The sequence below is a fragment of the Coregonus clupeaformis genome, chromosome 19 (assembly GCF_020615455.1).
Source record: "Coregonus clupeaformis isolate EN_2021a chromosome 19, ASM2061545v1, whole genome shotgun sequence".
In the NCBI taxonomy this organism is placed as follows: domain Eukaryota; kingdom Metazoa; phylum Chordata; class Actinopteri; order Salmoniformes; family Salmonidae; genus Coregonus; species Coregonus clupeaformis.
Window position 1 is genome coordinate 26,589,760 of NC_059210.1, and position 121,896 is coordinate 26,711,655.

The 121,896-nt window shown below is 43.0% G+C and overlaps 3 protein-coding genes and 2 long non-coding RNA genes across 21 annotated transcripts; 3 read left to right on the top strand and 2 right to left on the bottom strand.

Annotated features, from left to right (window-relative positions):
• Nucleotides 1-12,908: 12,908 nt before the first annotated feature.
• Nucleotides 12,909-13,599, bottom strand: LOC123493213. The gene is made up of 2 exons (XR_006661991.1): nt 13,484-13,599; nt 12,909-13,286 (listed from the first exon to the last, which is right to left on the bottom strand). It is a non-coding gene; the product is annotated as an uncharacterized LOC123493213 (long non-coding RNA).
• A 10-nt stretch (nt 13,600-13,609) lies between these two features.
• Nucleotides 13,610-30,298, bottom strand: LOC121531758. Of its 2 annotated transcripts, XR_005994186.2 has the most exons (5): nt 30,142-30,298; nt 29,648-29,861; nt 24,375-24,588; nt 13,936-13,996; nt 13,610-13,698 (listed from the first exon to the last, which is right to left on the bottom strand). It is a non-coding gene; the product is annotated as an uncharacterized LOC121531758 (long non-coding RNA). The 2 variants fall into 2 exon arrangements; XR_006661990.1 differs by lacking the exons at nt 13,610-13,698; nt 13,936-13,996 and having other exon boundaries at nt 24,106-24,588; nt 30,142-30,294.
• Nucleotides 30,299-31,607: 1,309 nt separating this feature from the next.
• Nucleotides 31,608-40,239, top strand: wu:fa25f02 (uncharacterized protein C11orf24). Of its 6 annotated transcripts, none has more exons than XM_041837190.2 (4): nt 31,608-31,626; nt 35,410-35,645; nt 37,724-37,849; nt 38,046-40,239. In XM_041837190.2, the coding sequence occupies exons 2-4, from the start codon at nt 35,507-35,509 to the stop codon at nt 39,038-39,040; spliced, it is 1,260 nt and encodes a 419-aa protein (XP_041693124.1). In that variant the 5' UTR covers nt 31,608-31,626; nt 35,410-35,506; the 3' UTR covers nt 39,041-40,239. The 6 variants fall into 6 exon arrangements, with proteins under 6 accessions (XP_041693124.1, XP_041693118.1, XP_041693119.1 ...); XM_041837184.2 differs by lacking the exon at nt 31,608-31,626 and adding an exon at nt 33,115-33,318; XM_041837185.2 differs by lacking the exon at nt 31,608-31,626 and adding an exon at nt 33,115-33,291.
• A 2,606-nt stretch (nt 40,240-42,845) lies between these two features.
• LOC121531755 (low-density lipoprotein receptor-related protein 5-like) lies at nt 42,846-96,351 on the top strand. 2 transcript variants are annotated; one of them, XM_045227154.1, is made up of 24 exons: nt 42,846-43,206; nt 49,492-49,692; nt 49,936-50,152; nt 55,143-55,340; nt 59,324-59,520; nt 60,486-60,617; nt 63,138-63,534; nt 63,748-63,919; nt 83,579-83,795; nt 84,022-84,311; nt 84,522-84,748; nt 85,380-85,564; nt 86,088-86,411; nt 87,124-87,320; nt 87,611-87,825; nt 89,411-89,601; nt 90,445-90,654; nt 90,781-90,906; nt 91,030-91,266; nt 91,459-91,569; nt 93,591-93,836; nt 93,942-94,084; nt 94,294-94,388; nt 94,500-96,351. In XM_045227154.1, the coding sequence occupies exons 1-24, from the start codon at nt 43,122-43,124 to the stop codon at nt 94,759-94,761; spliced, it is 4,875 nt and encodes a 1,624-aa protein (XP_045083089.1). In that variant the 5' UTR covers nt 42,846-43,121; the 3' UTR covers nt 94,762-96,351. The 2 variants fall into 2 exon arrangements, with proteins under 2 accessions (XP_045083089.1, XP_041693117.1); XM_041837183.2 differs by having other exon boundaries at nt 42,849-43,206; nt 93,591-93,830.
• A 3,886-nt stretch (nt 96,352-100,237) lies between these two features.
• On the top strand, nt 100,238-120,961 carry LOC121531754 (serine/threonine-protein phosphatase 6 regulatory subunit 3). Of its 10 annotated transcripts, none has more exons than XM_041837175.2 (26): nt 100,238-100,499; nt 103,471-103,594; nt 103,684-103,917; nt 104,149-104,335; nt 104,454-104,591; nt 104,684-104,749; nt 104,838-104,950; nt 105,079-105,192; nt 105,275-105,404; nt 109,847-109,999; nt 110,246-110,398; nt 110,487-110,551; nt 110,754-110,869; nt 110,999-111,084; nt 111,257-111,343; nt 111,640-111,737; nt 114,699-114,753; nt 117,070-117,200; nt 117,346-117,467; nt 117,592-117,832; nt 118,008-118,105; nt 118,199-118,349; nt 118,674-118,691; nt 119,756-119,878; nt 120,004-120,087; nt 120,168-120,961. In XM_041837175.2, exons 3-26 carry the CDS (start codon nt 103,691-103,693, stop codon nt 120,217-120,219), a joined length of 2,808 nt encoding a protein of 935 aa, XP_041693109.1. In that variant the 5' UTR covers nt 100,238-100,499; nt 103,471-103,594; nt 103,684-103,690; the 3' UTR covers nt 120,220-120,961. The 10 variants fall into 10 exon arrangements, with proteins under 10 accessions (XP_041693109.1, XP_041693106.1, XP_041693111.1 ...); XM_041837172.2 differs by having other exon boundaries at nt 100,239-100,499; nt 118,193-118,349; XM_041837177.2 differs by having other exon boundaries at nt 100,239-100,499; nt 111,658-111,737; nt 118,193-118,349.
• The last annotated feature ends 935 nt before the right edge of the window (nt 120,962-121,896 follow it).

Consider the following 121,896-nt stretch of genomic DNA (forward strand, 5'->3'; position numbering starts at 1 on the left):
CCCTCCCCGCCCTCCCTTCGGCAAATCAGATCACGACTCCATTTTGCTCCTCCCTTCCTATAGGCAGAAACTCAAACAGGATGTACCTGTACTAAGATCTATTCAACACTGGTCTGACCAATCGAAATCCATTCTTCAAGATTGTTTTGATCACGTGGACTAGGATGTGTTCCGGGTACCCTCTGAGAATAACATTGACGTATACACGGACACAGTGACTGAGTTCATCAGGAAGTGTATAGGGACTGTTGTTCCCACTATGACTATAAAAACCTACCCAAACCAGAAACCGTGGATAGATGGCAGCATTCGCGCAAAATTGAAAGCGTAAACCACTGCATTTAACCATGGCAAGGTGACTGGGAATATGGTTGAATACAAACAGTGTAGTTATTCCCTCCATAAGGCAATCAAACAGGCAAAACATCAGTACAGAGACAAAGTGGAGTCGCAATTCAACGGCTCTACGCGAGATGTATGTGGCAGGGTCTACAGATAATCACGGATTACAAAGGGAAAACCAGCCACGTCGCGGACACCGACGTCTTGCTCCCGGACAAGCTAAACACCTTCTTCACCCGCTTTGAGGATAACACAGTGCCACCGACAATCCCGCTCCCAAGGACTGTGGGCTCTCGTTCTCCGTGGCCGACATGAGTAAGACATTTAAGCGTGTTACGGCATCCCTAGCCGCGTCCTCAGAGCATGCGCAGACCAGCTGGCTGGAGTGTTTACGGACATATTCAATCTCTCCCTCTCCCCACTTGCTTCAAGATGTCCACCATTGTTCCTGTACCCAAGAAAGCAAAGGTAACCGAACTAAATGACTATCACCCCGTAGCACTCACTCCTGTCATCATGAAGTGCTTTGAGAGGCTCGTTAAGGATCATATCACCTCTACCTTACCTGACACCCTAGACCCACTTCAATTTGCATACTGCCCCAATAGATCCACAGACGATGCAAATGCCATCACACTGCACGCTGCCCTATCTCATCTGGACAAGAGGAATACCTATGTAAGAATGCTGTTCATTGACTATAGCTCAGCCTTCAACACCATAGTACCCTCCAAGCTCATCATTAAGCTCAGGGCCCTGGGTCTGAACCCCGCCCTGTGCAACTGGGTCCTGGACTTCCTGACGGGCCTCCCCAGGTGGTAAAGGTAGGAAACAACACCTCCACTTCGCTGATCCTCAACACAGGGGCCCCACAAGGGTGTGTGCTCAGCCCCCTCCTGTACTCCCTGTTCACTCATGACTGCGTGGCCACGCACGCCTCCAACTCAATCATCAAGTTTGCAGACAACACAACAGTAGTAGGCCTGATTACCAACAATGACGAGACAGCCTACAGGGAGGAGGTGAGGGCCCTGGCGGAGTGGTGCCAGGAAAATAACCTCTCCCTCAACGTCAACAAAACAAAGGAGCTGATCGTGGACTTCAGGAAACAGCAGAGGGAACACGCCCATATCCACATCGACGGGACCGCAGTAGAGAAGGTGAAAAGCTTCAAGTTCCTCTGCGTACACATTAACTGACAATCTGAAATGGTCCACCCACACAGACAGTGTGGTGAAGAAGGCGCAACAGCGCCTCTTCAACCTCATGAGGCTGAAGAAATGTGGCTTGGCCCCTAAGAACCTCACAAACCTTTACAGATGCACAATTGAGAGCATCCTGTCGGGCTGTATCACCGCCTGGTACGGCAACTGCACCACCCGCAACCGCAGGGCACTCCAGAGGGTGGTGCGGTCTGTCCAACGCATCACTGGGGGAACACTGCCTGCCCTTCAGGACACCTACAGCACCCGAAATCACAGGATGGCCAAAAAGATCATCAAGGACATCAACTACCCGAGCCACGGCCTATTCACCCCACTACCATCCAGAAGGCGAGGTCAGTACAGGTGCGTCAAAGCTGGGACCGAGAGACTGAAAAACATCTTCTATCTCAAGGCCATCAGACTATTAAATAGCCATCACTAGCCGGCTACCACCCGGTTACTCAACACTGCACCTTAAGAGGCTGCTGCCCTATAACATAGACATGGAATCACTGGTCACTTTAATAATGTTTACATACTGCTTTACTCATTTCATATGTATATACTGTATTCTGTTCTACTGTATTTTAGTCAATGCCACTCCGACATTGTTCATCCTAATATTTATATATTTCTTAATTCCATTCTTTAACTTTTAGATTTGTGTGTATTGTTGTGAATTGTTAGATACTACGGCACTGTTGGAGCTAGGAACACAAGAATTTCGCTACACCCGCAATAACATCTGCTAAATAAGTGTATGTGACCAATAAAATGTGATTGGATTTATAGCTGGTCCTTCCCTCCACCTAAGAATGTCAGAGATGAAATGAGAACGGCATTTGAGCAGATCAACATGAACTTCATGTAGTTACATCAGCCAATACAGTAAATTTAAATTAGCATTTTTATGGGTATATGGGTATACTTCACAAATGTCACTTTGCATAGCTTTGCATAGCTAACTTAGCTATTGCTTACACATCCAATACAGCAATATCCAATTAAGCTACAGTCGGTGCTGGTGTGTGTGTGCTTATATACAGTTAAAATGATACTTTTTATTGGTATGGGTATACGTCACCAACATCATTTCCTGCTCACTGAAAGGTGGATGTAGGCTATACTCTTCAGTTGTGAACATGACTATTTATACGACAATTGGCCTACTTTTCTGAATGTATACATACCCCCTGTCTGGGGGGCTGATGAGCAATGATACGGAGCCAGTCTGATATTAGTTGATTACTGATCCCCCCAACCCTGCCACTCTCTCTCGCTCTTTCTCTCTCTATCTATTTCTATCTCTCTCTCACACACACACCCCCACAGGACCATTCACACAGTTCAATCATAACCGACACATTCCTCTCTGTGTGGCTCATGTTTTTCACCAATAGATCCATATTTTCTAGTGTTGTATATGGTAGTATAGTTTATTTTATATTTCAGAGATTATCTTTATAAAACATTTCAATGCAGCAGCAAACTCTTTGACAGAGGGGTTGAATCTGTGCCCACCTTTCCCCCTAAGAGTAGTCATGTAGTTGCCTGAAAGTTCAGTCACGTAATTACCTGTTTCCATTTGGATGTGACACTCCTGACCATAGCAAGCATTGCCTGATTGGCAACACCTCACTAATAACTGAGAACAGATTCTAGAAAGAAGACCTACACTTTATCCTATTCAACTTTTTCAGTTTCCGCCCTCTTGAACCTCCTGATTGGTCTTTTGAAGCTATGCTCTAATTCTACACATAGTGTATGTCTTTTTCTTTTTTGTATAATTTTTCCGATTGAGCATGCTTAAGGTGCTCTTCCAGGTTGTGATCAAAGGCTCTTTTTTTTCATGGCTTTTATAGGTTCATGGTTTCTAAATGTTCTATATTTTTCACCTTTCTGGGCCTTTCTTCAATAAATGTTTGTTAAATATACAACCTTTTGAGTCTTGTCTATTTTCTGAAGATTCAGTAAAGTACATACACATATATATTTTCACTAAACACAGCATTCCAATTTTCACCGCTTAGGTACTTCATATTTTATGGTATTCTGACCTAATCTGATCATGGGGGAAAGAACATACATAGTTCCCTATATACAATGTTTCTCTTCTGAGAATTCAAGTTTTTGACAGACATCTACCATAATTTAGAGGTTAAAACTACTTAATGGTGTTCTTCAACTGGATCAATTGCTTTGCAATGACCCAGTGTTACAAATTATGTCTTCTATTGATTTTGCGGCATACTCTGGGATACCCTTGGATGTAATATAGCTAGACAATTGATTGAACATTGGTCAAATAATGTTGGATAGCCATGCTGCCTCATGCTAGTTGTGTTGGTTCTTGTGTTAAACCGATCTATATTTTGTTTGACTACTGGTAGCATGTTTTATCTATCTGTAATCTGTGATCACCAGTTGTCATTGCTCCTTGTTCTATCTGTGCCGTACACTACAATTCAGCCATATTTGAGACTTGACCCAGGATTAATGATAGTAACTTCCAACCCCGGGGAGGCACTTTGAGGCTGGTGAGCTGGTCTGGGTCTACAGCCTCCTGAGAAAGAAAGGGTGCTGTCCCAAGCTGGACAGTCACTGTGTGGGTCCCTGCAGGGTCTTGGAAAGGATGGGGGAGGTGGCGTACCGGATCCAGCTGCCTCCCAGTGGGAGAAAGGTGGTACTGCATCGGAACAGGTTAGCCCCATACAGAGAGGCAGCTTCTCCTCCACAAATCCCAGAGACCCCCACAACCTCTCCCTCTGGCAATGACATTCCCCCTCACAACCACAACCAGGCCCCGCGAGACTGGGGGAGAATCTCAATTACATACCCTTGCGTCCTCTCTCCTCGCCTCCTTCTCAAAAGCCATTGGATGAGAAAGCCAGTGGTTCCTCCCCTCTGAACTTCTCCTTTAAAGGGTTTTGAGAAGTAGGCGAAGAGAGAGGAGAGAGGACGCGAGGAGTATGCAATTGAGATTCTCCCAGGGCTCCAGAAGGCCCACTCACCCAGTCTCCCCTGTGTCAGTGCATAATTCCTCAGACCCACGGACTGTCCCCCCTGTGTCACTGAATGGTTCCCTGGAGCCACGGACTGTATCCCCTGTTCCCTCATCCTTTTCCCCCATGTCCCTGTCTTCATGTTATGAAGGACTTCCTGCATACAGCGCTACAAATCCCACTCGAGGCTGTCGATAAAATCCAACTCGAACGTGTACATCGTTTAGGAAAAAGAGGACAGAAATATGAGCGCCCAATCGTTGCCAAATTTGCGTTTTTAAGGAGAAAGCTATGGTGAAGAGCCTGGGAAAAAGACTTGCTGGCACAAAAATAGGCATGAATGATCAGTTCCCGAGGGAGATTGTAGAAAGGCGCAAAGTTCTGTATCCAATCTTCAAGGAAAACAGATTAAAAGGGAAACGTGTTGCATTAGTGGTGGATAAATTATATATTGACAACCAAATGTTCAGAGACACAAAGACTACTCCATGGCTATTCTAAGTGGTAATAGAGGAGTCAAATATTGGAGCACCTGATAGGGATTGTAATATTAAATGACATTTATAGTAAGTATAGTATTGTATAAAACGATATAACAAGCAGAATAATACATATTTAAATACAAATAATTAGAACATGGCTTTTTTTGGCGGGAGGTTGTTGTTTTGGCGGATGGTTGTTGTGGTTGGTCCTGTGTTCTCTCTGGCGTCCTTTCCCCCTTGCGGCAGATGTGGATGCGGGTGCGTTTGCACGCTCGGCCCATTTCTTCCCCAGTCAACCATGTGGTATGCATTTTTGTGTTTGAAAAGGTGCGGCGTTAAATGAGTGAGAGGGGAAATGGTTGCATATCCCGGAGCCGACCGGGGTCTGGGAGCAGGGGTACAGAGAGAGAGCTGTCAATTTTGTGTGGATGAGGGATATACATTTTTAAATATAGTATACATCTAATCTAATTTTCCATTGTCCTATCATGATGGAAAGATCCCTAACCCTATAACCTTGACACCCACCTGAGCGACCTATACACCAAAGAGAAGTTCCCATCTCTTTTTGGACCTGCTGTGAATATGCAGCCTAAACAGAGAAATAAATACGGTCAGAGACCTACGAGCAGCACCGCCCCCTCAAGATTCTGAGCCTGCCTGGCAGGGTTGGTCATACAAAGCCAGAGCCCCCTGATGGGAGAGCATAATAAACAAGGAAATTCTCAAAGCTGCTAATGAGAACCTTGACGACCTTTACCTAGCCGGTGGGGATTCCGGTGGGGTACGCCCACCCAGGTAGTGGCAGTGCTGGCAACACTGGCTGCAGTAACCCATGGGGAGGGGTCACACTCGGACAATCAGAGAGGGGGTTTATCATTGTAGCCCAGGTGGCACAAAATAATCAAAGGTCTGATCGCATGGAGATGCTTGGGAAAATGGTTAAAACAGGGGATCAGAGTGTTTGTGTCTCAGGTGAAGAGGGTGATCTTCATCTCCATCTTCATCTCCATCACCTAGGACTGGACATAGATTAAGTAGATTAATCAAATCTCACATTGTTATCAATTTCTACTCAATCTGCATGCTTTCTCAGTCAGCTTTAACTGTATCTGCACTCGTAGATCAAGTTATTTCTCGAGTTGGGCTTTTTTGACCTGCTTTTGTTTTGTGGGTGGCACTATGTGCTGTTTTCGATGGATGGGTCCTGGCCTCTCGGGGCCTTAGGGATACGGAGGGACGTGGGTGGGATGCTGATCACGGCGATGACGGCTCAACTTGGGATGGGAAGGGGCTTTAGCGGGGGAATTAGTGGAGAACAATTGAAGGGCTACTCCGTAGCAATGCAAATATCACGGTACAGCTATATGGACACTCAATCATTACGCTATTTTTATTGGTAAATTTACAAACATATATAATGATAAATAGACTTGAAACTTGTATCTCATTATGGTGTATGGTGAAATAAGTATAGCCAGTTATAATTGTAATGGCTTAGCTGATAATAACAAAAGAAGAACAATATTTACATGGCTCAAAGAGAAGGAATATAATATCTATTGTATACAGGAAACTCATTCAACAATTCGAGATGAAGTAGCGTGGAAAAAAGAATGGGGGAAATATACTTCTCCCATGGGCAAAGAAATTCAAAAGGGGTGATGATATTAATTAATAGTAATTTCGATCCAAATGTGCAAATTGTACAAATAGATACACAAGGTAGATGGATTATTTTAAATATGTTATTGGACCATAAACAGATATGGCTCATTAACCTTTACGGACCAAATAATGATGATCCACAATTCTTTGACAATATATATAATAAATTATCAAGCCTGCAAGCAACTCAAGACAATATTATTATGGTGGGGGATTATAATACTGTTTTAAATAGCTCAATGGACCGTAAAGGAAATCACACCACAAACAATCACCCACATGCTCTTAAGGAAATTGTGAATGTCATGGATACATTAGAACTAGTAGATATATGGAGGCTTAAATATACTGATCTAGTGAGATATACATGGCGGAGACTGAATCAAGCTAGTCGTCTTGACTTCTTTCTTATCTCATTCTCGTTGGCACCAAAAGTAAAAAAAGTGTTGATAGGGGACAGAATGCGGTCAGACCATCATGTAATAGGCATATATATTACTCTTACTGAATTTCCACGTGGGCGAGGATATTGGAAATTTAATCAAAGCCTATTGGATGATAATTTATTTATAATTAGAACAAAGGAATTTATAACTGATTTTTTCCAACATAACATAGGTACAGCGAATCCCCTTATTGTATGGGACACCTTTAAATGTGCCTTTAGAGGCCATGCAATTCAGTACTCATCTCGAAAACAAAAGCAATTTAGGTCAAAAGAGTTTATACTAAGAAAGGAAATAGAAAGTCTAACAGAACAGATAGATGGCAATAAAAACTGTAACATAGAGGCTCAGAATAAATTAGAGGAAAAACAAAAGAAATGGAGAAACTTATTCAAGAAAGATCAAGTGTAACATATTATAAAAATAAAGCAAACTGGATGGAATATGGGGAAAAATGCACAAAATTCTTTTTTAATCTTCAACATAGGAATGCTACCAAAAAGAACTTAATGAAACTGGTTACAATTGACGGAGTCACCCATGATTCACCAAATGACATTTTGAAGGAAGAAACAAAGTACTTTAAGCATATGTTTTCTTTTCAGTCGCCTCCATCTCCTCTAACTGAAGCTAATTGTAGAGATTTTTTTCTATTGATAATGTCAAATTAACAGCCACACAGAAAGACTCATGTGAAGGTGAAATTACAGAGGAGGAACTTCTGGATGCAATTAAAGACTTTAAGTCTGGGAAAACTCCAGGGTTGGATGGCATACCAGTCGAGGTATACCAAACCTTTTTGATATACTAAGAGGACCGTTATTAGCATGTTTTAACCACTCCTATGTAAATGGTAGATTATCTGACACTCAAGAAGAAGGACTGATCTCATTATTACTGAAACAGGATACAAGTGGAAAATATAAAGATCCAGTCCATTTACAAAATTGGAGGCCCCTTACACTTCAGTGTTGTGATGCAAAAATCCTAGCAAAATGTATAGCGCATAGAATTAAAAAAAGGTATTGCCGGATATTATTCATTCTAATCAGACAGGTTTTTTACATGGAAGATACATTGGAGATAATATAAGGCAAGTATTGGAAACATTAGAACACTATGGAAAATATGGGAAACCAGGCCTGCTATTCATAGCAGACTTTGAAAAAGGCATTTGATAAAGTTCGACTGGGGTTTATATATAAATGCCTGGAGCATTTCAATTTTGGAGAATCTCTTATAAAATGGGTCAAAATCATGTATAGTAACCCTAGGTGTAAAATAGTAAATAATGGCTATTTCTCTGAAAGTTTTAAACTGTCAAGAGGAGTGAAACAAGGTTGTCCACTATCGGCATATCTATTTATTGTGGCCATCGAGATGTTAGCGATTAAAATCAGATCTAATAATAATATCAGAGGATTAGAAATAAAGACCTTAAAAACAAAGGTGTCATTGTACGCTGATGATTCATGTTTTTTTTTAAATCCACAACTAGAATCCCTCCACAGCCTCATAGAGGATCTAGATACATTTTCTAACCTCTCTGGATTACAAACCAAATTATGACAAATGTACTATATTACGTATTGGATCACTAAAAAAATACAATTTTTACATTACCATGTAGTTTACCAATAAAATGGTCTGATGGTGATGTGGATATACTCGGAATACATATCCCAAAGGAAATAAATGATCTCACTTCAATAAATTTTAATAGAAAATTAGCAAAAATAGATAAGATCTTACTACCATGGAAAGGAAAATACCTGTCAATTTGTGGAAAAATCACCCTGATTAACTCATTAGTATTATCACAGTTTACCTATTTGCTTATGGTCTTGCCTACGCCTAGCGAACAGTTTTTTAAATTATATGAGAAAAAAATATTCAATTTTATTTGGAACGGCAAGCCAGACAAAATTAAAAGAGCATATTTATATAATGAATATGAATTCGGAGGACAGAAATTATTAAATATTAAAGCATTAGACCTATCACTAAAAGCTTCAGTCTTACAAAAGTTATACTTAAATCCGAACTGGTTCTCAAGCAAATTAGTAAGATTGTCTCACCCAATGTTCAAGAAAGGCCTTTTTCCCTTTATTCAGATTACAACCTCACACTTTCAGTTATTTGAAAAGGAAATATTCTCCCAAATGTCACTATTTCTAAAACAAGCCATAGAAAGTTGGTTGCAATTTCAATTTAATCCTCCAGAAACGACAGAACAAATAATGCAACAAATATTGTGGTTAAATTCAAATATACTAATTGACAAAAAACCTTTATTTTTTGACAGAATGTTTAAAAAGGTATAATCTTTGTAAATGATATCATCGGTAGGACTGGTGGAGTTATGACGCACATGCAGCTAACAAAAACATATGGAAATGTCTGCTCTACCCAAAATTACAACCAAATAATGGCAGCTTTACCGCAAAAATGGAAGAGGAAAGTGGAAGGGGGAGAAAGTAAGGAACTTGTCTGTCGGCCTTGCATTAAAGAACATAATTGGTTAAGGAAAACTGTGATAAATAAAAAAATATATCAGTTTCACTTAAGGACCAAAGGATTGACAGCCGTCCCATATAGATTGCAAAATAGTTGGGAAGAGATCTTTGATGTACCGATCCCATGGCATAGTGTTTATGAACTGACACGCAAAACGACACCGGATTCAAAAATTAGAATCTTTCAATTTAAATTATTATATAAAATCCTTGCTACCAATAGAATGTTATTTATATGGGGGATACAATCTTCCCAGCTCTGCAGATTTTGCTGTGAAGAGACGGAATCATTGGACCATTTGTTTTGGTTCTGTCCATTTTGTAGCTTGTTTTGGACACTGGTCCAGGAATGGCTAAAGGATTGCAATATTTACCTGGAACTAACCTTGCAGATAGCATTACTGGGTGATCTGAAAAGCCATAGTCAATCAATCAATAATATAATAATACTTTTAGCAAAGCTGTTTATTTTTAACTCTCAATCTGTAGAAGCAATGAGAATAGAAAGGTTCAGAACTTTTGTAAAACATCACAGTACGGTTGAAATATATATGGCAAATAGAATCCGATATGGATGGTGTTAAGAGATAGATGGGAGGTATTGAATAGAGTTGAAGGATGGGACTAATAACAAATAACAACAAATAATAACAAAGATAGCTAATAATGTAAAGCATACTGTGTCCATAATAAGTATATAGGCTGTATGTTGGGAGCTTTTGGGAAAGAGCACAGTTAGAAAGATATGGCATATAGAAGCAAACCGGATGGACATCATGAAAACGATCGGAGAGGTTGAGAGTAGAAGTAGTTCAGGAGCAAAAAATAAATAAATAATAATAATAATAATAATAATGATATGTAGGTATGTATGTATGTATGTATGTATATGTATATATATATGTATATATATAATAGAATTATTGTAAAATTAACTGTGTCCATAAGGTGTAGATAGTAAGTATAGACCGGAAGTAGAGGCCTGGGAATTGTTGTTCACTAATTTACTCCAAGTAGGGAAAGGATGGTGGGGTTGAAAAGTAATAAAAGGGGAGTATATATATAAAAAAATATATATATATAAAAAAATAAAAAAAATAAAAATAAAAAAAATAAAAACATGGGGGATTGGAAGTGATGCAGACAATTACATTGATAGAAGATACAATCTATCTGCAATATTAAGCTGATCCATTCCCCAAAAAAAAAAAAAAAAAAAAAAAAGAAGACCTACACTTTATCCTATTCAACTTTTTCAGTTTCCGCCCTCTTGAACCTCCTGATTGGTCTTTTGAAGCTATGCTCTAATTCTACACATAGTGTATGTCTTTTTCTTTTTTGTATAATTTTTCCGATTGAGCATGCTTAAGGTGCTCTTCCAGGTTGTGATCAAAGGCTCTTTTTTTTCATGGCTTTTATAGGTTCATGGTTTCTAAATGTTCTATATTTTTCACCTTTCTGGGCCTTTCTTCAATAAATGTTTGTTAAATATACAACCTTTTGAGTCTTGTCTATTTTCTGAAGATTCAGTAAAGTACATACACATATATATTTTCACTAAACACAGCATTCCAATTTTCACCGCTAGGTACTTCATATTTTATGGTATTCTGACCTAATCTGATCATGGGGGAAAGAACATACATAGTTCCCTATATACAATGTTTCTCTTCTGAGAATTCAAGTTTTTGACAGACATCTACCATAATTTAGAGGTTAAAACTACTTAATGGTGTTCTTCAACTGGATCAATTGCTTTGCAATGACCCAGTGTTACAAATTATGTCTTCTATTGATTTTTGCGGCATACTCTGGGATACCCTTGGATGTAATATAGCTAGACAATTGATTGAACATTGGTCAAATAATGTTGGATAGCCATGCTGCCTCATGCTAGTTGTGTTGGTTCTTGTGTTAAACCGATCTATATTTTGTTTGACTACTGGTAGCATGTTTTATCTATCTGTAATCTGTGATCACCAGTTGTCATTGCTCCTTGTTCTATCTGTGCCGGTACACTACAATTCAGCCATATTTGAGACTTGACCCAGGATTAATGATAGTAACTTCAACCCGGGGAGGCACTTTGAGGCTGGTGAGCTGGTCTGGGTCCACAGCCTCCTGAGAAAGAAAGGGTGCTGTCCCAAGCTGGACAGTCACTGTGTGGGTCCCTGCAGGGTCTTGGAAAGGATGGGGGAGGTGGCGTGCCGGATCCAGCTGCCTCCCCAGTGGGAGAAAGGTGGTACTGCATCGGAACAGGTTAGCCCCATACAGAGAGGCAGCTTCTCCTCCACAAATCCCAGAGACCCCCACAACCTCTCCCTCTGGCAATGACATTCCCCTCACAACCACAACCAGGCCCCCAGAGACTGGGGGAGAATCTCAATTAGCATACTCCTTGCGTCCTCTCTCCTCGCCTCCTTCTCAAAAGCCATTGGATGAGAAAGCCAGTGGTTCCTCCCCTCTGAACTTCTCCTTTAAAGGGTTTTGAGAAGTAGGCGAAGAGAGAGGAGAGAGGACGCGAGGAGTATGCAATTGAGATTCTCCCAGGGCTCCAGAAGGCCCACTCACCCAGTCTCCCCTGTGTCAGCTGCATAATTCCTCAGACCCACGGACTGTCCCCCTGTGTCACTGAATGGTTCCCTGGAGCCACGGACTGTATCCCCTGTTCCCTCATCCTTTTCCCCCATGTCCCTGTCTTCATCCCCTATGCCCCAGATGGACAGCCCCCTACCACGGACTGAGCCCCCTGTGGCATGGGGTGACACTCTGCCCCGTCACGGCCACACAGACAAAGTGGGCTGGGCACCACATGTCTGTTATATTGCCATGCTTGCATTGTTTTGCCTCTTTCACATCCAAACAGAGAGTTGGATACCTGTTGTTTGAATACAGATTTATTTGGCATAGGCTATGGCCAAATAGTAGCCTATGTGAGTTCTGATTAATAAACCATTCAATTCGAGATCTCAATCCTCTGTTGTGGGCATTATTTTATTTATGATCTATTGAGGTCATTGCACCATGTTAGATGTAATAATATTGGATACCTTTATACAGTACATACAGTACCAACACATAATTAGACATAATAATACAGCCTGTATTATTTTTGACAATTCATCCAAAGTGCTTTACCTTAAAAATTGTAAACAGGCCCAAAAACAGGCAAAGCTGGTTGAAGTGGATGGTGACTGCACTTGGCCAGTAGTGACTAGATGTGTAAAGACAAAGCAATATCATGAAATCTGATTTTGTCTTAGCTTTTAATTTAAAATATTCAACTTTATTTGATTTTAGATCACAGGTAAAATGCAGCAATTACATTACTCATCAAGAGAAGGAAAGGAGGTAGGGAGAGAGGGAGTTTCTTTAACCAAACCCACCTAGACCCATCCATCCTCTCTCTCTCCCACACCTACATCCCTCCATACAAGTGCCATCTATCAACTTTCAGTCAAAAACACACTTGAAGCAGATTTAAACATTGAATTAAACCGATTTAATCAAAGAGCACTTGAACAAGAGTGAGCCGTTTAGGATGAGGGGGATAAAGAAGTTGATCCTGTCTAAATTGGCAGCATGGGATTGGTGCCAACAGCACAACAATTTCCCCAAATGTATCCTGGAGAGAAAGAGAGTGAAAGCATGGGGCAGTTGAGGGATCATTCAAATTCTGTGAGAGGGACACAGTATTTCAACACACAGGCAACAAGTAAATAGCCTGATGTGGACAACCATTCACAGGCAAACAATTTTTAAAGTGTCTACGGGTAATCTACAGGGATTACCACATCACATGTAAGAGATGGAGAGACACACCTTGAGAGCATCTACAGGGATTACCACACCACATGTAAGAGATGGAGAGACACCTTGAGAGCATCATGCCTGACAGGAAGTGTAAAGAAGGGGCTTTCCTTGAAGGACAGGGAAGGAGAGGGAGGGTCTCAGCTGAGGTCCAAGCATTCTGATATCTTCTGTCCAGTTGTCCCTCAAACAGGCCTGCAGGTGCCATCAACCAGCCTACATACCATCTGAGTGAGTGAACCGTGAGGATAGAGAGAGAGAGAGAGAGAGAGAGAGAGAGAGAGAGAGAGAGAGAGAGAGAGAGAGAGAGAGAGAGAGAGAGAGAGAGAGAGAGAGAGAGAGAGAGAGAAATTATAACCACAGTTGAGCGCTCAATTTAAAGTAGTGTAAAACTGTTCTAGAGAGTCATATTGTCTCAGCACAGTTGGGTACAGCAGGTTTAGAGAGAGATATGCAGACTTTACAGTCATGGGGCCAGGATTATTGTTTCTCATCAGCGTGTTGTAGGAGGCGGCAGCGCAGGACCTTGAGAACATAATGTCCACACTGAATATGGGCTGAGTGACTGAACTGTGTGAATGGTTCTGCGTGTGTGAGTGAGTGAGAGAGAGAGAGATTGGGGGGGGATGTAATCAACTAATATCAGATTGGCTCCCTATCATTGATCATCAGCCCACAGAGAGGGGGTATGTATACATTCAGAGAAGTAGGTCAATTGTCACAGCAATAATAGTGTTCACAACTGAAGAGTATAGCCTGTCTGCCTTTCAGTGAGCAGGAAAGGATGTCAGTGAAGTATACCCATACCAATAAAAGGGCTCATTTTATCTTACTGTACTGGATGATCATCATATGATGCTGCACATTTTTTTCGTATTACACATTCTCGAGTGTAGAATTGCTTTTCTACAATGGGTTACCAATTAAACAAAAAAATTTATTTTGATAAATATACTGAAGAAAAATATAAACGCCACATGCAACAATTTCATTGATTTTAATGAGTTACAGTTCACATGAGCAAATCAGTCAATTTAAATAAATGCATTAGTCCCTAATCTATGGATTTCACATGACTGGGAATACAGATATGTTGATCACAGATACCTTAAAAAAGGGCCCCTCAATGGGCTTCAGGATCTCGTCACTGTATTTTTGTGTATTAAAATTGCCATTGATAAAATGCAATTGTGTTCGTTGTCCGTAGTTTATGCCTGCCTGCCCATACCATAACCCCACCGCAATCATGGTGCACTCTGTTCATAACGTTGACATCAGCAAACTGCTCGCCCACACAAGGAAGTGATTGTGTTACCTGTCTAGTTGGCTGGCTATCTCTTCTGAACAGTGGCCTGAGTGAGAGAACAAATGTTCTATGCCAGGCGAAATCGCACATCATTAGCTCATTGTTATGGATGTATCCCCCCAAAATTCACTAGCTAGCAATCAAGGGATAAGAACATTGCCAGCCATCATGGCAACAGAACATTTAGAACGAACGACTGGGTCGCGTCCATAGATTTAGAACAAAAAGAGTTAACAACTGGGTCGCGTCTCTGGCAACCAAAGGGATAGAACGAATGACCAGCCAACTTGGGTAGTGTAGTGTCTGAAGGTCTATTGATTTTGCTGATGTTTGCAAATGGTGTAATAGATGAACTTTACTCTGCTTTGCTGAAGCATTGCTACATAGGTTTCTTGGAATAGAGGACATTTGGAGATTTGTGAAAGCCGGGGATTGGTTTATTAAAATCACGCCATATTATGTTACATAGGATATAAATACCAGGTTCTGAACAAAGGGAGGGAGAGAGACAACATACTGGATCAACAGATTGGCCGTTTCTCTCCAGATATAACTGCAGATATCTGTAAATTAATACTGTGAACTTTGATACAATAAATCTTTATAATCAAAGAACAGTGTAAGCGGACTTCTTATCATCACAGCATAATTAGCAACGTTGACTTGGACACCACAGTAGCAACCCTAGATTTGTGTCAGGATTGTATCTCATGGAAGGATGAAATAGTATGAATAAATTCATAAAAATAACGTTTTTAATGAAAATATGGAAATCACTATTTGAATATGTTGGTAATCCGTTGTATAAAAGTGATAATGCCCTCGAAGCCGGTTTGCCTGCCCTCGACTTCCTCTTGGCCCTTAAAACACCCGTGCCAATATCCTCCAAAAACTGGCTTCTCGGGCATTATCACCTAACTATTTCATCCCTCAACGAAAATATAGGCCTAGTCCCGACACATCTATGATTGCTAGCTTTTTGTTCTATATCTATGGACGCGACCCTGTCTTTCGTTCTAAATGTTCCATTACCATGCTGGCTGGCAACTCAATTATCCCTTGCTTGCTAGCCAACTACAAGCTAACACAGTCAGGTCATCCATATTTTCTAGTGTTGTATATGGTAGTATAGTTTATTTTATATTTCAGAGATTATCTTTATAAAACATTTCAATGCAGCAGCAAACTCTTTGACAGAGGGGTTGAATCTGTGCCCACCTTTCCCCTAAGAGTAGTCATGTAGTTGCCTGAAAGTTCAGTCACGTAATTACCTGTTTCCATTTGGATGTGACACTCCTGACCATAGCAACCATTGCCTGATTGGCAACACCTCACTAATAACTGAGAACAGATTCTAGAAAGAAGACCTACACTTTATCCTATTCAACTTTTTCAGTTTCCGCCCTCTTGAACCTCCTGATTGGTCTTTTGAAGCTATGCTCTAATTCTACACATAGTGTATGTCTTTTTCTTTTTTGTATAATTTTTCCGATTGAACATGCTTAAGGTGCTCTTCCAGGTTGTGATCAAAGGCTCTTTTTTTTCATGGCTTTTATAGGTTCATGGTTTCTAAATGTTCAATATTTTTCACCTTTCTGGGCCTTTCTTCAATAAATGTTTGTTAAATATACAACCTTTTGAGTCTTGTCTATTTTCTGAAGATTCAGTAAAGTACATACACATATATATTTTCACTAAACACAGCATTCCAATTTTCACCGCTTAGGTACTTCATATTTTATGGTATTCTGACCTAATCTGATCATGGGGGAAAGAACATACATAGTTCCCTATATACAATGTTTCTCTTCTGAGAATTCAAGTTTTTGACAGACATCTACCATAATTTAGAGGTTAAAACTACTTAATGGTGTTCTTCAACTGGATCAATTGCTTTGGCAATGACCCAGTGTTACAAATGATGTCTTCTATTGATTTTGCGGCATACTCTGGGATACCCTTGGATGTAATATAGCTAGACAATTGATTGAACATTGGTCAAATAATGTTGGATAGCCATGCTGCCTCATGCTAGTTGTGTTGGTTGTGTTAAACCAATCTATATTTTGTTTGACTACTGGTAGCATGTTTTATCTATCTGTGATCTGTGATCACCAGTTGTCATTGCTCCTTGTTCTATCTGTGCCGGTACACTACAATTCAGCCATATTTGAGACTTGACCCAGGATTAATGATAGTAACTTCAACCCGGGGGAGGCACTTTGAGGCTGGTGAGCTGGTCTGGGTCTACAGCCTCCTGAGAAAGAAAGGGTGCTGTCCCAAGCTGGACAGTCACTGTGTGGGTCCCTGCAGGGTCTTGGAAAGGATGGGGGAGGTGGCGTACCGGATCCAGCTGCCTCCCAGTGGGAGAAAGGTGGTACTGCATCGGAACAGGTTAGCCCCATACAGAGAGGCAGCTTCTCCTCCACAAATCCCAGAGACCCCCACAACCTCTCCCTCTGGCAATGACATTCCCCTCACAACCACAACCAGGCCCCGCAGACTGGGGGAGAATCTCAATTACATACTCCTTGCGTCCTCTCTCCTCGCCTCCTTCTCAAAAGCCATTAGATGAGAAAGCCAGTGGTTCCTCCCCTCTGAACTTCTCCTTTAAAGGGTTTTGAGAAGTAGGCGAAGAGAGAGGAGAGAGGACGCGAGGAGTATGCAATTGAGATTCTCCCAGGGCTCCAGAAGGCCCACTCACCCAGTCTCCCCTGTGTCACTGCATAATTCCTCAGACCCACGGACTGTCCCCCCTGTGTCACTGAATGGTTCCCTGGAGCCACGGACTGTATCCCCTGTTCCCTCATCATTTTCCCCCATGTCCCTGTCTTCATCCCCTATGCCCCAGATGGACAGCCCCCTACCACGGACTGAGCCCCCTGTGGCATGGGGTGACACTCTGCCCCGTCACGGCCACACAGACAAAGTGGGCTGGGCACCACATGTCTGTTATATTGCCATGCTTGCATTGTTTTGCCTCTTTCACATCCAAACAGAGAGTTGGATACCTGTTGTTTGAATACAGATTTATTTGGCATAGGCTATGGCCAAATAGTAGCCTATGTGAGTTCTGATTAATAAACCATTCAATTCGAGATCTCAATCCTCTGTTGTGGGCATTATTTTATTTATGATCTATTGAGGTCATTGCACCATGTTAGATGTAATAATATTGGATACCTTTATACAGTACATACAGTACCAACTGTGACGTCACGAGAGGCTACACATCTTTCAGCGGGATTGCTCAAGTAGTGCAAGGAGACAAGGTTCAAACAAAACAAGGATTTTATTATAGGTCTTGGGAAATTAACGAAAATATAACAAAATTCTGTTCTCTTGTGGCTCTTTAAGGGTTAACAGTTCAGGGATGTCTCTTCCACATCCAAAATCATAATTCTCACTCGCTCAGATAACTTTTCCCCAGCCTTACTGTAGTCCACGTTGCAGCTAGTGGCCAACCCAGCAAAAAAGTCCTTCCAAATGTCTCTCACGTATTTCCACAGGTGCATATATCCAAAGGTGAGTATTTCCCAAAGGTAAGTATCTCCAAATCCTTATATTCCTCATGGAAGTGGACGTGCAGCACTCTTGTCCTCCAGAGAGCCCAGGTTGGAGACTGTGTCTCCTCACCCCCCACACACTCCCTCAGTGTGTTTCCCTTCCCAAACCTTCAGCTCATCAGCTCCTCATTTGTTTCAGCTGCGTGGGAAGATTGGCCATAGAGGGGTGGAGTTCCCGACCATACCAGCAGATGGAGCCATAGCTGTCTGGGTTTGCAGCCACCTCAGGGGGATGTAACGTCCCTCCAGGACACAGCCTCTCGTGACATCACACATCCCCCTCCTCGGGACCGACGTCCTCGTCGGTGTAAAGGCAGCGAAGAAGGCATCACGCCGGGAGAGGGCGTCCGCATTGCCGTGGTGCTTGCCAGCCCTGTGGACAACAGAAAAGTTAAACGGTTGCAAGCTCAAAAAACCATCTGGTTACTCTACTGTTTGATTCCTTGTTCTTGGCCATCCACTGCAGAGGGGCGTGATCAGATACCACCATGAAACGTCGGCCCAGGAGATAGAACCGAAGGGACTCCAGGGCCCAGACTACAGCCAGACATTCTTTCTCCACCGTTGAATAGTTCTTCTCTCTTGGAAGTAACTTTCTGCTTAGGTAGAGAATGGGATGTTCTTCACCGTCATGTGCCTGGGTGAGGACAGCACCCAGACCCACCTCCGAAGCATCCGCTTGGACAATGAATTCCTTCTTGAAGTCTGGTGCTACCAGGATCGGACTGGAGCAGAGTGCTCGCTTCAGGTTGAGGAAAGCCGCCTCCGCCGCAGGGTTCCACTTCACCATTCGTGAGTGGCGTTTGGTCGTCAGCTCCGTCAACGGTGCAGCTATGGTAGCAAAATCTGCAATAAAGCGTCTATAGTAGCCAGCGAGGCCCAAAAATGACCTTACTTGCTTCTTGGTGATGGGCTGCGGCCAGTCCTGTATGGCCCGCAGTTTGGCTTCCTGTGGTTTGACCAACCCCCCGCCCAATGGTGTACCCCAGGTAGTTTGTCTCACTGAAGGCCAGCTTGCACTTCTTCGGGTTTGCCGTGAGCCCTGCTTCCCTGAGCGAATCCAGCACCGCTTGTACCCGGGGTATGTGGCTGGCCCAATCCGGACTTTGTATAACAACATCATCCAAATAAGCCGCTGCGTACCTCTTGTGGGGCGCAAGGACTCGATCCATCAGGGCGTTGGAACGTGGCAGGTGCCCCGTGGAGACCAAACGGAAGTCGGGTATACTGATAGAGCCCCTCCCGGGGGTGGCAAAGGCTGTCTTCTCCTTAGACGCCGGGGTCAGGGGCACCTGCCAGTAGCCTTTTGTGAGATCAAGAGTGGTTAGGAAACGAGCATGCCCCAAGGAGTCTATTAAATCATCGACACGAGGCATTGGGTATGCATCAAATTCAGACACTTCATTCAACTTTCGATAGTCATTACAAAATCGTACTGAACCGTCTGGCTTGGGAACTAGTACGATGGGACTTGCCCAGGCACTGTGGGACTCTTCGATTACTCCCAACTCCCGCATCTTCCTTACCTCCTTCTGTATAACCACTTTACGAGCCTCTGGCACGCGGTACGGGCGCTGGTTTACCGTTCGGCCAGGCATGGTGCGGATCTCATGTTGGACCATCTCTGTGTGACCGGGAAGGGAGGAGAAGACATCCTGGTTCTGCTCCACGAGTTCCAGGGCCATCTGTCGTTGATGTGGGGACAGATTTGGACCCAGCTGAACCTCTTCTCGCGCCGGTTCCTTGGTCTCTGTGGGGGTAGACAGCTGAACAGCGCCTCTCTGGCGTGCCACTTCTTTAAAAGGTTAACATGATAAATCTGCTCAGTTTTCCTTTTATCTGGTTGCCTCACCTTGTAGTTTACTTCTCCCATGCGTTCAATGACCTCATATGGTCCTTGCCAGGTTGCCAGGAATTTACACTCAACGGTTGGCACCAGGACCAGCACTCTGTCCCCCGGCTTAAACTCCCTGGGTTGAGCAGATCTGTTGTAGGAGGCTTGCTGTTGCCGCTGACTGGCCTCCAGGTGTTCCCGCATCATGGGATAGATGGCCTTCATTCTCTCCCTCATAGCCCGACATGGTCGATCAGTGTCCGCTGTTGGCATGGCTGCTCCTCCCAGGCCTCCTTGGCGATGTCAGAGCAGTCCTCTGGGTCTGTAGGAAAGCAAGAGCTCAAAGGGTGAAAAACCAGTAGAAGACTGAGGTACCTCTCGCACCGCAAATAATATGTAGGGTAACAGCTGATCCCAGTTGCGCCCATCTTCCCTACCGCTTTCCGCAGCATGGATTTTAGTGTTTTGTTAAAACGTTCGACTAGGCCATCTGTCTGGGGGTGGTAGACCGAGGTTCTCAGCTGTTTGATTTTCAGTAAAGCACAGAGTTCTTTCATCACTCTGGACATGAATGGAGTCCCTTGGTCCGTCAATATCTCTTTTGGGATTCCCAGACTAGTTGAGAGACGGAACAACTCCTTGGCGATTTGTCTGGATGTAGCCTTCCTCAGCGGAATGGCCTCCGGGTACCGGGATGCATAGTCCAGAATGACCAGAATGTATTGATGTCCCCTGGAACTTTTCGGTAAGGGCCCGACTATGTCTAATCCAATCCTCTCAAAAGAAGTTTCGATAATGGGCAAGGGAATGAGCGGGTTTCTATATGTGGGCTTTGGCGCAACCTGCTGACACTCAGGGCAACTACGGCAGTAGTTCTCTATCTCTTTGTGTACTCCTGGCCAAAAGAAACGTTGCATGATTCTTTCCTTAGTCTTCTCTACCCCCAAGTGGGCCCCCTAGCGGGTGTGTGTGTGCTAGGTTGAGTACTGTGGCCCGATAGGGCTGTGGCACGAGGAGCTGTTCATGCACTTCATCATTTTTCTTGACTATCTGATATACTAACCCCCCGGTTTACTGCGAAATGGGGGTAAGTAGGGTTTGTCTTATCACCTAACACTACACCTTCTAATACCTGCACATTTCTTAAGGCATTTGCAAGAGTAGGATCTTGTAATTGAGCCGTACCATACTGGCCTGTGAGAGGGGGAAGCTCTTGGGTGCCTGGGACGTCTTCTTCACTGGAGAACGGAGCACTTTCCTGGGCTGCGTTCTCTTCTCCCCGTATCCGGACCAGTCTCTGTGTCGGTCTGGGCACCTGCCATCCCTATCAGAGCCCGGGCGGGAGTGAGTAACTCGGAGGATTGCACCGGAGCCTTCCCAGGATGAGTCTTGCCTCTCCGTTTCCGAGGTACTCGGGTTATCCTCTCCTGAGACTCTCTCCAGAGTGGGTAAAAGGCTGGGCAGTCTCGTCCAATTAGGACAGGGACGGGGAGGGAATCAACCACCCCGCCGTCGTGTGTATGGTTCCCCGTGTGCTGGTCATTGTAAGTTCAGTAATGGGGTATTCTCTGGTGTCCCCATGGACACAGGAAACTGGGAGGACTTTCCCTGGGGTCAGACACGTTGGGCCCACCAAATCCTTACGCACCAGGGTGGCCCGGCTACCAGAATCCAGTAAGGCCTCCACATCATGGTGATTCACAGTTACCGGGCAGGTGGGGGGTCGATCTGGGCCGCCATCTACGACTCCCAAGAGCGAGGCAAAAGCGGTGTGTGGGTGCTGAGCTGGAGGACTCCGCAGTGGGCATAGGTTCATCGGCTGGTTTCCCACACTGCCAGGAGATATGTCCCATCTCCCCACACCGGTAACACTGTCGAGTTTCCCCCCCTCCTGGTGTACTCTTCTTGGACCCGCCTGGTTTCTGGCTCCCCCTGGAGCCGGGATAAGTCCTGACGTGGCTGGGTTCGAGACCTTGGGGGTCCTTTGGACGGGTTCTTCCCATTTGTGGTGGGGGCCGCACTCCTGGGGTCTTTTTCGGGAAGCATTCAGCATCTCCGCTGTGGCCTGGTACTTTTCCACAGCTTCCACGGTCAGATCAGCCGTGGTCAAGGCCTGTTGACTGATGAACCGTTTTTGCCTCATAAGGCAGGGCGCGTAGGTAACGATCCACCACAACGGCCTCCACCACCGCCGCTGCTGCATTCCTCTGCGGATCCAGCCATTTCCTTGCGATTCGGACAAGTTCATGCATCTGCGCCCGAGGAGGTTGGTCTGGTTGGAAGGTCCAGCCGTGAAAGCGCTGGGCCATACCAAACTTTGTGAGTCCATATCTGCTAAAGATCTCAGACTTCAGGGCATCATAGTCAGTAACCTGGTCAGGGCCCAGGTCCGGACAGCATTCAGCGATTCCCGGTTAGAAAGGGGGCTAACAGACCAACCCACTGTTGCTTGGGCCAGGCTTCCCTAGTGGCCGTGGCCTCAAATGCATGCAGGTATGCCTCAATGTCATCGGTAGCTCCCATCTTAGATATAAAGTCACTTGCCTTTATTGAGGCGGGTATTTTGGACAACCCTCTGTCTCTGCAACTGCAATTCCTCTGCCTTCAGAAGGTTGGCTTTCTTTTGCTCCTCCAAGAGAGCCACGTTTGCTTGCATCTGGGCTTGCTGGCCAGCAACAAGGGCTTTCAATATGTCCTCCCATTTCAGTCGGCGGGGAGCCTACGGCCAACTTGGAAAACTGGGTGATCAAACCTTCGGTATCCTCCTCTGACATGCACTATTAACGCTTGAGCGTGCCCGTATTCTCCACCATCTGTGACGTCACGAGAGGCTACACAGCTTTCAGCGGGGATTGCTCAAGTAGTGCAAGGAGACAAGGTTCAAACAAAACAAGGATTTTATTATAGGTCTTGGGAAATTAACGAAAATATAACAAAATTCTGTTCTCTTGTGGCTCTTTAAGGGTTAACAGTTCAGGGATGTCTCTTCCACATCCAAAATCATGATTCTCACTCGCTCAGATAACTTTTTCCCCAGCCTTACTGTAGTCCACGTTGCAGCTAGTGGCCAACCCAGCAAAAAGTCCTTCCAAATGTCTCTCACGTATTTCCACAGGTGCATATATCCAAAGGTGAGTATTTCCCAAAGGTAAGTATCTCCAAATCCTTATATTCCTCATGGAAGTGGACGTGCAGCACTCTTGTCCTCCAGAGAGCCCAGGTTGGAGACTGTGTCTCCTCACCCCCCACACACTCCCTCAGTGTGTCTCTTCCCTTCCCAAACCTTCAGCTCATCAGCTCCTCATTTGTTTCAGCTGCGTGGGAAGATTGGCCATAGAGGGGTGGAGTTCCCGACCATACCAGCAGATGGAGCCATAGCTGTCTGGGTTTGCAGCCACCTCAGGGGGATGTAACGTCCCTCCAGGACACAGCCTCTCGTGACATCACACAACACATAATTAGACATAATAATACAGCCTGTATTATTTTTTGACAATTCATCCAAAGTGCTTTACCTTAAAAATTGTAAACAGGCCCAAAAACAGGCAAAGCTGGTTGAAGTGGATGGTGACTGCACTTGGCCAGTAGTGACTAGATGTGTAAAGACAAAGCAATATCATGAAATCTGATTTTGTCTTAGCTTTTAATTTAAAATATTCAACTTTATTTGATTTTAGATCACAGGTAAAATGCAGCAATTACATTACTCATCAAGAGAAGGAAAGGAGGTAGGGAGAGAGGGAGTTTCTTTAACCAAACCCACCTAGACCCATCCATCCTCTCTCTCTCCCACACCTACATCCCTCCATACAAGTGCCATCTATCAACTTTCAGTCAAAAACACACTTGAAGCAGATTTAAACATTGAATTAAACCGATTTAATCAAAGAGCACTTGAACAAGAGTGAGCCGTTTAGGATGAGGGGATAAAGAAGTTGATCCTGTCTAAATTGGCAGCATGGGATTGGTGCCAACAGCACAACAATTTCCCCAAATGTATCCTGGAGAGAAAGAGAGTGAAAGCATGGGGCAGTTGAGGGATCATTCAAATTCTGTGAGAGGGACACAGTATTTCAACACACAGGCAACAAGTAAATAGCCTGATGTGGACAACCATTCACAGGCAAACAATTTTAAAGTGTCTACGGGTAATCTACAGGGATTACCACATCACATGTAAGAGATGGAGAGACACACCTTGAGAGCATCTACAGGGATTACCACACCACATGTAAGAGATGGAGAGACACCTTGAGAGCATCATGCCTGACAGGAAGTGTAAAGAAGGGGCTTTCCTTGAAGGACAGGGAAGGAGAGGAGGGTCTCAGCTGAGGTCCAAGCATTCTGATATCTTCTGTCCAGTTGTCCCTCAAACAGGCCTGCAGGTGCCATCAACCAGCCTACATACCATCTGAGTGAGTGAACCGTGAGGATGAGAGAGAGAGAGAGAGAGAGAGAGAGAGAGAGAGAGAGAGAGAGAGAGAGAGAGAGAGAGAGAGAGAGAGAGAGAGAGAGAGAGAGAGAGAGAGAGAGCGAAAAAAATGATAATCACTGTTGAGCGTTCAATTTAAAGTAGTGTAAAACTGTTCTAGAGTCATATTGTCTCAGCACAGTTGGGTACAGCAGGTTTAGAGAGATATGCAGACTTACAGTCATGGGGCCAGGATTATTGTTTCTCATCAGGGTGTTGTAGGAGGCGGCAGCGCAGGACCTTGAGAACATAATGTCCACACTGAATATGGGCTGAGTGACTGAACTGTGTGAATGGTTCTGCGTGTGTGAGTGGAGTGAGAGAGAGAGAGAGAGAGAGAGATTGGGGGGGATGTAATCAACTAATATCAGATTGGCTCCCTATCATTGATCATCAGCCCCCAGAGAGGGGGTATGTATACATTCAGAGAAGTAGGTCAATTGTCACAGCAATAATAGTGTTCACAACTGAAGAGTATAGCCTGTCTGCCTTTCAGTGAGCAGGAAAGGATGTCAGTGAAGTATACCCATACCAATAAAAGGGCTCATTTTATCTTACTGTACTGGATGATCATCATATGATGCTGCACATTTTTTTCGTATTACACATTCTCGAGTATAGAATTGCTTTTCTACAATGGGTTACCAATTAAACAAAAAATGTTATTTTGATAAATATACTGAAGAAAAATATAAACGCCACATCCAACAATTTCATTGATTTTAATGAGTTACAGTTCACATGAGCAAATCAGTCAATTTAAATAAATTCATTAGTCCCTAATCTATGGATTTCACATGACTGGGAATACAGATATGTTGATCACAGATACCTTAAAAAAGGGCCCCTCAATGGGCTTCAGGATCTCGTCACTGTATTTTTGTGTATTAAAATTGCCATTGATAAAATGCAATTGTGTTCGTTGTCCGTAGTTTATGCCTGCCTGCCCATACCATAACCCCACCGCAATCATGGTGCACTCTGTTCATAACGTTGACATCAGCAAACTGCTCGCCCACACAAGGAAGTGATTGTGTTACCTGTCTAGTTGGCTAGCTATCTCTTCTGAACAGTGGCCTGGCGAGAGAACAAATGTTCTATGCCAGGCGAAATCGCACATCATTAGCTCATTGTTATGGATGTATCCCCCCAAAATTCACTAGCTAGCAATCAAGGGATAAGAACATTGCCAGCCATCATGGCAACAGAACATTTAGAACGAACGACTGGGTCGCGTCCATAGATTTAGAACAAAAAGAGTTAACAACTGGGTCGCGTCTCTGGCAACCAAAGGGATAGAACGAATGACCAGCCAACTTGGGTAGTGTAGTGTCTGAAGGTCTATTGATTTTGCTGATGTTTGCAAATGGTGTAATAGATGAACTTTACTCTGCTTTGCTGAAGCATTTGGAAAATCATTGCTACATAGGTTTCTTGGAATAGAGGACATTTGGAGATATGTGAAAGCCGGGGATTGGTTTATTAAAATCACGCCATATTATGTTACATAGGATATAAATACCAGGTTCTGAACAAAGGAGGGAGAGAGACAACATATTGGATCAACAGATTGGCCGTTTCTCTCCAGATATAACTGCAGATATCTGTAAATTAATACTGTGAACTTTGATACAATAAATCTTTATAATCAAAGAACAGTGTAAGCGGACTTCTTATCATCACAGCATAATTAGCAACGTTGACTTGGACACCACAGTAGCAACCCTAGATTTGTGTCAGGATTGTATCTCATGGAAGGATGAAATAGTATGAATAAATTCATAAAAATAACGTTTTTAATGAAAATATGGAAATCACTATTTGAATATGTTGGTAATCCGTTGTATAAAAGTGATAATGCCCTCGAAGCCAGTTTGCCTGCCCTCGACTTCCTCTTGGCCCTTAAAACACCCGTGCCAATATCCTCCAAAAACTGGCTTCTCGGGCATTATCACCTAACTATTTCATCCCTCAACGAAAATATAGGCCTAGTCCCGACACATCTATGATTGCTAGCTTTTTGTTCTATATCTATGGACGCGACCCTGTCTTTCGTTCTAAATGTTCCATTACCATGCTGGCTGGCAACTCAATTATCCCTTGCTTGCTAGCCAACTACGGCTAACACAGTCAGGTCATCCATATTTTCTAGTGTTGTATATGGTAGTATAGTTTATTTTATATTTCAGAGATTATCTTTATAAAACATTTCAATGCAGCAGCAAACTCTTTGACAGAGGGGTTGAATCTGTGCCCACCTTTCCCCCTAAGAGTAGTCATGTAGTTGCCTGAAAGTTCAGTCACGTAATTACCTGTTTCCATTTGGATGTGACACTCCTGACCATAGCAACCATTGCCTGATTGGCAACACCTCACTAATAACTGAGAACAGATTCTAGAAAGAAGACCTACACTTTATCCTATTCAACTTTTTCAGTTTCCGCCCTCTTGAACCTCCTGATTGGTCTTTTGAAGCTATGCTCTAATTCTACACATAGTGTATGTCTTTTTCTTTTTTGTATAATTTTTCCGATTGAGCATGCTTAAGGTGCTCTTCCAGGTTGTGATCAAAGGCTCTTTTTTTTCATGGCTTTTATAGGTTCATGGTTTCTAAATGTTCAATATTTTTCACCTTTCTGGGCCTTTCTTCAATAAATGTTTGTTAAATATACAACCTTTTGAGTCTTGTCTATTTTCTGAAGATTCAGTAAAGTACATACACATATATATTTTCACTAAACACAGCATTCCAATTTTCACCGCTTAGGTACTTCATATTTTATGGTATTCTGACCTAATCTGATCATGGGGGAAAGAACATACATAGTTCCCTATATACAATGTTTCTCTTCTGAGAATTCAAGTTTTTGACAGACATCTACCATAATTTAGAGGTTAAAACTACTTAATGGTGTTCTTCAGCTGGATCAATTGCTTTGCAATGACCCAGTGTTACAAATTATGTCTTCTATTGATTTTGCGGCATACTCTGGGATACCCTTGGATGTAATATAGCTAGACAATTGATTGAACATTGGTCAAATAATGTTGGATAGCCATGCTGCCTCATGCTAGTTGTGTTGGTTCTTGTGTTAAACCGATCTATATTTTGTTTGACTACTGGTAGCATGTTTTATCTATCTGTAATCTGTGATCACCAGTTGTCATTGCTCCTTGTTCTATCTGTGCCGGTACACTACAATTCAGCCATATTTGAGACTTGACCCAGGATTAATGATAGTAACTTCAACCCGGGGGAGGCACTTTGAGGCTGGTGAGCTGGTCTGGGTCTACAGCCTCCTGAGAAAGAAAGGGTGCTGTCCCAAGCTGGACAGTCACTGTGTGGGTCCCTGCAGGGTCTTGGAAAGGATGGGGGAGGTGGCGTACCGGATCCAGCTGCCTCCCAGTGGGAGAAAGGTGGCACTGCATCGGAACAGGTTAGCCCCATACAGAGAGGCAGCTTCTCCTCCACAAATCCCAGAGACCCCCACAACCTCTCCCTCTGGCAATGACATTCCCCACACAACCACAACCAGGCCCCGCAGACTGGGGGAGAATCTCAATTACATACTCCTTGCGTCCTCTCTCCTCGCCTCCTTCTCAAAAGCCATTGGATGAGAAAGCCAGTGGTTCCTCCCCTCTGAACTTCTCCTTTAAAGGGTTTTGGGAAATAGGCGAAGAGAGAGGAGAGAGGACGCGAGGAGTATGCAATTGAGATTCTCCCAGGGCTCCAGAAGGCCCACTCACCCAGTCTCCCCTGTGTCAGTGCATAATTCCTCAGACCCACGGACTGTCCCCCCTGTGTCACTGAATGGTTCCCTGGAGCCACGGACTGTATCCCCTGTTCCCTCATCCTTTTCCCCCATGTCCCTGTCTTCATCCCCTATGCCCCAGATGGACAGCCCCCTACCACGGACTGAGCCCCCTGTGGCATGGGGTGACACTCTGCCCCGTCACGGCCACACAGACAAAGTGGGCTGGGCACCACATGTCTGTTTTATTGCCATGCTTGCATTGTTCTGCCTCTTTCACATCCAAACAGAGAGTTGGATACCTGTTGTTTGAATACAGATTTATTTGGCATAGGCTATGGCCAAATAGTAGCCTATGTGAGTTCTGATTAATAAACCATTCAATTCGAGATCTCAATCCTCTGTTGTGGGCATTATTTTATTTATGATCTATTGAGGTCATTGCACCATGTTAGATGTAATAATATTGGATACCTTTATACAGTACATACAGTACCAACACATAATTAGACATAATAATACAGCCTGTATTATTTTTTGACAATTCATCCAAAGTGCTTTACCTTAAAAATTGTAAACAGGCCCAAAAACAGGCAAAGCTGGTTGAAGTGGATGGTGACTGCACTTGGCCAGTAGTGACTAGATGTGTAAAGACAAAGCAATATCATGAAATCTGATTTTGTCTTAGCTTTTAATTTAAAATATTCAACTTTATTTGATTTTAGATCACAGGTAAAATGCAGCAATTACATTACTCGTCAAGAGAAGGAAAGGAGGTAGGGAGAGAGGGAGTTTCTTTAACCAAACCCACCTAGACCCATCCATCCTCTCTCTCTCCCACACCTACATCCCTCCATACAAGTGCCATCTATCAACTTTCAGTCAAAAACACACTTGAAGCAGATTTAAACATTGAATTAAACCGATTTAATCAAAGAGCACTTGAACAAGAGTGAGCCGTTTAGGATGAGGGGGATAAAGAAGTTGATCCTGTCTAAATTGGCAGCATGGGATTGGTGCCAACAGCACAACAATTTCCCCAAATGTATCCTGGAGAGAAAGAGAGTGAAAGCATGGGGGCAGTTGAGGGATCATTCAAATTCTGTGAGAGGGACACAGTATTTCAACACACAGGCAACAAGTAAATAGCCTGATGTGGACAACCATTCACAGGCAAACAATTTTAAAGTGTCTACGGGTAATCTACAGGGATTACCACATCACATGTAAGAGATGGAGAGACACACCTTGAGAGCATCTACAGGGATTACCACACCACATGTAAGAGATGGAGAGACACCTTGAGAGCATCATGCCTGACAGGAAGTGTAAAGAAGGGTCTTTCCTTGAAGGACGGGGAAGGAGAGGAGGGTCTCAGCTGAGGTCCGAGCATTCTGATATCTTCTGTCCAGTTGTCCCTCAAACAGGCCTGCAGGTGCCATCAACCAGCCTACATACCATCTGAGTGAGTGAACCGTGAGGATGGGAGAGAGAGAGAGAGAGAGAGAGAGAGAGAGAGAGAGAGAGAGAGAGAGAGAGAGAGAGAGAGAGAGAGAGAGAGAGAGAGAGAGAGAGAGAGAGAGAGAGAGAGAGAGAGAGAGAGAGAGAGAGAGAGAGAGAGAGAGAGAGAAAATGATAATCACTGTTGAGCGTTCAATTTAAAATAGTGTATAACTGTTCTAGAGTCATATTGTCTCAGCACAGTTGGGTACAGCAGGTTTAGAGAGATATGCAGACTTACAGTCATGGGGCCAGGATTATTGTTTCTCATCAGGGTGTTGTAGGAGGCGGCAGCGCAGGACCTTGAGAACATAATGTCCACACTGAATATGGGCTGAGTGACTGAACTGTGTGAATGGTTCTGCGTGTGTGTGAGTGAGTGAGAGAGAGAGAGAGAGAGATTGGGGGGGGGTTGTAATCAACTAATATCAGATTGGCTCCCTATCATTGATCATCAGCCCACAGAGAGGGGGTATGTATACATTCAGAGAAGTAGGTCAATTGTCACAGCAATAATAGTGTTCACAACTGAAGAGTATAGCCTGTCTGCCTTTCAGTGAGCAGGAAAGGATGTCAGTGAAGTATACCCATACCAATAAAAGGGCTCATTTTATCTTACTGTACTGGATGATCATCATATGATGCTGCACATTTTTTTCGTATTACACATTCTCGAGTGTAGAATTGCTTTTCTACAATGGGTTACCAATTAAACAAAAAATGTTATTTTGATAAATATACTGAAGAAAAATATAAACGCCACATGCAACAATTTCATTGATTTTAATGAGTTACAGTTCACATGAGCAAATCTGTCAATTTAAATAAATGCATTAGTCCCTAATCTATGGATTTCACATGACTGGGAATACAGATATGTTGATCACAGATACCTTAAAAAAGGGCCCCTCAATGGGCTTCAGGATCTCGTCACTGTATTTTTGTGTATTAAAATTGCCATTGATAAAATGCAATTGTGTTCGTTGTCCGTAGTTTATGCCTGCCTGCCTGCTCATACCATAACCCCACCGCAATCATGGTGCACTCTGTTCATAACGTTGACATCAGCAAACTGCTCGCCCACACAACGAAGTGATTGTGTTACCTGTTTAGTTGGCTAGCTATCTCTTCTGAACAGTGGCCTGGCGAGAGAACAAATGTTCTATGCCAGGCGAAATCGCACATCATTAGCTCATTGTTATGGATGTATCCCCCAAAAATGCACTAGCTAGCAATCAAGGGATAAGAACATTGCCAGCCATCATGGCAACAGAACATTTAGAACGAACGACTCGGTCGCGTCCATAGATTTAGAACAAAAAGAGTTAACAACTGGGTCGCGTCTCTGGCAACCAAAGGGATAGAACGAATGACCAGCCAGCTTGGGTAGTGTAGTGTCTGAAGGTCTATTGATTTTGCTGATGTTTGCAAATGGTGTAATAGATGAACTTTACTCTGCTTTGCTGAAGCATTTGGAAAATCATTGCTACATAGGTTTCTTGGAATAGAGGACATTTGGAGATATGTGAAAGCCGGGGATTGGTTTATTAAAATCACGCCATATTATGTTACATAGGATTTAAATACCAGGTTCTGAACAAAGGGAGGGAGAGAGACAACATATTGGATCAACAGATTGGCCGTTTCTCTCCAGATATAACTGCAGATATCTGTAAATTAATACTGTGAACTTTGATACAATAAATCTTTATAATCAAAGAACAGTGTAAGCGGACTTCTTATCATCACAGCATAATTAGCAACGTTGACTTGGACACCACAGTAGCAACCCTAGATTTGTGTCAGGATTGTATCTCATGGAAGGATGAAATAGTATGAATAAATTCATAAAAATAACGTTTTTAATGAAAATATGGAAATCACTATTTGAATATGTTGTAATCCGTTGTATAAAAGTGATAATGCCCTCGAAGCCGGTTTGCCTGCCCTCGACTTCCTCTTGGCCCTTAAAACACCCGTGCCAATATCCTCCAAAAACTGGCTTCACGGGCATTATCACCTAACTATTTCATCCCTCAACGAAAATATAGGCCTAGTCCCGACACATCTATGATTGCTAGCTTTTTGTTCTATATCTATGGACGCGACCCTGTCTTTCGTTCTAAATGTTCCATTACCATGCTGGCTGGCAACTCAATTATCCCTTGCTTGCTAGCCAACTACGGCTAACACAGTCAGGTCAAACAGTGCAGCTAGAATAACAGCAAAGTACCTGCATTTGTGTTTGTTTAAGCTGTTTTGGATACATCCATAACCATGAGCTAATAATGCGCGATTTCGCCTGGCATAGTACATGTGCTCTCTCATCAGGACACTGTTCAGAGGAGCTAGCCAACCACACAGCTAACGCAATCACTTCAAACTGAAGCTGGCAAGACAGCAAACTAGCTGCATTTCATGACATTTGACCTGTTTTTCTATTGACGTTCTTTGTATATATCCATAAAAATTATGCTGATTCGTGATTTCGACTGGCTGATAAAAGATGTCAGTCTCTTCCTGATGCTAATTCTCAATAGGACAGTCGAGATCAAATTTCAATATTAAACAATGTTGCAAATGTCGAGAGAGACATCAACGTTTGTACAAACCCCTGTTGTTGCAAACTAAATGTTAGGCTAGAAGCAAGAGGAAATAATGACTAGATGCTTTTTACAGTGGAGATCAAGTTCATGAATTGACTGATGGGACAGTGGATGTGCAGGGATTTCTCTGATGGAACAGAAAACTAGATGACCATTTTTTAATCATAGGCTTACCATGCTAAACTGTTTTTTTTTTTAGTATGGCTTAGAACGCTTCTCAACCAATCACAATGCTTGTTTTGACCATCCCGTTGTAGAACATGTATTTGCATATTTCGTTAGGGAACGCCTACTCTGTGAAGTGCGCTTGTGCAATAACTCAATTCATCCTTGCACTCCTTCTAAACAACACAATTGTAGGAAACTTTGGCAAAGGGTATAGTCTACAAAACTTAGTTCACTCTGTTCGTAGTAGATTTTAGTTTTGGGAACAGAAAACTGTATTGAAATCAAATATTTCATCGATGAGAGCATTTGCAGAATGTCGGTCAAAAGCCATCTCGTTCCATCTTCTCCCACTGCCGGCCACTGGGCTTCCTCTCACCACCATATTTGGTAGTGAGTGGAAACGCCAAGCGGATGCTTTATATTTGTACATCCGGTGAAATATCTGTCTCATTGTTCTCATCTATGACGTTAATGGCTAGCGAAATATTATGTGTTGGGAAGAAGGATGTGTTTCTGATATTGTTTGATTGCGTGACATGACATAGCTTTTTAGCCCATAGACTGTCAACTACTACGGCGTAAGCTAGCTAGCTACAAGAACAGAAGTTGACTAAAAGGTGTGCATTTAGCCTCCTCCTGCCTGGGTGAGTGAGTTGGTCTGGTGTTCAGCTAACGTTACGTAGCTAGCTAGTAGATGGCCGCTAGTTATTACGTTAACTAGCTACCAAATAGTGGGGGGTAGTGACTAGACTACCTGCGGTGGATTTGATGGTATCTAGCGAAGTGAAAAACTATCCTGATTTGCAAACTGTTGCCGGTCTAGAAAAACTGGCTAGTTGGCCTGTTAGCTAGCTGTCCAGGTGGCTGATTGTGTAGCTAGCTATTTAACAAGTAAGCTAGTGTGATGAACCAGAATTGCAACACAACACAGTGGATCTGTCTCTTCATTTCAGTAACGTAGCTACAGCCAAAGGGTGAAGTTAATTGTAGCAAGAACAACGTTGTTAGCTAGCTGACTAGCTAATAACTAACTCCAAAGCTGTTGGCTTCTAGCTAAGTTAGCAGCTAGCCAAATGACTGAGGGGATGTGGTCTGAAGTGAAGACGGATGTTTGTTGAGTGTTCATGAAACAAATGTAGCTAGCTAACTTAGCGAGGTTTGATGATGGAACATCAGGTGGTTAAACCATATTGCCAATGCTCAATGGTAATAAATACAAAAGCCAGAAGTCCCTGGTGTTTTCCATACACGTGTAACTAGTTAACTACTCTGTAAACTGTCCATTTGAGCAATTAAAGTTGGGTGGAGACTAGAGTAGAGTGAAGTCCATTATTGATTACCACGTTGGCACGCATGCAGTGAACTGTGGCAATTTGTTCAGCTAAGTGGTGTTTACATTTAGGGCAGAGCCAACAAGAGGTCTGAAAAAGTGTAACCATTATATCGCGAGAACAGCAATGGTGAGGGGATTTTGTTTCTTGTAGAATGTATACATGTTCCTTTTCTGGCTGATATTTGGGTTGGCTTCTTACTAGTTACTACTGTATAAAATGATACATAATAGTCTACTGTCATCTTGCGCTATAAACAGTGAGTGTCCCCGGGGATTGAACAATATTCTGGAATGATAAAACTACTGTCAGGGCCGCGGAGTTGTTGAACATCTGAATTTTATACAACGGGTGGGTTTAATCCTGAATGCTGATTGGTTAAAACCGCATTCCACAAGTTACCACGGGCTAAATCTATGAAGTTAAAATGTCTCTACTCTGTTCCATCTGACTGCGCAATCCAGTGTCTCATCAGCCCAGCGGGGCTCTTTATTAACTTGATCTCCACTATAAAAAGCATCAACACATTATCTCACAGTTCATTTAGACTTACATTTAGTTTTCAACAGCAGAGATTTGTATAAACCTTGTCTTGCTGTAATGAACGAGACAGGCATGGAGCGTTTCTCATCAGCTGGCATCATTTTTATGGATATATACAAAGAAATGTCAATTGAGAAAAGGTAAAACGGAACGAAGTGCGGGTAGTTTGCATTCTTTCCAGCTTCAGTTTGAAGTGATTGTGTTAGCTGTGTTGTTGGCTAGCGCCTCTGAACAACAGTGCCCTGCGAGTGAGCACATTGTCTATGCAAGGCGAAATCGCGTCTCATTAGCGCATTGTTATGGATGCATCCCCATATACGTGTAGGATAGCCTATTTATCAGCATTAACTAAGCTGCCCAGTACACTAGCGAAATCTGTGTCCTGCTACAAGCATCTCTCCATCTGTCTGTTCTTCGTTAACTAGGCTAGATCTAAAAATCATTACATATATCCTCAGATGTTACATGAAACTTGAACTATATCATCAATTTGTAACAGGCGGTAGAATTATTAAACAGTTTTATCGTTTTGTAGTTTTACAGTAAATGCTGCTCATGAGTCGAACTTGCTCTCTAAACTGCACCTCACACGGACATTAGCTACCCTGAGCCAGAATCTAACCTTTTATTGTATTTTGCTCTGCAAATGTGAAACTTCACAATTCATGAGTTTAATGGTAATGTGTGTCTTGAATAAAATTGAGAAGGAAGTGATCCATCAACTATGGCTCTATGGAAGATAAAACTACAACATTAAAATGCAAGCACATCAGAAAAGTAAAGTATATGACATTCTATGTGCTGATGACGACTGCAAATGTCTTCAATAAGACCTTTTTCCATTTCTGTGTCCTCCTGTAGATGTTAGAGCTCTGATGGTGGTCTGTCCCCTGCCTTCATTGTGACTCGTGTCCACTACCTTCCTCTCCCTGCCCAGTGTGTGTGCCACCATTTCACCATGACCCTGCATCCTCTCCTCTTCCTGTCCCCCATCCTTGGGCTCCTGGTGCTGCCTTGTCTGTCATCCCATGTGGCCAGCCAGTTCAGCATTGTGGCCAGCCGGACAATGACTGAGCAAACCCAGTGCTCTGAAGCATGTAAGTTTGAATCAGAGAATCAACAAATCAGGTGTGTTGCCACACGTGAAAAGTGAAAACACACATAAATACTATATTTTTGCTCCGACTCTATTATTTGACTGAAAACGTATCAAATATGTTCTGGTTGTGGAATGTACACCAGTTCACTAAAGCTCACCAATGTTTGATACATTGTTGTCTTACTTCTTCTCATATAAATGTTAGTCACTTATAACCTGAAGAAGCTCTTATAGAAAAAGATCAGCTGCATGCATGCTACCTACATACTTCTCAAAGACTACCTCTTGGATAAAGCAGGAACACTGCTGATATGGGAGTAGCCATAATGTTACACCCCCCCCCCCCAAATCACATCTCTCTACTGAAGGACATATCATTTCAAAGCAACCATGTGTTTCAGATTTAAGATGAAAGGGATTCTTAGGCCTTGCTGTGTTGTGTATGAGCCTGGCGCTGCTTTGGAGAGCCTTGCCCCTTGAGTCTTCAGGCTGCATTTACACAGGCAGCCAAATTCAGATATTTTTTCCACAACTTTTTATTTTGCCCAATCACATCGCGTCTTTTCAAATCAGATCTTTTTCAGATCTGATTGTTGAAAATACCAATTAGTGGGGGAAAATATCAGAATTGGGCTGCCTGTGTAAACGCAGCCTTTGTCATGACATTTTATTTTGTAAATTAAATCTTACAATACTTATTGCCCCACCACCTGAGTCTGGTCGGATTTATGCAGCAAATACATAGCTACATATAACCCAAAGGCAGTTGTTATCTCCATGGGAGGAGTTAGTTGTAAATGGCCCAGCCTTCTTCCAGTTCCACCACATGATCCACCCTAAACAAGCGACAGGGTTTCCTAGAGGCAATGTGGGTTGAAAGTAGTGGGGTATGAAAACAAGGTTGGTATTACCATCTGGAAGCATGTAATGTGTGGTATGACAGAGGGCTATAAATACATAATCATTTAGCATTCCAGCTTAGAGACCTCTGTGTTTGGGACACGTCGTGCCCCTAGCATAGGGTGACCCCCTAGTAACTTAAGAGGAAGGGGCGTGAGGGGCAGTCTGCAACTTTGATTTTCATATCCCCTCACTCTGCTTTCCCCAACTCACAACCCTCCACACTCTTTTCCCGTACCATTTGGAACAGCTGGGTAATCATTTAAAACACAAAGCATCTGGCCTTCCAGTTAGTTTACTATCACTGACCAGGAATGGCTCTCTAGGCCAGACTTTGTTTTTCTCTCTCTTCTTGCTCGATCATTATTTCACCTGAAGTTTTTAACCGCAAAGGAGTTTTGATGCCTCCGTGCCTAGCAGCAGCTTTAAAATAAGGCAGGAGAGGAGACAGACTTGAGGTCGCACAACTCGCTCTGCCTCCTCTCACATTGACTCCCCGGTGGGGCCAGCTCCTCTCTTCGGTGCAGGCCCAGGGCTGCTTCTGCTCTGCTGCTTTTCCCCGCCTGTTATCCTCATCAGTAGGTCTGCTCTGCAGTGGGAAGAGAGCCATCAGGCGTGCACGGCTGGATGTTGAGGCTGAGGTGTGCTGGAGCTATCTCCTCAGTCACACACGAGTTTGGAAGGGATCAAAGGAGGCGTAAACAGGCCTGTTTTTCTCCCATCTGTTTCTGTAATGGATCCCAGATCTCCTGAAAAACACAGACTGTGGTTGCTGAGACTGTCAGGGTGAAATTAAATAGGAGTAGTACTGAAAAATAGAGTAAAAACAACCGTAGTCCCCGGGGTGAACATTTTAAAAGGAATTCCCAGGGCTGATTGTGGCAAATTTTTGGAAGACATGTTTGGATAACTCCAGAAAAGTATTGTTAGTTGTTGACCAGCTATATTTATGTTGCCTGCATAACAAATGCTCTTGGTAGGTGCCATTCTTCGGTCTGAATTTATATGTCTGAACATTTTACTGAATTAATTTGAGACATACAGAATGTGACCGTGCCAGGAATCTTGCTCACAATTAAGTGTAGAGGGGTACAATTTCTGGCTTAATATTGTATATGATTTTGACTGCATGCAAGATTTCCTTATCATTACATTTTTGTTGTGTTTATTCCACAGGCTCACTCAATACAGCATGTGATCATGCTTTCTTTCGGAAAGAAAAGTCCACCTGCTTTTTCTTGACGTGTCCAAATGGCACCAACTGCAACAGTATCTCCGTCGCTGACCTGATCAGGAAACAAGGTGTGAACACAATGCTGCAATATATAAACATTGTGGAATGTTTATTAGCCTCTTTTTACCATCAATATTAATATTATTAGTTGATAAATCTAGTTACTGAATCTTTTGGTTTCCAAGGGTTGTAAATGAACAATCTATTTTGTGGTTGTAATGCCTTTACATTTGTCACAGTATTTTAAATACGTTTTCCCCCCAGATACAGACATCCGTGTTTTTAAGAGAGAAACTGGAACAGCCACTCAGTCTTCAAATTCCAGTTCCAGAACTCCATCAGAACTTAAGAACCCGACTGCTCATAAATTGAGCAATAACAGTGATGATGGTCAGGCGCCGACTGTTGAAGACTCTGCTGTTGTCTCAGCTGCATCTACCATGACTGAGGTACCCATGCCAGCTCCCAAGGATGACGCCGCAACTACAGTATCTGACACAAAGGGCCAAAGCCCAGTGACAACCACAGCCACTTCAGTAAAGCTGGAATCTACTACTGTTAGGACTCCCAAAGCCCAGACCACTTCACCAGCCATCCCACAGATAACGACAACAATGGAATCAGAAACAACAACCACTACAACTACTACCACCACAACAGCAATGCCATCTACTACCAACACCACCACAACACAACCAACTACCACCACCACAACAATCCCATCAACTACTACTACTACCACCACAACAGCAACGCCATCTACTACCAACACCACCACAACACAACCAACTACCACCACCACAACAATCCCATCAACTACTACCACCACCACCACAATAAAAACAACAGCATTACCGTCAACTACCACTCCAAAAACAACAACAACAACCACCACCACCGCAGACACGTCTACAGATGAGGAGAAGAAGCCATCACCAACCATTCCGGAGGCACCCAGCACTCGAGTTACCTCCAGAAACTCTATGGTTCCTTCAACCGCCACTGCTGAGGTCGGCACAAAAAGGCTGGACGGAGGCACCAACACCAACAGAGCCATTATAGACGTTGTTGCCGGCGAGATTCTGACTCGCCAGTTGGTGGACACAAGTGCTCTATTGGCTGTCCTGTTGTTTGGCCTCCTCTTCTTCCTAGTTACGGTTGTCCTCTTCCTCACACAGGCATATAAGAGCTACAGGAGGAAAGACTACACCCAGGTGGACTATCTCATCAATGGAATGTATTCTGATTCAGGGGTTTAAAAGTGACAGTTGAGTGTTTACATTTCAACATGGTTCAGTTATTTCTATTTTTCTATTTTCTTTATTGGAACAGGGTTAATAACATGCGTGAGTTAACAGATTGTCAATGTTGCACTAGCCTTTGCCCTAGTATTGTATTACATTTCTGTCTTAAAGGTACACTAGCATACAGAGATTTTTTCAACTATGTATAAGTTGCCCCAGGCCTGCTGTGGTTTTATTCAGGCCTTAAGATCTTACGATGGGTCAAGAAATACACCTCTTGGTCATCAGGCCATGGGCCAAAGTATCACCACAGTGGTTTGTTAGTCCTATAAAACTATGTCTTCCATTTCTATGCAGATGACGCTTCCACCTCCAACCAATAGGATTAAGGCCATAGACTGTTAAGTCGTCCGTTTTTTAAATAGTGAATATAATTCGGAGTTCTGTGGAAAAGGGGCTGAAAAGGTTTATTCATGTAGCTTTGTTTAAACTCTTATTTAATTTACTGTACATTTTTCAGGTGTATGTATACATTGCTTTGGGTTGGTTTGTTTGTAATTTTTCATGCCTTTTCCCTCTGTTCATGACTTGCTTGTTTCCTTTGTTTACCATTCCTGTCCTTGGATTAAGATTGAATGCCAAAATGATCACTGTACCACTGAAGCACATTAACGTTAAAGCCAAGGGAATTGCCTAGCCATTATGAACTCCATTCCACGACGAAGAAGAAGGACCATGACCAAAAGAGACTTTCCAATGCGGAGGAACTTCTGTCAAGGGTGGAAACGGGTCTGAAGGCCTGTTATGTGCCAATTTAAATCTTACTAACGTGCAATTAGATATGTTATTTGCAGTAAAGAAAACAATTAAGAATTAAATTGATTGTTCTTTCATCCCCACAAATATTCAGTAATGTCAGTAAGGATTAATCATAACTCCTGTAAGACTTTTAAGATGTTTGCATGACTGTGTATATGCTGTGTTTCAGGGAGAGATTCGGTGTTGTTTATTAGAAGGGCATATCAATGTCTGGGTGTAATTAAGGTGTTGCACGTAAACAGCCCACAGCCGTAGCCCAGTAATAGCTGCCTGGGAATATGATGCACATGTAATGTGTCTGTTTGTTGGGAAAGTTTGAAGGTCTGGGAATTAATTGGCAGAGAATAAAAAAATGAGAGTGGGGAGGTGGTCCGACACCTTTACAATGCACACGCCAGGGCAGCATTTATTTCGAGGGAAAACAAAAGGAAAAACAACCTTTTTAGAGTAACATTTAGGAGAAGAAACCTTTTTAGAGTAACATTTAGGAGAAGAAACCTTTTTAGAGTAACATTTAGGAGAAGAAAACCTTTTTAGAGTAACATTTAGGAGAAGAAACCTTTTTAGAGTAACATTTAGGAGAAGAAAACCTTTTTAGAGTAACATTTAGGAGAAGAAAACCTTTTTAGAGTAACATTTAGGAGAAGAAAACCTTTTTAGAGTAACATTTAGGAGAAGAAAACCTTTTTAGAGTAACATTTAGGAGAAAACAACCTTTGGAATCTCAAGGCAGATTTGATGTTATGTTTGTCTTTTGCTTCTCTGCTTGCTTATCTCTCTTCATTCTAGTGCTTTCTAAAAGTCCTTGTTCAGACAACCATTACTGTGGACTTTATCCCCGTTCCCCACAAAGTTTTCCAGTGAAAGTCCTGGTCCACACAGGCTCTAGTTTCTCAATCATATTTGGCAATAAAATGTTTGCCTCTTGCAACATCACTGCCAAAGAACATTGCTTTTAGTAGAAAAATAACTATCAATTGGTTACTACAGTATCTGCCATACCCCAATATATTGCTGCCAATATTCATATATTTGGTTTACTTCAGTGTTTGAGATTGTTCTATTTACTCTGGTTGTGGGTGTTTGTTCTCAGTATTGAGCTGTAACTGTCAAATCAGAGAGAGCAGGAAATCAGAGCCTCCAGTACGTGCGTCTGCAATATCTGCAATATGAATACCTGGTGAGAAGCTGGTAGCTAGGGGTTTAGTCATAAGCTCGCTGACATGATGCCTGTATAAGCCTTTTGTTTTGAGAGGACCTGTCCCACATGGACTTCATTACTGTGTGAGGGGTATTTGTTGCACTGAGGCGTGGGTATATTACTGCAAAACCCAATATTTATAAGCAACAAAGACCAATGGAAAGGCAGATTTTTTGATTTGTGGATAGGGCCCAGTGGATCAAAGGGAATGCCACAGGCTATATGGTGCAGGTGACTGTAAAGGCAGGTTTCATTACGGCATATTTTTCTGGGCTGGGAATGGTTTCCTGCCTCACTCACACGCACTGAGAGGGACATATGCTTCTACTTTCCCCCTTTCGAGTTCAGGCCAGTTGGAGAACCTTAGCATTCAACCCGAGGAGTGCTTTTTCTGCCAGGTCTATGGCCTAATCCTGTTTGCAGTGCCTGGAGTCTTGTGAAAGAGCGAAGAGCAAATTATTTATCATAAAAGTACTTTTCTGTTATTGCATTTTATATATAATATAGAGAACATGGGTAGAAGTAACCTAGTAGTGACCAAGTGAGTGTGCCATTGTTCAAAATGCCTTTTTTACATTCTGTGGCCTCAGACACATTATGGGCTAAGTGCAGTGTCAGCTAAGCCCAACACTTATTTGGAGACTGATACAGTTAGATATAGATAACATAGGTTTATCTAATAGTAAAGGGTTATTCATGCCAAATATCCTCTGTGCGTGTGCAGTATAGCCAACTGGCCATTTGCTATAAGGAAGTGTATACCGTTCTATAGCCTACATTTCTTGAGGAGCAGATGTTATAGAAAAATCATCCTACACTGGACCAAGAAGGACTCACTTTGTCACTTTGATGTTTTGACATCCTCTGTAGCCTACACAATATATTTTACAGGTCAAAATTATTCTCACTGTCACATAAAAATTTACCACGTTATCTTTGATACTAAGCCTAAAAACGCCAATAATTTCAATATTGACTACTTTATATAAAGTCAATATTACATTTACATTTTAGTCATTTAGCAGACGCTCTTATCCAGAGCGACTTACAGTTAGTGAGTGCATACATTTTCATATTTGATGGACACTATATTAATGTAGCTTGTTACAGAAGTATATTTATTGGAGCCGTCAGATGATTTTATTTGCCCCCAAGTTTTTCCTTTTCGTTGTTTTACATTAAAGACTGTAAAATCACCAGGAAATCAGCTCAAAGTGGTTTTAATGTAGGAAATCTGTATCCAATGATTCCCATGCATACATGCAGAAGCATTATGTGATCATATCCCGATATAATCAAGAATTGAAATGATTATGTTTTTGTACTATGGATCTGTTTGGACTTCTTGCGGTCAATTTGCAGTGTACACATGCAGTGTACACATGTTCTGGACCGGTTCCAGACCCGCCGATCAAGAAAAAATCGTCCCCTGGCTGAATGTAATTGGGCACCCCTTGTGTAAAGCACAGATCATCCAATACATTGACCAGATATTCCAGTGTCCGCTGTAACAAGGAAAATAAATGTCTTCAGAAATGGATGGCAGTCGGGAGGCAAGATCAGGTGGGACCATTCTAGCCAATGAGAGGGCAGAAACGAGCGTGAACAACAGGCACAACTCCGTTATAAAGTGTTTTTTCTCAAAGTTGCCGGGATGTCAAGTGTCCTACTTATATCAGTACACTCGTAATAACCTACGTATTACGAAACTTCTATTGGATCAAATAAGCCACACGTAGCAAATAAGCCATTACATTTTTTGTAGACCAAATTCGACATTCATTGACCTCCATACTAAAACTCCTCGCTTGGTGAGCGGAAAAAATGCCACCTGCTAGAGAAGATAGATTTAGGTCCCAGTTATCCCTCTCGCCTCGCCCCTTCCTCTCTGTATAAAGTAACCTTATGTCTAGTGACGTCATCTAATTTCCGTTGCCATTCTCGTCTGTGCCTCTACAATCAGCGCAGGCAGGCTGGAGTAGCGTTCCAACAAAAGTATAAAAAGTATCGACCAAGGCTCCCGCTCGGATTTTAACTTTATTTTGCACAAATAACCCGAAGAATGGAGTCGGGGTTATGGAATTAAAGCCACGAGCACTAGCGATGGACCTTCTTCTTGTGGAATTACTGTTTTATAGTAGCTTGCTCTCTCTAGTTCATGGTAAGTAGCATTTTTTTTGTTCGGACTCTGCTCGGAGGTGGCAAAGTTCTTAAACACTGGGAAGCAATGTGGCTATAGCTACGTGATACATGTATCTCGCTAGAGGTCGGTAGTTATGGTAGCCATAATTAAGTTATCCGTTTATGTTTTAGAGTTGAATAGACTCTAGCATGTCTTTTCGGGTATTTTCTTTTAAATATTATACGTTTGAGTCTTTTCTTTCTAAGTTGGATACTGACTGTGGCAAGACAATCGCAGGAGTTCACTCAAGCCGAAACTCTCGCGAATTTGTGATGCGTTCACAATGTATCAGAAATAGTGAAACGTTCAAAACACAAAATATGAAATGAGACACTTTATTTTGCGCAACTTTACTTAATTATTGCGGGGAACCGCAAAAGTTCATTTTAGAGTCTATACTCCGAGGCCTCAATGTACTGGGATTGATCGCCGGTGTCGGGTGTCATTTGGGAGCCCTTGATTTTCTGCTTGTAAGTTTGTGAGAAAGTGAAGGACAAGTTGTTTCTCTGATTCTTTCTTTCAACTACTTTTTGAAGTAGCAAAACATAAATACCCAATGAGATAGCTGAGACAGTTTGTCTAAATGTGCCCCAAAATTCCTTAAAAATATTTCCATGCCTATTCATTGGTTAAAGATGGATCATTACTATCACACCACTAACAAAATGCATAAACATTTTACTTTCCTGGTATTTACAAAAAATATGTATCACAAAAAACATATCTAATGCAAGTCTACAAGTGGGACTAGGTCTATATAGTTTATTTTGTGTGTGTGCATTATTAGACAGCTGTTTCCAATAGGTTGACTGGCTGAATGGACTATATATAGATTACATTATTAGTTCATCTTTTATCGAATATAGGCTACCTAGGCTTGCTATACCTAGAAATAAATCAATACAATCTTTCTGAATGCAGTTTAACATGATTGCACACAATTAGAATTTGAAAGAGTGAATCTTTTTAGGTTTTATGGCCATTATTCTTTTAAATTGAAAATGGCAGATTATTGGCCACTTAAATTGTTTGTTGATCATTTTTCCCAGCCTTGATTTGGACAAATTATCATATACAGTGCCTTCAGAATGTATTCACACCCCTTGACTTTTTCCACATTTTGTTGTTTTACAGCCTGAATGTAACATTTATTATCTACATACGATACCCCACAATGTCAAAGTGGAATTTTGTTTTTTGAAATAATTAAAAGCTGAAATATCTTTAATGTAAGTATTCAACCCCTTTTCTTATGGCAAGCCTAAATGCATTCTGAAGTAAAAATGTGCTTAACAAGTCACATAAGGTGCATGGACTCACTCTGTGCAATAATGGTGTTTAACATGATTTTTTAATGACTACCTCATCTCTGTACCCCACACATACAATTATCTGTAAGGTCCCTCAGTCGAGCAGTGCATTTCAAACACAGATTCAACCACAAAGACCAGGGAGGGTTTCCAATGCCTCGCAAAGAAGGGCACCTATTGGTAGATGGGTAAAACATAAAAATAAAAAAAGCAGACACTGAATATCTGTTTGAGCATGGTGAAGTTATTAATTACGCTTTGGATGGTGTATCAATACACCAAGTCACTACAAAGATATAGGTGTCCTCCCAACTCAGTTCCTGGAGAGGAAGGAAGCTGCTCAGTGACTTCACGATGTGGCCAATGGTGACTTTAAAACATTTAGAGTTAAATGGCTGTGATAGGAGAACTGAGGATGGAATCAACAACATTGTAGTTTCTCCACAATACTAACCTAAATGACGGTGTGAAAAGAAGGAAGTCTGTACAGAATAAAACATATTCCAAAACATACATCCTGTTTGCAATAAGGCACTAAAGTAATACTGCAAAAAATGTGGCCCAAAAAATATTTTTTTTGTCCTGCAAAGCATTATGTTTGGGGCAAATCAACACATCATTGAGTACCGCTCTTCATATATTGAAGCATGGTGGTGGCTGCATCATGTTATGGATATGCTCGTCATCGGCAAAGACTAGGGAGTTTATTTTTATTTTTATAAAAAGAGACGGAAAATAGCAAAATCCTAGAGGGAAAATCTGGTTGTCTGCTTTCCAACAAATGAATGTTCCTGAGTGGCCTAGTTACAGTTTTGACTTAAATCGACTTGAAAATCTATGGCAAGACTTACATCTCTGTCTAGCAATGATCAACAACCAATATTAACAGAGCTTGAAGAGTTGGAAAGGAATAATGGGCAAATATTGTACAATCCTTAGACTCACCCTAAAAGACTCACAGCTGTAATTGCTGGCAAATGTGATTCTAACATGTATTGACTCGGGGTTGAATACTTATCTAATCAATAAATATTGGTATTTTATTTAATCTTAAAAAATAAAAATTATTCTACTTTGACATTAGAGTATTTTGAATTGCAAAAAAAAAAGACAATTAAATCCATTTTAATCCCAATTTGTAACAACAAAATGTGGAAAAAGTCAAGAGGTGTGAATACTTTCTGAAGCCACTGTAGCCCTATATTGCCCTCTGAATATTATCAATCACTGTTCATTCAAAAATAAGCTCATATTATATATTTTATGTATGATTGCAGTTGTTTCAATTACACTCGCCTCCTAGGTAAGATTCAGCCCTTCGATCACTTCAGTGTTTAATACGTTTGACCATGTTCAATAACTGTGTTGCTAAATCAATCCCTTCAGATCTATTTTTCCAATAGATCTGGGTTTTGGCTAATTGTTAGACTGTGAAAATAAAGCCTTGCAGTGTATGGGAAAATTTGCACGACTTGAGGTGTGAATGTTATTCAATTCCATGGAGGAAGAATGTAGCCTATAGATTTAATCTTTTTCACACAAAATCACTTTTGAAATATGAGTAGGTTATTTGTTTCATTTCAGCCGGGGATGTAGAGAGGAAGTTTAGCTGAAGTCTGTACACTGTAACAGGCTGTCTAGATTCCCCATGGGTCTCCCACACCCTTTTCCCTAACACCTACTCTTCCTCACACCCCCAGACACCACACACTGCACAGCACTCTGATAAGGCTTTGGAACCAGGGTGCTGTTGTTCTTCCTCCCAACCAGAACAAGACAAGAAGAGGGAGGGAATCATTTCTGAAGCTGGGCACAATGCTGGAGCAATGGAGGCTTTCTGCCTTCCTGCCTTTCAGGACACTTCTGAAGCTTGTAGAGTAGACACCCCCTTCCCTTCACCCCCTATCTCTCCTCCCAGTGGAGGGCCAGTTAATCCTGGTGACAAGCTCAGACTCCTCAGCTGTTCCTTTGTGCTCCCTCTTCCACAAACGCCAAGTCCACTGGATCCAGGTGCTCCTAACTCATCCCCTTTTCAAATGACTGGAAAAGCTGGTATGAGGCAACATTGATAAGTCATTTCTTCGCCTGTAGCTCAGTTGGTAGAGCATGGCGCTTGCAACGCCAGGGTTGTGGGTTCGATTCCCACGGGGGGCCAGTATGAAAAATGTATGCACTCACTAACTGTAAGTCGCTCTGGATAAGAGCGTCTGCTAAATGACTAAAATGTAAATGTAATTTGAACTGGCAGAGAAAAATGTCAGGACAGCTTTTGACTTAGTTAGGCTTACTCAGAAATAGGCTTAGGTTTTTGGGACCCTGTGCAAAAGTAAAACAAAGCAGACTTTGGTATGCGTCTTATCCCAAGCTGTGTGCCCTTGAGCAGAATTTAGTTTCTTATTTAGGTAGTAGCTTATTTGATAGGCTGAACTGCTGTACCTTCCTCTCTATTTGATAGGCTGTACTGCTGTACCGTCCTCTCTATTTGATAGGCTGTACTGCTGTACCGTCCTCTCTATTTGATAGGCTGTACCTTCCTCTCTATTTGATAGGCTGTACCGTCCTCTCTATTTGATAGGCTGTACCTTCCTCTCTATTTGATAGGCTGTACCGTCCTCTCTATTTGATAGGCTGTACCTTCCTCTCTATTTGATCCATTTTCTTTTTTTAAAATCTTTAAGTGCAAAATTCATGTGAGGCATAGTGCATTTATATCATAACTAAGGAAATGCCTGAAGTTTCTGAACCCTATATTTTTATATACCCAGTCTTAATTTCTCTCTTCATGGTGGGCCCATCTTTGGAGAGTGCATTTCTCCAGAGTGCCAGAGCTTTCATTGTGCTTTTTCAAAGGAAGTTTCCAGGTTCCTCCTGCTGTTTTATGCAGATGGAAAGTTTTCTTCATTGAGTGTTGCTGAGAAAGAAAATGAAATGCTGTCGAGAGGGGAACGAAAACATGAGCTTTGAAGATGGACCTGAACAGGGACTATCACTATAGTGTTTTTGTGTAGGGTTATCTATTTTGATATAAACTAGCTTTCTAGTGTATAGAGTTGATGACTGCCTCACTAGCTAGATGTTTTGCAGGGTTGAGTTTAGCTACATCCTTATAGCTACAGCACCAAATGAAAATGTGGCCCATAGGCTGTTCGTTTCCATGTCTGTATTAGCTGGCTTGATAATCCTACTGTTGGCGCCACTTGAACATGATGATGGGCAAATAAGGAACCACATTCTTCTAAGTGAATGATCGTGCCCAGGGGCCAGTCATGGATGTTTAGGAAAGAGCTGGCATTGTTTGTTTGGTAGTGAGACTGGCTCCTGGCCCTGCCTCTTGGGATTGTGCATTTGGGGCAGAGACCGAGAGGGACTGCTTTGCAGCATGTGGAGTGGACAGGCCTCTGCTCTGATCTCATAAAAAGTGCAGCTGTTGAGGAGAGATTGAGCTTTGTAATCCCCACTGTTATGTATCCACTGGGGGCTGAGGTGTCAAGAATCCTCCCTGATGGCTTTCGGTGGTCTCTGTCTGGGCCTCCACATTCTGCTGTCTTTTTAGGAATGCCTTTGGATTACCAGTGCGGCATATTTGTTTTCAACACTCCGATGTCCAATACACACCACCACTTACTTCCAAACTACATCCTTGAGATCTCATAATAAGTATGTTGTTTACTTGTTGTATGCCAAACGTTGACTAGACCTAGTATCTAGAGACAGCATTTCTGTGATTGTGGCATTTCTATAGCCTATTTCTCTGTACCTTTAGGCAGTGAGACTGTGTTCATTGTGTTCTTATGTTCCTCTGCAAGTCACAGCTCTCCTCTTTCAGTTTTGACCTATGAACCTTGTGATTTAGGGAAGAAAAGAAAGGGGGAGACACACATGGCCTTATGGTAGAATTAGGCTGTGACTTTAAATCTAAAGCTTCTTCTCCCTCTTTAGTTCTCCACTAGGACCTGTATGATAGCAATCTTCTGTGTCTTTCTCAATGTCTAACATGTGCACCACACTACAAAGACATGTGTTTGTGAAATCCAGATTTAATCCACAAAAGCATGGTCTAAAAAAGGTTACGTTGGACATATAGGCCTAGATATGGGGGAGGGTAGAAACTAAAGTATGAGGTCTCCTATTCCATTTAAATGTGTAGCTCATCTCGGTTCATTGGCCTCGCAGCCCTTTTGTAGTCAAGAATGAGGAGTGGTGTTCTGAGGACGTGTAGACGGGCAGTAAATTGTGGTTAGTCTGGATTTTTATCCTGTTCAGGGGGAGGAAGTTCTCCTTAGCAGCAGCATGTAGACTGGCTGACTGGCTGGCTCCACCATGTTACAGTCTGATGTTCCTGCCAGCTTCACAACAACTCCAACATGGTCTATGATTAGAAGGTTAGGCCTACAAGTTTGGACTGAAGGTGAAACGAGTGATTATACCCCAGAGAAAGTTAGATAACATGTTTTGACAACTTTTTATGTAAAACATTGCTAACAGAAGCATCATGCCCATAGTGGGCACAGGGGCAGCCCCCCTTGGAGGAACTGTCTCAGTGAAGTACTGTGGTGGAAACCAACGATGGCTCTTGTCTGTGCTTAGTAAACTTACATGCTACTAAACCACAGTGTGGCACCCAACCCACAGCCCTCTCTCCTCTCCGCAAGCATTGTGTCAGTGCTGTCTGTCTGTCTGTGATGACATCAGTCTGTGTGTATGCGTCCAATGCCCCCATCCCAATCAACAGTCACTGAGTCACCACTTGCTTACTGGGTGGCACATTATGCAATCCAGCTTTTGCTATTGGCTTTCACTCTCATTGTGGAATATCTAACTTGATTCTAAATGTAGCTAACATGAAAAGGTCATGGGCTTCTCTTCTTAGTCACATTTCAACCTAAATGAGAATAGGGTCTATGGCTGTGAACCTTTTTTTTCTTTATAATGTATTTATTTTCATTTTCCTCAGGATCCCCCTTGCTGCTGTTTGCCAACCGGCGGGATGTAAGGCTGGTGGATGTGGAGGTGGTGGGGAGGCCAGAGTCTGCGGTGGTGGTCAGCGATCTGGAGGATGCTGCTGCCGTGGACTTCCTCTACTCTGAAGGACTCATCTTCTGGACCGACGTCAGCGAGGAGGCCATCAAGCAAACCTACTACAATCAGTCCAACTGTAAGCTTTACAGCGCCACATCCGAGTTAGGGCTGTTATTATGTTGTATTTACTTCCATTTGTAAGTGTGTTAAATAAGTGTTAAGTAAATAAAAACAATTTATTCTGCAAAGCATAAACTGGAAAAAAATTCCAACCTAAGCTAAATCTAGGAAATCACACAAGAATGTCACTATTAACGGAGGGATATTGATAAGTGTAGACCTAAGTGTTCCCACTCAAATGTTGGTGTTTTATTTCCAGCTCTGAAAGAGGCCTTGGGGACAGGACAGACTGTCGTCGTGTCGGGCCTCGACTCCCCTGACGGACTGGCTTGTGATTGGTTGGGCCGTAAACTATACTGGACCGATTCGGAGACCAACCGCATTGAAGTAGCCAACCTGGATGGCACCTCTCGGAAAGTGCTGTTCTGGTTAGACCTGGACCAGCCCCGGGCCATCGCCCTGAACCCAGCCCACCGGTGAGTCTCTGTCCCTGGCCTGGCCTGGCCTCTCTCGCTTTCTCTCCCCTGACTGGGACATGGTTCAGGGTGTGTTCCTGGGTCATGTATCCGCGCTAACCTCTCCTTCCATCCATGTGTATTTCTGGTTCATACATGCATCCGTTGGTTGAAGAGAGGGTGGAAAACCTGCTGTTCAGCTGGGTCTGTTTCCTGTTGTGTTGCGTAGATCCTCTGGAGTTGACCCTTTTTCTCTCATAGGGCACGGTTTCTAATTCTATGTCAGGGACTAAGGTTGTGTATCCGTTGTTAGCATTGTTGCGTCAGTGTAATTCCCCCTCAGTCAGTGGAAAGTAGCGCAGGAATACCTTTTAGTTGATGGATTTAGTGTAATTGAGTGCTATTTTTGAATGTGTATGGTTCTTTTAAAACATTTGGACTTCGAACCTGGCTTTTTTAACTCATTAACATACGGATATAAAAACTAAAACTGGTTAAGGTGTCAAGAGTTTAACTTTCTGTACAAAGTCGGGACTTTCTCTGAAAGACGTTTGTTAATCTTGAAGAAAAACACAGTACACTAGCCCTTTTTAGGTTCTTGCAGTCTTCCGTTTTGAGATCTCTCCTTTTGAGTACAGCTCCTGCCTCCTTTAGTAGTCGTATTTTGGGTGGAGTAGTGGGGCCCGGGAGAGAGGGAAGGCGTTCAGGCCTTGGTAGGCCACAGTCCAGGATCCAGTTATAGCCTAGTTCAGCTAGTGCTGGTGGATGGTGTGTTTTTGAAGCTAACATATTTTGATTTGCACAATGTTTAGACTTACTGTGCTGAGCTGGTGGCAGGGCGGAAGGCCGTCCTCAACCACCTCCGGCATATGATCATAATTTAGAGGTGCCATTCATATCCCATGTTGATACTAATTTCATTATGTTGATTATTAGTTTTGAAGCAACTCTAGATTCAACTTTTTTATTTCACAAATACTATCAATTATGTGTATACCTAATGACCATTATTTATGCATAATAGGCTACCTCTTGAATGTCTCAAATGCAAGTTGACATGATCGTTGCCTTTCCCTTCTGTCCTTGCCTTGCCCTCATGAGGCTGTTAAGAGTTTAATTCCTAGACAGCACAGCCATTGTTCTTCATGCTCTTTGTTCAAGGAGTAACTGAATTCTAATGGAGGCATAGGAGCAGGGAATCTCTTAATTGTGAAAAATGTGCCAGCTGAGGTTGGTGCCATTGGCAAACTAATATGTTAGGTCTCTCGGGGGGAGGGGGGGAAGGGGTGGTTGGTGTTCATGCTTGGTCTCCCTGCTGGCATTAGGTTTAAGAGTTTCCGTTGGTGGGTGACATGCTTGCTGTCGTACCACATGCTAAATGAATGAGTAATCGGGCTTCTCCAAACTCCCATTTCCTGACACCTTAATTGTATTTTCTACCCGGCTGGACAAAGGAATGCAAAACTGTTTTATGGCTGTAAACCGTGTCAGTTGGTGCACAGTGTTGCATTCTAATCAGCTACTGGGTCCCTGACACGGTGGTGATCCATTCTGGCACAAATCTACATGTCAGACTTTTCCCCTCAAAAGACTCGGAATTGAAAAAATATCTTTGCTTTTATTGGCTCTTGTCGGAACATGTGATGTCTGAGTTAGCTACTCTTACACTATATCCATTTTTGGATGTGTTTTAGAAGGCAATTGAAACCCACAAGGTACTCCGCTCTCTCACAGGGCCCAGAGTTAAGGAATTCTCATCATTCTGAATAATGCACGTCAGGGGGGCTCTGGGAACATGGAGCTATCCCTAATGTTACAGAAATGTGTTGAAATACACTAAGTATACCTCGCACACGTACTACCATACCTCGTTCAAAGACACTTAAATATTCTGTCTTGCCTATTTACCCTCTGAATGGCACACATACGCAATCCATGTCTCAAGGCTTAAAAATCATTATTTAAACTGTCTCCTCCCCTTCATCTACACTGATTTTTAAGTGGATTTAACAAGTGACATCAATAAGGGATCATAGCTTTCACCTGGATTCTCCTGGTCAGTCTGTCATGGAAAGAGCAGGTGTTCCTAATGTTTTGTATACTCTATCTGCTTTCTAGCTGACCTTGTACAACACTGGAACAACACTGATGTTAGTGACCCAAAACTGATCGGAGTGTGTTGCTAGCACTTTATTGAAACTGGTGTGTCCTCTTTTTGTTATGAGTAGCAGTAAGACACTCTACCATAGCCAACACTTTCTCTAGCCAGTTTGTTAAATGGAAAAACAGTGTAAACCATAGACCAGGACAACTGGGAAACCAGGATGCAGCTCATACATTGTTCACAAATTCTGCATGTTTGTGGCAGGTTATTTTCCAACAGCTTTTCAGTTCTAAGGCAATTTCGATTCTGTCTATTTAAACATGCACTACATGTCCTTCAAATTAGTGGATTCGGCAATTTCAGTCAAACCCGTTGCTGACAGTTGTATAAAATTGAGCACACCGACATCTTCATAGGCAGTAGAATGGCCTTACTGAAGAGCTCAGTGACTTTCAACATGGCACTGTCATAGGATGCCACCTTTCCAACAAGTCAGTTTGTTAAATTTCTGTCCTGCTAGAGCTGCCCCGGTCAACTGTTAGTGCTGTTATTGTGAAGTGGAAACGTCTAGGAACAATGGCTCAGCCGTGAAGTGGTAGGCCACACAAGCTCACAGAAAGGGACTTCCGAGTGCTGAAGCGTGTAGAAATCATCTGTCCTCTGTCGTAACACTCACTATCGAGTTCCAAACTGCCTCTGGAAGCAACGTCAGCACAATAACTGTAGTCGGGAGCTTCATGAAATTGGTTTCCATGGCCGAGCAGCCGCACACAAGCCTAAAATCACCATGCACAATGCCAAGCGTTGGCTGGAGTGGTGTAAAGCTCGCCGCCATTGGACTCTGGAGCAGTGGAAACGCGTTCTCTGGAGTGATGAATCACGCTTCACCATCTGGCAGTCCGACGGACAAATCTGGTTTTGGCGGATGTCAGGAGAACACTACCTGCCCGAATGCATAGTGCCAACTGTAAAGTTTGGTGGAGGAGGAATAATGGTCTGGGTCTGTTTTTCATGATTCGGGCTAGGCCCCTTTAGTTCCAGTGAAGGGAAATCTTAACACTACAGCATACAGTAACATTCTAGACAATTCTGTGCTTCCAACTTTGTGGCAAGTTTGGGGAAAGCCCTTTCCTGTTTTAGCATGACAATGCCCCTGTGCACAAAGTGAGGTCCATACAGAAATGGTTTGTTGAGAACTGTGTAAGAACTTGACTGGCCTGCACAGAGCCCTGACCTCAACCCCATCCAACACCTTTGGGATGAATTGGAACACTGACTGCGATCCAGGCCTAATCGCCCAACATCAGTGCCCGACCTCACTAATGCTCTTGTGGCAGAATGGAAGCAAGTCCCCGCGGCAATGTTTCAACGTCTAGTGGAAGGCCTTCCCAGAAGAGTGGAGGCTGTTATAAGGGGGGACCAACTTCATATTAATTCCCATGATTTTGGATTGAGCTGTTCGACGAGCAGGTGTCCGCATACTTTTGGCAAGTGTACCTAGGGCCCACACCTAGATCGTTTCTATTGGTTGGTGGGCTTCCCTGCCCATCCACCGCTTTAGCAGTCTGTAAATAGAAATGTAGCCTCCATTCAATGCAGTGCACATTGAAGCCACTGCAGGTATTCTGGGCACAACATGCAGACTACGACTTGGAGATCTGCCAGGTGTAATCAGAAGACGTGGGCACGTGAGAATGCATGTGTGCGTGTTGGGGATGAAAATGTTTCAATGAAATTGGGATCCTTAACATTAAGAAAAAAATCCCTAACCAAATTTATTTTTCACAAAATTAAAATCACAGTGCAGTGATCATAAAACAACCACTAACAGGTCCCGTTTGTCATAAAGGGAAAACATTTTTTTTTAACATGCCTAACGCGATAATGCTGTAACGTTAGTAGGAGGAAAGAAATGCACTTATTTTGCTACTTTAGAGCGGGCGGCTCTACAGTGACGAGGGGAGCAGAGATGGCAACCAAGTCGACTTGAACTGCTAGACTTATTGCTAGTTCTCATTGCATAGTACCTGTCTTGACTGCATCAAACCGAGAGAAGCTAGCTAATGTTAGCTAGGCTAATTGAGACTACAAAACTTGAACTGTGCGCTTTCTCCCTGTCCGAATCCTACAGTAAATAACTCCATTCAGATGAAGTAGTAGCCTACCTGTTGGCTCTTGGGGTTGTAGCCTGTCCTTCTCATTGAACTTGCAGTTCTGTCATTTCAATCTTCCATTGATTGCCTAGATATCTCCTAATAACTTGCCACACGGAGGCTGTAGCTCTATGACTGTAGCCTAGTGCCGGTTTGATGACTTGGACAACGAGCTACATGCACCACTCTCTTGTGAAAAGCAAGAGCACCAGCAGCATAAATGATACTGTGGAAAGCGCGGTGTAGATGTGTCCTCAAGCACCCCCAACAGTACACATCTTTATTGTAACCCTGGACAAGCACACCTGATTCAACTTGTCAACTAATCATCAAGCCCTCAATGAGTTAAATGAGGTGTTTGTCCAGGGCTACAACAAACCTGTACTGTTGGGGGTGCTCGAGGACCAGGGTTGGGAAACACTGATGGAGACAATCTGTATTGTGAATTCATGTGGAATTTAATGAATGGAAAACTGCGAAAATAATGGCCTTTTAAACTGTAAGATTTTTTTTCCATTTATCACATCCCTAATGCGTGTGTGTGTGGTTTAAATTTTAAGTAGAAAATGTTTCAAGCCTTCTGAGAGTGGGTCTTATCAGCGGTGCATTACAAAGTGTTTTGCTAGGTCTTTAGTCGTGTTCATGCTGCCTGCTTTGTTTTTTACTCCTGGTGAAAATGGAAACCTTCCATTTGGTAGGACCATCGGGTGTGTTCGGGTGCTGTTTACTTATTGACACTACTTTTCCTCCTCAGCTATATGTACTGGACAGACTGGGGGGAGGAGCCTCGCATCGAGAGGGCGGGGATGGATGGCAGCAACAGGAAGATCATCGTGGAGGTGGACATCTATTGGCCGAACGGCCTCACCATTGACCTGGACGAACAGAAATTGTACTGGGCCGACGCTAAGCTGAGCTTCATCCACAGAGCTAACCTGGATGGCTCCTCACGGTCAGTCTGTTCTCATTATTAGTTTTTACACTCTTTGTGCGAAAGCAGCCAGGGATCTGACTGAACCGTAGCACTGGACTCAACTTAATTTCAGAGGATGAGATGGCTGAAACCTCCAATCCAAACACATTTGACTCTGGAGGCCCCAATCCAAACATTGGCTTTGCACATAGGCCCAGTTGTGACCCCTCCCTCTATGCGGTTCTCTGAACTGGAGATGACCTCTCTGCCATACTGTTGAAACCCAATCTGACTTGGCATTATAGTCGTGATTGGGGCCCTCAGGACAAGGGTTGACTTTCCTTTTGTGTAACTGGGATGTAATGGCTGTGTTCATAAAGAGTTAGGGCTGGGCGGTATACCGTATTTTACTATATACCGGTATTGATGCACAGGGTTTTTACTTTACATTCTATAACCGTTTCAATGTTTGGTTTAAATGTGATGCGCAACTCCAGCGCGTGTAGTATCAGTTTTTATAGTTTGCTATTTGAGTCTTCTTTATCCCTCTCCTCCTGCTGCATGCTGCTTCCCACACCAAACCCTGCCCCCTGTCACTCAAGGAGAGAGCAACTACTCGACCAGTCGTAGCACTTTCTTGCCATTAACTCTGCACTGCAGTCTACATGGTCAGATGCAACAAGATGTTGGTGACATGCTTTTTTCAACAAGCTTTCTATAATTACACTATTAGTGTATCTTATTGTCTGCAAACTACTGTCTGCTGGTTAGTCTTAGCAAGTTGTGGCTAAAATAAATCTTGTTAGCCGCTAATGCTAATATAGCTACTTAGCTGGATAGCTAGCATGCTAATTTACATTTACGTCATTTAGCAGACGCTCTTATCCAGAGCGACTTACAAATTGGATGTACTAAGAGTCAGAGCAAACGTAGCTATCCAATACAGCACGGTACCAGTGCTGGTGTAGGCCTAGATAAGCATGTTTGTGCAACTGTATCTTCTAAATCAAAGAGGAATAGGCGAGGCATGATTATGTTAGCTAGCTACATGAGGTAAGAAAACATGTAATGTAACATCTAATTAGGGTCACCTGGAAACACTGACCAACACTTTGGTACCCTGTCAATAATTCCTCCCTTGCTTATTCTTTCATTGTCATGTCAAACAACAATATATTCAAGGTGCTGCCCGCTATATTCCAACTATAGAATTTGAATAATCATTAGTGCTGAGCGATTAGTGCTTTTTGAGGTCGGTTCGATAATTTAAAAAATAATGGTTTGGATTTTTTTTTTTTATTGAAACATAAAATGCGTTGTGAAATAATGGCATTCAAATTATTTAGAGCTTTTTAATGGAAATTACAATGCCAAAAATTGTGAACATTCAATTGCCAAAACATTGAAAATATTCCATTGTCTCTGTCAGGTCCACATTGGGTAGACATCAATAAAAGATTTGCAAATTACTATGAAATAATCAAATATTTCCGTTGTGGATATTACTTTGTTTTTATTTGATAACTTTATTTTTAATTCCTTGACGTCATCATCTCATCTCTGCTCAGGCAGTAGCAGTCAAATAGCCAGACAACGTTATCTCTGAGCTTCCCATACTGAACTGTCTTTAGTCATCCTATTTAGCTAGGCTAGCCTGCCTAAGCATGCTGCAGAGCTGTCTATCATTTTACTAGTTCTTCAAAGTAGATAAGGCATACTTTCACGGACTGTCTCTCTCCCTCTTGTTGTGTACATTCCTCTCATGCGGTCTATGCAGTCTGTGTGTATCTAACATAGCAGGTGTAAAAGTGTGTCCATCTGGGTCTGAGACGGAAACCAACGGGCACAATAGATTGTCATTGTACTTAATTACCACGTTCTTACGCTTAACTGGGTTGAATATTTGCTTAATGAAAACTACAACTCTGTTCAGCCCAGCGTCCCACAAAGTCCTTGACATGATTTATCTCGTGAATGATTTGATTTCTTTCTAGAGAAACGGCGCGTTGGGCTCACCAAAAAACCAAACTAAATGGAATTCATGTAATTGAACCGACTTTGGTCAATTAGTTGTTTAATAACAAAAAATAACAAATGTCGGTTAATCGCTCAGCGCTAATAATCATTCTATTTCCAAGATTCCAACATTTCACTAATTAACTAAGCGTAGTTGTTTTTGCCCATATCATGCAGCCCTGCGTGGCACAGTGTGGAAATTATAACAAAAGTGCAGGAAATGCAGAAATTGATAAATGCAGAAAATTAATTTGTTTGAAGTTGAATTGAACAGTATAAAACATTAGAATGGCGAAAGCCCCATTTGAAATCATGTATAATGTATGCGTTGCCACCCTAGGGTCAGCATATTTTGAACTTTTATTATTTAAAAAACTCAATACCGTCAAGGTATGTTTACTTTCTCTCGTTCAGACTATGGACTGCTTTCTTCAGGGTGTAGAGTGAGAGGCTGTTTTCTCAAGATCAAGGCAGTTGCATTACCCTCATTTGTTTATAACTCCCTCAGGACAAGATATCCCAGTGTTGTGTGTCAGTTTGAAATTAAGTTGTGATTTATAACCATGGTGGAACTCTGCAGTTGGCAAGAAGCAATCTAATTGCATGCCACCAGTAATGGTACTCGGAATTATCGTACGCAATCTTACAGAGAAATGTAAACTTCACCCCAGAAGTAGTTTCTGTTAGCGTTTACCTCTTCTCTGTGTTAAAGCGAGACGTTTTGCCTTTCATGTGCAACACATTCTTGACACGTCTGATTAATGGAGCGTTTTGTAGTATGTTTTCAATGGCTTCAGATATGCACACGTCCAACTTCCAAGTACGTCAAATGCGAAATAGCTGGGAAATCTGGTGTAATTATTATTTTTCCTCTACCAACCCCTCGTTCTTAACACGCTATTAAAGTTTTGGAGAAAACATGCTGTCGCCCTCCTCCCCCTACCCCTCTGAAAATGGATCCCTTACCAACCAACCCTCCACAGCCTGGTGATTGAGGGCCTCAACAGAATTCTGCTTTCTGTATCAGGATTGTTAACACTTGTGCAACGGCATGCCACGCTTTGATCCTGTATTTATTTATGTCCTCACAGGGCTGACTGGCTGTTGGCCTGACTGTGTGTCGTCTGGTGGCGCGAAGGGGAGCACTGCAGTAGTGAATGGGGCTGTGCTGCGCTCGGTGCTCTGTGCTTCTCTGCTCTGACTTCTGCACTGAATCAGGACAGCTGTACCATTAGTACAGGGCCAGGGCAACCGTTCCCCTGTTAAATAGTGTACCAGATGCTGCATTAAAGTCTGATGACAGGCTGATTTGTTTAATTTTCCCCTGGAAAGGGCTTGGAGCGGCTCCTGAACTGTGGTTCCATGACGTCGCTACGTGTTCCAACAAATCCTCCTTTAGGGTCTGACTGAAATCCCCAACCAGGGGTCTCTAGCTTGTTGTTGTTGACTACTTTCCACTGCCACTTGTTTTATTTTTGGTATGAATTTATTGCTACTGTCAGACAGTCTGGGTTTTTGCTAGTGCCCGGACAATACCGGTATCGCAATACTCGTTAGTATCGTGACAAGGAAACAAAACACAAAGCAGATTTAACTTCTGCCCTAATATTGGAAACATACATTATGTTGTCATCCAGTTACATGTATTTATTTTCCAAGCTATAGCACACAATATTTTATGTACAGCAGTTTTCAGCATAGTGTTCATTTTTGCCATGGAAAAAATATTGCGATACTAGTATCGTCACAGCCCTAGTTTTTGCCATTTACTGCTGTGTTTGGTGTCATGACATTCACACTTGTAGAATGGCTGAGAAGCACAACTTGACCAATTTCTTTCATAAATACAATCTGTTTTGAAGTGAACCTATTAGTGTCAACATCTCAACTGATCCTCATCTTCATTGCTTTCCAATTTTACTCTCACAAATTTAGTGTCGAAGCATGGATTGGTATTGATTCTTAGAAAGGTTTGCTGATCTGTCAATTATTTTTTGAATTCACAGGGAGACTGTGGTGGAGGGCACCCTCACCCACCCGTTTGCCCTCACCCTGTCAGAGGAGACTCTGTACTGGACAGACTGGCAGACCCGCTCCATCCACGCCTGCAACAAACACACCGGAGACAAGAGGAGGGAGATCCTCAGTGGAATCTACTCCCCCATGGACATCCAAGTGCTGGGTCCAGATAGACAGCCAGACAGTAAGTAGTGCCTCTTCAGTCTGCAAGTGTAACAGCCTGCAACGTGTTACTTGAATATCCCAACCGTACTCATAATGAATGTTCCTAAGCACAACATAACAGATTGTCTTTGTTTTGGGAGGGTATTTTTAGACTGACCTGCAGAGCTGTCAGTGTCCATACACAGGAATAAATTATTTTTCAAGTGTCTGGCATTCCTCGCTGGATAAATGTCTGTGCTGCGCAGACACAGGGAGACGTTCTCAGTGTGTGTGTTGGGAGGTAGTGAAAAACGGATTACTTTGGCAGTGGGTGATAAAGAACGCCACCATTATGGTGGGTTGCGTCTCCCAAGGAGGGCAGGGGATATAGAGAAAGATGGGAGGGTTAGATAAGAAACACTTTAGAGAGGACAACATGGACATTAGGAGGTAGGCCATTAGATGATAAACATTCACCAATAAATCCCCTAACCTGTATATCAAGCCGCCATAAATTCAATCCAAAAATGTGTTGGCTTAGACTTTGTGAGAGGAGGTTGAGTAGTTTGGCCTTTGACTGTGGCCTGGTTGTAATCCTCCTTTAGTGCTGTGAGAAAGGGGATGGGAGGGTTGGTGTTTGCTGGTTCACTGTGCCAGCTGCTGGGCTTTGTAGCTCTGATGTGCCCTGCTGAGATTGGCAGAGCGTGACCCAGTAGACAGGGAAAATCACGCCACAGGACATCAAACCTTGTGGCACAGCTATTGTCCTAGCAGAGATTTTATTGTGGAGCAAAAATAGCACTGTTGGTTTTGTTTGAAAATGTTTTTATTTTAGTTTTTTGAAAGTCATCAAGTTTTTCATCAATTGTTATGTTGTCAGAATGGTTCTCTCGAAGACACCAATGCATGTGAATAGAAGACGCTCGCAGTGTGGTTTTCAGTTTTAGTCAGTGAAACTGAAAGGTCCCTATCTCAGTGTTCTCTCTACTGACATTGCTTCCTCAGTCCAAACTCCCTGCAGTGTGGGCAACGGAGGCTGCTCCCACCTGTGCCTGCTGTCCCCCATGCAGCCTTTCTACAGCTGTGCCTGCCCCACTGGAGTCAAGCTCAAGGACGATGGGAAGACCTGCCGCCCAGGTAAGAGACTAGCTGCTGTGGCCTGAGGGCATCTAGACCTATACCCTCAGTTGGTATGGGGTTCTCAGTAGAGAGAGCCCCCTTTAAAAGATTACACAACGGGTGTGTCTCAAATGGCACCCTATTCCCGGTACAGTGCACTGGTTTTGGGCTCTGGTCAAAAGTAGTGCACTTTATATAGAATAGGGTGCCATTTGAGACTTAGCCCACACAATGCCCCCTCAGTGATAACTCCCTCTCCTAATGCTACTGTGCATGTGTCGTGGTTTCACATTAGACATTCCTATCTGGTGTATGGGACATTATTGACATTCCTGAGGTTATTTTATTTGTGGACTGTCTTGAGTTAGGCCTATTCAACTGCAAGAGCTGCCCTTAATCACACAAACCAAAAAACTCCATATCAAAAGTAATATTGTCCCAATTTCTTGAAACCGATTAGGAAATATGCCAAACTCTACTTTTAATTTCATAACGACGTGCACAGTAATTAAGCATCAAATTAAATTCGATTTTCATCTTTTTTCTTTTTTATACAATCATTCAATTAAGATGTTTTTATTGGGTGTATTGGCATCCTGTTCCTCGACAAAACATCAGAATGCCTAACCAGAGAGCCATTAAGAGCCTAATCTCTGACAGATGGCTGCTACACACTGCAAACTCTTCAATGCACAATTTACCCTGCCGTTTGCTCTTAATTTCTATTGCCCCCACATACAGACAGATACATTTAGCCTAGAAGCCTACCGCTCCACCCCCTCCTCTCCCCACGTTCCCTACTTTCCAGAGTTGACCAAAGGCCACAGATGTGATTGACTGAGATTCAGGAAGGTTGGACCTCCCCTGTTATGCTTTGTTTTGCTGCTGCGGTCATTTCCCTTGCCACTCCAATCTCCTCGCCTTACTTCTGGGCAGAGAGAGCAATTACATAGGAAGCCAAGCCTAATCAGGTCACTGCTCCGTTTGTGTGTTTAGTGGACACAGCCCGGGCCCATCCTGCAAAATGAAACCTGTTTGTTTGACTTGCCCCAGGGTGTTTACATTCCCTCTCTTCTGGTCCCTCTCTGGAGGGCCTGATATATCTCTCTCAGCCTGCCCGTGACTAAGGAGAGACCCACCCCACCCACAAACCTCATAAAGGTGACATACTTGTCTAGAGGGGAAGAAAACAACTGTTGTGGGGGATTTCTTGGGATCAACCCTTGTTTGAGGAGTGACAGCCCTTTTGATTGTTTAGTAGCTGGAGGCTGTTTTTACTTGGGATACCTCCTTGTTGGAATGAACCAGTTCAACGTCAAGCCAAGGTCAGTGCTGATTCTGAAATCCGGGTTCAGTCCTGGCTGTCCTGGTTCTCATCCCTCTCTCTGGTGGACAGAAAACACTTGTCTCTGTGCACCAGTCTTGTTAATGACAGGCAGCCCATTCTTTGTCCCAAAAAGACTCCTCTCCCAGGCTAGGGATGGAGCAGAGCCTCTATTTGAAATTGAGGCGGTGTATTCCCAGGCCAGGAAACAATGAGTTGTATTCTTCTAGCCCTCATTCCAGAGGAGTAAGTAAAAGTTTTTTTTTGTTGGGGGGGCGGGGGCGGACGGTTAGTTATCCAGGCCTGATAGAACATGGATGTATTCAGAGTGACTACAAGATTAAGCCAACCTCCAGCAGTGTTGACAACTAAACCGAATGTAAAACAATACCCCATTGTATCAGCTCCGATTAGGGGGAAAGCAGCAGGACGGGGGGGCGGGGGGTGCCTGTGTGAAGATTAAAAAGAGCAAGTGTCCACGCTCCTCATTTGTTTAGCTTGGGTGGCTAGATTGAGGGCTTTTGTTGTAGTTTTTGGGGAAGTCTTGTCACTTTGTCAAATGTGAAGCAGACCGAGGAGCGAATTTAAATCAAAGACGTGGCGTTGTTCTCTCCTTGATGGAAAACGAAGGGCTGTTTTTTCACTGTCATTACTGATTGGTGTCACCCTTGATGGATGCCTTCTTCTGATTGGGTGTCGGTAGTCTGCAGCTGGTCTTGGGGGCACTGGAGCGTAAATGGCTAAAACGTGAGATTAGGCGAGGAAAAAGTTGGACCTAATTGCCTCCAGAGTGTGGCTCTAGTGAGCAAATGCAGCTGCTATTTAAACCAGGCTCAGTGGCAGCTAGGAGTTCCCTCAGGAAAACATTTATACACAACTGTTTTTGTTAGGCTGAACATGAAAATATTTAAAAGGGATAATTTAGTATTTTGGATTTGTTTCAAAATCTAGTCTAAAGCCTTTTTGTTTGGGTAAAAAGTGATCAAATTACCTATTTTCATCAACTAAAAACCGAGTAAACAAATAGAATACAATAATTAAGTTACAACTATAAATTGTCCTCTGAAGGTTCATCTTTACTAAAACATATACATTTATGCTTGTCAGGTATGGCTATGTAGGACCTCTCAGATAAGTCCCCAATAAGATGTTATTTCCCATGCCAGTTGAGTGCCATACGCTCTTCCCACTCATGTCCACTTCTCTACCCCCAGGTGCGGAGCAGGTTCTGCTGCTGGCCCGGAGGACTGACCTGAGGAGGATCTCTCTGGACCTCCCAGACTTCACCGACATCGTCCTTCAGGTAGATGACATCCGCCATGCCATTGCCATCGACTACGACCCCGTGGATGGATACGTGTACTGGACGGACGACGAGGTCAAAGCCATCCGCCGCTCCCGCATCGACGGCACCGAGGCCCAGACCCTGGTCACCACGGAGATCAACCACCCAGATGGCATCGCGGTGGACTGGGTGGCCCGGAACCTGTACTGGACGGATACTGGCACTGACCGTATTGAGGTTACCAGGTTGAACGGAACCTCCCGGCGTATTCTGATCTCCGAGAACTTGGATGAACCAAGGGCCATTGTGCTGGACCCTGTCAATGGGTACGTGCTTCTGTTTATAGACGATGTAGGTATTTTTTCTTACTTGATCACAGCAATCAAGTTAACTAATTTCAACAACAACAAAAAACGTATTATGCGTTCCTCCGTCATTCCTTATGTACTCTACAAAACACCTGTGGAATGATTTAACTTCCAGTTACACTTTAAATGATTTCAGTTTAGTTTTAATTTTGTTCTTGTCTCTCTCCAAAGTTACATGTACTGGACAGACTGGGGGGAGAAGCCCAAGATAGAGCGAGCTAACCTGGATGGAACTGAGCGTCTCGTGCTGCTCAATACCTCGCTGGGTTGGCCCAATGGTTTAGCCATCGACTATGAAGCAGGAAAACTGTACTGGGGCGATGCCAAGATGGACAGAATTGAGGTAAGTCTCTAAAAAGGAAGGTGCTTCTTATGCACCAAATAGTTGTGTATGGAGCAACTATAATATTCCCGTCATAGTTTGCTGCTGTTGATTGTGGAAGCAGTTGAGTTGAGATCTCCCTTGGACTTGTTCTCTCATTCGTTCCCCTCATTTGAGGTTGTCTGGTGTGTTTGTGTTGCCTGTGGATGTTGAGAAGTGCTTCAGGAGCACATTCTTGGATGAGGAGAGGCCGCCCAGGCCTGAGATCTAGCTGACATAGGGCTGGCACAATTACCTTATAACCGTGTTACAGACGGTTATGGATGAAGACCGTCATGGAAGTAAAATAACCGCCATAACCGTTTAAAAAAGAATAATTAAAATGTATATATGTCATTGTGATGAAATAATTTCCATGGTAATGTAGAATGATCATTCAAATTGTTAACTGATGAGGCTCATGGAATGTATTTTTTTGTAATGTCAGTTGAGTGCAATCAGCAAATCACAGCACATATTTTAGCACATACAGTATTTTACTTCCTGCTTTGCTCCTATGGGTACACTTGCAATGTCCACCCATTATGCCATCATTGACTTGAATGGGGATGCCCGTCCTATTAAATATATTTATATGGCAGCACATGCAGGCAGCAGCGGAGGAGAAAATGTGCGCAAAAAATAATTACAGTGACCGCGGTCATTTGGCTGGCCAATTAGCATCATCCAAAATTCCATGACCGTCACAGCCCGTGTGAGCTACAGAGGAATGTCAGAGCGAGAGCTGTTATGTAATACCTGGACAAGCATCACTACATTTCCTGTCAGACACACTGCAGTTATATCATTGTTTGGATTCAAACCGCTAGGACTTTATACTGTACTTATTTCCTGCATGCCTCTGTCCAAAGCCTACTTTTTTGAAACACTTATATTGCCCAGTATCTTTACCCAGTATATTGCCCAATATCCCAATCTTTATATTGCCCAATATTTGTGTTCTTTAAGGGGGGGCATTTACATGTGAAAGACTGAAATATTTGAAGAGGATAGAAACTGGGCTAGGCCGATCCTTTGTTAGAGCGTGTGGGTGATCATATCTTTAGAGATAGAGCTGTGAGTGTGTCTTCAAGGTCTCTGACTGTATTTTATGATTTATCGTCTACCTGCATGCACAGGTCCCAGGGTGTTTAATACCACGGTGGCCATATTTCTCCAGTCACATGCTCCATATAATATGTAAACACAGGAAGAGCCGGAGCCACCTCCCAGATGAGCTTTAACACCGCTTGGTGGGAATTAGTTTGTTTTCCTTTTCCTTCTCACTCTTTCTCTTCTCTTTCCCTGTGACTGTGTGTGTGTCCTGTTGGTTGAATATTCCCCTGCTCATAACTATGCCTTTACCAGTGGTTAGTGAACTCACTTGGGTTTCTGTTCATTTAGAAGCAGTTTGTCTGAGTGGCCCCTATCCACTGGGTTTTCCCAGCTCACCTCTGTCGCCTGGCACCCTGCAGGGGCATTGTTCGGTCTCGGAAAAAGTTAACTACCCCTAGAGGGAAGGTAGGGGGAAGATGTTCCGTTTACAGATGCCCTCCAAAACTCTTGGTTGAACTGTACATCATTTTTACCTGCCTAGCTAGAATGCTCTGAAGCTGGTGTGTTTGTGTCCAAAGTGTTGATTTTCATTAAGGGGGTCAGTCATGCAGGCTGGGATGAATGAGCAGGGATTAGGGAGCTCCCACTGAGATATTGAGCTCAATGAGAGGCCACAGACTTGTCAACATGTAATGTCCCTGTCTCACCTTTCCCCTCGCCTCAAACCAGGCATCTGTCCCTCGCTGGGGCTGGTTTTGGCTAGCACCAGGCTCCAGCGAGCCTTGGCTTTTGTCCAGGGGCACGGTGAAGAAATGTTCTCTCCTGTCTGATGCCGTTCTCAACTCAGAGCCGTGGGGCAAAGCTTTCCTGAAAGAGTGACGACGACGTCTCTAGAGCCCCACAGGAAAGGATTCAGGGTAGACGGAGAAGTAGAAAGAGCTCTATGTCAGATGACGATGTCAGAAACCTTTAATCCATCTGTGTGTGCAGGTCCTGACAGTGGAGAATGACTAATTCTGGGAATCATATGGTTTGGTTTATTTCAAGATGAATACTTATTAGTGATAACTGGATAATTTAGGTGAAAAATGGCTATTAGCATCATACAATAGTGTTGCCAGAAATCTTACATTCCATAACTTTGTGACTGGTGAATAGAGTTGTTTATTTGGTCTGGACCCTGCAGTCCAGAGTCCCCTGCCTGACTCTGTCTGTGTAGAGCAGATGGAGGAGAAACAGAAACCGAACAGGGGTAGTGAGGCGATTCAGAGAGGAGGGGGTTGGGCAGCCTGACCAATGTGCTGACTGACAAGGGAAGCCCCTAGCCCGTGTGCTCTGCCGTGACCCTTGCCCTGGACCTTACAATGGCAGCATAGAATGGTGGCGGGCCGGCCCTTGTAGAGTCCTCCTCAGCAGCCCCCTCCCCTGCACCAGATGCACACTTTGGTGGCAGCCCTGCTTCCAGAGGCTCCCAGCAGCTGACAAGTGTGTTCTGTTCTGCTCTTTTCACAAGGATTCTTCAGCTTCACCTAATGGAGGCCCGGGCCATTCTTCCACAGACCCACTTAGCTGCTGAAGGGGCAGAACTGCTTGAAGTGCTAATGGAGAAAAATCCAGGCGCTGCTCAGACATCAGTAATTTCTCATTAAAGTTTTGAGTTCCCCCTTGTTTTTTTGTAATGGCTGTTGGAGATTCCAAGGATATCTTTTCCTTTTAAAGAATGGTGCATTTAGTTGTTACTGCTTACCTTTTTTTTTCCTTTTAGATGACAACAACATTAGGTCTTGAATATCAAAGTTTTGAAAAGTGCCTTCTGGCATTTGGAATGCAGCAGTTCACTGCCTGAATGGTTATAAATAGAAGTCTGGAGGCTTTTTAGCCCTCCTCCCAGCCTCTTTTTTTTTTTTTTTTTTTTGTCCCCCTTTTCTCTTTTTCTGTGCTGGTGACTGGGCCTGTCTGAATATATATTTTTTTCTATTGCAACGTGAATTGCCTTTTGGGTCCGAAGACATTTTTCATTGTTCAGTGTGAGCGGGAATAGCTCTTCACTCCACTAAATGTTTGTCATCTTCACACATTGCATATAGCTTTCATGCACTGGCATGTGTGGTATGTGCGCTGTTATTTGAATATCTGAATGGACGTTATTATTCGAATACTTGTGAGTATTCATTTTTTGCAAGAAAAAGTATAGCCTAATATAAGCCTATTTTCACACTGGAAATGCTTTTTCTAAATTAAAATATCCATACAAGGATATACCATGACATTTCAAATTATTAATTTAATAAAACTACAAACTTTTCAATGTAGATTTTATGACGTGCACGGTGCGGCCAATAAAAAGACCAGTATCTAACCGGTAGCCTTCACGTGTGTAGCTTGTTTATGGTGGCCAATCAATGTGGAGTGAGTTGACTAATCCAATGCACGATTGAATAACATTTTCGGAATTAAACGTTTGCGAAATAAGGAGTCGGCTACAACGAGCAACCAACCGGTAGGCTGTTTTATCTGAATGGGGTTGGGAAGAAACCGCAGCTAGCTTTTATGGGATGATACATAACATTGTGGCTACTACAAGTTAGCTAGTCTTGGCTGTAGCCGCTGCTTGCTACACACTCCGCCCCTTATAACCTCGGCGGCTGCAGCAATAGAGTGCCAGCCTCCCCATCGCACAGCAGTGCTCTGGTTAAAAACGCTCACGCATTTAGAATATCCGACCAAAAAATGAATACTATTCGAATAGTGAAATTATTTCAAACTCCCATCCCTAGTGTGGCTCTCAGCCACATCTGATAATATAAATTGGGTCAGAGAATGTGTTTCTGGGGATGTTTTATTACTATTATACCACTTTTTTTAAAGCGTTATGGCTTGAAAGTCCCCCTTGCCATCTCCAGAGGTAGCACCTTTTCACACGGTGTGCTGCAAGAGGCACGTTTCATTCACAATGGAGAAATATTTAGACTGCATTTTCCGTTGCTTGTTGTTGTTGAGTAAATAGAGTAAGTCCAACACTTTCAATTAAGTAAATGAGTAATTTGTTTTCCTTTGTCCATATCAATGTTCTGAAGTGAAGTTGCAATACTATTAAATTAGATTAATATTATTAGAGTATTTATTGTAAGACAAAATAGTAGGGATGAAGTTTCCTTAATATCTTTGTTTGACAGAGCTTTTCATTACTGATGAGCTACCAAGTAGGCCTTTTGCTGAGATAGTGGAGTTTGAAATGGTGAACTGAGTCCACTGCCTCCTTTTCTTTGAAATGTGCTGTTGAAAGCTCGGTTTTGAATACAGTCCAAGAACATCCTCTTTCATCTTGGGACCCGCACGTCTGAAAGCAGGCTAAATTATTGGCACTCGGATTGGAAGGTTTTTCCTTAAACAGTAAGGGAATTGTGGTCTTTTATTTCAGTCTCTCGCCATGTGTTTTCGCCTCTTTTGAGGAATCTGACTCCCCCTGCAACCTCGCCACCCCCACCCCCCGGTGAAAGCCTCTGATGTTGCCGCACCCCCTCGTTCACCCTATAACTGGTGAGATCCTGAGGATAACTCATTTGACTGATGTGCTAGTCCTCTATACAGAAACTCATGCTTTGTTGTACAATTATGCAGATTCTCCTTCCGTGGAGCATTTAGTCACCCTTCATTGCCGTGTGTGTGCAGTGTGGTTCAATATGGTACATTTGGGAGGTAGAGGAAAGTAAATGGTATGGTGATCGAATTTCCTCCAGAAGAATATGAGAGGAATGAAAAATATGAGCTTCTCAGGGAACTGGGTGTTGGTTCTCAGAACTGAACCTCAATGACCTCCTGTGATCTCAGCAGCTGTACCCAATACCCATCTCTGTGTTGGTGAGAAAAGAGTAGAGGCAACTTTGAACCCATGTGTGAAAATAACATTTTTTATTTTAGGGCTTACTACTGAGCCATGAATCTCATTAAAATAAGAAAATAAATGTGGAATTGCCTGTTTTTATGTCAAATCATTATGTGAAGTAGTCTTATTTCTATTAAAAGTGGAGAAAGTGCGCAAACAACAATGAGCAGCCTACTTAAGCGCATCTGATTACTTGAGTTGTTTTCGGTACTTTACAGCCAAGGTAGTGGCAACCAGGGCTGTTTCGCCACCACAATGAAAAGCTTTGCTCTGAAAGAAAGTCTTTATTTAGACCTGAGATCTGAGTCTGACCAGCTGAAGGCCCTGGTGCTGATGGATGCTGGCTGAAACCTCTCGTCTGAAAGGGATCAATAATGTTTTCTTTAAAGTTCCCCCGAAGCGTCGCTCAGATGGCCTCGCCACATTGTTGCCATCTTGAGCCGTGAAACTTGATTTGCAGAGGATTTTCCAACAAGGGGCCTCGCTCTAAAACATTGGCCATGCTAATGACAGCTTTAGTCTCAGTATAAGTGGCCCGTCCAAGCCTCTTCACATGGAGGACGGTGGGGGGGACAGCAGCAGAGTAAGCCATAGAGCACTCAGCCACTCAACACAGACACAACCACGCACACACAGCCCTGTGGCCGATCAGTCTTAACAGCTGAGTTGAATCACACAGACTCCCTCTCTTAATCCCTGTCCAACCACCCTCACAGTCAGTAAGATCAAACCACCTCAAGTCACAACTCAAATTCTAGGAAAGAAGTTCAGAAACTCCTCAAATTCCCATTCCGCTATGGATTCCTCTGCCATCATTGCCAATTCTGTGTTTTCATTCAGTCACAATTTCATGGAATGAAGTCTGCTGAATGATCCGCTCTTCCTACAGGCTATCCACATGTTTACTGTGGAACTCCCTGGTTTTATAAAGGGGGATGATGACACAAGCATATCATTTTCTGAGATGTCTAGTAAGTCTTTGTACAAGCTTGTTGTTGTGCTAGCCTTGTTGGCTTGTTTTGTTTCCACTGCTACGTTTTATATCTCACGTAGCCAATTAGTTACTTGCCTGGTAACAACAGTTTGTTGCTGTTGTTGCCTTATACAGTGAGGTCTTAAACTTTGATGTGCCAAGCTCTGAGGAAGGATACACATTTGAGGGGAATAAAAGACACCTGGCTTTCGTAATGTTTTCCACCTCCATCGGCCAGCACTCTGCTGTCCAACTTTTCACTCACGACTTCGCCGGTAAACGCTCATCTTATTGATGTCTCGTGGCGGTGCACCTTTGGGCAAGGTTGTATTAGAAAACACATCTAGGTGTCTGAAAGACTGATTAGTGGCAGTGGTGGAAAATACCCAATTTTGTCATACTTGAGTAAAAGTAAAGATACCTTTTTTTTATAGAAAATTACTCACGTAAAAGTGAAAGTCACCCAGTAAAATACTACTTGAGTAAAAGTCTAAAAGTATTTGGTTTTAAATATGCTTAAGTATCAAAAGTAAATGTAATTTCTAAATATACTTAAGTATCAAAAGTAGAAGTGTAAATCATTTCACATTCATTATATTAAGCAAACCAGACGGAACGATTTTCTTGTTTTTTTAAATGTATGGATAGCCAGGGGCACACTCCAACACTCAGACATAATTTACAAACGGAGTCTGCAAGAGGAGAGGCAGTAGGGATGACCAGGGATGTTCTCTTGATGTGTGTGAATTGGACCGTTTTCCTGTCCTGCGACGCATTCGAAATGTAACGAGTACTTTTGGTTGTCAGGGAAAATGTATGGAGTAAAAAGTACATTATTTTCTTTAGGAATGTAGTGAAGTAAAAGTTGTCATATATAAAAAGTAAAATACAGATACTACTTAAGTAGTACTTTAAAGTATTTTTACTTAAGTACTTTCCACCACTGATTAGTGGCAAGTGTTGCTTTTTGGTGCCTTCATCAATGTTAAAGGTGTGTTAAAGATGTCTGCCCAGGCTGATGGTAAACAGCTGGATTAGACCTATTCAACTCCAGGTTCTCCAATACATTAAAAGTTAATCAGAAACGTTTTGCCAGGAAGATAACTATTAGCCTAAGTGTTGTTTAGGTGTGTTGCAATTTTCCAGGAGACTTCGCCGGTAAACACTCATCATTTTGATGGCTCGTGGCGGTGCACCTTTTGGAAATAACAAAGGAAAGGTAAAGATGGATTGGAGAGGAGTGTCTTAAATCAACAAGAACGTCTGTTTTTTCTTTTTGACGTTACAGCCCTGCTAGAGGGGAGGATGAGATCGGCTTCTTCAAAGGTTAACAATAACCTGTACAGAGAGCTGTCTGGCTAGACTGCCTGGTCTGGTAATATTCAGCCAGAAAAGCAGCCTTAGTCCCAGCTCCAGCTCAGCGCTGCACGACAATGTCTCATTTCCTGAGGGATGTGCACTGCTGTCCCACATATGTCAGCAGGCAGGGGGCCTGCGAGCTCCTCTGCTCCTGTTCTGGCCATGTTTGTGGCTTATTAACATCATTGTGATGTGGCTATCCCTCTTTCCATAGCAGTGTTGCGGTGAGGAGTTGCCAGCAGCTGTCGACTTGTCTGTTCACAATGCATCCCATATGTATCCCAAAGACCACATTATGTTGGAATTTACAGGCAAATAGGCCTGCGTGGCGTTCAAAGACGTCGCTGAGACAGCCAGCCTGTTTAGACCGTCATTTCTAAACCCAGTTGAGAAGAAAGGAAGCACCTGTTATAGTTCCTAGCTACATATACAGTGCCTTCAGAATGTATTCATACCCCTTGACTTATTCCACATTTTCTTACAGCCTTAATTCAAAATGGATTAAAAATATTTTTTCTCACCCATCTACACACAATGCCCCATAATGACAAAGTGAAAACATGTTTTTATAAATTTTAGCAAATGTATTGAATGAAATATTGCATTTATGTAAGTATTCACATCCCTGAGTCAATACATGTTAGAATAAACGTAGGCAGCGATTACAGCTGTGAGTCTTTCTGGGTGAGTCTCTAAGAGCTTTGCATACCTGGATTGCACACTATTTGCCACTTTTTTTTATTTATTTTTTATGTATTTTCAAAATTCTTCAAGCTCTGTCAAATAGGTTGTTGATCATTGCTAGAGAACAATTTTCAAGTCTTGCCATAGATTTTCAAGCAGATTTAAGTCAAAACTGTAACTCGGCCACTCGGGAACATTCACTGTCTTCTTGGTAAGCAACTCCAGTGTAGATTTGGCCTTCTGTTTTAGGTTATTGTCCTGCTGAAAGGTGAATTCATCTCCCAATGTCTGGTGGAAAACAGACAAAACCAGGTTTTCCCTCTAGGATTTTGCCTGTGCTTAACTAATTCCATTTATTTTTCATGCTAAAAAAACTCCCCAGTCCTTACTGATTACAAGCATACCCATACCATGATGCAGCCACCACTGTGCTTGAAAATATGGAGAGTGGTACTCCAATACTTTGTATTCAGGACAAAAAGGGAATTGCTTTGCTAAATTTTTTGCAGTATTACGTTAGTGCCTCGTTGCAAACAGGATGCATGTTTTGGAATGTTTTTATTCTGTACAGGCTTCCTTTTCACTCTGTCAATTAGGTTAGTATTGTGGAGTACCTACAATGTTGTTGATCCATCCTCAGTTTTCTATCACAGCAATTAAACTCTATAACTATTTTAAAGTCACCATTGGCCTCATGGTGAAATCCCTGAGTGGTTTCCTTCCTCTCCAGCAACTGAGTTAGGAAGGACGCCTGTATCTTTGTGGTGATTGGGTGTATTGATACACCATCCAAAGTGTAATTAATAACTTCACCATGCTCAAAGGGATATTCAATGTCTGCTTTTTTTTTTTTTTTTTACCAATCTACCAATGGGTTCCCTTTGTGAGCTATTGGATAACCTCCGTGGTCTTTGTGGTTGAATCTGTGTTTGAAATTCACTGCTCGACTGGGGGGACCTTACAATTATCTGTATGTGTGGGGTACAGAGATGAGGTAGTCATTCCAAAATCATGTTAAACACTATTGCACAGAGCAAGTCCATGCAACTTATTATAGGACTCGTTAAGCACATTTTTATTCCTAAACTTATTTAGTCTTGCCATAACAAAGGGTTGAAATACTTTTGACTCAAGAAATTTCAGCTTTTCATTTTTTAATTAATTTGTAACCATTTCTAAAATCATAATTCCACTTTGACATGATGATGGTGTGTGTAGGCCAGTGACATCAAAAAAAAAATATTTAATCAATTTTAAATTCAGGCAGTAACACAACAAATGTGGAAAAAGTCTAGGTGTGAATACTTTCTAAAGGCACTGTAAATTTTAGGTTCCATTATCCTTGAATATGGTGCTTGGAAGGTAGATTATATATTTTTTTTAAATCATCACTTTTGCCTCCGTTATGTGTGTGCAGGTGGGCTCAATGATTGACTGACGTCGTAGATAAAGGCAATGTTTTTGTATACAGTTTACGGTACTCTTTGCTGTAACAATTGTGAATGAACAGCCTAAATGTGCCCCAAAGCTCTTGTTACCCAAGTCGTGCGTTTACTCATGCCTCCTGGATCAGCAGGATTGTCTTTGCGTGTGAAAGCCGTTCCGCCATGTAAATGTAATTTATGTTTTGGCTTAACTGGACGTACTGTTGGCAGGCCTGGTTGGAGAATACTTCAATGTTTATAGACTGGTGTGTGAGATTTATTGTGAGTGATCCTCTCCAGACACCAGCTCCCCATATTTCCTGGGCAGGAGCAGGGATCAGGAGAAGATGGAGTTCCATGGATCAAGAGTTACTATGTTCAGCTGAAGCTAGACCCTCTCTGGTTCTGTTGCTCTGTCTGGGTGTATGTGTGTTGGAGTTTGCCCATATGGAAGAGGAATTTTTATATGGCTAAAATGAAAATATGGACTTTGTGCAATGCACTGTAAAATCACAATGTATAAACTTGAACCTGTGGTGGTAATGAGTCTCCTTCAGATAGGAAATAACTCCATCTACAATTGAAGGTACGCCTTTATAACCAAATGATTGCTAGAAAATGACCATTTTATAAAATACAATAAGCCACAATTTAAACTTCTCCTGTTACTGTACTATGTGAGGAAAAGCTGTTTGCCCAGGCTCTGAGGGTGTGTTAACAGCTGGTGCGCGATCACTAATGTTACCGAAGTCTCAAGTTTTTGCTCGCCTGAGTTAGAATACCTCATGATAAGCTGCTGACCATACTATTTACCAAGAGTTTTCATCTATATTTGTAGTAGCTGTCTATTTCCCACCACAAACCGATGCTGGCACTAAGATCACACTCAACAAGCTGTATAGGGCTAGAAGCAAACAAGAAAATCCACATCCAGAGGCGGCGCTCGTAGTGGCCTGTGATTCTAATGCAGGGAAACAGAAATCAGTTTTACCTCCGTTTTTACCAGCGTGTCACCTGTGCAACAAAACTCTAGATCACCATTACTCCACACACAGAAACACATTCAAGGCTCGCCCTCCCTTTGGCAAATCTGACCTGTCAACAACACATCCGCCACACTGACCCTCAACACAGGGATGCGTGCTTAGTCCCCTCCTGTAGTCTTTGTTCACCCACGAGTGCGTGACCGCGCACGACTCCAACACCATCATTAAAGTTTGCTGATGACACAAGTGGTAGGCCTGATCACCAACGATGATACCGCCTATAAAGAGGTCTGTGACCTGACAGTGTGGTGCCAGGACAAACAACCTCAACGTCAGCGAGACAAATGAGCTGATCATGGACTACAGGAAACGGAGGGCCGAGCGCGCCCCGATCCACATCGACAGGGCTGTAGTGGAGCGTGTCTCCCGAGTGGCACAGTGGTCTAAGGCACTGCATCACAGTGCTAGCTGTGCCACTAGAGATCCTGGTTCGAATCCAGGCTCTGTCGTAGCCGGCCACGACCGGGAGACCCATGGGGCGGCGCACAAATTGGCCCAGCGTCATCCAGGGTAGGGGAGGGAATGGCCGGCAAGGATGTAGCTCAGTTGGTAGAGCATGGCGTTTGCAACGCCAGGGTTGTGGGTTTGATTCCCACGAGGGGCCAGTATGAAAAAATAAAAATGTAGGCACTCACTAACTGTAAGTCGCTCTGGATAAGAGCGTCTGCTAAATGACTAAAATGTAAATGTAATGTGTGTCGAGAGCTTAACGTTCCTCGGTGTCCACATCACTAAGAACTTAACATGGTCCACACACCAACACAGTAGTGAAGAAGGTATGGTCATGCCTCTTCTCCCTCAGGAGGCTGAAAAGATTTGGCATGGGCCCTCAGATCCTCAAACAGTTCCGCTTGGTATGGCAACTGCTTGAATTCCGACTGTAAGGCGCTACAGAGGGTAGTGTGTACGGCCCAGTACATCACTGGGGCTGAGCTCCCTGCCATCCAGGACCTCTATACCAGGCGGTGTCAGAGGAAACCCCTAAAAATGGTCAAAGAATCTAGCCACCCAAGTTACCAACTGTTCTCTGCTACCGTACGGCAAGCAGAATGGATGCACCAAGTCTGGAACCAACAGGTCCCTGAACAGCTTCTTCCCCCAAGCCATAAGACTGCTAAATAGTTCATAGTGTTGAGTGATTTTATATGAAAATGTATGCACTCACTAACTGTAAGTCGCTCTGGATAAGAGCGTCTGCTCTTTTTATAGGTCTGTTTTCAGTTTGAGTTTTCTTTTTTTTTACATTACATGCACTCTGCATTGTGGGTTGAATGCTGTAACGACACAAAACAATGTAATAAAAGTCCCATGATGGTAGTGACTGCCCATGACTGCTTATCCCTTTATTAACCATCAGTTATTAACATTACCTTACTTTAATAAAATATTTCAGTTGTGTATGTTTGACTTATTTCATTCCAAGTCATCTCATTTCTATAGAGTTGCTGTCTGACAATCATTGTTTTAGTAGTTCAAAGTACATAATGCATACTTTCATGACTGCTGAATACCAATACCTCGTAAAGCAACTGCTCTCTGTATCCCTTCTTGATCGCGCATTCTTCGTAGTAGCAGGCGTAAAAGAAACAAAGAGCAGCCAAGTAGCTGTGCAATGGATTATGGTAATTGTTGTTAATTATCACGTTTTCTGCATCACTTCATTCTTACGTTAACATGTAGAACATTGGCCTGTTGGAAACTACAACCCCCTACAACATTGCACAGTTTGGGCATTTGTCTCTAGAGAAAATGCAGTGCAATGTGCGCATTGAGCTCACAGAAAAAACGAAATGGAATTAAAATAATTGAACCGAAGTCGGTCAATTAGTTTAAAAACCAAAATATAACCAGCATTTCAGTTAATCACTCAGCACTAATAGTTGTTATTTTCTCCTAGGGGTAGATCAGCTTAATATTGCAGGTAGATTGTAACTTCCATCAATGTAATTGTCTGCATCACTTCCAATCCCCCATGTTTGTTTGTTTGTTTGTTTGTTTATTTATTTATTTATATACATACATATATACATACATATCCTTTAAAAAATATATATAGCACTAAAAGTTAACAAAATACCTACCCTGACTATCTGCATTGACCCTCTTTGCACTAACTTTTTGACTCCTCACTTACGCTCCTGCTGCTACTGTTTATCTATCCTGTTGCCTAGTCACTTTACCTCTACCTACAGTGAGGGGGAAAAGTATTTGATCCCCTGCTGATTTTGTACGTTTGCCCACTGACAAAGACATGATCAGTCTATAATTTTAATGGTAGGTTTATTTGAACAGTGAGAGACAGAATAACAACAAAAAAATCCAGAAAAATGCATGTAAAGATGTTTATAAATAAAGGGAGGTAGCTCAGTTGGTAGAGCATGGCGTTTGCAACGCCAGGGTTGTGGGTTCGATTCCCACGGGGGGGCCAGTATGAAAATAAAAAAGAATAATGTATGCACTAACTGTAAGTCGCTCTGGATAAGAGCGTCTGCTAAATGACGTAAATGTAAATAAATTGATTTGCATTTTAATGAGGGAAATAAGTATTTGACCCCTCTGCAAAACATGACTTAGTACTTGGTGGCAAAACCCTTGTTGGCAATCACAGAGGTCAGACGTTTCTTGTAGTTGGCCACCAGGTTTGCACACATCTCAGGAGGGATTTTGTCCCACTCCTCTTTGCAGATCTTCTCCAAGTTATTAAGGTTTCGAGGCTGACGTTTGGCAACTCGAAGCTTCAGCTCCCTCCACAGATTTTCTATGGGATTAAGGTCTGGAGACTGGCTAGGCCACTCCAGGACCTTAATGTGCTTCTTCTTGAGCCACTCCTTTGTTGTTTTGGGTCATTGTCATGCTGGAATACCCATCCACGACCCATTTTCAATGCCCTGGCTGAGGGAAGGAGGTTCTCACCCAAGATTTGACGGTACATGGCCCCGTCCATCGTCCCTTTGATGCAGTGAAGTTGTCCTGTCCCCTTAGCAGAAAAACACCCCCAAAGCATAATGTTTCCACCTCCATGTTTGACGGTGGGGATGGTGTTCTTGGGGTCATAGGCAGCATTCCTCCTCCTCCAAACACGGCGAGTTGAGTTGATGCCAAAGAGCTCCATTTTGGTCTCATCTGACCACAACACTTTCACCCAGTTCTCCTCTGAATCATTCAGATGTTCATTGGCAAACTTCAGACGGGCATGTATATGTGCTTTCTTGAGCAGGGGGGACCTTGCGGGCGCTGCAGGATTTCAGTCCTTCACGGCGTAGTGTGTTACCAATTGTTTTCTTGGTGACTATGGTCCCAGCTGCCTTGAGATCATTGACAAGATCCTCCCGTGTAGTTCTGGGCTGATTCCTCACCGTTCTCATGATCATTGCAACTCCACAAGGTGAGATCTTGCATGGAGCCCCAGGCCGAGGGAGATTGACAGTTATTTTGTGTTTGTTCCATTTGCCAATAATCGCACCAACTGTTGTCACCTTCTCACCAAGCTGCTTGGCGATGATCTTGTAGCCCATTCCAGCCTTGTGTAGGTCTACAATCTTGTCCCTGACATCCTTGGAGAGCTCTTTGGTCTTGGCCATGGTGGAGAGTTTGGAATCTGATTGATTGATTGATTGCTTCTGTGGAAAGGTGTCTTTTATACTGGTAACAAGGTGAGATTAGGAGCACTCCCTTTAAGAGTGTGCTCCTAATCTCAGCTCGTTACCTGTATAAAAGACACCTGGGAGCCAGAAATCCTTCTGATTGAAAGGGGGTCAAATACTTCTTTCCCTCATTTAAAATGCAAATCAATTTCTAACATTTTTGACATGCGTTTTTCTGGATTTTTTTGTTATTCTGTCTCTCACTGTTCAAATAAACCTACCATTTAAAATTATAGACTGAATTTATTTGTCAGTGGGCAAACGTACAAAATCAGCAGGGGATCAAATACTTTTTTCCCTCAATTACCTCTTACTCCTCCACATTGACTCGATACTGGTACCCCGTGTGTATAGCCAAGTTGTTACTCATTGTGTATTTATTCCTTGTGTTATTATTTCCTCTCTGCGTTGTTGGGAAGGGCCAATAAGTAAGCATTTCACTGTTAGTCTACACCGGTTCTTTACAAATCATGTGACAAATAACATTTGATTTGTGTTCTACATCCATTACTCATGTTGCGTTCCAGAGGAAGTCTCCAATTATGATACTAGACATTTGAATTGCAGAAGAATGTTGATGTTTTAATTTTTCTATTGAGATATTTTGTGAAAAGGACACATACAGACATCCACCATTTTTGTTTTTAAGATTGATCTGTGAAGACTAACATCAACATGTATAAGCAAGGAAGTAAAACATGTTCAGATTTAAATATTTTAGGAGAATTTGATCATATGACCAATAGTTGTCTTTAAACCAAACATTGTTTAAAGCTTCAAACAGAAGCACAACTTCGTATATTGGGTGACATAGTTTGAATGTTATTTGAGAAATATAGCATTTCTCCTCCTTTCCTGCTTATTTCCTGTGGAATTGGTCGACCCTCAGGAGGGAGAGCGAGAGAAGGTAAAGAGAGAGGGAGGCTTGAAAAGGAACTGAAGGGGGTTGGGGAAGTGCATGGAACATTGAGATGGTGTGTGTGTGTGTGGGGGGAATGGGGGATTGGAGGGGGAAAGAAAAGCAGTATGAACATTCTGTTTGAATGAAGGCAGCGCTGTTCTTGGCCTTTACGTAGAGAACAGCAGATAAAAATATAATATAATTTGTTGCTGAGTCGGGCCCTCAGAAGATCTGGCCAAACCTCAAGCGAAACCCTATATTTCAAAGCCTATGGTGAATAGGGAGGTTGTTTCGTGTGAAGCGGCCTGAGGGGGGCTGTATTCGGGAGTGGGGTAATTGGTCAAATCTGGCAGGTAAAAGGGGGGGGGGGGGGCTCATGTGGAGATTTCATTTGTGCAATTCTTCTAGACTTCTCCATGTAATGCAGTCCACCAGGTTTGTATGTGCATCTTGATGGTGATCCCAAAGTTGAGCCAATGATATGATGGGCAGGTATAAACACTGCAACAAACCCAGGAAAACACATTCCAGGTCGCACTACTACAAATATATCTTGCTTCTGCAGGACACTGACTTTATAGCCTTTTTTAGAATAAACTAGTGCTTAACACTTTAAAAGGCCATTGGAATTATGATTCATAATTCAGAGACTAAGTGGAAAGAAATAAATGTGTCACTCCTGATTTGTAAATGTAATATGATGTGGGAGTGAAATGGCCTGTCCTCTGTGTTGGTCAGGCAGCTTTAGGCTAGCTAGTAAAGACTGGTCTTTGGAGGCCATGCGGCCCTCCGTCACACTGCCCCGGCCCACAGATTACATTTGTATGGCATCTCAGTGACACTAATGCGCAAAGAGGATATTTACAATCTGCTGGCATTGAAGCCCGCCAAGCATGAACTTTTTCTCTGAATTGCTGATGAGATTTGTGTTTTGTTTGTTTTCCTCTGTCAAGAAAGGGGTTTTATATATCAATTCTGCAAGGGATGGAAAAGAGTCCTGCTGATAGAAGGGCCATCAAAATGCAGGTTTTTTGTGTTTTCTCAGTTGGTCCTAAATCCAGTGGAATGGACATTTCTATATCTAGCCTACTTTACGCCTAATAAGATCCAGATCCAACTTATTTTTTTAAACAAACTATACTTGTTGTATTGCTAACTTTCTTTTACCTGCAATTATTTTGGTTTAGAAAAAAAGGTTGTGTGTTTGGGGTGTTGAGTCCATTTTGTGTTTGCAAGATTTTTCCTTTTTGGTAGAAGGGGAGGTCAATTCCTTCAACACTTTCTTCTCCCTATGGCATATGTTTGAATGACCTCAGAGGCCTGCTTAGGTTTGTTCTGGGCTAATTTACCTAGGCAGCTGGCACGTTTTTAATAGCACAGAGGGTCCAGTGTGCACTGGCAGCCATGCGTTTACCCGGGCCTGCTGTCTAGGGCCTCCCCTCCCCCACTCCTTCCCCTCTTCCTTCCTTTCTCCCCTCCACTCCCAGGCCAGCCCCAGAAAGAGTTAACCTGGAGAAAGTGTGGCCGCGCCGCTGGAATCCAGGGCCAAAAATTGGCAAGCTGCGTACTTAATCCTTTGATGCGCTGCAAGGCGAGCGGTGTATGTGGAATGGATGGGGAGGACCGTGACTCTGGAGCAGTAATCATACCTGGATTAGACTGTGAGAAAGGTAGAGGGGAGGATTTACCCCGAGTTGGAGAGATTTTCTCCATTGCTGGTGAAAGTGCTGGGATTTTGGTGGTATACGCGGGTGAGCGCCTGAACAATGTCCTGTAGTCCACTGAAAGCGAAAAGGCAAGGGGAAACAGATGTTTGAAAGGTATGCCATCCAATAAAATGTCTAATTACACCAGTGGAAAGAATTCATGCCTGACTCCTAGGAAACGATGCGAGGACAAAGATCAACCCCATCCTGTGTTCAACCACACTCCCAATATTCTGTACAGATTGGGTTATAACAATAATGTCAAAAGTCTGCTTCCAAAGCATAACTGGTCATCCATATTTTAATTAGGACACAGATAATGCACTAATAAGGCCTAACTACAGAATAACAAATATTTACATTCCAAAGACCGGAAAAACATTTTTAACTATCCGTCTCCTTCAAACAGGGAATCATAACATTCATGGAACATGGAATACCACACAAGTTGTGTGAAGCTTCCAGGAAAGTTGAGTTGAGGTATCATATCTCTGCTAGCTGGGGCTGCAATAGAAACCTGTTGTTTGTGGAGCCCCATAGAGATGGCCCACCCTCTCCCCCTCAGTGTTACTGCACTTCAATACACAGTTCAACTTCAAAGACAAGTTGGAGTGAGGTGTGAAAGAACAAACCTTTCTGAACAGCTTACTAGTTCCCCTTTAAGACTTTCCACTCTGAGTTTTATTGGTTGGCTTGAGTTGTGCTTATCCCTTTTTAAAGGGGCAATCTGCAGTTGCTACATCCATTTTTGGACTTATAAATTAATAGTTACCCATTCTTGAAGAATATAACGTATTAATTCCTCATGATCTTAGTTCAACTGTCGTACCCCATCAGAACTTAAAATATGAGCTTATTTTACTCCAATGTTTGTAAACACTATAGATGTAAACCAACACTGTATAGCCTCAACATGGTTAAAACCATTCTTTGCATCCATAGCTCTGTCTGTGAATTTGAGTGGTTACATTTCTCCAGCCCCATCTCTCATCTTTTTACTGAAACAGGGGCGGGGAAAACACGGAGTCTTTCTCCTAACTGCCACACGGGTATAAATGTCCAAATGAAGAATGCTGTGTGTAAAGTGAACCTAATCCACCCCTTTAGTCTCTCTGTCAGCCATGTGGTCAGAGCAGTTTAGTGAACCGGATTATCCTCCATCTCACCTTTTCTTCCTCAAAAGCGACACCATTTCTCTGTGGTGTCAAATTCTGCCAGTCCCTCTCATATTGTGCTGCCTGCAATGTGCCCGTTTTTTCTTTATATTAGGAGAGAGGGAGGAAGTCAGTGAGTCGCTCCACCAGCTGTAGGAAGCGAGGGACTGAATTACAGAAATGAATCAAGTGGACACCCCTCCAGGGCAGGCAGCCCCTGGCAGCAGCCTCAGCCCCAGCCCAATCTCCATCTGCACGCTCCCTGCTCTGCTCCACACAGGAAGGGCTCGAGATGGGAACGACATCGTACAGGAAGTCTTTGTTTGAAGAGCTCCGTCTCGGCAAAACAATACTCCAAATTTATATGGCCGTCACTTGCAGACCCGTCTGAATGTGTAGATAGTATTTAGACATCAGCCGGTAACTGCTGAAAGGACCTAAGTTTGTCTTCACTCGAGCAATCCAAAGTCCTCTGTAAGACCACCAGATCTTATAAGTACAACTTGCCATTATGTTAAATTGCTGCTGTGAACAGGACATGAAGGTGTACTGGTGCCTTTGTGCTCAATTCCTATAGGGTTTTGTAAAGTACTTGTGGACGACATCTTGTTTTCATCCAGAGCAGACCATTTTTTTAATACTCTGTGTCTGAACCACTTCAATTTGTCTCCCACCAAAATAAAGACCTAGGGTCGGTTGGTTTGTTGGTTGTATGGACTGAATTACACCCACGTGGCCCTACTGATACCTCCATGCAAGCTGAAATAGAAGAGGAGAAACACACAGTGCTGATCTTCATAGCGTTCAGTTTCTCCTGGAGCAGAATATGCTCACCAAGTCACGTAGGAGTGGCCGCCATAAGATGCCACACTGCAGAATTTTCAGTCAGACGGACATATATGGAGCTGACACCAGTTTGCTAAAATAAAAAATGGCTCCATTTTCAGAGGCACAGTTTTGTATAATGGTAATGCCGGGTAGTCTAGGATTTATGTTGAATGTAATTGCAGTCTTTTCTGAAATAAGCACAGTTCACTTCCCAGGAAGGAACCCACTCCGTTTCAGCTCTCTCGTACTGCACCTTAGAAGACAGAGGCATGCTTTGGCACCACTCCCTATATCAGTTTACTTCAGTTTCCTCTCTCTGTAATGCAACCCTTGTGACTGGAATCGTATACTGTCACATTTATTCATTTAAACGTGATACAAATAAGGATTATTTGTGCTGTCTCCCACATATGTTTTTCCTAGATGGCGATATTCACAGTCATGCTCCATGGTTAATGGTAATCTATGAAAATCAATAGTTTATCTGTTTGCAGTTATGTATTGAGTTTTCTTGGTTTGAAATGTCTCCATGATTTGACTTTAAAACACACAGCAAGAAAGTCTTGAAATTAGTAAGCGCTTGGTGAACTCTCAACCAATATTATGTGAGGGTCACTGACAGTGCAATGTATCCAGCTGTGTCGGTAACCTGCTCACACCTGTTTTTTATTTTATTTACCCAAGGTTATCAAGTACTAGATTGCATAACTCATATTGATGCCTACAGCATCTATGGTGTGAGTGGATGCTTGTCTAACAGAATAAGAGCCTGAGGATGGATCAAAAACTCTGTTGCTCATACTTGGCAGACTTAGGATGCCTATTAGTTGCCAGTTCCTACCGTTTTGCCCTTGAGCAAAGCACCCTACTGCGCCAGGTGCGCTGAAATAACAAACTGTTTATTTTCATGCATGGCATAGGCTACTGCTTGGGTTGCCCATTTTTAATATGAAACCCTCCTCCTACTTGCCCTCCCTCAGGTGATTGACGTGGACGGCTCCAACAGGGTGACCCTGCTGGAGGACAAGCTGCCCCACATCTTTGGCTTCACACTGCTGGGCGATTACATCTACTGGACGGACTGGCAGAGACGGAGCATCGAGAGGGTCCACAAGACCGACGCCATCCGAGAGATCATCATCGACCAGCTGCCTGACCTTATGGGCCTCAAGGCCACCAGAGTCACAGAGACCTCCGGTAGGAGACGGATAGAATGTTCATGTTTGATATGAGGATGTACACAGCTGTTTAGTATGGAAGTAGTTCTCTAGTAGTATACAAAAATTACGAATACTCAAGTAAATGTTTTTTCTAATAAGATGTATTCTCGTGGATGGATATCCACAACTGGCAGCACTTAGAGACCAGAACTCCCTGTCTGCTGCAGATAAATTGACCGCGTCTGTCTCTCTTTCTCTCAAAGGCACGAACGGCTGTGCGGAGGACAACGGCGGCTGCAGCCACCTGTGTTTCCACCGGCCCCAGGGTCTGCGCTGCGCCTGTCCCATGGGCCTGGAGCTGCTCAGTGACATGAGGACGTGCGTGGTGCCGGAGGCTTTCCTGCTCTTCACCAACCGGGCTGATATCCGCTCCATCTCTCTCGGCACAAACTCCAACGACGTGGCCATCCCCCTCACCGGGGTCAAGGAGGCCTCCGCCCTCGACTTTGATGTCTCTGAGAACAGGATCTACTGGACTGATGTCAGCACCAAGGTGAGGATGACTCCTTTTCTCTGTCATTCTAGTCATTGTTCATTTGAGGGTTTCCATGTCTAATTTTGGGTGTTTGTTTTCTGTCGTTTGGGTTGAATTAGCCATCGGGTGTTTGTTTGTTTAGGCTCCAGGCTTTTTTGATTCATATTGAGCTCTGTGCCTGACTGTTGTACAAGTGTCTGACCCTACTCCCCTGTTCTCCCTCCCCAGACCATCAGCAGGGCTTTCATGAATGGCAGCTCTGTGGAGCATGTGATAGAGTTTGGCCTGGACTACCCAGAGGGCATGGCAGTGGACTGGATGGGCAGGAACGTGTACTGGGCAGACACCGGGACCAACCGCATCGAGGTGGCCCGGCTGGATGGACAGTACCGGCAGGTCCTGGTGTGTAAGGACCTGGATAACCCTCGCTCCCTGGCCCTCGACCCCGCCAATGGGTAAGACTGACTGAGATTCGTCCCATCTGCATGACGCAACTCATAGACATGTCTGACTGACATCAGCCTGGTCGCCGATCTGTTTGTGTTGTCTTGTCAACTTCGATTGTGTGACCGTGACCATAGGAGTTGTAAAGACCGTACAAACAGCTCAAACCAGGCTAGACTGATGTCTCTTCACCAGTACCGATAGAGTTGTCTGGCTGGGTGAATCCCCGCACATGATCTTTTCCCTGTGAGTTTCTCAGGCAGTGAGTGTAATGAGAGGTTGCGTCAGTGGCACAGCACTGTGGCTTGTCCTCCGTGTGAGGAGTTGTTAGTCGACACGCTTGTGCCAACATGCCACGGCTTCTACATGTCACTCTGCAGTATTAAGTCATATCCTGGAGCTGTCAAAAGTCATGCCTGTGGCTTCTGGTGCATTTTTACCACGTAGCTTCAACCATCGGCATTGTTTCCTACAGCACTGTGTTGCGTTATTCCACAGTGATTGTCCCCATACTTGGGGCCATGGCCATTTTACCAATTTACTAGTTCATATTGAATTAGTTTAAGAATGCAGCCATGGTCTTGGCTGGCATCAAGTGTTTGGGGGATATAAAAATGCAGCTCTTTGTCTGTCTCTCCTCAGCTACATGTACTGGACTGAGTGGGGCGGCAAGCCCAGGATCGCCAGGGCCCACATGGACGGCAGCAACATAGTAACCCTAGTGGACAAAGTGGGCAGAGCCAACGGCCTCACCATCGACTACATCGACCAGAGACTGTACTGGACCGACCTGGACACCTGCATGATAGAGTCAACCAACATGCAAGGTAAACACATACAGTTGTCAATCTCTTTTCCAACCACTGTAATGTTAATGACAACAGCACATGATGGGGTGGCAGATAGTCTAGTGGTTAAGAGCGTTGGGCCAGTAACTGAAAGGCCGCTGGTTCGAATCCCCGACCCAACAAGGTGAAAAATATGCTGATGTGCTCTTGAGCAAGGCACTTAACCCTAATTGCTCCTTTAAGTTGCTCTGGATAAGAGTGTCTGCTAAAATGAGTAAAATATAAATGATGAGCATATTACCCTATCCATAATTCTTCTGTGGTTGACCGCAATATCAATCTTCATTAGCCCAGAATGAGTGGCTATGAAAAAAGGAGCGTATCAATCTCTTTTTCAACCCCCTCTGCTGTTTATAATTAATGATACATAATAAGTATATTATCAGTATACACTATCATATTACTGTACAATATTACTATCAGATTTGGTTTAAAAGCATACATACCCTCACCAATACATCGTCATTAGTCCACATTGATAATCATATCATATTTCGCCCAGGTCTGCGGAGGGAGATAGTGGCTGATGACCTCCTCCACCCGTTTGGTCTGACCCAGTACCGGGACTACATCTACTGGACAGACTGGAAACTGCGCAGCATCGAGCGGGCAGACAAGCGCAGCGGCCTCAACCGCACCATGGTCCAGGGACACCTGGAGTATGTCATGGACATCCTGGTCTTCCATTCCTCCCGCCAGGACGGTGCCAACGACTGCTCCCAGAACAACGGCAACTGTGCCCACCTGTGCCTGGCGTCGCCCGCCGGCGCACAGTGCCGCTGTGCCTCCCACTACACCCTGGATTCCAACGGCAGGAACTGCAGCTGTAAGTTGAGAAATGGGGAGCGTGCGGGCACTTGGCTGGGGGTTGTTTGGTTTAATAAACAAAATGTAGTTTTGTTCAGTGTTGTATTAATTATAGTATTGAACAGTCATAGTTTGTGCGAGGGTGTGATTATTTTGGGTTAAAACTCCAGGCCACTCTTGAACGTCTAAAACTAGATCGAAATTATGTAGAAATGAGAATGGACCTATACGTTTTCAAATGACTGCCCTTTCTCTGGCCTGCAAATTTGATGAACAAATCAGTCCCCCCAAAAAAATCAGTGTGGCCTCGCTGAACTTTTAAATCCCGATATTACCCTCGATCCCTCCCCCCGCTCTAGATGGATGTATTGTCTAAATCAAACGCAGGTCTGTCTACAGCCCTCGGCCATGCAAAACCCCAAACACATGTCGGTCTGAATCATGCCATGAGGAAACCTCAGACTTTCACTGAGGTCTGATGTGGACACAAGTGTTAGAAAGGTTGCTGTGCTGTGATTGAGCATTCCTCTGCACTTGGCAGCGGATGAAGGCTCTGTCTTTCTACATGAGTCTGCTTTTCTTTCTTACTGTTGCATACTTCCCTGGCCTCAGGGGATCACTGATTACTGCATTCTAGTAAGCTGATTACAGCCATGGAGAGGTTGGTAGGAGAAAAGGGAGAGAGATTAGTGTTTGGATTGCGCCTGCTGACCTCCCCCCTCTTTCTCTAGCCCCCTCTAGCTTCCTCCTCTTCAGCCAGAAGGCCTCCATCAACCGCATGGTCCTGGGGGAGCAGAGCCCCGACATCATCCTGCCCATCCACGTCCTCCGCAACGTCCGGGCCATCAGCTACGACCCCCTGGACCACCTGGTCTACTGGGTGGACGGACGGCAGAACATCAGGAGGGCCCGCGACGACGGCACACAGGTGAGAGATGGTTACCTGCATGTACCAATAGCACAATTAAGATAATGTCATGTGATTTCCAACAGACAATGCTCATCACCTTCCCGTTTACATATAGAGCAGGCTACTGTATCAAGGTGATGACAGGGAGTTATAGCACTTTAATTTGACTGACATAAGTACAGCCATCAGCCACAAATGAATTTGTATGAACACTGGAAATAACTTTGACAGTGTGAAACCTTTCACTGTTGTAGGCCCCTTTTCTCTGACGTGTATCTGTTTCTCCTTTATCCTTTATCCTGTTCCAGTCGTCAGTGGTGGTGTCCACCACTCCCACCCACCAGCAGCAGCCTGACAAGCAGCCCCACGACCTGAGCCTGGACCCCTACAGCCGTACTGTCTACTGGACTTGTGAGGCCACCAACACTATCAACCTCCAGCGCCTGGACGGAGACGCCGTGGGTGTGGTGCTGAGGGACGAACACGACAAACCCAGAGCCATCGTAGTCAATGCAGAGAAAGGGTGAGGAGGGGGTGGCTGGAGTCATGGCGGAGGAGTGCAGGGGAGGGTATCATGGTGGAGACTGGCTAAAACAAAATGCTGGTTCTTCATACTGTCACACTGGTTTATTTATTTTGTGAAGATGGAGGCAGACTGACTCAATAACTGCATTTAGGGATGGCAACATTTCTATTTCAAATCTACCCCATAAGTGGTGGACTTGGGAATGGAAAACAGAGGGAACTCACTCGAAAGCTTTTGAAAATATACAGGACTTCCAAAATATACAATCAGGGACAGGGTGTGGCACGCCTCCAAGCAGTAGAGTAATTAGTGGGTGATCAGGTGTTTTAGTGATGTGGTGTTGACAATTTGACTTGGAGGCTCTGTGGAGCTCTGTTTATTTTCCTTCGATAGGGCAGGGAAGGAACCACAGCCCTAAGTAAGTACGAGGCTGAGATATCAGGCCATGTGTGCAGCAGATGGCTGTATATACTGTGCTCTGCTGCCTGCGCTTCTCTACTCTCCTCACCTCTAGCCTAGTGGAGCAGTAGAGTATGGTCAGGGCCATGGTCAGGCCCTGGCAAGTTGCGCTGTAATTGTGATGCCCATTGTTCATGCGGCTGCCCTCCATGTTAGCTTCTATTTTGGTCTCTTTGTGGCTTGGCCTGGATGTGGCAGAGGGGACTTACTCCATAGGAGTAACCCAAAGTCAAAGAAGTAAACAAATCGACATGGCCAAAGCGTGTTTATTATTTCAATGAGCGTGGCCAGAAAGGAAACATTTTTAACTTATGGCAACCAGCTTGACAATTTTGAGAATTTGACATGGTCTTGTAGTTGTATGTTTTTTGAAAGTTGCATTTGATTCCCTGTCTCTCTTTGGGCCTGGAAAACAGTAGATAAACATTGAAGATATTTGGCTCAGTAAAGGTTACAGGCAGGTTGAGCATCTGTCAGGATAAATTTTTCTCCCACGTTCCCTTGAGAAGGGACAGCTTCCAGATTTACTCAAAGCATTCTGTTATTACATTAATACTTCAACTTCTAATGCTCGCAGACTGCCATAAACAGTTGTTCCCTTGACGAGGCAGAACCAAACTTAAGAAGCAGAACCAAATTACAAACAGATGAGAGTTTGAGCAATAGCATTTATTTCTCCAAGTCTTCTCAGTCCAAACAAGTGTTAGGGAGTTTCTTATCAGAGCTGATAGAACCTGGCATGAGACATAACAAACAAGGGAAGGCCCACACAGCCAGACAATAGCTTCTACTCCTCCAGGCTTTCAGAGAGAGAGAGAGAGACTGAACAGCCCTGCGCTCTAGTCTACACCCAGCACAGTACAGGGTGAAGGAGAGCCCTGCCCTGCCCACCCATCAAAACGCATACCACAATATTATACTATCTAGCATCATCTCTGGCTGATTTAAATTGTTTTGTAGTGTGATAATGTACACTATCAAGGTTAACTTGTATCTAAAATACTGTACACAGTTGGGGGTTTAGGGTTTGGCTAGAAACTGATCAATTGTCTGGCAGTATGCTTTTGTTTTGGTCATTTTAGCTTTCTAACCTCCGACCGGCTCCGTCTCACCTCTCCTGTAGGTACATGTATTTCACCACCATGCAGGATCGCTCTGCTAAGATCGAGGGAGCGTCTCTGGATGGAACGGAGCGGGAGTCTCTGTTCACCACGGGTCTGATCCGGCCTGTAGCCCTGGCCCTGGACAACAAGCTGGGGAAACTGTTCTGGGTGGACGCTGACCTGAAACGCATCGAGAGCAGTGACCTCACTGGTGAGTCCCAGGGCTAAAGAAGTGTGGACAGCCATTCTAGATCCAGAGCATCAGCACTCATAAACACTGTTGATCATCTAAAAAGATGTTGTTCCTTTTGTTTTCATCTGCTTTGACAGTATATATTTACAGCTCTCATTCTCAATAGTCACTGAAGTACACAGCAGTACTACAGACAATGACACGGAATGTTCCTCCAGTCCAAACACAGTTTGTGGTCTAAAAGGGGGAGCTGAGTTTGATCATAGGAAAATAGTAGGTAATCAAAACGGATGTGGGCCTTTTTTAATGTAATCCTTGGTCCCTCCTAGTCCCTCCCTCACACGAGCAGAGACATCAAGGTTGTCTGGTTAAGCTCTATCATTGTCAGACAGCTGCTAGCCATGGCCTTGTGATCCTTTCCTGTCCTGGTGCAGAGAAAGGTTTGATGTCTGCCTGGTGGCTGATGAGCTCACCTTTATCTGACTCTGCACATACATGTTTAGCTTCACTCCCCCTGCCTGGCCTCTGAAGTCTGGAATGGATAGGAACGAGCACCCAGACTGATTTATCCAGGCCATTTATGCACCATCGAAGACTGTCGAGTTATACAAGAGTGTATCTTTACTTTGGCAGACCATGTTTGGTCAGAGATATTGAATATTATTCAAACTTGTTTTTGTGATGGCGTCTAAAGTTGTTACCTATATTTGGTATGATAAAGGTTAGAGCTTCTGAAGGAAGACCTAAGGGTCTGAAAGTAAATACGTTTGGGAGAATACACGTTCTTTGATGTTTAGGATAGGGTGTCTATAGTGTATACGACCCTGGTTCTGATGAGGTCATTCCTCTTCCTCCTCCCAGGAGCCAATCGGATCGTCCTCCAGGACTCAAACATCCTGCAGCCCATGGGTCTGACGGTGCTGGGGGAGCACCTGTACTGGATCGACAGACAGCAGCAGATGATCGAGCGGGTGGACAAGCTGACGGGGGAGAAGAGGACCCGCATCCAGGGTCGCATCTCCTACCTCACCAGCATCCACGCTGTGGAAGACATGGACCCTACAGAGTTTGGTAAGGCAACAGGACCCTTTGTTTAGTCACTTCCGTTGCATATGTAGTGCTGTATGTAGTACAGCAGAGTTCTGAGTCTTCAATGGCCAAAGCTAACCGTCCACGTCTTCTTCCTCTCCTCCAAAGCTTCCCATCCCTGTTCCCGTGACAACGGAGGCTGCTCACACATCTGCATCGCCAAAGGAGACGGGACGCCTCGCTGCTCCTGTCCCATGCACCTGGTCCTGCTGCCCAACCTGCTCGTCTGTGGAGGTACAGCACAGCTGCTGCTTTAACAAATCCAATAAGGCTTTGAGTGAACCATATTACGTGCATTATTCCTCCACCAGGCTTTTGCTGTGAATCTAAACTTCCTCTGCTCCTCTACCACCTCAGAGCCTCCCACCTGTTCCACAGAGCAGTTCACTTGTGCCACGGGTGACATTGACTGCATCCCAATGGCGTGGCGCTGTGACGGCTTCGCTGAGTGTGACGATAACAGTGACGAGGAGAAGTGTCCCGTGTGCTCGGCCTTCCAGTTCCAGTGTGACAAGGGCCAGTGTGTGGATGCTCAGCTACGCTGCAACGGAGAGCCAGACTGCACAGACAACTCCGACGAACAGGACTGTGACAGTACGCTCACTCAACTCATACACTTTGTGCACTACATTTCGACACTGTTCCAGTTCAGTAAACGTGGACTAATGTCGTTGGGATTTATACTGGGAGATTGTTCTATCACCAGCATCAGCGACCTTGTTGTGTGGATTGTGGCGCTAAACCAAGTCTTGTAACGAGGACTTTGCTCTGCTCTCCTCCCCTCAGCTATCTGCCTGGCCAACCAGTTCCGCTGTAACAACAACCAGTGCATCCTGAAGAAACAGCAGTGTGACTCCTACAGCGACTGTGCTGACAACTCTGACGAGCTCTTCTGCGGTGCGTTTATCTCAAATCAAATCAAATTTTATTGGCCACATGCGCCGAATACAACAGGTGCAGACATTACAGTGAAATGCTTACTTACAGCCCTTAACCAACAGTGCATTTATAAATAAATAAATAAAACAACAACAAAAAAAGTGTTGAGAAAAAAAGAGCAGAAGTAAAATAAAATAACAGTAGGGAGGCTATATATACAGGGGGTACCGGTGCGGGGGCACCGGCTAGTTGAGGTAGTTGAAGTAATATGTACAGTGGGGCAAAAAAGTATTTAGTCAGCCACTATTTGTGCAAGTTCTCCCACTTAAAAAGATGAGAGAGGCCTGTAATTTTCATCATAGGTACATGTCAACTATGAAAGACAAATTGAGAAAAAAAAATCCAGAAAATCACATTGTAGGATTTTTTATGAATTTATTTGCAAATTATGGTGGAAAATAAGTATTTGGTCACTTACAAAGAAGCAAGATTTCTGGCTCTCACAGACCTGTAACTTCTTCTTTAAGAGGCTCCTCTGTCCTCCACTCGTTACCTGTATTAATGGCATCTGTTTGAACTTGTTATCAGTATAAAAGACACCTGTCCACAACCTCAAACAGTCACACTCCAAACTCCACTATGGCCAAGACCAAAGAGCTGACAAAGGACACCAGAAACAAAATTGTAGACCTGCACCAGGCTGGGAAGACTGAATCTGCAATAGGTAAGCAGCTTGGTTTGAAGAAATCAACTGTGGGAGCAATTATTAGGAAATGGAAGACATACAAGACCACTGATAATCTCCCTCGATCTGGGGCTCCACGCAAGATCTCACCCCGTAGGGGTCAAAATGATCACAAGAACGGTGAGCAAAAATCCCAGAACCACACGGGGGGACCTAGTGAATGACCTGCAGAGAGCTGGGACCAAAGTAACAAAGCCTACCATCAGTAACACACTACGCTGCCAGGGACTCAAATCCTGCAGTGCAAGACGTGTCCGCCTGCTTAAGCCAGTAAATGTCCAGGCCTGTCTGAAGTTTGCTAGAGTGCATTTGGATGATCCAGAAGAGGATTGGGAGAATGTCATATGGTCAGATGAAACCAAAATAGAACTTTTTGGTAAAAACTCAACTCGGTCGTGTTTGGAGGACAAAGAATGCTGAGTTGCATCCAAAGAACACCATACCTACTGTGAAGTATGGGGGTGGAAACATCATGCTTTGGGGCTGTTTTTCGGCAAAGGGACCAGGACGACTGATCCGTGTAAAGGAACGAATGAATGGGGCCATGTATCGTGAGATTTTGAGTGAAAACCTCCTTCCATCAGCAAGGGCATTGAAGATGAAACGTGGCTGGGTCTTTCAGCATGACAATGATCCCAAACACACCGCCCGGGCAATGAAGGAGTGGCTTCGTAAGAAGCATTTCAAGGTCCTGGAGTGGCCTAGCCAGTCTCCTGATCTCAACCCCATAGAAAATCTTTGGAGGGAGTTGAAAGTCTGTGTTGCCCAGCGACAGCCCCAAAACATCACTGCTCTAGAGGAGATCTGCATGGAGGAATGGGCCAAAATACCAGCAACAGTGTGTGAAAACCTTGTGAAGACTTACAGAAAACGTTTGACCTGTGTCATTGCCAACAAAGGGTATATAACAAAGTATTGAGAAACTTTTGTTATTGACCAAATACTTATTTTCCACCATAATTTGCAAATAAATTCATTAAAAATCCTACAATGTGATTTTCTGGATTTTTTTTTCTCATTTTGTCTGTCATAGTTGACGTGTACCTATGATGAAAATTACAGGCCTCTCTCATCTTTTTAAGTGGGAGAACTTGCACAATTGGTGGCTGACTAAATACTTTTTTTCCCCACTGTACATGTGGGTAGAGTTAAAGTGACTTATCTTCACTCATTGTCACTGTTTAGAAAGTCAAGGGAGTTCAGAATTTACACATACCTGTGTTTTGTGTCATTTTGCTCAGACTTGACAGCAGTCCGTTAAATGTATAGTAATGTCTTTGCCTGTCTGTTGTAGAATTCCTCACCCCTTCGTCAAACGACATTCACTCATCTCACACCAGCACCATCGGCCCAGTCATTGGCATCATCCTGTCAGTGTTCGTGATGGGAGGGATGTACTTTTTGTGCCAGCGGGTGGTGTGCCGCCGGTACAAAGGTCCCAACGGAGCCTTCCCCCACGAGTACATCAGTGGCACCCCCCACGTACCCCTCAACTTCATCGCCCCCAGCAGCTCACAGAATGGAACCTTCACAGGTAAAGGTCAGCTATTACACAACACTGAAAACTGCGATCAGATAGTTTTCACGTGCTGAAACAGGTAGTTGTTCTGTCTGACTGTATTTGACGGTGTTTTGTGTTTCTTAGGTATCTCGTGTGGGAAGTCTATGATGAGTTCAGTCAGTCTAATGGGGAGCAGCAGTAGTGGGACTCCGCTCTACGACAGGAACCATGTGACAGGGGCCTCCTCCAGCAGCTCATCCAGCGCCAAGGGAGCCTTCTATCCACAGGTATGTACCCAACTTCTCTGCCCTCTTTTACCTACATGTAGGAACCCAACTTCTCTGTCCTCTCAGAGTTGGCTCTCATACATAATTCCCAAAATGAAGAAAAGTACATTTTCTCCTATTTCGAACTTTACTGGACATTGTATTATAATTGTTTTAATGGTTTGTAATTGAATGGGTAAAGATTTGTATTTTATTCTCTGTGTTTGCAGATGCTCAACCCGCCACCCTCTCCAGCCACTGATCGCTCCCTGTATAACGCAGACATCTACTCCTCCAACAGTCCCTCCACCACCAGGTCTTACAGGTAAGAGATGAGGCACACTTTATCAGTTTCTCTCTTTGCATTATGCTACAGTCAGCTTGATGTAAATCAAATAAAACCATGTCTTCTCTCCTCCATGCTTGCTCCTGAAAGGCCTTATCTAATGCGAGGCGTGGCGCCCCCCACCACCCCCTGCAGCACTGACGTCTGTGACAGCGACTACACCACAAGTCGCTGGAAGAGCAACAAGTACTACATGGACCTTAACTCAGACTCTGACCCCTACCCTCCTCCCCCCACCCCCCGTAGCCAGTACCTATCAGCAGAGGAGAGCTGCCCCCCTTCTCCATCCACAGAGCGCAGTTACTTCCACCTCTGTCCCCCGCCCCCCTCACCCTGCACTGACTCTTCATGACACCCAGGGAAATAGCCATGTCTGTAAATAATTTTAAATATGAACAAATTAGATAATTCTATTTTATTCATTTCCACTGATTGCCATGGGTTAAAGTGGGGATGGGATGGAATAGGGCCAGATCAAGTGTGAAATTGTTGTACAGTGTGAATTGTATCACTTGTCTTTATTTTTCATGTTTCCCACCCTCGTTTCGGATGGAGTATACTCCTAATTAGAGAATACTTTCAATTTGACTCCATTCTATTGGCCTTTGACAATTCTTTGTTTTTTCAGCAAAATACTTTACAACTTCCTTCAAACAGAAACCTATTTACGGTGAAATATTTAACATGCTTACACCAATATTGGTTTGAGGAAGTACTCTATTCAAAAATATTAAACTGGTAATGTGGCCAGCCACATTACATAAAAATACCAAAAGAATTTCTAACAAAAAATATTGTAAATATTTGTAATTAAGTAAATAATAGTTTCATAACAGCCATGATATGTTCTTATTACTGATTTCATTTGTGATTTGAAATTGTCCCAAGCATATGTTTATTTTACAATATACCAAAAGTGTGTTTGCTGCTACTGTACATATATACTTTACTGAGTTATGAAAACACTTAAAGAAAGCACCCAACAAAACAATTACAATTTGCATATTAAGAATGACAATAGATCATCAAGCTATTTTACTGTTTTAATTATTCGTCTAGCAACATTGCAATTGTTTTTTTGTGTAGAACAGTATACACATGTTCATTTGTGAAATTGTGTTAATTGTTTTGAAGGAGTCTATATGAAATAACTCAAAAGAGCGGCTTCATCATTGATGCAGTTGTCAACCAGAAATGACAAGGTTAGACCCAACCTTTTAACTCTATCGTGAATCTCTTCACTTAATCATGAAATGTGCATACCAATACTGTTGGTATTTCAGCTTTTGTCAATGAGTTTTTAGTAAAAAAGCTGTTCCATCCTCTTCTCTAAACAATGTTACTATCACATTATACCTTTAAATTGAACTATAGATTGAATATCATACACCTGTAAAACCATGGCTCCATTACATTGTCTTGCTTTAAAGGTCTACGTGTGCGTTCAGCAAGCTGTCAATGTTGCCAAATTGAGCACTTAAAAATGAACTATCCAACCAGTTATGAAATGTGAATGTAAAATGACTGTGGAACGCGTAGAGGGAAATGTATATTGAATTCATACCTCTCTTAAAGCTTCTTTCTGAGCTTTTTCTCAGTCATTTGGATATTTGTGTATAGACAATTAACCATGGTGCTGACATAAGAAGTGAAATTAAATAATGTTCAATATTAATGCTATGATAAAAAGTGGCAGCTTCTGGCTTCTACCAGAGGTTGTACAGGTTCCTCAGACCTCCACAACACAACCCGGTGCCCTGCCAATTTCAAGCCATGTTGCTGGATAGGGGAACCTTCAGCTTTACTTCATTGTGCCAGTATATAGATGCTCCCCGAACAAACTCTGTCTTGTGTTTTGTGTTTAAATGCCTTGTGTAATTTACACTTGTGACAATTTTTGTATCAAAAGCAATTTATATAATAAAGGTTATATTTTAAGGAATAATTGTGTGCCTAATCTTTTAAATGAGTGATTTATTTATGTTTATATAGTCACATGAAATGTGATATTAATTTCCATTGCATGGAAAAGTTTGTTGATGATCCAAATGGGGTTCACATTACTGTTGAGATGCTACTGCACTGACGATTCAGCACAGCCAGAAGAGGTCTGGACACCCCTCAGAGCCTGGTTCCTCTCTAGGTTTCTTCCTAGTCCTGCCTTTTCTAGGGTTTTTTTCCTAGGCGCTGTGCTTCTGCATTGCTTGCTCTTTGGGGTTTTAGGCTGGGTATCTGTATAGCTCTTTTGTAATAACTGATGTAAAAAGGGCTTTATAAAATACATTTGATGAATGAATCATAGCTAACTGCTGCCACCATTTGGAGAAAAGTTGGACCATCCTTTTTATATGTAAATAAATGCTTAATTTGTCTCTTTCACTTTTCACAAGTGAACATCCATGTCCAAAAATCATAAATCTACCCAATTAAAGAATAGATATGGCCACAATATTTTGAGTGCTGCGAGCTGAAAGAAGAATATGCAGCAGGTGTACTCTATTGGCAGTCCTAGAAACACATCCCTGGAGTAATTGCTGCTGCATACAACATTCTTCTTCATAACACATCAGTCTGCAGTTCGAATAAGAAGATACAGTAGGTCAATATGTGTTCCATTGCTGAGCCAGTGTGGTATGTCACCCTCATAAACACAATAACAACCTGTGTAAGCTATTCTGTGACCCCTATTAACAAGAATTATAGACTGTTCGCATGGACATGGAAAACTCCTTAACTTTACAACTCTCCTCCCTTGGGTATGTAAAACAGAAGGAAACTACATATGAGGAAACAAATTGCTATTTGATGTTCCTATTTTGCTGTACATTGCTGAAATAATCGTTTGAGTAGGTTAGTTGAGGAGAAGAAACAACTATGTAAGACTTTAGCATTTGATGGCTGGCTTTCGAGGTTACTAACAGTGAATGGAGGGACACCTTAAGAGACGGCTGCTAGTCTCCAGGTGAAGTTACTCTCAAGTGCAGGCCTGTAATGACAGGTATAAACTGGAAAACCCCTCACATGTTGTTTGTTTTGCTCATTTGGATGTCTTCCATCTCTGCTTGATGATGACAAAGTTATACTTTTACTTTCCATAATCCCTGACGTTACCAGTGATAACCAAACCACTGTTTTGGGGATTAATAGCAATAGTTTTGTGGAATAATAGCAAAAGACGGGTGGACTTTTTTGTTCCAATCCCTATTGACTTAAACATGACCACACCTATAAGTAGTCTTCACTCTGCACTCTTTTCATGTCTCCCTCTGCATTTGTAACATATGATGATACTGAGGGCCTGCAATACATCACCAGATTAAATTGAAGGTAATTTCCATTTTCAGACCCTATGGTTACAGGTTGTAATGACACAATAAGAGAAAAACAATTCAGAGAACCCCAAAAAAAATGGAATATCATGACACACACACTTTACATCGATAATAACCATGGGGAAAATATCAAATCAAATGTATGTATAAAGCCCTTTTTACATCAGCAGATGTAAAACCCAGCCTAAAACCCCAAACAACAAGCAATGCAGATGTAGAACCATGGTGGCTAGGAAAAACTCCCTAGAAAGGCAGGAACCTAGGAAGAAACCTAGAGGGGAACCAGGCTCTGAGGGGTGGCCAGTCCTCTTCTGGCCGTGCCGGGTGGAGATTATAAGAGTACATAGCCATTAAGGCCAGATTGTTCTTCAAGATGTTCAAACACTCATGACCAGCATGGTCAAATAATAATCACAGTGGTTGTAGAGGGTGCAACAGGTTAGCATCTCAGGAGTAAATGTCAGTTAGCTTTTCATAGCCGAGCATTCAGAGGTCAAGACATCAGGTGCGGTAGAGAGCGAGAGAGAGAGGGAGAGGGAGGGAGGGAGGGAGAGGGAAAGAGAGGGTCGAAAACAGCAGGTCTGGGACAAGGTAGCACATCTGGTGAACAGGTCAGGGTTCCATAGCCACAGGTAAAACCACATAAACTGGATCAGCAGCACGACCAGGTGGACTGGGGATGGGGACAGCCAGGAGTCATCAGGCCAGGTAGTCTTGAGGCATGGTCCTAGGGCTCAGGTCCGGGAGGGGAGAGAGAGAGAGAGATGGGAGAATTAGAGGGAGCATACTTAAGCTCACACAGGACACCAGATAAAACAGGAGAATTTCACCAGATAGGACAGACTGACCCTAGCCCCCCGGCACATAGACTATTGCAGCATAGATACTGGAAGCTGACAGGAGGGGTCAGGGCACACTGTGGCCCTGTCTGATGATACCCCTGGACATGGCCAACCAGGTGGGATATAACCCCACCCACTTTGCCAAAGCACAGCCCCCACACCACTAGAGGGATATCAACAGACTACCAACTTACTACCCTGAGACAAGGCTGAGTATAGCCCACGAAGATCTCTTCCAACGCACGAGCTCGAGGGGGCGCAAGACGGGACAGGAAGATCACGTCAGCAACCCACTCATGTTGAGTATAGCGAAAAAAGCCTGGTATGACGTGACGCACCCATCCTAGGGACGGCATGGAGGAGCACTAGTAAGCCAGTCACTCAGCCCCCGTAATAGGGTCAAAGGCAGAGAATCCCAGTGGAGAGAGGGTAGCTGGCCAGGCAGGACAGCAAGGGTGTAACAGTCAAAAATATTTGTGCAATAATATGGTTTAACACTGGCAGATTAGATTTGCTTTATGCTAGGAGATGACTTTTGATCAGTTGCATGGGCTGTAAATCCTTGAGATGCAAAGATGAGCAACTCCTGGCACTGGGTAGCCTATAATGCATCAATATCATCACACTGAGAAATTATATACTGTAGTTAAATGTAATGTTTGAATACTCCTTTCAGGTTATCAGGTGTCATTTTCTGTTATCAACTCATAACAATGAGTGGTAATCATATAACACTAGAGTGAATCACAGACTATGCCCACAGGAGACACTTATGTCACGTGTAAGACATCCTGCATCCCCCGTGTGTGTATGTGTGTGTGCGTGCGTGCGTCTCAATCAAAGCAATAAGAGCTTTTTTGACGAATGGGCGTGCACATGCTGCCCTAATGCATGCTTGCCTAAACTCATAAATGTATAGAAAAGTATGTTTTCAGGGCATGCATTAGATACCAATCCTCTGAAATGCGCAGACTGACTGCAAAAAAGACTACCTGGAACGCGACGATATTTTTTCCACTGCCGCAGTGATGGAAAGGAGGAGGGATTTTAGACCCATGGCAACTGACCGCGAATGCCAGAGAACGTTGTTTTTCACGCGTTCCACCCTGCTCTATCTGCGGAAATGGGGAGTTTCTCGACCGACAACGTTTTTTACGGCAAGGGAGTGGACGCGGTTTAATGACGGTCAGTGCTATTCGGAATACATGGGACGTCCCTACCCTAAACCCTAAACATTTTACTTCTCAACTTCAATGGGGTAGGGACGTCCCAAGGATCCATAGCACTGACCATTTAATGACTTGTACAGTACCAAATCACAAGACTGAACTCGCTAAAAGTCTGATTGGCGTGATTCATAGCCAATAGAGCTCAACCGATCTGTTTGATTGACAGGTACTTTAGTTGCGGTAAAGATTCGGTTGTCACTACAGCCACAGTCACAATTGGGTATATCGTAAAAACTAATTAAAACAAAAATTTGATTTTTGGTCTTAATTTAAGGTCAGGGTTAGGCATAAGGTCAGTAGTGTGGTCAAGGCTATGCTTAAGATTAGGTTTAAAATCAGATTTTAAGAAGATAAATTGTAGAAATGGGCGGGGTTTAGCCATAATTATGACTTTGTGGCTGTGGTAACTAGTGACGACCAAAAGATATAGGTAACTAACCCTTCTATCTGGTGTGGGCCTGCCTGGTTGTGGTGGGGGAAGGGGTCGTTGAAGTTGATGGAACCGCCATCTTGAAAAGTGCCATCTGACAGTCTAGCAACATTTTCTCGCCTGTCAGAATCAGTTGTAAACACTTTTTTTTTTTTTTTTGCTCTTAGGATTTGTCGCTTTTTTGTTATTGTTGACACTTTAGGCTAATGGCTCAATAAGCTACATGCCGGGGACTCACCATTTACCGTTGTTTATTGGTACGTACTTGCTAGCTAGTCCATGCAGTTCAGGAGACAAGAACAGTACTTGACCAGTTACTGAGCTAGCTAGCTAACCGGAGCAACACTAAGTGACTAACTACCCATTTATCGTTAGCTACCGGTAACTTAGCTACCCCGATGTATTTCTTAGTACGAATCGTCTTTACTTGTTATATTGTACTCGATAGATAGCTACGGTACGTTAGTCTTATTGTGTGTGAAAAGCCACTGGGGTCGATTGAAATGCACAATGTTGATTGCAAGCTAACGCTAGTTAGCCGTATTTCAGACCAGTGTTCGACACGGTTCGGTTTGGCCTGTCTTTGCGTTGGTTAACTAGGCCATTCCGGAAAATGCTAACTGACGTTAGCTGCTAGCTTGCGTCCACCGTTTGGATATTGATGTTAACGTTACAGATGTTGGATTTTGTATTTTTTTGCCAGCTAGCTAGCTGACGTTAATTATCTAGAGCGTCAAATTGTTTAAGTTATTGACGGGAACTGGCAAGCTAACAAAATATTCGGCTAGTTGGCTACCTAGTAAGCGTTAGCTTTTCGGATAAAGATTATGTGGTAACGTTAAAGTAGCTGGTTAATGTTAGTAGTTTGGGGAAACCACGTCAGCTGTAACTACGTTACTTAGATAACTATCTGGTAAACGAACGTTACGTTAGTTGTCCGCAGCGAATTCACCTAGCTACCTATCAAGCAGCTGTCTATTGTGTTAGTTAGCTAGCTAGCTAGGTACTGTTAGCTTAGTCGTTTTGGCATAGTTTCAGGATTCTCCGGGTCAGGCTAAGTGTTGAATTTAGCTAGATAGTTAGTTCTGTTTCTGACCCTTATAGCTACATAACTAACTTGGCTAGCTAGTTAGTCCCAGCCTGTCCTGAGACATGGCTATTGGTTACTTATCTAACGTTAGCTAGCTAAAGCACAAAAGTGTCTAGCTAATACAGTAAGAACAACACTGAACAGCAAGTAACGTAGCCCCATTTGTTGTGGCTAAACGGCAATGTAACCCTTTACTCCCAAGGCAGTGCATTACATTGGACAAACAATAGTGTACTAAAAGAAGGTAGGCATATACAAAAACACATCAGGTTATATGACACGTTCTGGTTTAGTTTACATGAAACAGAATGTTACCTTGGGCAAACCCTGGGTTTCAGTTTTACACTGTCACTGGAATAGTCATATGTGTATATTTGAGTAACCAACCATACATAAATGTTTTGTATGGTTGTGATTTAGTTGACAGATTGTTTTTGGTTTCACCCACTGGGGCTTGACTATCCAGCGTTTGTGTCCTGTCTTTGTCAACTGAGACAGATGGGGCTATTCCTTAAATCATGGAATTAAGTGTTCATAAGCTTTCTCAGTAGCTGGGAGAGCAAACAGTTAAGCACCAGGCCATAACCATACAACAGATGTAAACCAGCAGCTGACAGTGCTTATTTTCTGTTTGTATCACAGGACTTTGTTCAGGCCTATGTTGCGCTCTTGGGTGGTGATAAAATACTGTTTTTCCTGTCATTATTTGGTTGCCCGTGGTAGACAGAATTAATGCCAGACAACCAATGTTGTCCATGACATTCATTTTGACATCTTCACATTCTTTTAGTATTTTATAGAGCAATGATTGAGTTGCACACTTTCATCAAAGCATGTGCCTGGACAGGTGCCAATGTCAATGGTCCCTCAGCACAGCCCCGATGCTCAGTCTATTAATACGCTTTCTTTTCTCAGCCATTCACTGATCTGAGGTACTGGTTTAGCATAAGCCAAGATGACTTCACTGTAACCTTTAACCCTATTTCTGCCAGGCTTCCCCACAAGATGGGAATTCCCAGCAAATACTTTGTTGTGACACTTTATTTTCTATTTACCTGAGGGCCAGGTGTACACAGTGGGAAAATATGTTTATCTTTTGAGGCATATGACTAGTGTGTGCATTGAACATGTTTCACTGCTTTGTTCTTATGGTGAGTGAGTTGTTGACACTGTTATATATTTAAGCAATAAGGCCAGAGTGGGTGTGGTATATGGCCACTATACCATGGCTAAGGGCTGTTTTTACGCACGACGCAACGCGGAGTGCCTGCATACAGCCGTTGTATGTTGGCCATATACCACAAACCACCGAGGTGCCTTATTGCTATTATAAACGGGTTACCAGCGTAATTACAGCAGTAAAAATAATTATTTTGTCATTCCCGAGTGGCGCAGCGGTCTAAGGCACTGCATCTCAGTGCTTGAGGTATCACTACAGACCCCCTGGTTCGATTCCAGGCTGTATCACAATTGGCCGTGATTGGGAGTCCCATATGGCGGCGCACAATTGGCCCAGCGTCGTCCGGGATTGGCCAGTGTAGGCCGTCATTGTAAATAAGAATTTGTTCTTAACTGACTTGCCTAGTTAAATAAAGGTTAAATAAAAAAAATACCTGTGGTATACGGTCTGATATATCACAGCTGTCAGCCAATCAGCATTCAGGACTCGAACCACCCAGTTTATGATGCCTCTTAAGATGTGACAAGGTGATTTGACTAAGCACAGTGTTCTGAACTAGCAACAATGTTGCCAGTATGTTGTGTGAGGAGAGGTTAGCCCAGTAATGCTTGTCTTAATGCTTTGAAGTTTAAACAAAGTGTAGACTGCTTCTGTTTTGGGGAGAGTTGTTGGCATGGCGATAAGGAAGTGCATATTTTCCTATGATGGAAAAGCTATGGTTTACCGGCTCTTTGCCAGAGATTTAAAGTTTGTCTCATGACCTAGACTAAATATTGGTTTTCACCTGTTTAACACACTTCTTATTTTAGAAGGTAATGTAACACAAAATAATGAACATAGCTTAAATTACTACTTGTTTCAGTAGCATGTAACCTTAACGTAAGAAATCTTACTGTTAGTAAGAAAATGTGCCATTACAATGAGTAATATGCTAATGTTTTTATTTTCTTTGTTTCAGGTGTGCGTTGATCTGTTGAGGCCGAGGTGGTCGTTCTGCTGCCTGTGGAGCCTGTAATGGGCCAGAACTCCCGACGAGCACAATCATTATTTTATTTTTAACCTCTGGGCTCTACCCCAGTCAGGTATGTTTGTGAAGTTGTCTATTTGACCACCTCATCTCAACCCACATTGTGCTTTGCCATTGTCTTATGACTATTTTCCTTCCTTACAGAAGCATCATGTTTTGGAAGTTTGATTTACACACAACATCCCACATCGACACCCTCCTGGAGAAGGAAGATGTGACTCTGACAGAGGTGATGGACGAGGAGGATGTCCTGCAGGAGTGCAAGGCCCAGAACCACAAGCTAGTGGACTTCCTGGTACGGCCTCAGTGCATGGAGGACCTGGTAACTTACATCACGCAGGAGCCAAGTGATGATGTGGAGGAGAAGATCAAGTACAAGTAAGTGGGATTCATACACTAGGCCAGGATATACTTACGAATATATGCCAGTTTTGAGAACGATTTCTTGTTTTCTTTCAGCTTCCCTTGCGTTTACCTCAAGGGAATTCCCCTACAATCACAAGGGTGCAAACATGACTTGCTAGACAGTCAATTATATAGGACCTTTGATGTGATCTTTTGTGTGGTAGAGGTACTGTATTAATCTATCACTAAATGTTGTACTTTCAGGTACCCCAACATATCCTGTGAACTCCTTACCTCGGATGTTGGGCAGATCAATGACAGACTGGGAGAAGATGAAAGTTTACTGATGAAACTTTATGGCTTCTTGCAAAACGAATCTCCACTCAACCCTTTACTGGCCAGTTTTTTCAGCAAGGTCCTGAGCATCCTCATCGGCAGGAAACCAGAACAGGTGAGATCAATACAGAACGCTAGTATAAACCACACTGGTTTTAAAAAGTTTGACCTGCTCTGGGAGAAAATATTGTCCTGTGACACATCGTTAAACAAACTTCCACTATCTTTTGCAGATTGTGGAGTTTCTGCGGAAGAGGGAAGACTTTGTGGACTTAATGATTAAACACATAGGGACCTCTGCCATCATGGACTTGTTGCTCAGAATGCTGACCTGCATTGAACCACAGCAGCTCAGACAAGATGTCTTAAATGTAAGTGTTATTTGGTTTTCTTCATGTTTTGATGTTTCGGTCAATTTTTTTAGGGTTCAATCATCAACCTCTAACTTCTTCTCTTCCTACAGTGGCTGAACGAGGAGAAGGTGATCCAGAGGCTTGTTGATATGGTCCAGCCTTCTCAGGATGAGGATGTAAGTCACATTTCATCAGCAGTTTGTTTGGAGTCCTGTTGCTCTTTTGCAGTGTCTTCACCAGTCTGCCTCTCTGTTCATCATCCAGAGGCACTCCAACGCATCCCAGTCGCTGTGCGAAATCATCCGCCTCAGCAGAGATCAGATGTTCCAAGTGCAGGGCTGCTCAGAGCCTGACCCCTTACTGGCCACACTGGAAAAGTGAGTCTCTACTACCTGTTTTTTATTTTTTCAACAAGGAATACTCATTATTACTGTTATGATATTCACTGTATTTTATTGTCGTGGCAAAATCACTACTGATTTACATGTCCCTCCCTTTCTCTCAGACAAGAGACTGTGGAGCAGTTGCTGTCCAACATATTTGACAAAGAGAAAAATGACTCTGCAATAGTCAGTGTAATTCAGATTCTCCTGACACTCTTTGAGACACGAAGACCAGCGTAAGTTAACAATATCCCATTTTAAAGTTTGATTTGTTTTGTGTTGTGAGACTTGTCTGATGTACTGTTCTGTCATGTGCAGGTTCGAAGGCCATTTGGAAATCTGTCCTCCTGGTATGAGCCACCCATCCTTCTCAGTCAATCAGAGCATTCTCGAGGCTGTCAGACCCAGGCTCAAAGACTTCCATCAACTGCTGCTGGAACCCCCAAAGGTAATACCATACTTTGCATACACTATATATACATAAGTATGTGGACACCCCTTCAAATTAGTGGATTCGGCTATTTTAGCCACACCCGTTGCTGACAGGTGTATAAAATTGAGCACACAGCCATGCAATCTCCATAGACAAACATTGGCAGTAGAATTGCCTTACTGAAGAGCTCAGTGACTTTCAACGTGGCACCGTCATAGGATGCCACCTTTCCAACAAGTCAGTTAATCAAATTTCTTCCCTGCTAGAGCTGCCCCAGTCAACTGTAAGTGCTGTTATTGTGAAGTGGAAACGTCTAGAAGCAACAACTGCTCAGTCGCGAAGTGGTAGGCCACACAAGCTCACAGAATGGGACTGGCGAGTGCTGAAGCGCGTAGTGTGTAAAAATCGTCTGTCCTTGGTTGCAACACTCACTACCGACTTCCAAACTGCCTCTGGAAGCAACGTCAGCACAAGAACTGTTAGTCTTGGAGCTTAATTAAATGGGTTTCCATGGCCGAGCATCCGCACACAAAAATAAGATCACCATGTGCAATTCCAAGCGTCGGCTGGAGTGGTATAAAGCTTGCCACCATTGGACTCTGGAGCAGTGGAAACGCGTTCTCTGGAGTGATGAATCACGCTTCACCATCTGGCAGTCTGACAGACAAATCTAGTTTTGGCGGATGCCAGGAGAACGCTACCTGCCCCAATGCATAGTGCCAACTGTAAAGTTTGGTGGAGGAGGAATAATGGTCTGGGGCTGTTTTTCATGGTTCAGGCTAGGCCCCTTATTTCCAGTAAAAGGAAATCTTAACTTTACAGCATATAAATACGTTGTAGACGATTCTGTGCTTCCAGCTTTGTGGCAACAGTTTGGGGAAGGCCCTTTCCTGTTTCAGCATGACAATGCCCCTGTGCACAAAGCGAGGTTCATACAGAAATGGTTTGTCGAGATTGGTGTAGAAGAACTTGACAGGACTGCACAGAGCCCTGACCTCAACTTCATTGAACACCTTTGGGATGAATTGGAATGCCGACTGCGAGCCAGGCCTAATCGCCCAACATAAGTGCCCGACCTCACTAATGCTCTTATGGCTGAATGGAAGCACGTCCCCGCAGCAATGTTCCAACATCTAGTGGAAAGCCTTCCCAGAAGAGTGGAGGCTGTTATAGCAGCAAAGGGGAGACTAACTCCATATTTTGCCCATGATTTTGGAATGAGATGTTTGACGAGAAGATGTCCACATACTTTTGGTCATGTAGTGTACCTACAGTGAGGGGGAAAAAAGTATTTGATCCCCTGCTAATTTTGTACGTTTGCCCACTGACAAAGAAATGATCAGTCTATAATTTGAATGGTAGGTTTATTTGAATAGTGAGAGACAGAATAGCAACAAAAAAATCCAGAAAAACGCATGTCAAAAATGTTATACATTGATTTGCATTTTAATGAGGGAAATAAGTATTTGACCCCTCTGCAAAACATGACTTAGTACTTCGTGGCAAAACCCTTGTTGGCAATCACAAAAGTCAGACGTTTCTTGTAGTTGGCCACCAGGTTTGCACACATCTCAGGAGGGATTTTGTCCCACTCCTCTTTGCAGATCTTCTCCAAGTCATTAAGGTTTCGAAACTTCAGCTCCCTCCACAGATTTTCTATGGGATTAAGGTCTGGAGACTGGCTAGGCCACTCCAGGACCTTAATGGGCTTCTTCTTGAGCCACTCCTTTGTTGCCTTGGCCGTGTGTTTTGGGTCATTGTCATGCTGGAATACCCAACCACGACCCATTTTCAATGCCCTGGCTGAGGGAAGGAGGTTCTCACCCAAGATTTGACAGTACATGGCCCCGTCCATCGTCCCTTTGATACGGTGAAGTTGTCCTGTCCCCTTAGCAGAAAAACACCCCCAAAGCATAATGTTTCCACCTCCATGTTTGATGGTGGGGATGGTGTTCTTGTGGTCATAGGCAGCATTCCTCCTCCTCCAAACACGGCGAGTTGAGTTGATACCAAAGAGCTCCATTTTGGTCTCATCTGACCACAACACTTTCACCCAGATCTCCTCTGAATCATTCAGATGTTCATTGGCAAACTTCAGACGGGCATGTACAGTGCTATGAAAAAGTATTTGTCCCCTTTCTAATTTTCTCTACTTTTACATATTTGTGATACTGAATTATCAGGTCTTCAACCAAAACCTAATATTAGATAAAGGGAACATAAGTGAACAAATAACACAACAATTACATATTTATTTCATAAACAAAGTTATGCAACACCCAATTCCCCTGTGTGAAAAAGTAATTGCCCCCTTACACTCTAACTGGTTGTGCCACCTTTAGCTGCAATGACTCCAACCAAATGCTTTGTGTAGTTGTTGATCAGTCTCTCACGTCGCTGTGGAGGAATTATGGCCCACTCTTCCATGCAGAACTGCTTTAACTCAGTGACGTGTGGGTTTTCAAGCATGAACTGCTTGTTTCAAGTCCTGCCACAACATCTCAATTGGGAATAGGTCTGGACTTTGACTAGGCCATTCCAAAACTTCAAATTTGTTGCTTTTTAGCAATATTCAAGTAGACTTTATTTTGTTTTTGGGATCATTGTCTTGCTGCATGACCCAGCTGCGCTTCAGCTTCAAAAGTATAACTTTTTGGACGACATGGTTCCAGTAATGCCTGGCGAAAACCAACCACTGCATTCCACAGTAAGAACATCATACCAAAGGTCAAGCATCGTGGTGATGGTTTGGGGATGCTTTGCTGCCTCAGGACCTGGACGACTTGCCTTAATAGAAGGAACCATGAATTCTGCTCTGTATCAGAGAATTCTACAGGAGAATGTCAGACCATCCGTCTGTGAGCTGAAGCGCAGCTGGGTCATGCAGCAAGACAATGATCCAAAAAACACAATCAAGTCTACTTGAAAATTGCTAAAAAGCAACAAATTGGAAGTTTTGGAATGGCCCAGGCAAAGTCCAGACCTAATCCCAATTGAGATGTTGTGGCAGGACTTGAAACGAGCAGTTCATGCTTAAACCCACACGTCACTGAGTTAAAGCAGTTCTGCATGGAAGAGTGGGCCAAAATTCATCCACAGCGACGTGAGAGACTGATCAACAACTACACGAAGCATTTGGTTGGAGTCATTGCAGCTAAAGGTGGCACAACCAGTTATTGAGTGTAAGGGGGCAATTACTTTTTCACACAGGGGAATTGGGTGTTGCGTAACTTTGTTTATGAAATAAATATGTAATTGTGTTATTTGTTCACGTATGTTCCCTTTATCTAATATTAGGTTTTGGTTGAAGATCTGATAACATTCAGTATCACATATGCAAAAGTAGAGAATTAGAAAGGGGGCAAATACTTTTTCATAGCACTGTGTGCTTTCTTGAGCAGGGGGACCTTGCGGGTGCTGCAGGATTTCAGTCCTTCACGGCGTAGTGTGTTACCAATTGTTTTCTTGGTGACTATGGTCACAGCTGCCTTGAGATCATCCTCACGTGTAGTTCTGGGCTGATTCCTCACCGTTCTCATGATCATTGCAACTCCACGAGGTGAGATCTTGCATGGAGCCCCAGGCCGAGGGAGATTGACAGTTATTTTGTGTTTCTTCCATTTGCGAATAATCGCACCAACTGTTGTCACCTTCTCACCAAGCTGCTTGGCGATGGTCTTGTAGCCCATTCCAGCCTTGTGTAGGTCTACAATCTTGTCCCTGACATCCTTGGAGAGCTCTTTGGTCTTGGCCATGGTGGAGAGTTTGGAATCTGATTGATTGCTTCTGTGGACAGGTGTCTTTTATACAGGTAACAAGCTGAGATTAGGAGCACTCCCTTTAAGAGTGTGCTCCTAATCTCAGCTCGTTACCTGTATAAAAGACACCTGGGAGCCAGAAATCTTTGATTGAGAGGGGGGTCATACTTATTTCCCTCATTCAAATGCAAATCAATTTATAACATTTTTGACATGCGTCTTTCTGGATTTTTTTGTTGTTATTCTGTGTCTCACTGTTCAAATAAACCTACCATTAAAATTATAGACTGATCATGTCTTTGTCAGTGGGCAAACGTACAAAATCAGCAGGGGATCAAATACTTTTTCCCTCACTGTATCGTCTTACACACACTAAACAGTGCAGACATTTCAGGCCATTTTAGTAAGCTAAGTAGAGGAGGTTTTTCTCCGTTATGAACTTGAAAGAAATATGACTAACCACTATTTTCAATAAACTATTACTACTCTCTTTCAATGTTTTTGTGATCCTGCCATCTCAATCTCAGTTCAACTTTGAGTCATATTTATCTTCAGAGTGGGTGGTCTTTCCTCTAATTTACTTTACAAGTGCAGTCCACTCTACAAGTTCACTCCAATGGTGGTTGTATTTGCGTTACCAAGTTCAATGAATGTAGTCTATGAGAGCCTGATTTGTTCCTTTCATCACCATATTTGCAGAAGAATATCATGAAAACCACATGGGGAGTGCTAGACCCCCCAGTGGGCAACACCCGGCTGAATGTGGTCCGTCTAGTGGCTAGCCTTCTGCAGACCAACACTCATATCATCAACATGGAGCTGACTAACCTCAACACTCTAGGAGTCATACTCGTAAGTTGCCTGTCTTTTTGTGTGGTTTTTTTACACTTGGTTTTTAGTACTAGTTGTTCCTGCCAAAACCCGCACCTGGATTTAGACTGCTATGCACAAGGGTTTCTGTCTTTTATGACACTAGTTCCCTTACTACCCCCTTCTCATAACCAAGGTCAACAGGGATGATGCAAACTTCAACAACTTGGTTTGGGACATTTTCATATTAAATAAATGTATTTATATTTTTCTCCATTTTATTCTCAGGACATGTACTTCAAATATATATGGAATAACTTCCTGCATTTACAAGTAGAAATATGCACTGCGATGATCCTAGCAATGCCCCCAGCCCAAAGTGAAAACCCCGAAATCAACAGTGACCAGGATCCTGTCAGAGAAAGCCACCTCATCAAACATGTGAGGCTTTGTCAGCCTTTTCTTTACATCTATTATGGTATTCATGTCGGACAAGTCAATTCATTATTTTTTGTGCTCGGTGTTTTAGCTGTTTCAGAAGTGCCAGTTTATACAGAGAATTCTTGATGCATGGAGCTCCAACGAGAAAGTGCAGTAAGTACTGTTATTATTAATGATGGATATGTTTCTCATTCCGTTATGCATTTAGACCATAATGCTGTTGTTACCAGACCAATGGACTTTGCAGATTTGTGTTTAAATCTCTTGTGAGCTCTTTGGTTTTTACCCTTGCGAAGGCTCACAAATGTCACCACAATGTGCCAGTAGGCTTCAATAAGTGTGTATCCTCTTGCAGAGCTGAGGGTGGACGTAGACAAGGCTACATGGGCCACTTGACCAGAATAGCCAACTCAATAGTGCACAACAGTGACAAGGGCCCCAATGGTGCACAGATACAGCAGCTCATCTCAGGTGAGTGCACTTTGAGACCTATAAGGAATGAGGTTGTTGGAGCGAAACCCCCCAAAAAAAAACAGTCCTTACTATATCCTGAAATGAGGTGGAATAGACTAATCTTGTTATTTCTCTGCTTTATTTCAGAGCTCACAGAGGATGACAAAGAGAGATGGGAGGCCTTCACTTCTGGTCAGCTAGCTGAAACAAACAAGAGAAACACTGTAGACCTAGTAAGTCTGATACAGACACCTCCGTTACTTAATGCCAAAATGGATGTTTGCAAAGTACACAGTATTTACACTGACATGTACTGAAAGGTGAAGTGCCAGTAGTGCCAAAGCTGTCTGAAGGATGTCTCGTGGTTGTCCTCTTAGTAATAAGGTTGTTTGCACTGTGCCCTAGGTGAACACACACCATATTCACTCATCCAGTGACGATGAGGTAGACTTCAAGGACAGCGGATTCAACCACGGTTCCTCTTTACAACAAGTAAGTCTGTAACTGGATGAGACTATATAAATACTGCTAAATCTGCATGTTGATGCTTTTTATAATTGTTAACATTATTATACTGGACTAATAATGTCTAGTAATAGTAGTACTGATATGTGTATTTTATAAACTAATATTAAACATGTATCTTCCAAATGTAAGTATGCATGTGCTCTTAATCTGAAAACTATTAACGTATAGCTACAGTATTAGTCAATTGTTTTGAATTGAAGTACTTGAAGTTTTTTGTAGTGCCAAGACTATATCATTATCATTGGTCCTGGGTTTGCCAGGCCTTTTCTGATTATCAGATGCAACAAATGACGTCCAATTTTATTGAGCAGTTTGGCTTCAATGACGAAGAGTTTGCTGATCAGGATGATGTCGTGGAGTGAGTACTGATCCTGCATGTTTTCTTCATAACCTGCAATTATACTGGTTGGGGGATTTCAATAATGGTTTCGGGTGACTACTGGTATTCTATTAATACATTCTCTGCTTACTTAACAAAGGACTGGGAATCAGTTTCTTTCTCTGTACAAAGGTTTAGGTTACATACATGTTTGCAATTAACATTTACATATGAAAATAAAATGCCACTGTTTGGATAATGATATCGCTAGTGTGGGGGAAAGTAATTGGTAGGTAAATTGGATGCCAGTCTGAATTCGGAAACCCATGAATGTCAAATTTTCTTATGATTACATTTAACTAGCTGTTATTATACAGGTCCAGATAGTAACTTTGTAATTGTTAATTGCAAAACAGGTATTTTTTTCTGGATCAAAATGGGCTTACGTGGTGTGGGTGTGGACATGAGCGTGGCCGCCGACCAACATTTTTTAGAGGCCCTCCTGTTGGGCACAATGACAAAATTGAGCTGTTTTAAAGCATGGCTTATGAGTCAAATATCCCTTTTATACTAAGGCGTTTTTCCGCCCACTTTATCATACAGCCAACCTTTACCGCCTTTTCTTTATCTGAAAGGTATTGCCGGTATCAAAGCCTACATTTTTATTTCCGCCAAACGACCTACTAATCATTTCGGTAAAGTTCTGCTTACGGCATAGTATGAAACGTAGCGGTAATGTTGAGGCGGCTTTGGCACGCACTACGCTCTTAAACTCTTGATGGTTGCTAGACGGCCAGTTCTAAACTTCGCAAGACATGTCACTTCGCTCATCTCTTCGCATAGCCCACCACTAAGCATGCACTTTTCTTAACCACAACTGGATGGATCCATAAATAAGTACTGTGGGAATAAATATCACAAAATTATGAAAATATTGGAATAAAGTATGCTAATGAAATTGAAGGCATGTAATAAATGGTTGCTTACTGAAACTTCCCAAAGTCATCCAATCCTTGTAATACATTTGAATCAATAGCCTGCCCGCGTGTGGTCAACTAGATTGTAATGTCAGTACCGTTTTGATTGGGACGGTGCCATCGCGCTGCTTTGACACAAGCGTTTGGACTAGTCTTGATAAATCAATAAATGTCAGATTTTGTTGCTTTACCTGAATCTCCGCTTGGATATTGGTTTGGCTACAATTAGGCTGGGGAAATGTTAGTGGAGGTGAGTGCTGCTCATGATTGTCTTGTGTAGTTTTGCCTTGTTATGTAGTTTAACAAGTGGATTATTTAGCTCTTTACTCAGTCGTTTAGTAGCCTGGGCCTACTCCCAACCAAAAGCCTGTGACTTCACTGACTTGTCTGATAATCAATCAATGTGATTTTGTTTCACTGAATCTCCGTCTGTATAGGCTATTTGGTTCATTCTCTGGCTGGGCAAATATAGCTAATCTATTCGTTTGCTCATCTATCACTGATCAGAAACATTAATAATAATATAATATATAATATAATATGCCATTTAGCAGACGCTTTTATCCAAAGCGACTTACAGTCATGCGTGCATACATTTGTGTATGGGTGGTCCCGGGGATCGAACCCACTACCTTGGCGTTACAAGCGCCGTGCTCTACCAGCTGAGCTACAGAGGACCACATTTATGATGCAATAATGTAGCCTAAATCAAGTGTATGCTTATTATTTTGCTCAATTGCATATAGATCAACTCCAAAAGCCCACAGAGGTTGTGAAATATGAACGAAACTCACATGCTTTTGAAAATATAATTGATATTATTTTCTATCGGTATCATGAAGGTAAGACCCTAAGCCTGCTCCATTACAAAGCGGATTGAGGGTAGGAAAGATGACACGTGGATAAAAAATGCATTGGCTTGGGCTCTTTAAAAATCTTTTTTTTCTTTTTTTTTCTCGACAGTGGTACCACATGTTTCTGTGACACAAGTTGTGTAGGGAAAAATATGTATTTTATTCTATTATCCCATTATATTCTTACTATAAAATCTGTGTGTTGACTGATCGGGTAGGTGTTTTGTCTGTTTTAATGAACAAAATAACAAACTATTGATTTGATTTGGATGGTTTAGCCTAATTAAACTAAAATGCTATTCTTTGAAAATACATTTTGTTTATGTTACTTAGGACTTGCCTAAATGAATTAATAATGGATTTCTTTTTGATGGTGTATATTCTCAATGGATTTATTAAAATCGACCCACATCTGCACACCACTATTACCACTTGTCCCCAGCATGCACACAGGAGGTATAAAAGGTGTATGCAGGCAAGAATGTGGTTAAAAATGTGCCTGTTTTGTAAGGGGGTCATATAAACATTGGCCTTTTTTTTTTTTTTTTACAGGCTAAACAACGTAACTCATGTGAAAGCAGTAGAACATTATAACAAAATCACAAATCATAATTTTGTGCGTTTTTGATTCTCCCTGACTGTCTAGCTTTTATTTTGGTGATTGTTAGTTTTCAAAGATCTTATTTAAAAATTATATAGGTCCATTATCTTTCCTACATACTTCATCTGTTTTTAGTCGTTTGTTTACACTGAAAACGTTTTTCCATCCCCACATTTTTTTTTTTACTGTTTGGACATAGGCCGCCCGAGGAAAAACACTTAGGCGACACGCCCAAGACTTTTCTATGCAGAACTAACCCTGCAAAATTCAGTTTAGTTTGGAGTAAGTAGCGCACTTCAACCCTCCTCTGTGCCACTGCTCTCTGCGTCTTCTTGTTATTTGGTAATCTGCTGGGGTTTGGGCGCCTGTGGAGAATGACCAGCTGGGAATGGCTGGCTGGAGTTTCTGCATAAAGCTGCTTTAATGTGAATTACATTGCCATCATTATCCTTCTACCTGTTACTGGGCCTCTGTAGGTAGGCGTCCTGAAGCCATTGTGTTTAGTCATTGTGTGAAGTCGTTGTCTAAATAATATAACTAAACTAAACTCTTTTCTTTAACATTTCAGTATTCCCTTTGATAGAATATCAGACATCAATTTTTCCTTGAATACAAATGAAAGTGTAAGTATTTTAATATAATTTCATGTAATGCATTTCAAAGGTAGTGAAAGGATGTTCAAATGAATGCCATATTGTCTTCCATTTTTTACCGGAGATATGTTCAATTCTAGTGGGAATGAGTAAGAGAATTTTCCTCAAACTGCTACATCTCCCAAAACTTTGAAGTTGACCATTTTTATAATGCTGTACAGTGTTTACCCTAGGATTTATTTAAGCCGCAGAGACACAACTTTGCTGTTTTAAAGCTAATTTCCTGGAAGTCTACACATTTTGCCATGGCTTATGCCTTGTTCTTATGCTATCTAAGTGATTCAAACATTATAACAGTCAATGGGGGCCACATGACATTTTGGGAATTTCAGATTCTCCCTGACTAGTTTTTATTTAGGTAATTGTTAGTTCTCAAAGATGATCCTATTTAAAAATAAATAAATAAATTGCTTCATTATCTTTTCAACATACTTTATATATGGTGTTAGTCAGTTTAAGTTTACACTGAAAGTGTTTTACCATCCTGAAAATTATTCCCCTTAATGCATATAGGGGAGGTACTGGTACATACAGTGGGGGAAAAAAGTATTTAGTCAGCCACCAATTGTGCAAGTTCTCCCACTTAAAAAGATGAGAGGCCTGTAATTTTCATCATAGGTACATGTCAACTATGACAGACAAATTGAGATTTTTTTCTCTCCACAAAATCACATTGTAGGATTTTTTAATGAATTTATTTGCAAATTATGGTGGAAAATAAGTATTTGGTCACCTACAAACAAGCAAGATTTCTGGCTCTCACAGACCTGTAACTTCTTCTTTAAGAGGCTTCTCTGACCTCCACTCGTTACCTGTATTAATGGCACCTGTTTGAACTTGTTATCAGTATAAAAGACACCTGTCCACAACCTCAAACAGTCACACTCCAAACTCCACTATGGCCAAGACCAAAGAGCTGTCAAAGGACACCAGAAACAAAATTGTAGACCTGCACCAGGCTGGAAAGACTGAATCTACAATAGGTAAGCAGCTTGGTTTGAAGAAATCAACTGTGGGAGCAATTATTAGGAAATGGAAGACATACAAGACCACTGATAATCTCCCTCGATCTGGGGCTCCACGTAAGATCTCACCCCGTGGGGTCAAAATGATCACAAGAACGGTGAGCAAAAATCCCAGAACCACACGGGGTGAATGACCTGCAGAGAGCTGGGACCAAAGTAACAAAGCCTACCATCAGTAACACACTACGCCGCCAGGGACTCAAATCCTGCAGTGCCAGACGTGTCCCCCTGCTTAAGCCAGTACATGTCCAGGCCCGTCTGAAGTTTGCTAGAGTGCATTTGGATGATCCAGAAGAGGATTGGGAGAATGTCAGATGAAACCAAAATAGAACTTTTAGGTAAAAACTCAACTCGTCGTGTTTGGAGGACAAAGAATGCTGAGTTGCATCCAAAGAACACCATACCTACTGTGAAGCATGGGGGTGGAAACATCATGCTTTGGGGCTGTTTTTCTGCAAAGGGACCAGGACGACTGATCCGTGTAAAGGAAAGAATGAATGGGGCCATGTATCATGAGATTTTGAGTGAAAACCTCCTTCCATCAGCAAGGGCATTGAAGATGAAACGTGGCTGGGTCTTTCAGCATGACAATGATCCCAAACACACCGCCCGGGCAACGAAGGAGTGGCTTCGTAAGAAGCATTTCAAGGTCCTGGAGTGGCCTAGCCAGTCTCCAGATCTCAACCCCATAGAAAATCTTTGGAGGGAGTTGAAAGTCCGTGTTGCCCAGCGACAGCCCCAAAACATCACTGCTCTAGAGGAGATCTGCATGGTGGAATGGGCCAAAATACCAGCAACAGTGTGTGAAAACCTTGTGAAGACATACAGAAAACGTTTGACCTGTGTCATTGCCAACAAAGGGTATATAACAAAGTATTGAGAAACTTTTGTTATTGACCAAATACTTATTTTCCACCATAATTTGCAAATAAATTCATTAAAAATCCTACAATGTGATTTTCTGGAATTCTTTTTCTCATTTTGTCTGTCATAGTTGACGTGTACCTATGATGAAAATTACAGGCCTCTCATCTTTTTAAGTGGGAGAACTTGCACAATTGGTGGCTGACTAAATACTTTTTTTCCCCACTGTATTAGCTAATGCTGCACTCCGGACGTCTGAAGTTCTGTTACCTATGAAAATGATGCAGGCACTTATTTTCTTCCCTTTTCCATTTACAGTAATGAGGAAGTGGAGGCATCACAGCATATCTTTTTGTGTATCTTGTTATGTAAACCCTGGCTTGGTGTTGTCTTTCAGGCAAATATAGCTCTGTTTGAGGCCTGCTGTAAGGAGAAGATCCAGCAGTTTGAAGATGCAGGCTCTGATGAGGAGGACATCTGGGATGAGAAAGATGTCACTTTTGCACCAGAAGCTCAGAGACGTCCTCGGTACGGCAGCACCTCTTGGTGGATATGTAAATTAAATGTCTTAAATAACTAACATCTTATATTCCGAGGCTGACTCAAAGCACCAATTTGGGTTTGGGGGATTGATACGTTTTATTGACTTCTGTCCATTCTGTGCCTCCATTAGGAGCTCTGGCAGTACAGATAGTGAGGAGAGCACAGACTCTGAGGAGGAGGATGTTAAACGTGATCCCTTTGAGCCCAACAACGCCAGCTCTGATGACAGAATGGAGGTAGACACGGGTGAAGGTGAGCGATTTGTTCCGGGTTGACACACTGGGGTTGGGTTGACAGTTTGTTGGGTAGGTCGGTCTGGTATGATCTTTTCAAGATGATGCCTTGCTTTTTTGTGACGGCTGCCCTGTTGTTTCAGGGCCTCTGTGGACAGCTAACTTTGACGACACACCCATGGACACTGGGAGTTCTACGGCGATGGGAGAATCTGCCCCAGTCTCCCCCTCCACCACCGCTGCCCCAGTCTCCCCCTCCACCACCGCTGCCCCAGCCTCCTACTCTGCGGTTATACCAGAGTCTGCTGGCTGGAGCTCCCCCAATGCCTCCCCTGACAAAGCCACGAGCTGGGCAGACTTCTCTAGCAACTTCTCACCAGTTAGGTAAGGGTTCATCATTCACCACCCTCACAGCCCCAAGGCCTTAGGTGGCCCGTAGTATGAATAAGGATGGGGGTAACTGGTGTTCTGTTCATTCCCCTGCCTTTCCATGTCTTATATTTGAGTTTGGCTATTTTAAGAGGACAAATTCAAGAGCTTTTCTGACTTCATCTTCCAGCCCCAAAGATCATTGGAGGAGCAATTCCCCAGTAGCAATGGAGACCTGTATAGAGACAGGGGACCCCTTGGGTGTCAACGCACCAATGCAGCCTGAAGGTGAGGTTTGCCACTGAGCCATGCATTAATAAGTGTTTTATTACTCACTCTGTGGTCACTGTGTTATGATGCTATCCCTGTGTGAAGTCCCAGATTCTGACCAGTGGCCAGGGGATGAGGCAGAGAAGGCTGGAAGCTCGGACGCAGAAGAGACGGTCACCACTGAGACGGTCACCAACGGCTCCATGAAGGAAACAGTTAGCCTTACTGTAGATGCCAAAACTGAAACTGCCGTTTTCAAGAGGTAAGGCTTCTGATGACTCACCATATCCCTTTCCTCCTGTCTCCAATCCTTCCCTTACAACACAGCCATTCACCTCACAGAGCATGTGGAATTGACCTCTGTGTCTTGCCACGTTTTCCCCCTCCTGCACTGAGTGAGTTAAAGCCATGCAAGGCAGGGACACCAGTAGACTTGTATAAATATCTATATACCATTTATGTATCACCAAACCTGCCGAACCTACATTGCTGTCTGTTTGTGTTGTTTGAGAAACTGTCCTTAACTTTAACTGCAACACTTACAACATGAGCTTCCTCTTTCTCTCTGGCGTGCGTGTGGCTTCAGAGTGTTGAAATCTTATCGGTATGTACAGCCACTCGGGGGGGCAGACATCTGCCGTGTCTTGTTTTCATGTCAGCCAGAGTTTCTTTTTTTAAATGATTAATTATTTTGCCATCTCCATTTGCATGTCTATATCTCAGATGTAGTGATTTGGTCTTCACTCGTCGTCAGTGACGTCGTGAAATGGCCGTCGGCCCTCAGGATTAGCCACTCCCAGGCTTTCTGAATTGGCCTTGTTCTCCTTTCTGTTGATGTTCAGTTTTAGTTGTGGGTGTGGATTGGCGAAGGCAGTCTTCAATATGTATCCGCCACCTCCTTGTGCTGGTGTCTCATTGGCTTTGGATCACAGCTCATGGCATTGTGAGGTGGCTGGAATAAACTGGAGAGAGATGAGTCTTAGCCTAGCAGTAGTCCTGTTGTCATGCAAAACTCAGCTCTACTAGCAAAGATCTTTTGTTTTTAAGCTTGGATCTCAAGTCAAACCTTCAAAATGCCATCTAGGTAGTTGTAAATACAGTTAACTTTGCCAGGTCATTGTAAATAAGAATGTGTTCTAAATTGACTTGCCTGCTTAAATTAAAGGTTAAATAAACCGTACATAACCGCATCCTCAAAGAAAATAAGACCCTTAAAAATACCTAAATATCCTGGTGTGTGTTAGTTTTGCCTAGTAATTATGATGAGGTAGTCATGGTGGTTTAATTACAAAAAGCAAGACTGATGGCTGACAGTTTGATCCATTTCCGTGAGTTTCAAAACTGGCATTATCACCTCATGTTCTGCTCTTCAAAACAAGCTCACTCTTAAAAAGAGGCAACTGCTGTAAGTGGATGGTCAGGAAATCTAAATAGACTTCTGCTGCTTTTGTCCATTTGCTGTCCATTTTGTTCCTTGCATCCATTTTTAACCTCCATACACATTGACACATTCGTTTGCCCCAATGCTTTAATGTGGTCTGTCTGTCCCATTCTGCATGCGTCAGTCTTTTCCGTTCTGTCTAAACAGTGGGGGATTTCTGTCTACTAGAGTCATTCCGTATGTTTGGAAATGGCAAGAGCTCTGTAAATGTTCCCTTTTCTCTACAGTGAGGACATGAAGTTCTCTACCTCAGAAGATGCATCTGCAAAGTACGTCGTGGGGGAGAATGGAACACCAGAGAAGGGAGTCCCTGCATCAGTCCAGCCTGCCAGCAACGGTCCCAAACCAAGGTCTGGCTGTTGTGAAATCACTGGAACTGTCTAGTGCTAGTAAGCTATTTTCAGACATGCTGTTGTACCTGTTCTGATTGTCCACCAGCAGCTCATGAGTTCCTCTTATTTCTTCCCTTCCACAGTGCGAAACATTCAGATGAGAAATCAAAAGTCCCCAGTGATGCTGTTAATGGTCCCCTAGAAGGAACCGCAATGGACGAAGCCAAGTAAGTGTCAGCCAGAATGAGGTTGTGAAGTGTGTGTCGTCCAGTATGTTACAGTGTCCTCTCTGTCTGCCCACCTACAGAACAGAGCAGAGTGTGGCCTCACCAGCGGCAGCTGTGAATGGCCCAGGGTGATGTGTGGTTCCTGCCAGCCTGTTCTTGCCACGCACTGCTCTCTGCCTGGCCACCAGTAGAGGGCAGTGCAAGTCCAGTGTCAGAGCTGCTGCACTAACTTCACCAGATCAGGACCAGCAATATTCATATTAGGCTATTACAAACAGTTGTACAGAAAGGTGGAACTGAATGAAGAGAGAGAAACTCTAATGGATATAGTTTTTTGTTTGTTTGTTTTTTTGCATTCGTTTATATACTGTTGTTATGAGGTGATCCGTCTGATATTTTGCCACTCAAAGTTAAATAGTAATGTTGCTAGAGTTAAAATGATTGTATGAATAAAATATTTTATAAAAAGAAAATGTATACAGAAACGGAAGATTAATAATGGAAATATACCAATTGGAACACTTGGTGACCAAAACAAAATATGCTGTTTTTGGTAGTTATTTCCTTCTGCACAAAATCTGATAATTTTATTTCCAGCTACCATGCAATGTTAATCGGCAACCCATGTTGGTCTGTTTATCAGTGCATTTGTTGGTAGGAATCAAAATCATTTTTAAATATTCAAAATGTTTATTTTGCCACAGCTATTATTTGTAAATGTTTCTTGTATCCTTTCAACATGAGCAAGATTTGAAAACCTTTGGTATAGTTTTTAACTTAATTTATTATTAAGGTAGATAATGTTCTGTTACTTAGTGCCATACACATGTTCTCTCCCCCTTGACAACATTAAACTGTACAAACCCAAGGTGAACAACTGTAGAAAATGGTTTCCAGTTGCACGTAGCTAGTGAGTGTTAACACTGTCTGAAGGCTTGTGGTAAATGGGTTCCATTTTACAACTGTTACGGTATCACTCAAGTCAAACATTCTATCTGCAAAATGATGCAGGTGTAATGAATATTCTTGGTATTGCTTCAATCATGCATCTACCATTGATTTATTTGTATAGTTTTATTTATACATGCATACAGTACCAGTCAAAAGTTTGGACACGTACTCATTCCAGGGTTTTTCTTTATTTTTAGACAATCTATGAAATAACACATGGAATCATGTAGTAACCAAAAAAGTGTTAAACAAATCAAAATATGAGATTCTTCAAAGTAGCCTCCCTTTGCCTTGACAGCTTTGCACACTCTTGGCATTCTCTCAACCAGCTTCACCTAGAATGTTTTTTGAACAGTCTTGAAGGAGTTCCCACATATGCTGAGCACTTGTTGGCTGCTTTTCCTTCACTCTGCAATCTAACTCTTCCCAAACCATCTCAATTGGGTTGAGGTCGGGGGATTGTGGAGGCCAGTTCATCTGATGCAGCACTCCATCACTCTCCTTCTTGGTCAAATAGCCCTTACATAGCCTGGAGGTGTGTTGGGTTATTGTCCTGTTGAAAAACAAATGATAGTCCCACTAAGCCCAAACCAGATGGGATGCCGTATCGCTGCAGAATGCTGTGGTAGCCATGCTGGGTAAGTGTGCCTTGAATTCTAAATAAATCACAGACCGTGTCACCAGCAAAGCACCATCACACCACTTCCATGCTTCATGGTGGGAACCACACATACGGAGATGATCCGTTCACCTACTCTGCGTCTCACAAAGACACAGCGTTTGGAACCCAAAATCTCGTTTGGACTCATCAGACCAAAGAACAGATTTCCACCGACCAAATATCCATTGCTTGTGTTT

Excerpts from the sequence above, each read along its gene's own strand:
- wu:fa25f02 (XM_041837190.2), top strand. The coding sequence starts at position 35,507 with ATGACCCTGCATCCTCTCCTCTTCCTGTCCCCCATCCTTGGGCTCCTG. Across the intron at positions 35,646-37,723 it reads AACCCAGTGCTCTGAAGCAT|GCTCACTCAATACAGCATGT; the intron begins GTAAGTTTGAAT and ends TTTATTCCACAG. Across the intron at positions 37,850-38,045 it reads TGACCTGATCAGGAAACAAG|ATACAGACATCCGTGTTTTT; the intron begins GTGTGAACACAA and ends TTTTCCCCCCAG.
- LOC121531755 (XM_045227154.1), top strand. The coding sequence starts at position 43,122 with ATGGAATTAAAGCCACGAGCACTAGCGATGGACCTTCTTCTTGTGGAA. Across the intron at positions 55,341-59,323 it reads AACCTGGATGGCTCCTCACG|GGAGACTGTGGTGGAGGGCA; the intron begins GTCAGTCTGTTC and ends TTGAATTCACAG. Across the intron at positions 83,796-84,021 it reads CAGAGTCACAGAGACCTCCG|GCACGAACGGCTGTGCGGAG; the intron begins GTAGGAGACGGA and ends TTTCTCTCAAAG.
- LOC121531754 (XM_041837172.2), top strand. The coding sequence starts at position 103,691 with ATGTTTTGGAAGTTTGATTTACACACAACATCCCACATCGACACCCTC. Across the intron at positions 111,085-111,256 it reads AGAGAAACACTGTAGACCTA|GTGAACACACACCATATTCA; the intron begins GTAAGTCTGATA and ends ACTGTGCCCTAG. Across the intron at positions 111,344-111,639 it reads ACGGTTCCTCTTTACAACAA|GCCTTTTCTGATTATCAGAT; the intron begins GTAAGTCTGTAA and ends TGGGTTTGCCAG.